General features: G+C 44.2%; 6 protein-coding genes and 1 non-coding gene across 10 annotated transcripts in view; 4 read left to right on the plus strand and 3 right to left on the minus strand.

The window, feature by feature from the left end:
• Window positions 1–28,554, plus strand: part of LOC128457352 (protocadherin-16) — a 68,845-nt gene extending 40,291 nt beyond the window's left edge. The window contains exons 5-29 of the mRNA XM_053442002.1: window positions 7,994–8,185; window positions 9,317–9,548; window positions 9,643–9,879; window positions 10,509–11,564; window positions 11,702–11,889; window positions 12,051–12,147; window positions 12,254–12,411; window positions 14,635–15,072; window positions 15,188–15,483; window positions 15,594–15,709; window positions 17,754–17,993; window positions 18,544–18,669; window positions 18,777–18,986; window positions 19,829–20,085; window positions 20,181–20,387; window positions 20,487–20,883; window positions 21,002–21,115; window positions 21,222–21,433; window positions 21,533–21,684; window positions 22,162–22,292; window positions 22,454–22,740; window positions 23,336–23,477; window positions 23,888–24,059; window positions 24,151–24,560; window positions 24,656–28,554. Coding sequence (XP_053297977.1) covers window positions 7,994–8,185; window positions 9,317–9,548; window positions 9,643–9,879; window positions 10,509–11,564; window positions 11,702–11,889; window positions 12,051–12,147; window positions 12,254–12,411; window positions 14,635–15,072; window positions 15,188–15,483; window positions 15,594–15,709; window positions 17,754–17,993; window positions 18,544–18,669; window positions 18,777–18,986; window positions 19,829–20,085; window positions 20,181–20,387; window positions 20,487–20,883; window positions 21,002–21,115; window positions 21,222–21,433; window positions 21,533–21,684; window positions 22,162–22,292; window positions 22,454–22,740; window positions 23,336–23,477; window positions 23,888–24,059; window positions 24,151–24,560; window positions 24,656–26,706 — 8,118 coding nt within the window. The 3' untranslated portion in view covers window positions 26,707–28,554. The remainder of the gene's footprint in view (window positions 1–7,993; window positions 8,186–9,316; window positions 9,549–9,642; window positions 9,880–10,508; window positions 11,565–11,701; window positions 11,890–12,050; window positions 12,148–12,253; window positions 12,412–14,634; window positions 15,073–15,187; window positions 15,484–15,593; window positions 15,710–17,753; window positions 17,994–18,543; window positions 18,670–18,776; window positions 18,987–19,828; window positions 20,086–20,180; window positions 20,388–20,486; window positions 20,884–21,001; window positions 21,116–21,221; window positions 21,434–21,532; window positions 21,685–22,161; window positions 22,293–22,453; window positions 22,741–23,335; window positions 23,478–23,887; window positions 24,060–24,150; window positions 24,561–24,655) is intronic.
• Window positions 28,555–59,319: 30,765 nt separating this feature from the next.
• Window positions 59,320–71,750, plus strand: arfip2b (ADP-ribosylation factor interacting protein 2b). Of its 4 annotated transcripts, XM_053441733.1 has the most exons (10): window positions 59,320–59,603; window positions 62,383–62,493; window positions 65,349–65,405; window positions 67,461–67,569; window positions 67,964–68,020; window positions 69,740–69,855; window positions 69,951–70,172; window positions 70,361–70,518; window positions 70,747–70,921; window positions 71,056–71,750. In XM_053441733.1, exons 2-10 carry the CDS (start codon window positions 62,395–62,397, stop codon window positions 71,209–71,211), a joined length of 1,149 nt encoding a protein of 382 aa, XP_053297708.1. In that variant the 5' UTR covers window positions 59,320–59,603; window positions 62,383–62,394; the 3' UTR covers window positions 71,212–71,750. The 4 variants fall into 4 exon arrangements, with proteins under 4 accessions (XP_053297708.1, XP_053297709.1, XP_053297710.1 ...); XM_053441734.1 differs by lacking the exon at window positions 67,964–68,020; XM_053441735.1 differs by lacking the exon at window positions 65,349–65,405.
• A 2,883-nt stretch (window positions 71,751–74,633) lies between these two features.
• On the plus strand, window positions 74,634–81,375 carry fhdc3 (FH2 domain containing 3). The gene is made up of 12 exons (XM_053441726.1): window positions 74,634–74,700; window positions 75,680–76,225; window positions 76,581–76,642; window positions 77,633–77,735; window positions 77,993–78,078; window positions 78,332–78,432; window positions 78,534–78,604; window positions 78,707–78,814; window positions 78,890–78,960; window positions 79,044–79,161; window positions 79,251–79,415; window positions 80,172–81,375. Exons 2-12 carry the CDS (start codon window positions 75,737–75,739, stop codon window positions 81,162–81,164), a joined length of 2,367 nt encoding a protein of 788 aa, XP_053297701.1. The 5' UTR covers window positions 74,634–74,700; window positions 75,680–75,736; the 3' UTR covers window positions 81,165–81,375.
• Window positions 81,376–83,388: 2,013 nt separating this feature from the next.
• trnaw-cca (transfer RNA tryptophan (anticodon CCA)) lies at window positions 83,389–83,460 on the minus strand. Its single transcript has one exon. It is a non-coding gene; the product is annotated as a tRNA-Trp (tRNA).
• A 12,103-nt stretch (window positions 83,461–95,563) lies between these two features.
• trim3b (tripartite motif containing 3b) lies at window positions 95,564–113,744 on the plus strand. Its single transcript, XM_053442308.1, has 16 exons — window positions 95,564–95,801; window positions 100,433–100,608; window positions 103,773–103,902; window positions 105,734–105,844; window positions 105,954–106,105; window positions 106,680–106,860; window positions 106,988–107,089; window positions 107,234–107,332; window positions 108,198–108,350; window positions 108,463–108,841; window positions 109,469–109,572; window positions 109,670–109,837; window positions 109,961–110,129; window positions 112,180–112,250; window positions 112,360–112,500; window positions 112,917–113,744. Exons 2-16 carry the CDS (start codon window positions 100,463–100,465, stop codon window positions 113,067–113,069), a joined length of 2,259 nt encoding a protein of 752 aa, XP_053298283.1. The 5' UTR covers window positions 95,564–95,801; window positions 100,433–100,462; the 3' UTR covers window positions 113,070–113,744.
• Window positions 113,745–116,188: 2,444 nt separating this feature from the next.
• trim47 (tripartite motif containing 47) lies at window positions 116,189–122,084 on the minus strand. The gene is made up of 8 exons (XM_053441611.1): window positions 121,866–122,084; window positions 120,994–121,205; window positions 119,045–119,090; window positions 118,831–118,926; window positions 118,403–118,627; window positions 118,223–118,245; window positions 118,009–118,130; window positions 116,189–117,891 (listed from the first exon to the last, which is right to left on the minus strand). Exons 1-8 carry the CDS (start codon window positions 122,043–122,045, stop codon window positions 117,362–117,364), a joined length of 1,434 nt encoding a protein of 477 aa, XP_053297586.1. The 5' UTR covers window positions 122,046–122,084; the 3' UTR covers window positions 116,189–117,361.
• Window positions 122,085–124,137: 2,053 nt separating this feature from the next.
• The window catches only part of LOC128457354 (FRAS1-related extracellular matrix protein 2), a 51,483-nt gene continuing 41,008 nt past the window's right edge, over window positions 124,138–134,612 (minus strand). Inside the window, exons 8-20 of the mRNA XM_053442005.1 lie at window positions 134,039–134,170; window positions 133,450–133,608; window positions 132,069–132,372; window positions 130,999–131,130; window positions 130,277–130,608; window positions 126,904–127,096; window positions 126,690–126,815; window positions 126,456–126,583; window positions 126,227–126,361; window positions 126,018–126,144; window positions 125,430–125,617; window positions 125,184–125,330; window positions 124,138–125,083 (exon numbers count right to left, since the gene is read on the minus strand). Of these exons, the coding sequence (XP_053297980.1) occupies window positions 124,544–125,083; window positions 125,184–125,330; window positions 125,430–125,617; window positions 126,018–126,144; window positions 126,227–126,361; window positions 126,456–126,583; window positions 126,690–126,815; window positions 126,904–127,096; window positions 130,277–130,608; window positions 130,999–131,130; window positions 132,069–132,372; window positions 133,450–133,608; window positions 134,039–134,170 (2,643 nt within the window). The 3' untranslated portion in view covers window positions 124,138–124,543. The remainder of the gene's footprint in view (window positions 125,084–125,183; window positions 125,331–125,429; window positions 125,618–126,017; window positions 126,145–126,226; window positions 126,362–126,455; window positions 126,584–126,689; window positions 126,816–126,903; window positions 127,097–130,276; window positions 130,609–130,998; window positions 131,131–132,068; window positions 132,373–133,449; window positions 133,609–134,038; window positions 134,171–134,612) is intronic.

The raw sequence follows: 134,612 nt of genomic DNA on the forward strand, positions 1-134,612 counted from the left end.
TTCCTGTGTCTCTCCTCTGAGTCCAGGAAGGTGAAGATCTCTTTATCTCCCTCCGGCCTCACTCCTCCATCTCCTCTCTTTTCTCTACTTGTTATTCGAGAAGAGAGGACTGGGCGTGAATTGGCGAACATCTCGGTACGAGCAGCTAGGGGTGTGGTGCCGGAAACTTCTTCATCTCTAATGGTTTCCTTTTCCAGTAACACGTGTGTGTCTGCACGTAAGACAAACCAATTAGCTGATTAAAGTTGAGTTATCTAGATTGTTATTACATTTCATTATATTATGAGCGACAACTCCAGTAGCAGCAAACACAAAGTTGTTGTCAGACTACAGTTGTCCCACAGTTGTCCTGAGCCATTTAAACCGCTGGCACAGGCGGTCGTGGTCTTGGCCTCTTGTTCATATGACAAGTCGGAGCTGAAGAAGCCGTGTCCGAGGACCTTTTGGAGCAGGAGAGGATGAGGGACGTCCCAATGTGGTAGTTTAGGGGTTTAATTCTAGCATAGATTTTTAAACAAGCGCAGTTTTCCAGATTCCCACCTTTGACTTCAGCCTGTTACAGTTTTTATTTATGTAGAGAGACATTTTTTGATGTAGAGACACTCTATGTAAGCATCAGTCCTGCAAGACGTTTTGAAATACTAGGTCTTCATGTTCATCTATAGTTTTGGTAAGAAACATTAATGTGTTTTATTTTAAAACAATCAGTCTTATAATTCCCTTTACAAGTTTCAAGTAACACACTTAGCTTCTCTGAATCATACGTTTTCTTTGATTGGTCCCATTCCTAGTTGGGTTACAGCAGTGCAACCTGCAGTCGTGTGCGATCAAAGTGTCCCACTGCTGCCGAGCTCCATCTTTTGTTTTGTTGTGAAGCCCGGAGAAGAAGCAGGCACGGGGAGTGACAACATGTTGTTGAGCCAACGTGGGTAAACCGTGCCTGCTGTTTTCTTTAACATGTGATGCAGCCCAGAGATAAACGTCCTAACACACACCACATGTCTGCATGCTACAAACCCCACGGGCTACAGCAGTTACTCTACGGTGTATTGGACTGTTTCGATTTCAGTGTGCAGCAACCTGCCCTGTGTGTGTGCTTGTGTGTGTGTGTGTGTGTGTGTGTGTACTATTCTGTAAGAGAAACAGAAAGTTCTAGAGGTCATCATCCTTTATTATGTTCATTAATAATATTAGCATTCTTTCTTCCAAATATAGAAGTAAGTCTCTCCTGCTCCGTCTCCTTCACCTCCCTCTCCTTCTCTTCCCCTCTGTGGTTTGATGTTCATAATCATTTCCAGCCGTGAGCTCCACATGAAAGACAACAACCACTTGCCATAATAGGGTGAGGAAGGACCGAGCGAGGGAGAGGATATAAGAAAGAGGGGAGACGCTAAGAGAGAGAAAGCGGAGGTCAAGGGAGGAATGGAGATCGAATTGGGAAGCGAGATGAAGCCTCGTTCCTCCTCATTTCAAGGACCCGTGTTATCATTAGCTCGGACTTTTGTTCCTTCTCCAACCAAATTCATTCTCTCTCCTACTCTCCCCCTCCCTGCCATACATCTTCATTGTGCAAGTAGCGCCTCAACTCATCGGCAACAGGGACAAATTGATCTGGGGGCTAGAGAATGTCTGATATGAGGATTGCAGCTTGTTGGAGGGTGGAGGAATGTGTCAGTGGAAAAACGCAGGGAAATTAAGTGGATGTTTGAGCGCCACACAACAGACCAACAACAGTTATCACTTCTCCAATTTCAGTTTCTTGTAAATAACGTCAGCATGTGTGCAATTATCCCAACGATGATGCATTCGCTTCACAAGCTGCGGGTCTCTCGTGCTCTTTTATGGTCACTGCTGCTGCTGCTTTGAAGGATCCTTCACGTTTATCACCGGTTGGATCTGGTTCTCGTGGTTTCTGCCATTATTCACATCGGTAATGAGAAGAATTGTGCTCATCTAGTTGATTTCTGAGATGCGGGATTGCAGTGACATCCCTGAAAATAAGTCGGAGAGAAACACAAGCAGTCGTAAAAACAATCCTCAACAGCGTTTATTCAAACAGATTTGCCAAAATTTTAAACTAACAAAGACGGAAAAAGGGGAAAAAACAGATAAACTAGAATGACGTTTAATTCCTCTTAAATTCAATCAAGCTGCACCAAATGAGACAAACTCAAACAGATCGGCTCCATAAAAATATGCCAGATTTTTTTGTATTTTGTGTTTCCATCTCCTTTGTCCAGATCGATGGCAACATTTAATGGCTTCTCTCTTGAACCCTGCTCCATCTTTACACCAATTTTTTTTAAACTGGCTGTGTAGTTTTTGCGTAAAATGTGCAGACAAACAACAAAGAATCGGACCGAGGTGAAAACATAACCTCCCTGATGGTGCAGGTAACAAAAAAGAGAAAAATACAAAACAATACAAATATCTCAGGATAAAAAAAGGTGCCAAACATGAAGTCTCTGCAGTTGAGATCTTTTGGTTCCTCCAATGTGCTGTAAACTTCTGAAAATCTCCTCGGACCTGGACAATCTCCTACTGATTTCTTTCATGTCTTGAAATGGCTAAAGACTAATTCAGATTAAGCCTCAAATACAATTTTTTTTAAACAATATATATAGCCCTACTTCCAAAATCTCTTTGGTGAGCACGGTGTCATAACTAATAGAAGTTATTGCTAAATCTACAAAAAAAAAAGTTGTAAAGCTGTGGTGGAGCTATATTTGCAGTGATATAGGCTTATTCTTGGCCCGGTCGACCTCAGAGATGATGATTGCTTCATAAACATTCGGGCCTGGCAACAGTCAGAAGGAAGAAGTGGATTAGGTCGGTATAACTCTCTGTGTTTTACAGGTTTTCACTGTGAAAGCCTATAGAAAATCTCCCTCCCTCTCTTTCATGAGAGGCCATAAAAGTCCTGAACTGCAGCAGAGCAGCGGCCGCCTCTTGGGAAACCGTACGCAAACCCCCTTTGACACTAACTGATGTTTTACAGAGACAAACTGCAGAGAGGAGCAGGGTCCATCTGGACCAGCGCCCACATCTGGAGAGGACGAGCATAGATGAGAGGGAATAAATAGTGGAGGTGTAATACAATAAAATAATATAGAGGAGCATAAAACCATGAATATGGCGAAAGAGAAGAGTGGAAATGGAAAAACAGGAAAACATGTTTAGTATGAAAACGAATAGAAGCTGACCAGCTCGAGAGTTGCAGGTGTGCCAGATGTTTGCTGTGCGATAACCGCTGGCCTGCTGGTATCATTAGACAATAGCTGTTAATCTGCTCTGCATCACAGGCAGGAGGCCGCTCCTTCCGTGCAGCGTTCAATTCCACCGACAGATGGGCGTGGACGTTGAGTTCGTGGATAGGAAGGGTAACGTGAGTGTCCACGATCTGAGTAAAAACCCTCGGAGGGACAGCCGCTCTATCTGAGAGCGACGGAGAGCGACAGTGGGAACAGAGAGGAGTTAAGTGGAAAGGTAGAGGGACAAAGAGACAGAAAGAGAGGGTGTCGTTTCAGGCAACTGAGTGATGGCGTCTGGATCTCTGCTAATGCTCCAGTGAGTGATTGCTCCTCTTCTGCCGCAGCCAGGGATGAATGACTCTCCCAGGACAAAAGAAAAGAAAGAAGCCTCCAGGCCTGAGTCCTGGCTGAATCCGATACTCGGCACGCTCTTTCCTGACCGTTTCTCACAAAGTCTTAACGGGCTGACGTGGGCTGTGTGAGACTGTATTTATAGAAGTTGGTCAATAGGCTGCTGAGTGCAAATCATGGATCGTGGTACTGTCAGTTCAGATGTCTGGCAGATGCAGTGGATGATGTTGATATTCTTTTAGTGCAACTTACAGCGTCACCGCCTGCATTACTGACTATGACCTCACTTGATCGTACTCGGGAGAATTAAACGTTTTACTGACCTTAATCTCTTTGTTTCCCCGCTCGGCTCCGCGTCACGTTTGCCAAAGTTTCTTTTTTCCACACACTTTTAAATTTACTGGCGCCAGGTGAGATATCAGCTCTCCCACTGAGAAGAGAACCACACTGGAGGCTTTTTTTGAAAAGTTTTACCCCATTAACTATAAATTGTGAACACTTATTAATTACTGCAGAACCCCCTTTTCCAAAGTAAACCTTACTCCAGGCGTTTGCCACCTTCCAGGCAGCCATTAGTTTCAGGTCATTCCAATGAGAAATGGAAATCGACTTGCAAAACCACAATTATAGTCTTTAATTTAATGTTTGACCACAAATGATAAAACCTTTGGGTCGTCTGGTGGTGAATGTAAACCCTGCATCATCCACAGCAGCTCTAGAGCAATGCAAAAACTTTTGACCCTTCAGCCAAAGAACAAATCTGCCAAATGGAGACTGGTGAACCGAACCCAAATCTGACAGGGACTTTGCTTTGTGTCTGAACCCGACCCGACCCGAGACTGATGTTTCCCCCGATTAAAAAAAGGCAAATGTAGCCTTAAAAAAAAGTGCCCTGCAAACGTGAACAAACTCTTTCCTTCTTTTGTCTGAACCTGGCTCAACTCACTTCCAACAGAACTCCCTCATCCAAAAGTCACTGTGACTCTGGAAGGTCCGAATTGCATTGTGACCACCAGAGAGATTTAGATCTTGAAGTACGATTTGCTGCTTACGTTTGCGTTGCTGTGTAGTTGTGTGTTCATCAGGGATAGGACGAGGAATACTTGTGTTGAGGTCCTGGATGACAGAGCAGGATCAGGCGTGGGAGGAATCACTCCCTGGCAAACAAACACCCTGGTCTGGCCGAGCAGAACCTCTTGATTTAAGAAGAAATGTTGAGTCTACGTGTTTACTAGTTTATCATGTTGGCCTCAAAACTTCAGGCACTAAAAATGCAGAATTAGGAAACAAACTGAGAGAAGGAGTTTTTGGGATCAATCCGGCGGTTTGACCCAACCTGCCGCTGCTGTCAGACGGATTTACAAGGGAAATGAAACGATGAAATCCGATTCTAAGAAGCTCCTTTCAGTCCTTTTCTCTTGTCAAACTTTTTGTGCTTGGACAAAACCAATCGTGTATTTCTGCCTCGAAGTCTTGTCCCTGTTCTGTCCCCGTCCATTTTTATCCCATGTTTTAACTCAGCATTTCAGCTCTGGAACCACATAACCGCTGTGTGCTTAAATAGACATTTTCTTGCTCTACTACCTCCTTGTGTTTTTTGCGTTGCACTCCCCCCCCCCCCCCCCCCCCCCCCTCCAGCATGAAGAATCCATACCATACTGCTGAGGGTTTTAAAATTTAACTGGGTGGAGAATCAATGTCCCGCTCTTCTTTTTGTTCCTTTCCTCCTTAAAAACAAATGTATTCATCGGCACTTTACTCCTGCCTGTATTTTATATAAACCTGAAGAAACAGCAAATGCAGTCTTGTCTCCTTCGCGGTCGTATCCATGACAGAACAACCTTTGACTTGTCTTTGTTTGGGACGGACATTTGTGTCCATGAGGTCACCCTATGACCAGGTGGGCAGTCATGGTTGTTAAAGCCTCTTTAATTAGATTTGTGGAAAGGATGGGGTTATCATACATGTGTGTGTGTGTGTGTGTGTGTGTGTGTGTGTGTGTGTTCAACGAGTTCTCATCACCACAGGTGGCTAATCCATCACAGACAGCCAGAAAGACACGAGGAACACCCAGACATGATCCTAGATCCTAAAGATAGCGTCAGTCTCAACACTGTACTCTATAGGAAGTCTAAGCAATGATATGAAACCGCCCCCCCCAACCCCCCCGAGCTGCATAGGCCGACCAAAGGACGAGGGTCGGACCGAGCCGCACAGAAACCACAACCGTCCCGCCACAGTGACACCGTGATTGAAACCCAGAAGGTGCTGTTCTAGTAATTCCACGTTTAAATATCCTATAGGAGCGTCAGTGTGAGGGAAGGTGGTATTAGTCCTGTCCCGTATGTGTGTCTGTCTTTCCCTCTGTAGCCAGTATAGTTAAGTGTAATGATGAAGACAGGTGTCGCTGGGACAGAAGGAAGGTCGTTGCCGGATGTCTGCTGCCGCGGTGGTCCCTCGCTCTGCGGGGTTCAGGGCCAGGGCGGGTTCAGAAAATAGGTTTCAGGCGTATGATGAAATCATTAAGCCAAAAGCACAGACGTCAGAAATCTGTCTCTTGTGTCGGTCTGTTTCAAATTGAACCTTTTTCATGGAGAAGTTAATTAGGGTGGAACACATATGACAACTCCAGCGGATGAGCATCTTTAGAAGAATAAACACTTTAAACTGTTTGAAAAATGGGACTGCTGTTAAAAAGAGAGAGGAGACTAGTTTAAATAATCTTATTATGAGAAAATCTCAAATATATATTCCATATAGTCCATAAATTCTTTTTTCATCTTCATACTCCTGCTTGATTCCTGAAATAAAGCAACTTTATTTTCATAGCATGACACACACTCGCAGCTGTGGCTCCGAAGGTCGTCCACTAATTGGAACGTCGGGGGGGAAGTGTCCTGGGTCAAGGCACCGAACCGTGTGTCATTAGTGTGTAAATTGGACGTAGACTGTATATAAAGAGGGAAGACGTGTGTCTACTTCCCCCCCCCCCCCCACTATACAGAAGTGAAGCCAAACTATCGGATACAAATGCTGAAGACATTATTTGGGGACAGAGAATGAGAATTAGCACTTGGGGGTTAGCGAACTACCTAACTTGACAGAAGCTGTCTTTGAGAAACTAATATTTGACATGTACTTTGACTTTTTAGTTTGGTCCCTGTTAACATGGAGGAGGTGGGTTTTTCAACAGGGGCTGACAAGATGCTTTGGTTTCACTTTTGGGGACGTGTCATCTCGTCCATCCAGTCTGTGAAGTTAGATGTATGAAAAGAAAAGCGTATGATTCTATTACACTTCCAACTTTATCTCTATTTCTTTATCCATCTTTCAAATTATAAGGATATTTGAACATTACACCTTGTGCTGTCTTTCAGGCTCATCACATGATTTCATTCAGTCGCAGAACAACATCCTTTCTTACTCTTAAAACCTCCAAACCTGCTAAAACCCCAAAATCTCTTCGGCCATTGAGAAATCAAACACGTCAGATATCTCACCGCGGCTGAATGAGAAGAGACTGTAATCCAGAGGAGGGCCGGTATCACGAGGCCTCCTGGATCTTGGCCCCGCCTTCAAGGCCGCGAGATCTGAGGCAGAGTGCTACTTTAAACAGGCTCCATAAACGCCACCAAACAATGTTATAGACCCGTGTAAAGCTCCAGTCAGAGACGGGACCCCCGCAGCGCATGCAGGGGATATTTCCCTTTCGTTTTTTTGCGAGGAAATCTTTGTTGTATTAGTGGATTGTTTTAGTGGTTTAGTGGAGCGTTCAGTGTATATTTGTGTGTGTGTGTGTGTGTGTGTGTGTGTGCAGTAGGACGAAGGATGTTTGATGAGATGAAACGGGTTCGGGGATCAAGGTGTCGTCCGGTCCGTCTGCATCTTATTTAACCAGTTAGTGCCTCCGTTGACCTCTGACCCGAACTCTCAACCTCCCTCAACACTCTCCTCTCCTCTGCTAAAGGTTACCTGTCAGCCCCCCCCCCCCCCCCCCCCCCCTCTCTGGATCCATGGTTACACCGCATCACGTGTTCCCCATGCCAGGTTTTCAAACACACCTGGGAGATCGGGTCCCTTATATATGATCTTTAAAAAAAATGAATTACTCCGACAGATGCTCTGGAGTACTCTGGAAATCATAACAAATAGTGCTATGGTGTGTGATATTTGGACAAGTGCAGATGTATGGGCTCGTGTTATGGGGTATTATTGTGATAACAGAAAGGCCCTCAGCTCGTATATAATAATTATGACACATGTAGGTTTGCTTTCACGCAGGTTGTGGGGACCGGCTCTGTGCTTTTATGTGATCCTCATGTCTCACGGGCCGTTTGACGCCTCTGGACCGTCCGTGACTCACCCTCTACCTCACGTCTGTTCCCCCTCAGGTGTCGGCCACAGATGAGGATCGCGGTTCCTTCGGCGCCATCTCCTACCGGCTGGGCTCGGGCTCGGCAGGCGGCCTGGTACCGACGCAGTTCACCCTGGACAAGGAGACGGGCCAGTTGTGCACCAGCACGGCTCTGGACCGTGACGAGGGGCTGGACAAGTTTGACTTGACTGTGACTGCAACGGATGGAGTAAGGAAAAGTTATAGTCATAAGTTCTAAGCTATGTAACTTTTTCCTTTTCCCAGACTAAAGAAATTGGCAGAAATAAGTTTAAACTAGACTAAAGTAAAAGGATTCATTCTTTGAGTTCCTTCATGAACAAACATGTCACCCACATTGTCATGCAGTGTCTCCTCCGATCAAAGCTTGAGGCGGACGGCAAACTAAAGTTGTGTTCAGCTGCAGGAAGAATACATCTGATCAAAGATGCATTGAAGATATGTTTGAAGAAGACGGTACCCGGTGTCATAAAAAATTAAAAATAAATCAAGGGAACCGCAGCAGTATGGCAAAGCAATCAGAGGAAAACAGGAGGAGGAAAAAAGACCCATTTAAATGACCTTTTACCAAAGAATGATGCCATCTCAGTTAAACTGCTCTACCTGACCACACACTGTTGTTGTACTGGGATCGTGCCAGTAGACCCGTGCACATTTAAAGCATCAATTAATCACAATGGGTGCACTTTAACAACACTGGGTCTACATGAGATGCAGTAAAACATGTTCTCTTACATGTACAGTTGGGTTATATAAAGAAATAGATACACAGCCATTGCAATGCATCGCAGTATTATTCTTATCGTGCATTTTTTTTCTACCCATGTTCAGGTAATTAACGATTCCAATTATTCCTCGCAGCCCCAGCACATTCCCAGTTTGAACCAGTTGGTGTCTCGAATGTCCCTGTTCACGCTCTTGTTAAACTAAAGCCAGGAATCACAGTGTAATGAGTTCAAACTCTTCTTCTTCTTGCTGACAAACACTGCAGCGGATGGTTGAGTCCATATGTCAGGGATCTTCAACAGGGAGCTCATCTGTCTTCATTCACAGCTGCTTCATCTTTACAGCGTGACGTAAATCTACTGTCACAGTTTCATAAAGTTTTTTAATAAACCCCCGAACTGTCACTGTCACTTTCCCCGAGGGACGGAAAAACTAATCCAGTGTTGTCTTTGGGGATATTATCTGCCACAAGGGAGGGAGGATGGAATTTAACCATATATCCTTTGATTCAATAGACTTAATAAAATAGAATTCCTTACTATTATTATATTTTTAATAAAAATGTAATTGAAACAACTTACTTTTTGTTTTCCAGGGAGGTCTGAGCTCAGTGGCCCGTGTGCAGGTTTCAGTGGTGGACATCAACGACAACCGGCCCACCTTCTATCCGGTGCTCTACACCGTGAGCCTCAGCGCCCACAGCGCCCCGGGAACCTCTGTCGTAAAGGTCACAGCCAATGACCCCGACGCTGGGGACAACGGCAGGGTGACCTACCGCACAGTGCCTGGAGGGGGCTCCACATTCTTTACCCTCAACAAGGACACAGGTATGTGTGTGTGTGTGTGTGTTTTTGTATTGCAAGGTGCACTTTGGACAAAATCAATGAGTGTTGTGTTATATTTATCCTTCTTTCCCTGCAGGGGTCATTTCTCTCTCCCGCTCGCTCCACGGCAAAGCCAACACAGTTATCTCCATTGTGATATCGGCCGATGACGGCGGTGGCCTGACGGCGCCGGTCAACGCTCGGGTGAACGTGAGCGTGGTCGGCGGCTCGGTGGCGTCGCCCACGTTTGAGCAGGCGCAGTATTTCTTCACCGTGTCCGAGGACGTCCTCAGGGGGACGGCGGTGGGAGTTGTCCGTGCCGCTGCCAAGACAGGTGAGGTCACCTGCTCAATCATGACCTCAGATTTATATCGTTTCTCTTCCCTCCTCGAGCTTTAGTCCTTTCAGGATTTCTTTTATCTATTCACCTCACATACCTCACCAGCCGAACCAAGCTTTACGTGACTCACCTGTTTCCATCTTCCTGACAAGTAGCAGGACAGAAATGCACTAATGGGCAGGAGCACGCACGGGGCTGTAGCTCTTACTCTGCAGCAGCAGAACAAATATGCAACAAGAGCAGAGACTCCATTAAGAAACCACATCCATCACACAGCACACACTTAACTTTTTAGCCGTGGCTAGAATTTTTATGTTCTCTCACTATTAATGATGGAGAAATGGATTTGAATGGGGCTATAACTCTGAGTGGGAGTCAGGATGAAGTGTTCTCGTTTGTGGAGTTCACAGAGGAGCACACTCACATCTGCCCTGACCTGTACAAGGCTCTCAGTGAACGTGCTCCCTCTCTGAGTGAACCCAGTGCTTCATAAAGTCGTTCAGTCCCTTTTAGTTGTGTAACGTTATTATCTTTGCTTCTCAAACTATTTGCTGTTTTATACATTTTTTAGTTTTATTGGGTTCAGAGAAATTGAACAAAATATTTTGTCGTCCTCCTCTCAGCTGCCTCTAAGGACATTTTCTACTCCATCTCTTCCGGAGACCCTGAGGGCTACTTCAAGGTGGACAGTGCCTCTGGTACCATCCGTACAGCTCTTCCTTTGGACCATGAGACCTGCTCCAGTCTAGACCTGGAAATCCAGGCACGCTCCGGCTCTCCTCCCGCGTACGGAACCAGCCGGGTACGGATAACCATCTCTGATGTGAACGACAACGCCCCCACCTTCCTGCCCTCCTCATCCGAGTCCCTCCTCTTACCAGAGGTCACCAAAATGGGGACTGTTATCTACCGCATTCAGGCCACTGACAAGGATTCAGGTCATAACGGTCAGCTCAGCTTCGACCTGGTCTCTGCCGGAGCTGCAGGCAGCACTGGCCAGAGGACGTTTGGTGTTGACCGGGGAAGCGGGGAGGTGCGTCTGATCGGGGGTCTGTCTTACGACAGTGTCCCACGCTATGACCTTCAGGTGGTTGCCAAGGATGGCGGAGCGCCTCAGCTTAGCTCCACCTTCACCCTCGTGGTCCACATCCAAGCACAAGATGCACAAGGCCCCAACTTTGACACCCTGACCTACCGTGTGGAGTTACGGGAAAACACTCCGCTCAACACGCGTTTCCTCCAGGTCCGAGCGCTCAACAGAGAGGCTTCTGGGAATGGTGGAAGCTCCTCCTCCTCATCTTCCTCTATTTCCTACCGCCTTCGGCCTGACGGGGACGCCGCTGGTTTTGGCATCATGCCCGATAGTGGTTGGCTCTTTGTCCGTAGCTCTCTGGACCGAGAGGTCAAGGACATGTACCTGTTGACCGTCCTTGCCTCTTTAGGCCCAGGAGGGACGGGGAGAACTGGAAGTGCCACAGTCAGGGTGTCAGTGACTGACGAGAACGACAACTCCCCCAGACTGAGCCAGGAGAGGGTGTTCCTGGCTGTGAGAGAGAACCTGCTGGCCGGGACCGGCTTTGGACGAGTGTCTGCTACAGACAGGGATGCAGGACTAAATGCTCGACTCACCTACAGGCTCCTGCACGCTGACAGACACTTTCAGATCAACTCACAAACAGGTGACGATGAAGATCATGACTTTGCTTTTTATTTAGTGTGTTAAATGAAATGAGTGTGGTTAAATTTACTCCATTAGAATATTCAATGATTTATAAGTTTAAGCCTTCACTCATTTAATCGTCCCTTATTTCTTCAGGTGAGATCAGCACCCGCCTCGCCCTGGACAGAGAGCAGCAGTCCAGTTACCAGCTGGTTGTGGTCGTCCAGGATGGGGGGACGCCCCCCCGCAGTGCTACCGGCACCGCTCACATCACTGTGCTGGATGAAAACGACCACGCCCCCAGTTTCATTCATGCCAGGCCGGACAGGGAGCTGCTCCTTCAGGTGAGAATGAGTTTGATAGATCTGATCAGTTGCCTGGATAAACTTATCCCCATGAGGATTTCATGTGACTGCAGCGATATGCAAACATTGTTCACAATACACGTTATGTTGGAGAAAGTCATGAAAGTCAATTCATTAATAAAGATCCTTCTGGATTGCAGGTGATGGAGGGTCTTCCATCTGGGACAGTCTTAGGGACCCTGACAGCTAAAGACTCAGATGAAGGCGAGAATGGGACTGTGTACTACTCTTTATCAGGTCAGTGTTGTTTACATTTCCACACTTTATTCACTTAAATAACAATACTTCCTCTTCACTAGTTTTACTTTGAGCTGCTCTATAACACCTGTCGCATCCTCCAAAGGCTCCAGAGCCGAGCGCTTCTCCCTCAACCCGACCAGTGGCGAGCTGAGGACCAGTGCCCCTCTGAGATGGGCGGAGCGAGCCGAGTACACCTTCGATGTGACGGCTGCTGACCACGGAACACCGGGCCTGAGCTCCACCTGCCAGATACGGATACAGGTAAACCTAATTTGTGCATTTGTTGCATCTAAAAAGGGTTAGGGTTAGAGGCACTGGACGATTTTAATAGACCAGGCCAAAAACCAGCTCATATCTCCGCATTACCTCAGCCCTTCTGCATTCCTTGCTGAGAGTAATTTCCTCAAACTGTGCACAGAAAGAACAGTACAACTGTCAAAGGAATTGGAAAAGGAGGTAAATATGAGAAGGAGAGAAACTGAGCCTGGGCCCATACAAACAAAATCATCTATCCAATCTAGCGTGCGTTTCCTGCTCCGAAGGTTCGGAGGGTAATCAAAACCCAAGGTGAGAAACCCCGAGCTGCAGGAGGGAGCCGGTCCCGACTGAGTTATTGTTCTGAACTTTCTGCAGGAGGGTCAATCCTGCGTATCAACACACACTATCAGGAGTTCACCAGCAGGAAAGAAAGGGGGTCTGCCACAGAGGCATGTAGCCAGGGAAGGGTGGAGGTTCTGCTTTGACTGTGGATCTGCGCAGCTCTGTGTTTTCTGTGTGATGTGATTTCAGAAAGGAAAAGGATGTTAATTACAGCAGGAGGGTTCGCCTTAGATTTTGCCTGCTTGTGCGACACTGAGATTAGACTGAGGGGAAACAGGCACCTTGGAATCAAATGGTCCCAGATGAGATCTGATGAGAGCCAGCTGCATCCAATCGCACAAAGAGAAAAGGGAATACACCACTGTACGGTAGCAGGCAGCTGAAAGTGCACGCACACGGACGTGCACGCCGCACGCGGCACATTCAAGCACTCTCATGAGGTAACGTTTCCATGTAATGATTTTGAGATAACGTTTCAAATAGCTGTGGGTGAAAACAGACACAGGGATGTTGTTGTACACCACAAAATACTAGAGTACCCATGCTAAGTAGCTTGTGTAGGAGAAGGCAGTGGAGATAGGGACCAGAACAGTAAAGGACAGTTTCTGACTGAGCCGGCTGAAGCACAATCACATTAGAGATAACTGAAATACTGTGATGCATTTAAAAGGTAAAAGATCTGTATTTATAAAGACTATAGTGCAGTGACTGGTCTGATCCTGCCTGTTTGTAATGGGCTGTTGGTTTGGCCTGTGGTGATGCTGAAACTGCAAAGCGACCTCCAGTAACTGAGCAGCAGCAAGTAAAGACTAGCAGCAGGAACGCGGTCCACAGAACCCTGAACCCTGAAGCAGCCCCCCCCCCCCCCCCCCCCCTGCTGCACAAGTTTAGTGAGACTCAGTTTAATACATAGAACCCAGAACGTTGAGTCCCAACCGCCGCTCCTACAAAGCACAAGTCTCCTGTTTATTTAAACTGCACTCCCTTGGACCCTAAACAACAGTTATGGAAATATGCGAGGCAAAATCAATGTCCTGGGTTTTCTCATGGACTTTGACTTGTTCCCTGCATCACTACAGTGAAACACGTATGAAAAAAATACATAACATTGTTCTATTTTCTGTCTTAGATCAATGGATGGTTGACTGGAAATGTCTGCACATAGATTGGTCTTTTGTGTCAGCACATGTGGTTGAATTATGCACATTACCCATATGTATTTATAACCCAATAAAGAAACCAAAAGGATTCAATTCATTGCAATAGACAAGTGAAGATTGTATGTGTGTGTGTGTGTGTGTGTGTGTGTGTGTGTGTGTGTGTGGATCTTTTTCATGTTGTAACCAGAGCTTGTAAAAATCTGCTTATGTTTGCTGTCTTCAGAATTCTTTCATCTGCACCAGAACAAAATCAAAACCCTGAAACCGTTGCTGGGAGCAGTGAAAGGCCCCTGGCATGTATTTGTTCCCCATCTGACCAGACTGCTGCATATGGAGCCGCGGCTTATTTACATTTTTCCCTCCACATACGCAGCCCCGTCATTATATTGTCACAGATCACGAATCCTGTGAACTCTCATCTCGAAGCCAAGATGCAGCAGTGTCAGGAAATTTCCTGGAAGAATTGAACATAATGTCTCTGTTTAAAATGAGAAATGCCTGTGAGGGTTATTATTATGGAAATAACAACAAAACAAACACAGACTGCAGCCTAAGGCCAAGTGTGGGGATGGTCTGGTGCGTGAGACATGTATCTGCATCGTCTGCAAAATACCAAAGGAAATAAAATCCATTAACAACACAGGGCAAAACTCGACTTGACACTTTTCTCCTTAGAACTGCATTTAGAATAGATTTCACTTTATTGTACTTGTTTGTCTTACAGGTTCTCAGCTCCACCAGGTCCAACCCGAAGCCCAACATGCTCTCCATGACCCTGAACATCGTGGAAGGCGTCCCCCCGGGCTCAGTCGTCGGCTCCCTCCGCCCACACGACAAGCAAGACTCCATACTGGAGGGCCAGGTCACCTACCTCGTGGTGGGGGGCACAGACCGCGACGGCACCTTCATGGTGGACCGTTTGAAGGGCGACGTGTACCTGGTGCGCGAGCTGGACTACGAGAAGGGGTCGAAGTACATGCTGCAAGTGGAGGTGTCCGACTTCTCTCAAGCGTTTCCCAGCAGCCACCTGGTGCAGCTGGATATCAACGTGCAGGACAGCAACGACCACGCGCCCAAGTTCACGGAGGACCCAGTTACCATCGTGATCCCAGAGAACATGGAGCCGGGGGCGTCGATTTACACCTTCCAGGCCGTGGATCAGGTGGGAAACTGAAATAAATCACATGGAAAGCAAATGTCATGCACTGAAACAAACTATGTGCAAATCTCAAAGTTTTAATTTCTCCTTCCACTTGTGCGTTTGTGTGTTTTTACAGGACGGCAGTGGACCCAACAGTGAGCTACGTTACTCCATTGAGCACTACTGGCCGGACACACCTGACTTCCTGACCGTCGACCCCTTCACTGGAGTCCTGACCTTTGGGCAGCAGCTGGACCGTGAGTCCACGCCCTCCCTCTTCCTCGTGGTGCGGGCCACGGACCAGGCATCGGATCCCTCTCAGAGGCGATGGGGCTCGGTCACCGCTCGGGTCTTTGTGACGGACGAAAACGACAACGCCCCGGTCTTCAGCTCTCCGTCTGCAGTCAGCATCATGGAGGACCAGCCTGTGGGGTGAGGGGCGAACTGAAACTCTTTTGTAACTTTTATGGCTGAGAGCTTAGAAACCAGCAGATCTTCATGTTTGCCATCCTGTGACGGTTTGTCTGTATCTTCACTGGCAGGTTTGTGATTTTGTACGTGATGGCTCGAGATGACGATGAGGGAGAAAATGGCCGCGTGTCGTACAGGATCCAGACGGGGAACAGCGCTGGGCGCTTCAGTCTGAACCCAAACACCGGTAAGACTGTTTTCAGGCTGAGGACACATCATCTAAAAATAACAGGAGACTGGGAGTTTCCTATGAATATCCAGTTCACACTCCATCAAGGGACGATGGGAGAAAAAGTCAACGCATTTGAAATCCTGTTTTTGAATGATTTAACACTGCAGGACTGTGATTGATAGATAATCAGCATCCAGCCCCTGGACGCCCCCGGAATGAACAGAAGTTTCCAGAACATCATAATTATCCAGTGAACTTCTGCGTCTACAGGGTCTCGACTGCAGAAACACTCATAACCCCCATCACCCGCTTTACTAGATGATCTTTCATTGCCGTACAGTGCAATATTTCCGTTGAGTTATGCTCTAGTGCTCTTTTCTTGACGGCTTCCTTCATGGGAACGGATCTTTATTTGGGCTGCGGACGTGGACGGCCTTTGATATCCTATATACGTGTATGTGTAATCTCCTCATCGCTTGTGCTGGGTGGTGTGGGTGTGCTCCACTCTGGCGGGGGATGGGATTAGGAGCCAGGAGGCAGACGTTTAATGGAGCTTCCAGATGGAAGAAAGTCTTTACTTCATTACTGTCAAGTGTCTCGTGCGTTAGCAGGGGTGGATTTCACTCCTGCTCTGTGTCTCAGACTGTGTGGTTATGGCTTAAGCTCATGGTTGAGAGTAGCTGTAATAGCAGATTAGCTTTGCACTGCGGAGACATTCACCAAACTGCCTGGCTGATGCTGGGGGGTATCATTAGCCTGATTACTGCTTATAAATGACATGTCTGCTCGGGCAATATTAGATTTCTGTTGTTTCACATACCAGCTGCTGTCCTGGTGGTTTTATTGACCACCTGAAAGATATTGTTTTCAGTACGTCTCTTTCTAGTCGCATTACATTTGATTCAGGCTTCTATATCGGCTTGGCTTTATTAAAGCTCTTGTCAGAATTATAAAGGTAAAAAACTACATTTCTATACACATTCAATAACCTCAGCCACGGAAGAAAAGAAAGCTGAACCCACTTCCACGATATCTTGTGGAGGGGTGCAACATGACCCATGGAAGAAACTTGGATAAATGAGTTACACACTCTCCAAGCTTCCTCCTAGTTAGAGATGCAGCCCTGATTAAATGCATATTAAGCTGAGATCCAGTTTGAGATATTTTGTATTTTGGTAACTTTAAGATCTAAGACAAAGAATGAAAAAATGTGAAAAACAGTAAGTCCAGAGGACAGAGAGGATGAAGCTGTTACCAGTACATTTCTCATTAAGGAGGATGAACCAGTGGCGTACGTGTTTTGGACCCGTCTCAGTTTTGTGGGTTAAACACGGGAGGAAACAGAACTTCACAGAAACATTAGAGCTATAACCTCACAGAACTCACCATGTGCTGTGTGCGTCTGACACACTGGGACATTAACACATTACACACATTCTCAGACGCAGCGTGCCAGCTAGACTTTTACACTGCTCTGAACCACACACAGACACACACTCACACACGTTTCATATTTCCTCTCGTGTTTGGCTGACCCTCTTGTCATAGCCGGGGTGATGACAGGTGTGTGGGGTACAGACACACACAAAGTTGGGAGAGTAACTGAATCCACAGTCTAAACAGTAGACGTCTAATTCCGTCTCTATCTGAACGTAATTTACCCAAAATACACACTTGGTAATGTCTTAGAAACTTAAAGGCTGGCGTGCTGTAATGTGGTCAGAGAAATGGAAAATAAAAAGGGAAGGTTGATTTGAGTTGGAAAATATGTAGTTCCAGGTTTTGTACTTTGCAATAATCACACATGTGAACTGATAGAGCGACATGAGTGCATGTTTAAAAAAACAGAAGTGAATATCTGGCACAAAGTCACTGTGGTAATTTGCATACTGTGGAAACTCCCATAAAGCAAAGCTGTAAAGTTCTTTTGTTTTTGATGCTCCTCAAGGTTTAAACATACTGTCCCCCACATGTACACAAAATGACATGTTCACAAAAACAACAACAAACAAAGTAAACGTCTTCCCTGCTCACTAAATATTATTTTCTTCTTTTGCAGGCTCCCTCTCCATCCTGAAATCCCTGGACCGGGAAGAACAGGAGGACTTCAATCTGACCATTGTGGCGGAGGATCATGGGATACCGCAGCTCTCCAGGTCCCAGGTGCTGTGCGTGCAGGTGATCGACGTGAACGACGAGGCTCCCGTGTTCCAGCGAGCAGAGTTCGAGACCCAGGTGATGGAAAACCAAGGGCCGGGAACCACGGTGTTGACAGTGACTGCCACCGACAGGGATCAAGGTTGGTTCAAATTATAAACTAATGGACAAACGCACCTCATGAGAATATGTGGAGATACAAACACGTCTTATTTTATCAAACAAGGATCTTTTAACCAACTGGAGTCAGATTTTCTACTTTATAATTCAATAAAATATTATATGTATAAAATATAAGTCTGAAACTCCAGGAACACATTGTTTCTTTTTAAATTTTCAAAGATGGAGCTTTGTAGTATAATGCTCACAAATTCCGTGCGGAAAGAATGACTTAAGAAAGTCGGGCTGACGCCTCCAGTAGGAATAAGGCTGGAGAACTAAACAAGAGGGAGACATAAAAAACCCACATGATTATAAAACAAACCACAAGCTCCTGCTAATGAAAACGTGTGGTCACAGTCATTGTCCAGAGCTTTGTGCTGCTGGAGCTTTCATTAGGATTTCCTCCAGGCGCTGGGCTGCTTAGGAGTCATCAAATCATTAACTTATTACATTAAACGTAGCCCATTTTCTTTATGGCTTGTTTTGCTACAGCGCCCAGTGTGTGAGTTATTTCTTGTGTTTTCACGCAGGGTCCAATGGCCAAGTGACATACGGAGGTGTGACGGAGGAAGGCTTCGTCATCAACCCTGTGACGGGGGTCATCACCACCACGAAGGAGCTGGACGCGGAGCTACAGGATCACTTCACTCTCACCGGTACAACAGCTAAAACTCATCTATGTCCAAAGAGCACCTCCTGGTTTGAAGCCGTTGTGTGGGATCCAGCATCTCATCAGCTTGACATTTTCCATGTTTTTCATCAGTGTATGCCAGGGACGGAGGGCTGCCTCCCAACTTTGCCAAGGCCGTGGTCCGCGTGGAGGTGCAGGACGTGAACGACAACGCCCCGGTGTTCTCGAAGCCGTGGTACCAGGTGGAGGTGCCAGAGAACCAGGCCCCGGTGGAGCTCTGCTTTCTCAAAGCTACAGACCCTGACTCAGGTCCCGGTGGACAGCTGGAGTACAGGATCACTGGTGAGGAGCAGCGTCTGTCTTTATTCACTTTACCACAATTATCCTAATTGCAGTTTCAAGATGTGACTGTTCAGGATATAATTACATTTAATTTAAAACCAAATGTTTTGTCTTGATCTTATTTATCATATTATTGAGTTGACACTTACTTGGACTATTTTGTTGAACTGGAAGTGTGTAGGACTTGTAGGGACTGAGGTGACTGGGCTATTCCTTCGTTATGAAAGATCAGATCTTCATACAGTTTACCTCGACTCACCCCTGTTATTATTCTGTCATATTTCAACGATGGTGCATCCCGTATATCTGTCTGGATCACATTCAAACTTTGACTTAAGTGCAAAGTTGGCAGAGCTTTGCCCGACCCGATCTATAGAAACCTCTCAATCAGGGTTCTTGCAGGGTCTTAAAGAGTCTAAAATTCAATAATCTGAATTTTAGGGCCCTAAAAGTCTTAAATACATTAGTATTAGGTCTTATATATATTATTGTTAACTTCCTTCATGCTTTAAAAGTCAGGGATTTGAAAGAGAAATGTTTGGCGACTTGCAAAGTTTGTAATGGCTCCATGTGTTGTAGTTCTTTCTCAACGGTAGAGATATTAGCCAGCTGAAATAAAACTATAAACAAGAACAACATGGAATGGATAACTTGGCTGTAGGAACGATTTCAGATACCTACTACTGTCTCTTTAGTTTGTTGAAGTATATAAATCTCAAAATGTAATATGTCATATCTGGTTTTATATTTCCTTCATTATGGTCTTGAAATGTCTTGAACTTGTTGAAACCAGCTGAAACCCCGTGTTAAAGATTCTTCATCTGTCACATGACTTTCTTCAGCGGGAGACCCTCAAGGAGATTTCCAACTCCACGTCAGCACCGGAGCCCTGTCCACGTCCCGAGGCCTAGACCGGGAGACGAATGCGGTGTATAATCTCGAGGTGGTGGCCACGGACCGAGGCAGCCCGGCTCTCAGCACGACCGCCACGGTGGAGGTCAAAGTGATGGATGTCAATGACAACAGCCCGCTCTTCGACAGGAACACCTACTCTGTGGAAGTGTCAGAGGATGCTGCAGAGGGCACACACATTCTGGAGGTGGGCAGAGATGAAATGAAGATGATGAGAGGATCAGAAAACGTAAATCATTCTAACAAAATACCCATATATTACATTTATTTATTTATTTCCAGGTGACGGCCACAGACGCTGATGATGAGCTGAATGGGAAGGTTCTGTATTTCCTGAGCCGGGAGACGCACGGAGCGTTTGCTGTGGATGAGAACACCGGACGCATCACCACGGCTGCACCGCTGGACCGGGAGAAACTGGCATCGTACAGCTTCCAGGTGTTTGCCGTTGACCTTTCACCTGCTGCACCCAGGAACACGTCTGCTCAGGTAAAGGAGGTTCGATGTTGAGGAGGTGTTTAGTTGACTTTTTGAGTATTTTTTTTTGTTCATTACCTAATTTTGCACTTTGTGAACTCCTCCCTCTAGGTGACAGTCACCGTCCTGGACGTCAACGACAACACCCCCTTCTTCATCCAGGACCCACTTGTCATTGAAGTGTCCAGTCGAAACTCTCAGCGGGTTCTAGCCACGATGAAGGCAGAGGACAAGGACTTCGGGGCCAACGGTTCTGTGTTCTACCGTTTCGCGATGCCGGTGAAGGGTTTCAGTATCAACTCCCTGACTGGGGAGATCCAGGCCACTCAGCCATTGGGAGATCTGACTCAGGCTCAGAGGACGTTGATCGTGGAGGCCATGGACCAGGGCACCCCCGCTCAGTCCGCACAGGGTGTGGTGGTGATCTACGTGAAGGAGGTGCAGTACAGTGGCATTCGCTTCTCGAGGAATGCCAGAGACGTCAGCATACAGGAGAACACCGCAAACGGTTGGAAGACAATACATTCTTATTAGGCATCCATTCATTTTGTGCTTTTATACCATTTAATGACCTCCCTGCTGTGATGGTTAAGGAATCATTTCTCTGTTCTTTTTCCTAAACTTAGGCACAACCGTGGCTCAGGCTCAGGCTCAACACCCGGACGGCACACGGAAGGGTATCAGCTACAGCCTCTTCAGTGGGAACAAGATGCATGCATTCAGCATCAGCTCCTCATCAGGTAAAACTCACAATAAAAGTGTTTCAAGTAACAGACTACAGATTGTAAATAGGATGTTCAAGGCTGATGACCTCCTGAGACCAATATTTCTAATTTCTTTCTCCAGGTGAAATCTGGGTGCAGAAATCCAGAGGCCTGGACTTTGAGGACGCCCCCAGACTCCGGCTCGTCGTGAAGGCTGAAACTATATCCTCCACCTCTTTCATGGCCATCAACCTGATCCTGCAGGATATCAACGACAACCTTCCGCGCTTTCAACTGCAGAACTATGTAGCCTTCATGAGAGAGGCACAGGGATATGATATGCCGATCATACAGGTACTAATACATGTAAAACAAAGAAATAAGACGATGTATGACTGGTTCTTGGTCTGCTGGACTTCTTCCTACTTCATCCTCCTCCACCTTGTTTCCCAGGTGGTGGCCGAGGATGTGGACCAGGGCCAGAACGGTCAGGTGACCTACTCCATTCAGTCATCGGGTATGAGCGGCCTGTTCAAGATTGACCCGATGACAGGAAGCATCACCACAGCCGCCATCATGGACCGTGAAATCTTTACCCAGACCAAGTGAGAACAGACCTTCGATCAAATAAACCTCAGCCAGATCTTCTCAATGAGCACATTTTGAGGATGGACATATGTTTTACCTGTGATAACTTCATGGTGGTGGACAGGAGGAGGAAGAAATTAGACACAGCACATCATGAATCATACTCACTCAGCTAGTTAGTGTTTCGATAGCCGGTGAGGAAGCTGACACAGTCTGGTGAAGACAAAAGCACCATTACACAATGATATCTGCAAGCCAGATGTGCGTATGTGGGTGTGTTAGTGTGTGTGTGTGTGTGTGTGTGTGTGTGTGTGTGAGAGTGTGTGTGTGTGCGCGCGCATGTTTGTGCGTGTCGTGTTTCATACTAATATGAGAATGTGTAGCTGAAGGTAAAAATGTGAAATCAAGTTGATTATCATTACAAATTGTATTTGTAAGATCTAAATGTAATAAGAGACTTTTTTGAAAACCTCTTTTTCTTTGCCGACCCACAGACTCGTGGTCACAGCCACCGATAGAGGAAGTCCAAGATTGGCTGGCTCTGCCACGTTGACAGTGATCATCATTGATCAGAACGACAACAGTCCCACTATTCCATTACCTAAGGAAGTCCGGATCCCAGAGAGTAAGTATTTTATGCTTTTGATTATGTATTGTATGGAGCTGCAAGTTATTAACAAATACAAAACTAGTTCTGTCACACTGCAAACTCTGTACAGGTCATACGCTGGATGTAGGTAAATTCAATTAACACCTTTTTGTTTGATTTCGTTCTCCCTCCTTCAGACATGTTGATCGGCACAGAGATCACTCTCGTGACGGGCAATGACGTGGACTCCAGTCCCGCCCTCTCCTACACTTTGCAGCTGGATCCAACGGCGTCCGGCAAGTTTGGGATCCACCGTTACAGCGGAGGCGTGTCACTCACCGCCCCTCTGGACTTTGAGGAGAAGACGTGGTACACCGTCACTGTCCGGGCCACAGACAGCCAGCACCAGGCGGAGGCTAACATCACAATACTGGTGGAGGATGTTAACGACAATGCACCCGTGTTCACCCTTGATCTCTACCAGGTAGGACCACTTATTAATCAAGCGTATGTTCTGTGTGCTGTGCAAATCTGTTTCGTGCAAATTCATACGTGCACATAAAAAATGCTGAACATTAATGTTTATCCATAGGAATTGTTTTGACGCTGTACTTAGGTTTAATGCACATCATAAATAAGGTGTAGAAAGGAATTTGATTCAAGTTTCCCATGTCTTCGCGGCTAATAAAGTTTGATAGGGAATTTAATTCACTTCAGAAACCAGCTACTTCATCAAGAAGGGGAAAACTGCATATGTAGGCACGTATACACACTGTAAAAAAACAGTACATTCCCAATGTGCACACAGTGTGGGTGATAAAAGTTAACTACCTAATATTCACTGGGGAAAGGCTGCAGAGATGAGCCTGTATAATATTTACTACTCAGTTGCAGGAAATGACCTCAACGTGAGCGTGAGTTCAGGAAAAACAGGAACTACAGTATAAAATGCTCAGTTTAGTGCTTGTTGACCTCCTCGCCACGAGGTGAGGAAATTTACTGCAGTGTTTATGGGAGCTGTTATTTTTTATTTTTCACACAGATGCTCAGCTTTTGTTTGTGATCTCTCTGCGCCCTAGGTAACTCTGCCGGAGCACACGCCGCCGGGGAGTGCGGTCATCACGGTGACAGCCACTGACAGGGACTCAGGCGACAACGGAAAGATCACCTACAGCGTGACGTCGTCAACCCAGGAGGGATTCTGGGTTGACCCCAACAATGGTGAACAAAACAACCTTTTATCTTCTGTCCTGATATTCTTTTATCTCACTAAAGAGGCACTAGACATGTACTGAAGACCAGGCTAAAATCTATACAAATATCTCCTAATGAAAAAGAGGTGTCGCACAAGTAGAGGAAATACCAGATTCAATCCCCAACTCCTCGCACTGAATGTCTCAGTCTTTTCATAAGGTTGTGAACGTATGTGATCCAGACAATCTCCCGCTGTGATTTTCAAAGTCAAATTCCAGAAAATGTCCAGACCTAGTCATTTAGATACTTTCCAGCGTTCATGTCAAAATGGTTTCAAAGAATTTTAATTAAAAGTTCAGTTATATGAAATTCATTACTCTTTGAAAGTTAAGTGAAAGCAGGTTGTCTGACTCACTCGTGTTGCTTTCTGTATCCAGGCACCCTGTTCATTAGTCACAGAGCTGAGTTTGACCCTGAGCGTCCGTCAGTCAGTGTCGTCATTGAAGCTCGTGATGGAGGCTCGCCATCGCTCTCGTCCCTGACCACCGTCCAGGTTCAGATCTCTGACGTCAATGACAACGCTCCTGTGTTCCATCAATCTGATTACAGGTCAGTCTGCAGTCATTACATTAGGAGCTGGGTGATTTATGCTGTAAACTCATTAGCTGTTCTTACATATGTAACATTCTTCTGTTTGCAGGGCTACAGTTGCAGAGGACACCATTCCAGGGTCGACAGTCTTGACCTTCGAGGCCTTCGATAGCGACCTCTCAAGAGAAAACTGTGGCTTCGACTTCGCCATCGCCTACGGCAATGAGGGAAACGCCTTCCAGATTGAAAGCAGCGTGCGCTTCCTGGAGGGGCGGGGCTTTCAAACTGTTGGGACTCTGCTGTTGGCCGAGGGGCTCGACTTCGAAACCAAGCCACTGTACAACCTCACAGTGGTGGTATCGGACCGTGGCGTTCCCCAGAGGAGCTCGAGTGTGGCTGCAGTGATTACCATCAGTGATGTGAATGATAACCCTCCAGTGTTCAGCAGTGCTGAATACACCGTGTCCCTGAGTGAGGGAGCTGCTGCCGGGACGGAGATCATTCGACTCACTGCTACAGGTGGGGAATAGTCTTTATTTTCTGGGTATCTTATTTTCTGTCCTTACTTTATGGCTCAGTTAACTAATTGTACCCTGTTGTCTGTTTTTTTCCAGACCCAGACTCAACTCCCAATGCTGAGGTCCAGTACACCATCAGCTCTGGTAATGAGGTGAACTTATTTTCCATGGACCAGTGGACTGGAGCTCTGCGTCTTCAGCAGGCACTGGATCGTGAGCACCAGTCCACACATGTTGTCATCATCCAGGCCACAGACGGACAGGGACACTTCACGCTAGCTCCGGTGTTTGTCGACGTCAAAGACATCAATGATAATCATCCATTCTTCCCTGTGGAAGTCCTGACAGCGAGTATCAGAGAAAACCAACCAGCCAACTCAGCAGTGACTGTTCTCCACGCTATCGACCATGACACAGGGGTCTTCGGCCAGTTGAAGTACTACATGGTGGAACGGTCCAGGGTGGGAAAAGACAGTTTCATTGTGGATCAAAACTCAGGAGAAATCAGAAGCAGAATGTCCTTTGACTTTGAGAAGGTCAACGCCTTCAACTTTGTAGCAGTCGCTGTAGATTCAGGGAACCACACAGCCACTGTGACTGTTCAGGTGTTTGTCACGGGCGAGGATGAGTATGACCCCACCTTCACGTCTTCTGATTTCACTTTTGAAGTCCCAGAGGGAGCCAAGAAAGGCCAGAGCATTGGCCAGGTCCAAGCAAATGATGAGGATGGAGGTGTGGATGGTATTGTTCTTTATTCTCTCCCCACCAGCTCTCCATACTTTGACGTAAACAAAACCACCGGGGCAATTTTCCTCAAGCTGGACAGTTCAGGCAGTAGCAGTAGCAGCAGTGGCTCGGGCCGGTCCAAAAGGGACACCAGGCTGATGACTCTAGACGTGAGAGCTCACAGTCCTCTGGATACATCTCGGACCACGACCTCCCAGGTCTCCATCGACGTCACAAACACCAACTTTGGCCTGGCTACTGACGTGAACATTCTACTGATTAGCATCGTTGCTGTGTCCCTTGGTTTCATCATCTTGCTTGTGGTCCTGGCCGTGGTGGTGTTCCTGGTCAAGTCACGAAGGAAAAAGAAAGCACAGGATACAGGAAACAGAACTGTAGCCTCGGGAACTGCTCTGCAGAAACTGGATGAGTGCAACTCGGGTTCTGGAGGTGAGAGAATCTACCACCAGGCCCTGCCAGGCTATGCTGGAGATCAGGGTGGAGGCGGTGGTGGTCCCTACACCCGAGGGGGCTCTCTCGATCCCTCTCACTCGAGTGGAAGAGGATCGGCTGAAGCGGCGGAAGATGATGAAATCAGGATGATAAACGAGTACCCCCGTGTTGCCTCCATCACCTCGTCCATGCAGGAGCACATCTCGGCCCGAGGACCAGACTCTGGGATTCAGCAGGATGCTGACCAGCTCTCGGATATCTCCTGTGAACCTGCAGCTTTGGAGGGTAGCACTTGGTTCAAAGGAAAGAAACTGGGAGGCAGTCTCAGTGGGACGTTGCTGTCTGGCCAGCTCCCAGTATACAGGGATGATGGAGGTGGGTACCTAGGAGTAGGTCGTGGCCTCAACATCTCCTTACCCAAGGATTATCCCTTCCCTGAAGACGGTAAACCTTCAGTGGATGGTTCCCTCACAGCCATCGTAGCCAGTGACGAGGAGCTCCGTGGAAGCTATAACTGGGATTACATGCTTAACTGGTGCCCGCAGTTCCAGCCTCTTGCTAATGTCTTCACAGAGATTGCCAGGCTGAAAGACGAAACCGCCCAGCAGAGCCAGAACCCCCGCCAACCATTCCAGCCCAAGCCCAAAATGGATCCCAAACCTCGAATTGATCCTCCACCCCTCATCACATCAGTGGCACACCCAGGGGCCATGTCAGTCCCACCCAAGGTCCCCGTGATTGGACGGACATTCCCCCATTTGGCCTCACTCCGCAGGTCCCCCATCAGTCATGAGGGCTCCATCTCATCTGCAGCAATGTCCCCCAGCTTCTCCCCCTCTCTGTCCCCTCTGGCGGCTCGGTCTCCAGCTGTTTCTCCCTTCGGAGTCAACCAGGGGCCCTCAGCGTCCATGATCAGCACCAGAGATCCCTCGCTGGACCAGAGTCCAGATCGGGAGATGAGAATATGATGTAAAAATTTGAAAACTATTTAAGGAAGAACTTTTAAAACAGACAAACGGAGCAAAGCATGACAGAGCATCCCTCTGGCTGTTGCTCTTTGAACTTGGGTGTCAGTTACTGTTGTGCTCGGAAACCGTTGTTTTGAATGAGGGTTTCACAGATGTCCAGTGTTCAGCTCTGGACAATAAACGCACCCACAAAAAGCATACGTAACCTTCCTCTTTTAGAATATTTGTCTTGAAGTCCTTCCCTCGGTCGACAGTGTTACAGGAACACACGGAAGTGGAACATGTGCCTGGGTTGACAGGACCAGCCCGCCCTTCCACAGTGACGCAGGTCTCCATGAACTGATCGGGGTGAGGAGGTTCACGGACCTCTCTCTCACCATGCCCTGCAGTCAGAGATCCCTTAGTGTGTAGATAGATAAATGTGTAGTTTTCATGTTACCTCGCTGGCTGGCCAGAGAGTTAAGGGCCTTGTTCCTCTCTTTGTGTCCCCGGACATTTTTACTTTACAGTATTAAACTCATCGAGTGGCTGCTTTCAAAATGGCTGCTGCACATGTTTGTGAATCCGACGGTCAAACGAACGGTTGCGTTGACAAAGAAGCCGATTCACTGACTCGCCAATGCATCACACAGGCGATTGACCAATGGAGACATGTCTTTTGATTTTGATTTTTTTGATTTTTATATATTTTTATATGAAATTATGATTTCAGTTTTCCAGAAATGCCATTATTCCACACGGAGAGGGTCATTGATTTGTGTGTAATTGCATATATGTATATTTGTATGCAGACTACATTATGTACTGTATGTGTCTCCTAGGTTCTTAGAGACTCTTGTGACATCTCTGTTGTGAGTGAGCCGGAGACAGTTGTGTTTTTATCATTATTTATATGAAAAGACTTTGCCGCTCCATTTCATCAGCAGGAACCTGAACAGCTTCACAGTCTGCTGTGCTCTGAAGGGTTTGTCCTTTTTTTTGTCCGATTGTAGATTTCTCTCCAGAAACTCTGCACACACACACACACACCAACTCTGTTTCTCCAGGGACGGCTTCATTTACTGATCACCTCTGTGTCTTTGAAAAACGAAAGTGCTTCCTACAGTCAATAACATCAGTCGTAAATACATTTTACTGTGAAGTTGTTCATCTTAGCACGGCAGCAGTAACATGCAGGGAGAAGTGACACAACCTGGACAAAATGTAGCACACAAGCCGAACGAAAGCGAAGCAGGAGCCTGAATCCATGAACCCTGATGAATGTACAAGGGTTTTGCAACCAGTGCAGTATTTATTTCCATGCTAACCCTCTGTTCTGTACATTTTATTTCCGTTAGTCACACATCGAGATTGTCAATGAGATGATGAGGTGTTTTCACCCGCCATGTGTTCAACTCGTCAGCCGCACCTTCTCTCTTTGCTCTCTGCGTTCAGATCGAGTTTTAGCCGCCTGCCTGCGCTGCTCGAGGCAAAAGACTCCGTGAATGTTCTTTTTCATTCTTCCATGTGTATCTTTGCTTCTTGCCTGTTTTTAATCTTTGCAGATTGGACGTCTTCTCATTTTTCAAAAAAAAGATAGCTCCTACTCTGTTCTTTGTTCAACATGTAACCCGACAAATTGTCTCGTGCAAACTGACACTGGTTCAACCAAGAGCTCTACATGCCGTGAGCCTGACTCTAGCACAACGTGTTCTCGACTCCTAGTCACGCTGTGACAGACACATTTCTGTATTGGAGGACGTCCATTTGGAGCTCAGCTTGAGATGAACGCCAGTGACTGATCAGTGGAGCAATGGCAGAAAAAAAAGAAGCTGTAAATGTGTTTAAGGCAAATAATAAAAATTCCTACTGATCTCTTTTGAAAATCTGGAGTTTGACTTTGTCTTTTTCATAACTCAAATCAAGAATTTAAAGGAAGAGGAGAGAAGTTATTCAAGATTCAGAAAAATGATTGTCTTCGCTGTGAGGGGGGAACTTTGAAGCTCTGGAGTTTATTCCAGTCATTCATGAGAAGACTTAGACAGAGGCAGAGTTGGGCAGAATCAAACTTATAGCACTCTTATGAGGGCAACAGGTAATGAGACAGAGACGTGTGTCCAGTGGAGGTATAACTGAACAGTCGCCCATGGTTGTTTACAGTAAAATTGGTTATATTCAAAATACTAGAATGGCACTCAGGGAGTAAACAACTCCCCAAAGACCCAACAAGCCCCTTATGAAGACACATTTATGTACTGCCCTCCTTTTGTTTACATATTGGTTATTTTCATTTGGTTTCAGTTCTGTGCCTTTTATAACATATATATAATAATTTATTATTGAAATAAGACCTGGGTCAGTTTAAAGTATTTTCTTTTATGTACTTTAATATGGGAAAATGTATTTTTGCGGATTCTCCATTTGTCTGCGCTGGTAATTACTGGAATCACATGTTGCAGGATTATGATGTACACCAACAACAACAACAACAACATCTGCCTGCATGTGGAAAACTCCATGATACATTTTTCATGTTTGAAGTAATGATATGATATATGATGACTAAAGTTGCACTTAACAGATTACCGCCTAGAGATTTGAGATTATCAGTGCACTATGTTACAAATTAACTAATAAACCAATTCATACTATTCAGTATTTATCCATACGGAGACACAGTGAAGGTCGGCTTTGATTCGTTCATCGCAGAAACCAGAAACCTGAGATCGAGCCAAGATCCATTCAACATGGATTTAGTTGCTCCAGCTCACATGATGGCATATGATGTTGATATAGCTGAATAATTACAAAATGTTTATTTCATATGGAGCACAGACATGTTTGCGTAGCTGCCGGCGGATTTCTGCCTCATTTGGTCATCACACGGCCCAGTGCAGTGTTTCTCTGTTATTGTTTTGAACAGAAGGAGCCGAACAGCGGTTCTGACGAGGTGCAAGAGAAAGAGCCAGAGACAGAAGCCGTCGTGGTCCAGCTGAGACGTGCATGAGTTCTCGTGAAAAGAGAGGTGATGATGAATTGCCCATTTTCAAATGATCGTGTAATCTATAGAGTGAAAGTTCCTGCATTTGTAGACAGCTCAGGTGCAAGTGTACAAGTTACAGCTCGGCCATACATCCAGTCTGTGTGACTGCAGCACATGTTAACTAACCCATAGTGCTGCCTGCAGGGGGCGAGAGAAAAGAGTAACCTGTTCCTTCATTCACACGAGCACCTCAACACAGCTGTGTTTACAATCTGACACACACACACACACACACACACACACACACACTTAAATTAGGCTACACAGGGACACACATGGCCCACAACAAACTCCCCAGCTGATTCTGGCCCAGATCCAGCTCCTGCAGGCACACACAGTTTTCAGCAGTTGTTTTTTTTTAAGTTGCAAAATCTTGGAGAAAGTTATTGGTCTGATGTAGAAATCTGTCCTAGACTAGATGGAAGCCAAATATAAAATTTGAAACTGTGATATTTGTGTGTGTTTGGTGTTGTGACATACCATAATGTTAATCTCTGGGGCAGCTGCCATCAACTGGGAAGGCAAAATACACACCCATCAGTACTTCAAGTGATAATTGACACGACGTAGGAAACCCATTGAACCCTTGGAATCAACCTCTGCCCGACTCATCGAGATCATTTGCTCTTTAAATCCTTAAAAACCTATTTTCTAAATATTCCCTGACTCTGAGTGATGAGGCGCCAACAGACCACAAAACTTTACAATCAAAGATTATCGTATTTGTGATTTTGTATATAAATAATAATAATAATAATAAAAATAACAAACTTTATTTATATAGCACTTTTTAAAAACAGAGTTTACAAAGATAGATGACGAGTCTCCACTTTTTTCTGTTTGAAAATAAATTAAGCTGAAGAACCTGGATATGGCTTTTGACGGCATTTTGTAGAAATTGTAGTTTATGATCCGATCCATGTCCCATGGACTAACATGGAGGAGGCAGGGTTTATGTCAGCCTATACTTCAGCCAGCCACCAGGGGGTATTGGAGAAGATTTGGCTTCAATTTTGAGAAGCCATCATGTTTGTCCATGTGTATATACAGTCTGTGAGAAATGACTTAAAACCCAAGTTGTGGAGGAACTCTACTCATCTTCTTCTTGTACGATTCTGTTGATAACTGACTTCACTTTGAAATATCTGAATTCAAGGCTAGATACAAACAGCTGTAGTTTTAATTGGCACGTACAGGCAATTCCTCCTCATTTAACTTCACATGACATGAGATCCAACACATGAAAGTAAAAATAAAAAACGATATCATCAATCTTAGGTTGGGGTTCATTGCACAAATAGCTTTGCTCTGGCAACAGCTCACTTTTAGTTTCACTTTGTCAGTGAAATACAAATGAAGATTTATATAAGTTGAAATTGTGGAGAAATCCTCACGTTCACTGACAGCTTCTGGAATTTGTTTAACTCCCTCTGCCAGAATCTCCAGAGTTTGGAAGAGAAGTGAAGCCGCTGGAGAAACACGGTTAAACACTTTGATCTTCTTCTGCGGAAACGTCAGCGCTCGCTCTGTTAGGGACCGTGTTTTCTTTCCTGTGGGTCTGAGCTGATCCGGACCTGCACGCTCTCTGGGAATCAAGCCTGTAAACATCACATTAAACCGGCCTCACGCTGTAGTTAGCATCCAGGTGCTGCTCCGCTCTGACTTTGATCAGTTCGACGAGCTCTTAATGATGAATCGTTACACACACAGAAACACACAGCTACTTTAAAATACACACGCAGCTGTGGAGTATGAAGTATTGTGCAAGGTGCTGTGTATTAGAGGGAAATGAGGCTGCAGTGCACCGGTTGCAGCGTTCGTTGAATGTAGGTCAGTGCACAGAGAGAGAGAGAGAGAGAGAGAGAGAGAGAGAGAGAGAGAGAGAGAGAGAGAGAGAGAGTAAAAAAGAACAACAGGAGACGCACTGGAAGTAAACAAAACTCTTGTTTAAACTTTTAATTGAGGCTGAGGTGCTCAATCAAGTCCTTAATAAAAGTAAATGTTGTCGAAATAAGAAGGAAATGTAAAGTCTGCTGTGCAAGTGGGGCAATATTTCCTATTTGATGTTGTTTAAAAAAACACTGCACATGTCAGAGGGAGATGAAAATGTAATGCTTGGATTTTAATTAATTCTGATGAAATAGCGATGAAACTCCACTTTAAATTGGAGTCTGAAATCCCTTTGAAGGCGACTCGGACTTATCGAGGACGACTGGTCAAGTTTGTATTAAAGCTTGAAATATTTCTGTCGGGAAAAGATGAGAGAAGTTAATTAGGATGATGGTAAAGTGCAATGATCACAGGAAGTGTGTGTGCTTTCTTATACGTCAACATTATTAATATTCAGTAAAAAGTCTAATCCATCCAGGACAGGTCACATCTGCAGATGTTAAGATGGGCAATTGTAGTCTCCAATACGCTGCATGTCTTTGGACTGAGGGAAGAACATAAAGTACATATGCAACATCCTATTAAAATCAAAGTTGACTAAACTTGACATGCATGAGGACAGAGCCAGTAGGAACACCTATTTATGTATTGGCTATGCAATGTCCATGTTTGTTATTTTGCAGGATCAATGTATTACCACCTGACTTGGTCCAGGGATGTGATGTGTGTCAGGGAGGACACATTTAATTTATGAATCTGGATCTGCGACTCATCCAGATATTTTCATTGATATCTCAGAGAATCATTTTAGGCGACTGATAATTATGCTAGTTTGCAATTTGGTACAGAGTAGGTTGGAGGAGGTTGAATATTCTGTTAAGACGTGACACATTTGTAGAATCCATTGCTGCACATTAGAGACTAAATGTCATGATGTCTCAGCTTCCTTTAATCCCTATAAGAAAACAAGTTTAAAAAGTAAAAACACTCCACAAATGGACACATGGAGCATCTCCAGCATTGTCGTCTCATTTCCCTCGAGTCAACAACAGGGATTCTGTAACATAAGATGAAGAATATCTCAATTCACTGCGTCGGATTCACCTGCAAATCTCTTTTGAACAGATTCCCAGAACCACAAACAAGACCTGTGGAAGTTGGCTGCAGCGACTTCTGTTTCAAGGTCAGCCGTGCCGCAGTGAGTCTGCCCCCCCCGCTCTCTGGTCTCCCCAACCATCAGGAAATGATCACGATAACGTGAACACATACAGTACAAGCCCGACACCGGTGCTAACATCCAGTTCTGTTTATCAGTCGTTATCTCTGCTGGCGAAGGAAAAGCTTCTCACTGCTTTTCCATTTTTTGGGTTTGTTGTAGAACTGTGTGCTGAGGATGTGAGATGTGAAGTGTCAGGCAGTCCAGTTCCAAATATCAGCTTCTCTGCAGTTCATCACCTCGATCAGACTGCTTTTCCAAGAGTGTTGTTGAGATGTTGCACAAACTCACAAACTGTAAATTAACCAAAATCAAAAGTAAACCAGATGTGATTCATTTTGTGTTGTGACACTGTGCGTGACTCACAGGATTCATGGAGGGAAAACTGGCTCGTGGCCTTTAAATTGCTATTTATAGGGAGTTTTCACTTCTTCTGTTTTTTTTCTGTTGCATCAAGCAGCGGGAAAAAAAAGAAATGACAGGAGAGAGACGGCAGCTGAGTCAGTGTGAGCCTGGTTCTCATTTGTGCTGACCTTGTGTTACAGGACTCCTTCACTAGTGTCACTCACACTTCAGGCTGCAGGGGGGAGGAGGAGGGAGGAGGGAGGAGGAGGGAGGAGACTGTCAGGAAAAAAACTAACTGTAGCTTAGTTACCGCTAAAGAAGACTGAAAAATGTAATCACACTCAGAGTTATGGAAAATCACAGGTCAGTGTTTCATTGTTAATTGAATGAAATAGAAAAAGAATTGAAGGGAATCCTTCCAAACTGTGTTTAAAGCTGTTTATTGTTTGAAAACCGAGCCATTAATCAATATTTTAATTGTTAGAATAATACATTGTTCTCTGGATCAAAGTGAAAAATGAATTAAAAACACGATGTCCTTCTTTTATTTACGGCTGAATCAGATCTTCTCTACATTGAAATAGCAGATTCCAACAGGTCTTCCTCTTGATGTGTGATGTCAGACAGCAGAACGTCGACCACATTAAACATTTGACTTCATAGTTCTGTGCATGTCGCCTCCAGCCGCCTTCACTGATTGTGACGAATGAAGCCGCAGCTCGTTTATTCATGATCTCATGCTCCGAGCCTGAATGGCCCATTCAGCCCGGCGCAGGTTGTGCTGCCGCCGGCCAACATATTTCTGGGTGGGGTGCCTCACGAGTTATTAATTCTTTATTTGCATGAATTTACAGTCCACAGTAACTGAGACGGGGGGGTTCAAAGGTCACGTGGATGGCACCCAGTTTGGAGAGTACAGAGGAAAAGGGAGGGAAGCTGAGATGGTGCGTGCCAAGATTATTATATCATCCCTGTTCTGCAGAAATCCTAATGGACTCCAAACCTCTCCTCTCCCTGACGTCTTCACTTCCTTCACTCTCTTCTGTTTCTCTCTCTCTCCCTCTCTCTCTCTCTCTCTCTCTCTCTCTCTCTCTCTCTCTCAGTGCACTTACACTGTAGGAAAAGCTTCTGCAGGAAGATACTGAGAACACAGCAGGACATTGGACAGAACATTCACTGCGAGCGAACGGGTATTTAAAGGACATTTCTAACACGTGTAAGATCCCAAACTGAAAAAAAGCAAAGAAGAACACAAAAACCTCAGGATGAGAACGAGGAGCGATACACGTGGAAGATAGAGAAGAAGGTGTTAACTTGGAAAGATAACATTCAAGAGATTCTGATGATAAGGGCCGACACTGGTGTTGATGTGCTGTAAACAACAACACACAATTTCCCCGGGGGATTGTCACCTCCTGCCTCCTGTTACACATCTGACCTGGACAGTCTCCTGCTGCGTTCTTCATATCTGACAGACCGGAGTTTCAGGCCTTCATCCAGGTTCATGTTTGTAAACTGCTTTAGTCTGTGAGGATTGTCAGAACCACAGCTTAGTCTGAGTTCACATTTTTGTCTTTTTCCAATGTCATTTTTGTCTTCAATTATGAAACCTCACCATTTCTCCATCCGCCCCACTCTCACAATAACCACCCCCCCCCTCTTCTCCTGTTCTCTCCCTCTTCTGCTCTCTGTGCCCACGATGTGAGCCAAAGCTCCGACACAGATACACAACTTAAGAAAACACTGCAGGCCCTCAGTCAGGAAGGTTAAACCAACACCACGGGCAATGAAGGCAAAAGCAACAGGACAACAAAAACCACTTCTCCAAACTGGGCTGCATCGAGCCTTTAACAGGGGAAGATTGGGACTGTGGTGGACGTGGAATATGTTTCTTGTTACGAGCCATTATGCTGATTTATGATTGATGGATTGATAGACCGTGAGTCGAGCCGTTCCCCTCAAATGGAAAAATTAAATCTACAACACGGCAGCCAGGCATTTTCAGTATTTTAAAACCCCACAGTTGCCTGTTTGTTTCCTGTGGCCCTGCGGATCCTGTGTGAACGTGTTTCCCTCCGGTGTGTGCAGCGTCTCCCCAGGTGCAGGTCGCTGACCCCCCCACTGTCAAGGAAACGTTCGGCCTCATCCGCTGCAGATTTTTCAAATAAAAACAATAACTGCGAGCTTTACCGGTGGAGCTGCGAGTGGCATTCCAGCCGGATTATTTGTCTGCTGCTCGCTCCGGAGCAAAATCTCACGCATGTGAACCTGGGTAATGGATTCAATAAGAGCAGAACAAATCAGCGGAGACATCCGATCTCAGAGCGTCCACTTATTGTTTCTGCATTCTGGCGATAGGCACTGAAAACAGTGGAGGAGAGGAGCTGTATTTCAAAGTGGCAGCGTTCTGTTTTCCCACTTTATTCTCATCTCTCATGTTATCTGACAAGAAGTCATTCAGAGAAACGTCGGGCCGTGAATAATTTGTTTCCGGTGGTGAACCAGCTCGAGGAATGGTTTGGTGGAAACTTTCGTTCACTCACGTCTATTATGATCCTTCTCTTATTGAACTGGTCGTGTTCACTGGGATTTCTCAAACAGCTTCTCTCTCTATCTAAATTCTCTGTCCGTCAGGCTGAAGGCAGGAGTCTGTCCGGGAGGCCGTGAGCAGTGCAGCTGTTTAATGGTTCGGACAAAAATGCAAAGTGCTGAGATACAGAAGCAGTTAAACGCTCGAGACGCAGCCAGCAGTTCACACTGTAATCATCATAATTCATAAGAGTCATAAGTATTCCCTGATAAAAGGCCATAGTGGGTAGTAGCCGGCTGCTGTCTTAATACAGAGTGGAGTCGATGTTTGACATTAAAACTTGATAAAACACAAAACACTAAAAAAAGGAGAATGTTTTAAAAAGAAAAAGATTCAAGACAACTCCCTCTACTAGATTATTGCATATTTAAGATCACTTTTAATTTGTTGAATCTAAAAACACAGAATGTATACTAAATATGAAGGATTAGTGTCACTGCTCACCGGCTACCAGATATTCTGTGGACAGGTTTTAATTTTTTACAGTGTAATAACCTACATTACTTGATTCTGACTTCAACAGTAAATAAAACAAAGTCCCATAAAATGTATTTAAAGAGATCATACGTCCTGAACACACATTTCCCATATAGCAGGTTTTCTTAGTTTCCCTCCTGTGGTTTGAAACCTGTGGAAATTCAACATCTTTCTCTCCCACATCAGTGAGAAACGAGTATTTTGACTCAGATCAAAATATGTGTCTCCAAACTTTCACTCTTGTTCTCTTCAGAGCTTCATGATCCTAACAATCGTTCTGTCGGGGGTGCAGACAGACGTGTCTCTGCTCCAGAAGCGGCTGCCCGGAGAGGAGAGGTAGAACAGGGAGTTAAGGGAGTATTTACAGTAAGAGGGAGATCGGTTGTGTGCAGCGTTTCTTTTTGGCCGAGAGGAGACGTGGATCAGGCTTATCATTTGAAACAAGCCAACTGCTTGTCGTTTCAGCTTAAAGCGTTCGACTGCTTAAGTACTCTGGGCACAGAAGTTTTTTGCTCAACACTCTGTTTAGATTAAGTTGGAAGGAGAAAGTATTGCTAAGTAGCGTGGGCTTACATCCAGGCCATTCTCATTTTCATAGATTGACTGGTCTTCTGGTGATTCCTGTGAAGCTGCAGCATCGTGCTCCTCCACAGAACCACTGGCTGACTGGCACTGAGCTGACGAGTGAGGGACGACTGGCACCACACATTTACATTTTGATCCAGCAAGGAAAGTTTGAATTTCTTTCCTGCGGGTCAAAGATTACAGTAATATCTATTTGGTGATTTTTCTGAAGTATTTGACTCTTTTGAAACCTACATCAGTTATAAAAGCAGCGACGGCTTATCTACTTAAAATATCTTGCCAAAACACGGTATACAGTGTAGAAAAAAATGGAAATACTCATGTGATTCCTATCAGATACATTTGGTTTTATGATTTACTGTCATTAATCGCCCCCCAGTTGATTAATCTTTGTTCAACCAATCATACACATTAGCCGTCTTCAGACATGAACAGAACAATTTTTGAATCCAATTTTTCCACATAGCAGGTGTCAGACGGCACCAGGACATTACGTGTAAATTCAACTGTGGAAATCTTGTGTATTAAACCTTGTGGTCTTCTGTGTGTTTGGCATCTCTTGTTGAATCCGGAGATGTTTGAATTCTCTTTGTTTTTCTCAGTCTCCAGTGTGTCACATGTTTGAAATGTCATCAAGACCCCCGCTTGCTCACTGTCCATTTTCCAGAAAACTTTCCTATTCTCAAATTGGCTCAGTCGGACAATTTCCAGACATTTTAAATTAAGGCCTCGAATGAAAAGTTCCAGAAGACGTCCAGGGCAACTGACTTGGACATTTTCACTCTTACATACAGCCTCTAAGAAAATGTCCGGAGACATTCAGGGGAGCTGCTGATTTCCCGATTTGCCAATTTTGCCAATTGAAAGGATGATCCAAAGTCTTTTGAGGGTTATAGGCCGGCTAGAGCCAATCCCAAGTCGACACTGGGTGAGGGGCGGAGTCACCAGCGTATCACTCTTAATCCTTTGTGCAATTTAGAATCTCCAGTTAACCGAGGCTACGTGTTTTTAGACTGTGGGAGGAAGCTGGAGTTCCCAGGGAAAAGGGAGAACACGCAAATTCCACACAAAGAGACAGACGGGCTCAAACCCTGAACCCTCATGGTGTGGGGCCAGTCAACAGCGCCAACCGCTGCACCACCATGCCACCAAAGGCTGGTTCAAAATCCAGTAAATAGGTTTAGTCACTGGACACAATCCAGACAAGGTTTTAATACTCTCAAATTGCACAGTTGTTGAACACACAGTTTTTATGTCGGTGTTGATGCCGGTACGACTGAAGACGCAGTAAAGTGGCACCGCCTCTCGTAAAGTCATCAGGGAAAAGTTGGTTCTGGCTGGTTTCACGGTAAATCATTACAGTAAGTGACGGCTCGGAGTTCCTTTGAAACGACTGAGTCACTGCAGCTGCCAGTAGTCGTAGTAAGAGCAGCTGAGTCAGGACACTGTGGCTCCTGTGTTTGATTAGAAGCGAGTGTCTCCGGGCTCCACGTCTCCCACTGTGTCTCTCACAGGCGGTTTTTCTGTGGAGAGAAAAACAAGGGGGGGAAAAAAAACGACGATCTGTTTTGGCCTGCATGACTAATGAAACCACATTTCTCCCCGCTTGCACGGAAGGGAGCGAGCGAGGGCGGGATCGCGTCACCGCAGGGACACACAATCATATAAATTAACAGGATTCGGAATGTTGCCGCTTCCAGAAAATGTCCTTTTCAGGCCGATTAAAAAAAAACTTTCACTGATTTATAACAGTGTTGATCTTTGCACGGAGCCATTTGTGTCACTGAGAGGTCAGGGGTCACGAGTCGCGTTTCAGTGAGGTGGGTTTTTTTTTGTTTTCCTCTCATAATGAATGACTGGACTCTTGAAATATGGCTTTGGCTTCTTAACCGATGACAGCAGGGGACCACAAAACAAAGATATCAGGCGGTGAGGTGTTTTATGGTTTATGGGGGAGCGCCGTGGATATCTCTGACGTGCCCCCCCCCCCACGTCTCCCTCATTTCCTGTCACGTCCAGGAAGTAGACTCCAGAATTCACGCTGATCACCGTCACCTTCCTGCACCGCGCTCATCCCTTCACCTCTCCTCTCCCCAACACCCTTACCGGAGATCTAGATGGATGCCTCAGTGCACTGCACCTCGTCAAAGCCCCTTTCGATCATACTCACACGGCGCTCCGTCTTCATGAATTATATCTGCTGTGGAAAAACACAAGCTTGAGCGAAAACAAGCGGCAGGGAGGGAGGGAGGGAGGGAGGGAAAGAATGTGACGATAAACGCGATGCTGTTTATGCAAGTCACTTGTCAGCGAAGCCGTTATCATGGGTTCGCCTCTTCTCACCCGTATTTTATATTGTCAGTCGTCTCCTCGATGATGCATGGTGCCGGTTCAAGGCTTCACGGGTTTTGTGTTCCAGTGATGTCAGGATGAAAGATGGCCGCACAGTTACTCTTGCTCCTGGAAAGACAGGAGGAGATTTGGACCTGGGCTTTGTTGGCGAAGTCATTAACAGTAAAGCATAAACGTGACAGTGCCAAAAGGAGCAGATACACAAAGCACGGAGTCGATAAATCTGCTTTACACTCAATTAGAACATTGTGTAGGTCGTGCTGACACCGAGGGAAAACTGGAAGGAGGTCCACGTTTACACTGTGACAACTTCATATGAGAAATACAGTCCAGAGCCATTTTCCTCGAAGTTCCCATCTCGTTTTTTATTCAAAGGTTAATCCCTGTTGTCACGATTTTAAAATAATTAAGATTCATAATCTGGTTCATAATTAGAATTAAGTTTACACGCCCTTATGTTGAGAAATCACATCACTCTCCTCTTAGGGTGCAGGACAAAAAAAAAATACAACACACTAGAGGAAGGAAACGCACCATGTGTCTCCTTAAACACCCGACAATCACACAATAAAAAGACAAATAACAAACTGTCAGATTGAAATTGTTTGATTTCCGTGTGGGGAACGTCTTGGCTCATGGTTCAGGATTGTCCAGACGAATTTGTGAGAAACAGCATCTGACGGGGAAAGGAGGCGATTATGAACAGAAAGGGATCTGCTGCTGAGTTGTGAGGTCAAAGTTTTGATTCTCCCCGTGAACTACAAGATTGGGTTTGACCGACACCTCAGCGGCGACCTGCCCTTTAATCCACAGAGGAGTGAAGTGGCTCCACCATCGTGAAGATTAACTGTCTCACCAGAGTCGGGGCAGCGTTTGTCTTCTGTAGCATGTGGAGTTCCCAGGAACGTTCAGGGCTCCTCCAGCAGCTTTTTGTTATATTCTTTCCAGCTCCCTCTTTAAAGTAGCAGCCTGAATACCAGCACTCAGCACATGCGGTTGCCATTTGTAGGTATATTACGAAACACAAAACACAGTATCCCCTCACATTTCAGGAGAACTGCAGGAGGGAGCGGATTTTTTTGACAGGAGGCAAGTTTCGCCTCAGGTTTTTTTTTTCTTCCCCTTCAGCCTCAAACCTCCATCTGCCTCCTCCTCTCGTTTCCCATGGCCCCCGCTGAGCGAGTCCACCAGGTTGTAAGGGATACGCTTTGTGGTCGTGCATAGCTCAGATGAACGGAATTCCTGGCAGCGTGGCACGACACTCGGAGGAGCAGTGAGATGTCAGGGCCAGCAACCCGTGAGCGGGGGGGCGGGGGGGGGGATATTGTGTGGGAATAAGACGGATGAGGTGAGAATTCCATTTCATTACAGAAGCCGGTCAGGGTGAACCAGGTTTGCATATATTTAGTTTTTGTGTGTGATTTCACTTTTAGGATTTGCTTTAAACCTGAAGGTGTCCATTGGCTGTTATATTTACTTTTATTCTTGATATACATATACATTTGAAATATGTCTCCTAATAAATGCTAATTGTGTTAATAGGCAACCATTTGTTATGTTCCCTATATCACTGATAATAAACAAGGGTCAGTCTGAGTTTCACAGTTTGTTTCAACTCCACCAACGAGCCAACAGATAAGTTATGGCAGGGTTAAGTTCAGATGTACAGTACAGTGGATCCATTGTTCTAAAAATACATTGGATTTCCATAAACTTTGTGTTCATGTACTGTATCAGAAATGTCATTCACAAGTCAACGGACTTAATTAACCTATAAATCGCTGTCTCTACCTCTTTATCGCACAAAACAAATCATGTACGGTAGAAACAATCTAAGAATAGTTCAAATGTAGTATTAGAACTTAGTTTTTGTACAGCTTTAGATTTTGTATTTAGGTTAGGGCGCAGTGGTGCAGTGGTTAGCACCTCACAGCAAGAAAGTACCTGATTCGAATCCCAGCAGTAAACAAGGGTGAGGTGAGCCGGAGGTGGACGAACATGTCATCTGAAATATATCTGGAATAAAGGTACAGATTCTTCCCTGTGGTCCACGGACCGTGTGAGTGGTTCAAGGTGTGAAAGGAGTTGTTGAATTGTTGTTGAGTTCAGACACTGAGCCGCTGCATCACTTCATCTTTGTGCTTTTGTTTTTCTTCTGAATAATGAAGGTGCAGCAGAATTCTCACAGAAGAGCTGCTGCCGCGAGTCCTCGGCTAAAAATAAATCACACGTGCAGCTTTAAGTGATGGAGAAGGTGACCAACACAGAGACTCTCTGGAGAGCGCCGCTAGAGAGGTTGAAAACAGCTCAATACTGTGTGTGTGTATGTGTGTGTTTGTGTGTCTGCCTGTGTGTGTGCATATGGCTTTACAATAAATGTAAATGTGAGCCAAGATGCAGCACCATAAGTTATGATGTTTGGAGAAGCCATGAGGCGCTGATTGCATCTTAATTTACAGTTGGCTGTAAATACATATTAGGATCTTTTTACAGTCAGGATCTCCCAAACCTCTCATATCAACATAAAATATACACAAGTGAGAAAAATGCAAGGATTCCCACTAGTGTGCATCATATTGTTAGAATAAGATTTGTCATGTGCAGCTTTACACAAGTGAAATCAGTGATGGGATGTAGGAAAGTACTGTACTCCATTGCTGTACTTAAGTACATTTTGGATGTATGTATTAAGTCAATTTATTTCTGGGTACATTTTACTTTTTCCCCACTTCATACAGTATATCAGCAAATATCTTTACTATCTGTTTTTACAATTCATAGCGTTACCTAAAATAGATTTGGAAGAGGCAAAAGCTGAAACTGCAAATGTTTGTATTGGCATCATCTGCAGATTTATTATGACTCTATCTGTATTATTACTGTAGTAAACAGAATATACAGTAGGGACAGTAGTAGATGAAGTAGAAAAGTTAATAAGGTACTTTTTTAATTGAGTGCATTTTTGTCCATTAAATGTCCATAAAATGTACTTTCTCCACCATTGCTAGAAATAAAAAACAAATGTTAATAATACAAGTCTTATTTTGTGTTTAACAATTTCCCCGATTTGTCCACAACAGATTAAAATGTCCTCAACACAATGAACTTTATAACCTGTGGTTGAATTCTATGCAGTGGCTTGTCTCCAGTGAGTGTATTCTGTTCAGTCTTCACTCTCCTGCTGTGGTTTCCTGTCAGATAGATGCCATCGAGCAGATATCGTGCACGTGATGATCTGCTCGTGCATTCTCTCCACCTCGACCCCGAAACACATTGTGCATCTAAAGGAAGATAAATTCGATGGCTGGTTATTTGCCTGACTTTTACTTTTCTCAGGGTCACATTTCAGATGTTTGTGCTGCAAACATCATTCTTGTCATCTACCGGATGGGGGGGGGGGGACTGTGGGGGGGTGCATATGCATCACCATTGTGAGCTGTAACTGTAAGTTATTGTCTGCTACATCAGCAACTGTCAACTGACCTCTAATGAACCTCACACAGCATTGTTCCGCCGCAGCCCTCAGCCAGATCTGTCTTATTGTGTTTGGTGCTGTTGGCGTTTCTCTCTCGCTCGCCCCTGTCTCTCTGACACCGCTCTTCTGACCTCACGCAGCCTCCGTGCTCACCAGGCATCGTGCTCCGTGTGCAAGTGTGCATGTCCACATTCATAAGCAGGATTTGAGTGTCTGTTCCTATGTGTGGTTAGAGAAACCTCTTGTCCAAGGCCCAGAAACACAGGTTGGAGAAAACTGGACCGGGCTCAGGAGCGGCGAGCGGAGAGAAAACTCCAGTCCAAGACTTCAAGTGGAAACTATTCCAGACTGGAGTCCCATCTGCTTTCACTTTAGAGTCTGAGTCCTAAACCAAATAAAGATCCCTCCTGAACACTTTTATTGCACTTCTCTCTCCATCCATCCCTCGTTCCCATCCTGCTCTTTCCACTGGTTCAACGTCCCAGGAAAAGATTTTCTTTATTCTCGCTTTGTTTTTCGCCTTGAGAGAGTCGACTTGGTCCCGTGGTGTTACGTGTTAAAGTGTCCCCCCCCCCCGGTAAAGGCCAGCTCTGATCCTCATGTGCAACACTTGGGTTTGTTTTTAACTTGTGCACCAGGAGGATTATTACCTCTAATGTTGTCTCCGTCTTTTTGATGTTATGGGAACATTTATCATGACCAGCGGCTGTTTCTCCTTTTCCTTCTTTTTCCTTTCTGAACTAAACAGAACTTGATGGTTGCAGATCTCACTGTGAAAACAAGTTTATAATTAGTCGCAGGCAACATTTATTAAAATCATTTATCAAAACTACAGAAGTCTGTGTTCAGTTCACATCTGTCTTCTTGGCAACTTGTCTCTTCCCACTGAACAACTATTGATGAATTGGAATTAGCAGAAAGACGGAGGATATTTCTTCACCACTGTCCGTTTGTTTGTTAAGTTGTTTGTTTCTAAGCAAGATTACGCAAACAATTATCGGGCACATTTGGGAGACTCACATATCTGTGAGTCATGTGCAATTGGCTGCAGCTTGATTGAATTTACTATTGGGCCTTGACATGAGATCTACTGTGTGCATGTAGTTGATTAATGGGACAAGGCGGAAGAAAGGGAGCAATAAAGACATCCAGTAACAGACAGATGCCAAAAGAACAACTGCATTTTCCTTTTTGTTTTGGATATCTGAGTCAACAAAGGGAACAAAGCAAATATATTTTCCATTACAAATACTTTTAAACTCCCTTCTTCAAGTGCCTTCTTTAAGAGCATTGTCTGATATCATCCTCTTCCCTGTTCCTGGGGTTGTTGAGATAATTGTCTGTTCAACACGTGTTCGCTCTTCTCCAGCAGCGCAAACAAACCCGGTGTAACACAGTAGCATTAAATATTCCAATCAATCCATCAGACAGATTAGTGGAGTGTGCAGAGTCCGGCTGTAATGAATGGCTGCAGCAGGAAACCCAGGCAATCCGGCTTCAGTCAACACCACAACTTTTGAGTCCCATTAAATTCCTCGCTTGGATATAAAAAAAAAAAAAAAACACACGCTGCAGCTCTATAGTTGCTGCTGGAGGTCGACCAAGAGCCGCTTGGATCCTTGTTTAAGTGTCTGTGTGTTACTCCTGCACGCTCAAGTGTCTTCATCTACCAGTGTCCTCCCAGCGTGCCGCCCTCCCATCGCCGCTCCCTCCATGGTTCACGGTTTGGATTGTCACCCTCTGCAGCCAATGCAGTCACTGCAGGGCCGACATGCGCTGCAGCCCGGAGCCGACGGAGGCCATGTTTGTGTTCGTCTAAACAAACACCGCTCTCTGTTTTTTTTTTTGATGTTCGGTTTGTTTGAGTTTCAAAACGTACACCACAGGGAGGGTTCTGGAATCTTCGGGCACCCAACAAAGACTCCCTCATCCACAAGAAGAATCAATAAAATGAATGAAGGCGCTCTTTAAGTCCCCACGCGGATCGAGAGCGGCAGCTGCTGAACAAAGGGATGAGGACGAGGCTGTGGCCGACCGCACGTCCCAGAAGAGACGCTGACTGTGTATTTATGGGGATGTAATTGTGTTTACTGATGTGGAGTCGAACAGGCTGTCTCGGGGTTGGTATCGCAGGTCAGTGGAGGGCAGACTGCCTTCAGAGAGCTTCTACCCACTGGCTGGCTCGCAGATGACCTCATGGTCCTGGTGGAGGACTTGACAGACTGGAGTCACCGCCTCCCGTCTCTCTGAACCCTCCCGAGGGACTCCAACAAGCGCACACAGGCTGCATGAATAAGTCATGACATCTTTTTGTCTGAGTTGATCCTCTTCCTCGTTACCGTTCCCCTTGTTTCCCACTTTACCTTTTTAAATTCAGCTCGAGATCTTGTCTTCATTAAGGTTGAAAAGAATAGCCCGAGCCTCTTTGCTTCAGGAGAGGCTCTCTAGCCAGAGATGCACACTCGCCCTTTCTCCTCTATTCCCTCTATTCGTCCTTGGGGTCCTCTTGTCTCCTGTGGTGAAGAGGGCAATTTATTCATCTATTGATTGGCTTGTTTGTGTGTTTGCCCGGCGTGAGGGACGAGGATTTCTCAGCAGGGTTCTCAGTTGGCTTCAGTGAGCCCAGATGTGGCCAAGAGGAGTCGGATCAAAAAGATAAGCCGAAACACGGAGACACATATGAATGAAGTGACAAACTAGAATGGCACTGAGTAGAGCCTCCATATATCAGTCCTCCAAATAAGTCTTTCATCAAGATTCATGAATTATTCCCTGGGAAATTGGTAGAAATGTCAAAGATAGTGAAAGTAAATGGCCCATTCCCCATCCTTCCACCATGTTTCATAGAAATCTGTAGTTTTTAGGTAATCTTGGTAAACCTAACTAAATGACACGAGCAATAATTAATATGAATCAATGATTAAACAGCAAAGAAGTAACATGACAGATTTGTTTGGCTCCTCTTGGTTCCACTTGTTCCACTGAACTGTTCATTCCTGTGTTTCTGACATTTCTGTCTGGGTCGAGGCTAAATCCCCGGAGCTCAGGATCTGGGTGATGTGGATAGAGAGGTCGAAGGTCACAATCCAAAGTGCTTAACAGGGGTGAGAGAGGTTTCCAGAGTGATTGACCAGGAGAGAAAAGAAAACAAACCAAAGCAGAAACCCGATGCCCCCTCGGAACTAATTCAAGTAGAAATGTGAAGAGTAAAAAAGAAGAGAAAACGGGGCATCAATCGCCTTGAAGTTTAAAAAACAGCTTGACTGAGAAGAAGAAATACGGCCACGCATGTCTTCCTTGTTTTTTAAACCAAACACCAGAGCAGGCGTCTCACACCTGATGTTTCCTCTCACATGTTCTGTCTCCTCTGAGCAAAACGACCATTAGGACCTGAGGAGTGACTGTGGAGAGTTGGATAGATGTTTGTCTGTTTGTCTGTGGAGAGTCTCGAAAACTGTTTATCTTATCGGCGTCACACTTTGCATGAGTATTGGAAAGTGCAGTGTCGAATTCGCTGCAGTTTGGTGACGCAATATGTTAAGAATTAATAAACTGTGGATAAACAGTCGGGCAGGGCTCTGTAGCAGCGCCGGCTGGGACTCATCAACACAACAACAACAGATTCTCCGGCTCCAGGGTTCATCGAGCTTTGGATAAACAAAATGAACAGCTCTTTGTGAAGCAAATAAATGAATAATCCACATTAATGTTCAAACTTGAACCATAATCAATGAGAAAAAGTCAGCATTGTACTTATTCTCCCTCTTTTCCCCCTCAGTATCTTTCGCTATCTGCTTTAATTCGTCTCTAAACAGTTCCTGGCCGCCTGTGAATCATCAGATTAAATTCTGCAGATGATGACAAGCTCTTACATTGCACAAATCTTGTGTTTGAACTCAGCGGTTGATTCTGAGTCAGCGACAGATGAGCAACGTAATGAAATCTGAGTTTAAAGAGAGAGGCTTCGGGCTGAGGCTGCGGTTCCTGGAGAGCCGGGCAGGGCGGTGGATCAGGGACCTCGGCCAGGACTCGGCTGGCGGTCCTGGAGCGACGTGTGGACAACGCAGGGCAGGTAAGGAGGAAACACAAGGCTGGACCAAGGGCCGGCTGGTAACTGGATCTCAGAAGAGGAGCTGGCTGAGGCAGGACACAGGTCTTGGCCGTAGCGTTGTGCAACATGAGTGAATGGACAATCTGAGGTTTTAATACTGCACGGTGCTTGTTGACGAGTCGATGAGGAGGCAGTGTGCAGGTGATGTGATCAAAGCAGGGATCTGACCCCAGAGCACAAACTCACAGAACAGCAGGAACCAAAGGTAACAAAGGGAGAAGCAGAGTCGGTACCGAACACGAGCATCGAAACACAAGTTCAGGAAACTCAGCAGAACAAGAAAGAAACTATGTCTGAGCTTGGCAGGAAGGGATGAGAATGGAATAAACAACCAGGCAGACAGGAGGTTGTAAATTTGGGCTACTACGAAACATGTGGAGCCTCCTTCTGGTGTGTGGTGTCGGTGTGTAGATGCACATGTGTGAATGCAAATATAAGCTGGTCACAAATCTGCCCATCCCGAAAATACATGCATTGCAAGAAAGACAAAAAAAAACTCAGAGGAAACATGTGCATCTATTTTGGATCCAGCCTCTTTGCCAAGTGTGACTCACAAGACTCAAAAAACACAAACCTAGTTTTCAGATTGATGACATTCGGTCAGCTGGGAAGAGGAGAACCGACATTGGCTGTTACTCGTGTATCCCATATATTGTCTCAATTACTAACTAATGCGTCCCTTTGTGTCTCTGCCTGTGTCCCCTAAGAAGCAAACTCCAAAGCAGTGCTCAGAATAATGGAAGAGGAGCTGAAAGTCTCAAAAATATCAATTGATGGATGAACAGGAAACAAACATCCCCCAGACCAAAGCAGCGACGCACATAAAGCTTGTGGAGCAATAACACTTTTCCACAGTTGACAGTCATCAATGTGAAATAATGTGTGTTTAGCTTCTTCCCTCTCGTCACGTCGACACTTTTCTTTTTAACTAACTTACTGCAACTTTTATCAAACTAATATTTTACTCTAAACAAGCATTGTCAGGCCAGTAGGTGGCGCACGCCTCTGAACGCTGGTAATGTGTTTGCAGTGATGCTAAAGTTTGCTGCAAACTTGTAACTAGACTTTTCGAATGTTTTAAAGGGAAAGTAAAGTAAAGTGTGATGCATGTGGAGGAGAGGCCGAAAATGCAGCGGAGAAAAAAAACCTTTTTTGCAAACGTAAGTAAGACAGAGAGGAGAGAGAGTTCAGGGAGCAGGGTTTGAGAAGAAGACATCAAAGTTTATGTTGTATATCCTGGTTTTAATTCAGGATAAGAAAGTTGCGTTGCAGTGGCTCAACACTGGAAGTCTAAACCCAGTTGAGCTTCAAGCAGCCCGAGGTATTAAACTGATACTTAATCCTCCACAGATGGATATACAATGGTAAGACCCCCTTTTTCCCCCGGTTTACCCTATATACTGTACATACTCTTAGAGAGGAGGCGTGTCTGACTGTGGGCACAGTGAACGCTGAGCGGAGGAAGTTTCTTAACTGTGAAGTACAGCAGCGTCTCAGCAGCAGTTGTGGAGCTAAGATGAGCAGCTCTCCCAATAAGCCCCAATGAAAGGCTTAGAGCCGCGTCATAAGCTGCACTCGCCCACAGTAAAGTGGAGGCTGTTTTCTTGAACTTTCGTTTTTCTTTCAACGGGATCATCATTTTTCAGAGAGAATGTTGGGGGGGGTCAGTCTGCTGCCCCGGTTAGTTTTGATTGGTCTAATCTCCCCAGTTGATCCGGTGAACATACCGTCTCCCTGAGGCCTCGGAGGAAGGAACTGAGATTCCATAGTCCCAGAATCACACGTGAGGTTTATGGCAAATCAGGGGGGTTGTGATCAACGTTTGAGAAGAGAAGGCCCAACACGGGTTTGATCAACTGGGCATCCCGGTAATCCTGTGGCCTGTACACAGTTCACAGTGGCTGCAGAGAAAAAAGAAAAACTTCCAAATCTTCTGCTTGGTTCACAGGTTTTCATAAACTCTCTAGACACACACAGATTTACTCCAGCCAGCAGCACCGAGAGGGAAATTACACCAAGACCAAATAAGGACATTATTTCTCCTGATCTACAATCTCAAATGAAGCCATGTGTGTGTGTGTGTGTGTGTGTGTGTGTGTGTGTGTGTGTGTGTGTGTGTGTGTGTGTGTGTGTGTGTGTGTGTGTGTTTGTGCTTTGTCTCCAGCAGTTTAAGTTTCAGAGCCTGAGAGTGAAGACATCTTTTGCTTGACAGTTTTATTTCTTCAAAGGGCAGTTTGGGGTTTAAGACAAACTCTTGAGGGTAAAGGTCAGAAATAGAATTATGTTTTTGTTCGGGTCAGTTTCAGGGGTCAGGGTCTGGAACTGCGATTCCCTTCGTCAAGCCGGAACCAAACCCTTGTCCATTGGTTTGTTTGTCAGCAAAATGATACGTATCCTGAGTGTAGTTGTTTGTGAGATAATGCAGGTTAGAGTGAATCCAGTATATCAGAAATTGTCCATTAAGAGAGAAAGAGAAGATATAAATAGAGGGTGTACACACATAAACTCTGTAAATATGCAATACTTGTCCATATAATACTATTCAAAAAAGGTATTTGTGGAACTGGCTGTCATGCATTTCTCATATTTGCTCCATTGAAGCAATACATGTCATCACGTGAAATATCGACTTCATTTTCACTGACTTTCCTGTTGCTTTCCCAAACAGAATATTGGGCTAAATCTTCCGTGAGTCTGCCTCGGTGCCCAAAGTCAAACCACTGAGAACCGACAGAGCGCTCTAACCTCTCCGCTCTACCATGTCACATGTGGCGCTCTCAATCCAAACATCATGTCAGCATCGACCTGTAATGCTCCAAAAATGCAACGATTTCTCATCCACTGGAATTTCTCGGTGCGTTTCCTTAGAGGAGTCCGGGGAGGAATCGTGGGGCGTGAGTTTGGAGGGAACGCCATAAACGAGGAAAACCGAGAAAGTGTAAAATAAAATCTGCAAGTGGGAGAGAGCGGCAGCCGTGCTGTGCCAAGCCCGGCTCACTTTCACTTCATGCTGAGGGAGCACAAGGTCAGAACACATGCTCAACCTGGAAATCACCCAGGAGGCGCAGTGACATGCTGCAGATTCAGAAGCTCGGCAGGTTTGGAGCTGGAGGATCTCCAGAGCGCCCGTGACCTTTCACTCTGTCCCTGTTGAACTCCTGTTTTAACAGATTTGACAGGTATGTTCATTTTGGTGAGGAGTCTTACCCACATGAGACAAGCTTAGGAAGTGGCTGTTTGGGTGGCTGCGGCCCCCTGCAAACTCAAATCCTGTAAGCTCTCCATAAATGAAACCCCGGGAGGAGTTCGCTTCCAGAGATGTGCTTGTCTGCGCCTTTCTTTGAAAACGTATGTGAGGTCCTGCTCCCCGCCCACAGGTATCTGAATGAACGTCTGGTATATATGTTGTTCTTGGCCTATAAAACAATTTCCTTCTTTTAAAAGTTCATTAATGATTCTCTGGACGTGGGACGATTTGAAAGCATCCTGTGTCTACAGACGAATGGCGGCTCTGTCGGTTTCTCTCTTTCCAGTCGCTCCAGCAGCGGCTGCGAGGCAGAGGTCACCAACCGGCTTTCACTTTTAGACGCCATCATCTCTGAGATGTCGGAGGCTGAAAATTAAGAGGAGGGAGAGAGAGCAGCGGACGAAAGATGAGGGAAGGAGCACAGGAGATTATTTGCTTTTCTGCAGGAGGGGGAGACGCTCTTGTCGTTTTAAAGGCTTTCGAGGGGATGTTTGCTCACCCTCTTAATGGCTTAAAAGGACTGGAGGCATCCATCTTTCTCTCCACGCGTTTCGGGGGAGAAAGCCCGAGAGGAATGGACCAATTCAGGCCTTTGAATGATTGCACCAGCTCCTACAGATATGTCCCAGCAGCACACATGGAAAAATACCATTATTAAAGTCAATATCACAACGGAATTTCCATTACGCAGACACGGAGCGGGGATATAGTCCATATTAATAAAATCCCATGAAACCAGTTTACATTTTTATGCACTCATCAGAAGTAATAGCTTTTTTATAGAACTTGGCAAAACACATTTCAGCATACGGTCGTCAAAATATTTGTAGATAAAGAAATATTCCTTTAACTGAATTAAAAAAAAAAAATGTAGAAGTCAGTAGTTTGTTATTTTACATACATCTCTTGTGAGTTTGTGTAAATGTGTAGATTTAAACTGAGTCACTTTATTGCCTCTGAGAACAACTTGTCTCCAGAGTTACACATGTGCCGGAGGAATGTCAATGTGCACGAGGGTGTGTGACAGAAATACTGAAGCAAAAGAAAAGAATAAAATACACTCTTGATGGAAAAGGATGAGAACAACTAGGCGTTCAGAGGATAGCGCACGCAACTAAACAATAAATCACCATCTGAATCACTCAGGTTAGCCGCCACTGAGCATGACTAGTGACAGCAGCCTGTCTGCCAGGCCCCGGTCATGTGGAGCGTGGCACTGGGGTTGACAGCCCAGTCTGAAACCTGAGGACCAAATGGACCCGGGAGTCTCTGGAGGGCTGGATAGGATCTTTCTGCACCTCCATGTCCCCGCACATCTGGCCTGCTGCACTGCTGGAGGGGGGGGGGGGGGGGGGTAACGGAGGGGGTGAGAGAGGTCAGGGGAGGGTACAGAAGAATACAGGGTGTATTCTTGGGGGCATTAGATGACACATTACAGAGCTGTGCAGCTGTTCTGTGGTTTCTTGCTTTTCTTTTAAGTCTCTGTGCAGCTTAATAAATGTGGGAAGCACGTCTTGTGTGGCTGGATCAGTCGGTCTGAGGAGAAAGTTGGATTCCTCGACATTATTTATGTTCACATCTATTAAGGAAGTTGTATCCTTGCTTTTTTAATAGCTGCTCCCTCTTCTTCTTCCTCTATTTGTCCCATCTCCTTCGTCGCCATGTTTGTTTTCCAGGTGGCGGTCATTGGTTTGCAGTTCTGATCCAATTCCGAGCACATCCCCAAGTCACTTCATCTGCCGACACCTGCTCTCTAGCGCCACACGCTGGCTCCTAGTCTGGCTCTTAATCCCTTTTTATAAAGATTTAATAGCACGTCTTGTGTGGTTCGCTCTGTCAGTCAAAAGAAAAAGAGGAAAATCCTCGTCATTAATTATGTGTGTGTGTATGTGTGCAGTTGTAACCTTGCCTGAGGTGCCCGTAACAACACCGTGCCTGTCACCGGTCAGTCTGACAGAAATTTGGATTTTATTCTTTGAGGCGAATGCTCCAGCGAGGCTCATATTGAGCTGTGGCCTGATGAACAGACAGATTCTTGGCATCTCGGGGACATTACTTAATGCAGCTTAGGGTTTGACACTAAATGACTGCAGTGTATGATGAGGTTTATTGTTCGACTGATTCCACAGGGGCTTGGTCGCCACTCCTTGTCCTTGAAAAGTCTTAATGTTCGGACGCCTCCAAGACTGAAAACAGCGTGAAAAATTCACAATGGACTCTAAGCCCCCGTACCTTAAGAAACTAAACTTTTACTCTCTCTCTCTCTCTCTCTCTCTCTCTCTCTCTCTCTCTCTCTCTCTCTCTCTCTCATTTTTTCCTCCACAAGCATCTCCCAACAGTTCCAGTTGACCGGTGTAATGGAAAGCTCCAAACCAGACTGGGCTCGGTGCAGCGCCGTCAGCCTAATGGCTCTCACAAGGCTGAATAATAGAAATGTCACCAAGGAGCTGAGACAGGAGCCCACAGACAAAACCACGAGGGACACTGTGTGTGGGTGTGTGTGTGTGTGTGTGTGTGTGTGTGTGTGTGTTTGCAGGAAAGAGATGGTTGACACTTTCCTCAAAATCCACAGAAATATTTACCACTGCCAAAGAGGTTTTGTTGTCATCTGCATTTGTTTCTTTGTTTACTATGAAACGAGTTGGAATGATTCAGTATGTGGGTCAAAAAAGCCATTAAATGTTGGTATGAAACCTCATCAGGGGAATTTCTGTGACACAACATTCGTCATTCATCACAAATTAGGCAATTTTTCTACATTTTCCATGATTTCTCTTGGAATTTTGTCTGAATCTGAAGTTTTTATGACAATTGAAGTCTACCACAGGCTCTCACTCATGTCTGGAAGAGGAGGGTGAGGTGAGGGGTATTTAACTGCAACATGTGACCTCACCACTAGATGTCACTAAATTCTACACACTGAACCTTTAATGAGAGTTTGCAATTTTGTGCAGAATCCAAGTAAAAGTCTGATTTAAAGATGTTATCCTTGAATTCCATCTGTGTTAGTTTGCAGCCTTATACAAAACCTTCTGTTTACCACAACACTTTGTCAGATGGGGGTGGGGGTCAGGAAAGAACCAGGGGGGTTGGCATTGATGAGTGTGTGCAAGTCCAGGCAGATCCACATCCAAAATCTGGATCCGGTGGATTTAAAGTGTCTTTCATAAGGGAGGAGGTAACTTCTCAGGCATTATATGGTAACAAATAGGAGAAGTAACATGTAACTGTAACTTTGCAGATGAGAAAAGTAAAGTGTCCTTTTCTATAAGTTTTTTTTTAATTAAAGAGGATTGTTACAAATGACCATAGAGAAAAGCAAATGAAGCTCAATTCTGAGGTTTCACTATTAAAATCCACGTTTGAGACAAAGCCCAGCGAGGAATGTCTGTGAGAAAAGGTGTTTCCTCTTTCATTGTTAGCAGCCTGGACGTGACGAGAGAGGTTCATGCTTTAGATCTCGTGCACTATTAATTCCCGTGGACAGTGATAACCACTTCATCTTCTGAGTCTCGTCGGAGATGCTTCCAGCGTGAGCTCACTGATCCCACAGGTACGACTGCTGGAGACAAATCACCTCCACGGTCCCTGAAGATGTCCCCTCGGGGACAATAAAGAATCTTTGCTCTCATTAACCTCTGATTAACTGCAGATGCTGTAAATGTCTAGGAGATAGCTCTTGTTTATTTTATTTCATATGCATTTCTTTCTGCTTTTTTACGATCAGGCCTATGGATCCCCCCCCCCCCCCCCCCCCCCCCCCCCGTTTCCTGGCTGGATTTGTGCGTTTGCTTTGATGTGGCGAGTGCCCTGCTTAGTGTGTGTGGGCAGGCCTCTCAACCCTGAGTGTGTGTGTGTGGCGGCCTGGAGGTGAGGGGGGTCCGTGCAACCCCCTTTCTTTTAATCCGGCAGTGTTTAAACATAATGCACGACCATAAACCTGCAGCTTCAGGAACAAATTCAGCTGTAAAACACAGATCAGGCGAATAGTTGTGATCACCGCTTGCTCATTTGGCCACATCTGTGTGTGCCTGTGTGTGTGCGTGTGTGTGTGTGTGTGCGTGTGTGTCTGCAGCCCTGTACTTGAATCAAGGCTGTGCGGTTTTTAACAAGCTTCGGTTTGTTCTGCCAAGTCCAGGTAGCTGATTTCAAAAGAAAAATAAACTCAGGAAGCATTAATAACATCTCTGGCCCACACGGGGACATTGAACGCTTCCACAAGCCTCGATTTGATGATAGAGAGAGAGAGAGAGAGAGAGAGAGAGAGAGAGAGAGAGAGAGAGACAGAGAGAGAGAGAGAACGAGAGAGAGAGATCGAGAGAGAGAGAGAGATCGAGAGAGAGAGAGAGAGAGAGAGAGAGAGAGAGACAACCTGCAGCGATATCACGTTCAACATGCGTCAATATTCAGACTTTTAATGTAACGACCTCGATAAGAAACATTATTATTAAACAGCCATTTGAGGTTTGAACGTAAAAGTAACTTTGGGTTTGGGCCTGAACGTTCAGGATCATTTAGACTAGACAGCTCCTCAAAGGTGAAGCCAAAGAGTCCCGATCACCCCCTGGTGGCTGGATGCAGTATTGATCATAGACTGCAGCTCCACGTTAGTAGATAGGACAATGGGACAAATTAAGTCAAAGTACATGTCAAATAAATAAAAGAGGATTTTCGTCATTTCAGGAAGGTGACAGGTCTTATCACACTGATGAATGTTCTTGTTTCCAGTAAGTTTGGTTTTGATTTGATAAAACTGGGGAAACATGATGATTGACGGCTGAGACTCACCCGTGATTGGCTCCGAAGGACGTCATCAGCACAAGATGACAGGGTTCGTATCCGATGTATTTTGACTTCATGTCGGAGGAAGGAAGTGGATCCCACTGTCCATCTCACACAGTTCATGGTTCAGGCTGGTGTTGCTGTGGTACTGGTTGCTGCATGGTGCATGAACACATGGCGGCTAACTGGGATCACTCAGTACTACACTGAGTATCAGAACTGGACAATTACGTGTTTTTCATATACTTAGTTAATGAAAGTTCACTCATCTCCCTAGAAACAGTGTTTTGACATAAAATAAACTGTATCTCCGAGACAACTGAGGAAACTCTTCATTTTCTGATTCATTTTGGAAAAAGCTATATTCGTCAATCACAATCAAACCCACATTCAGCCAAGAATTAAACATGAGGATAAACAAAACCTGGAGGCTGATTGTGATGGAGACGTTGACCTCTTCACTGTTAGTGTTGGAATCAGAACTGCTGTCGCCTACTGAAGGAGACGGAGGGAAAGAATTCACACCGGTCGACACCGAAAAGCTCCTGTGCTAATATTATAGCTGCGCAACACGCTTTGCAAAAACAGCAGCACGACACCCTGCGAGGAAAAAGAAAAACCCTGAATGGCAACGAGCCGTGCTGTTGACCCACGGTGGCTCCTCGGTGGCCCGGTCGCAGCCACAGAGGGCCCTGCACACCTCGGGGCAGGGGCCGCTGTTTGTCTTGCTCCTGATGCAGAACAGATGAGAATTATACTTTGTTGGAAATTTCTGGTCACTGTTACTCTGAATTCAGTGGCTTCACAGATCTTTAAAAGCAGATATGACTAGAAAAAGTGTGTTTGTGTGCACGTGAGGGAGTTTCACAGGGATTCATCTGCGTTAATCAAGTATCTTCAGTTTTAAACCGCCACTGGGAGGTCAGACACTCTTTGTTTCTCCCCACAACGTAAACACTTCAAAGAGACTATCAGTCTATTTGCAGAGTTTCTGATTAAAGCAATCAAGGCTGGTGGATCCGTCAGTGTCGGCTGCTCAGTCAGTGTCGTGTGGAGAAGAAGACGAGGAGACGAGCACGTTAAGTTAGCAGACGAGTTGGAGAAGCTGTTATTCATCCTTTAGAGAGATCCTGAGAGATGCTGCAGTCATCACAAAGCAGCCTCATCTTTTCTGTTTCCACTCACACAGATGATATTCAAGCAGATGTGAAAAGCTCCATCAGCTTCAGATTCTGCAGGAGCTCAAGATGATGTCTGTGGATGTGATTGTAGATTTCAAGTTTGGGATTTGATGCCATCGTGAGGTGGTTTTGTGGTATTGAACCCGAATATTCTTTGTTTTTCAAGTATTTGTTGCAGAGCTAAACGAGGGAGGAGGAGGAGGGGGAACTTGTGCATGCTGCAAAAATGTGATTTGTATTCATTTTAGGTTTTATGCTCACTTTTATTGGGGAAAGTGTCCGTGTGAGTGATGGATGCAGTTGCATGAGACTGTGTTGTTAGTCTGTGTGAGTCTTTCTGAGTCAACAGGTGAGTCTGCACGCTAATGACTGAGAAGAGGAATAACATCCTCTGCTTCCAGTAACTCGGCTCCGCAGCCCAACGCACGCTTCACGTGGTCACTGACTAATTCAGAGATCAGACACTTTCTCCGTCACTTTCTACAACAGGAGAAGAAACTATGTGCTGACCTCCTCTGAGCTTCAGGCTTCACTCTGCAGACTCTGCTTTTTCCACAGCGGCAACAAGAGGTCCCACAAACTGGGAGTGTGGATCCCGTCCCATCAAAGTCTGCTTTATTTAAAGTTAATTAAAGCTTCTACAGAACATGCAACGTTTTTATACCATGTCCCTCTTTCTTCCTTGGAGGCTTGAGTTTAAACATTTGCAGATATAAAATGTTTCTCTTAGTTTAGCTTTAGTTCTTATTGTAAATATTAATACTTTTTTATCATATGTAATGAGTAGCATACCTCTGCTAAGGCCCAACAGTCCCTGTATGAAACCACATTTAAATTCATTAGATCCAGATTTGTATTTGGATCTTTACCAAATTGCAAACATTCATAGATTTCAGTCCCTTTAATATGTGAACACAGTTCCTGGATCAGCTCCCTGTTCCAGATCTGCAACAAGATATAATGTTTCTTCCCTGACGTCAGTTTCATGGTTTCTGTCCACTTGCTTTTGTGTAAAATGCAAACTAACAAACAAACCTTTAACAAGGTAAGTTAATAAGTTTTATTTGACAATTTATTTTTCAAAAGTGAATGTCCAGATATGAAATTCAAGTAGTTTTACCGACTTGTCATGCTCACTTCTCCAATAAGGAGCTATATTGTAATTTCCCTTCTCACACATGGATGAAACTACTGCACAAATAAGAGAATACTCAATAAATGCACTTGATGTCATTACTCAAAATTAAATACACAATTAAAGTGCCTCATTATCATAATTAGAAGACATTGGCCAACGGGAGTGTGGTGGCTGCAGGCTGTAATTTGGGTGGACAGCCGTGTACACACACATCTTCAGTAGCAGCAGCTGTGGTGAGTTGTGTTATGTGATTATACTGGTTGCTTGTCCGCAAGCTGTAAAACATTCCTGTATTTAACTCACATAGGATAGAAGAGAAAGAAGAAAGTGGACAAACCACTGCGACGTGTTCAACAGGTAGTGACTCAGACTGGCATAAAAAAAAACACACACACAGAACCAACAGCTGGAAAACTCGTTCCCGAGCTCCTCAAACTCACCATGAGTAAAATGTTCCCATGTGGAATTTTACACCACAGTCGACAGAGTTTCTTTTGGCTTCTCCTTTTTTTTTTAACAGTTTCCCACCTATTCATTAATAAAATGTTCACTCTTTCCCTCGGATTCACTTCCCACCTCCCTCCTCTGACTGGGACTGCAGAGGCTTCAGTGTTTAGAGGAGAAATCTTGCTGTTGAGGGCCCAGTAAAGGATTATTTTATCTAATCCTTATCTTATCTTATCCTCCTGTCATGTCGCCTGCAGGTGCATGATGGACTGTAGTCACTTTGGCTTGAGCTGTATCATCTAAAAAGTGTTCTCATGGCCACACAGCCTCAGATATGGATCTGTGTTAATCCCGTTAAAAAGCAATTATTGCATATATCTATATATTATAGTTTGTATTACTTTAAACTCTCACAAAAACAATTAATTTTAAATTCATACCACGTGCTATAGTTGAAAATGTTCTGACAAGTTGTAGGGGGATGAAAAGCTGCAGGTCATAGTGCCACAGTTTCATGTTGCTGTTATTGTTTACATGCTATTTTCCGTATTTTAAAAGGTCATTAATCTGTCTATTGCTGGGGAGAGAACTCTCTTAAAATTAAAAGTATAAAGAAATTAAAGTCCTTTCTCCATCTGATTCGGATCTGATCAGAGTGACATTACTGCTGCGTCCACAGGAGGGCAGCGGTTCTTGAAGTCATCAGGTTTGTATCTCTTACCCTTGGATTCTAAAGGTTTATAGGGACCGGAATCAATTTGAAAATCTAAGTCACACTTGAGTTACTTGAGCTAATGTTCAACCATCAGCAGCAGAAACCTGCACAGGTCACCTGCAGGCTCCCAGAGCTGGGTGGCAGGTCAAGGTAAAAGGGAGAACTCTCACTCTGCCTCTATTTCCAGGCACGATATATATATATGAGAGGTCCCTTTCAAAAGGAGAGGCACATAAGTACCTGCCTGGAAATTTGTTATGTTAGAATGTGTCTTTCATTTCAACACTATTTAATTGATGTGTGAATAACTGTTCTCGCCTTTCCGCCTTTAAATAAGGAGGAGTAGAGTTTATGATGGCGCCCCCCTGTGGACAGTACGGAGGGCCGCACAGCATCTGGTCCAGTAGCAGCGTTGTTTAACTCGGTGACCATTTATTATACATTATCATTATAACTCTTTACTTATTGATGCTGCTTGTTGTTGTTGTTGTTGTTGTTGTTGTAAGCAAACTCCAAGCACTCACTCTATTTAATTGCATTTTACTTCAATGAACTCTTGGTCTTATTTGACAGGGAGAGATAACTGTTGCATTGAATCTCTATATAAGTCGTACAATAATAGATCAATAAATGTAACAATGTTTGACATTTGTTTGTTTTCTGATCTTTAATCTGCTTTTAATTTGTTCCTATTGTTTGCCTTCAATTATCCACTTTTCATCTAGAAAAGCATTTTGTAACTGTGATTAAGAAAAATGCTACACAAAGTAAAATAAAGTTAAAAATAAGTAATTAAATAAACAAGTGAGATATTAAGGTACTTAAATATAAGTACATAACTACACACGTGTATAAATCCCAAAGAAAAACACTTCATAATAATAAAAACACTAAATACAAAAAAAGGAATATGACAGTGGTGAAGATTAACACTTTTTTTCTTGTGAGAAGTGATCCATCTGCTTCTATCTAGACGTTCTTCGCGGTGAAGTGCGTCTGTTAAATGAGTCCCACCTGTGTCGTCAGTTCCGTCAAACGTTCCTGTCCGCTCCGATAGACAGAAGATAGAGGATTATTCTCGGGGCGTCCGGGACAAACGCATTGAGAATTAAACCCCCCCGTCGCCATGTTATTCAAAAATCACTATTAACTATTTATTTAGTTGATTGTTTTCCTGACGGCGGACTGAGAACCGAGGGCACGTCGGTCTCCTGTGAGCCGCGCACGGACTGGGATGCACCGTTAGCTAGCTGTTAGCTTCCTCGCTAGCTTCCCCCCGGACGGCTCCGCTGCAGAGACGGGACCCAGATCACCGCGAGTCACCGTAAGTCCAACCGCGTGTTACCGGGGACAAGGCTCTCTGTCCCGGGTCAGGACCTTAAGTGTGTAATCACCGTAAATCAGCTGGTGTTTTAAAACCGTGGAGCCGCAAATTCTCCCTTTTTCTCCACCAGCTGCTCTGGGAACAGCTGGAAACGGGCCCGGTTCTCCTCCTGGGAAGCGAACATGTATTTGCACGTTCTTGGAAAGATGGAGATTGTGTTAAGTTGTGTTTTGCTGCCATCTGGATCCCTCGGTGTGTTTCTGATGCGCTGATCCCGAACAGGCGTCTCCTTCTGCGGGGTGGGAAATAACAGTTCACCTGTGCTGGTGCACCTGTCAGCTCCCAGTGGAACCAGTGGCGGTGACAGCCACCAGCCTTCAACCCTGTTACTTCACTTTAAGCTCAATACTATTCCTTTATTATGATTATTTTACATGTGCAACCAAGGTGCAGTTATTAGGATTTATTTATTATTAGGATCGTGCAGGGCAGTAAAACAACATCAAGGATTCTCACAATGTAGTTTCAGGAGCAATACAGCAAATAGTGTTTATTATTTTTGCAAACACACTGAAGATATATTCCACGTTATTGATTTATCTCATATTTATAACATATTTAACTGTTTTTGTCATTCTCTTACCTTACAGGAGAGTTTATATACACTCAGGAGAAGAAATCCCCAAACCCTTAAAATCTAAAATAAATAATATTAATTGTGATGATTATCGATATTAACTGATATGATATTTTAACGTGATGTTGTGTTTGGCCTTATCGTCCAACCCCTTGTGATTATAAAGTTAAATGTCTCACTCTGTCATGCCTGATAAAAGTAAACTATATGATGCATTGTCTTTACGATGCAACATGCAATATCATATTATTCTCTTCTTCCAATGAAGCACATTATCTGTTATTAATGGTGAATACACATAACTTATAATAGACTGTTAATAATTAGCCTCATCTCTTCACTTCTCACGTTGACTTCCTTCAGAGATGAGACTCCAGGTCGAGCCTCTTGAGGACTGGACGGGCCTGTTTCAGAGGCAGCGTTATGCAAAGCAGCGGAATTTGGTTATTTGGTCTTTGGAATTTTCTGGTAAAACATCTTTACTAAGCGTCAATGACAAACCAATAAGCTGCAGTACAGTTAAACTCAATTAATGTGGACGTTTATCACATTTGAATATCAAACAGCTCCGTAGTGAGCTGCGTCAGACGAGAGGGTTTCGTGTGTTTGAGTGTTGTTGGCCAAGGGAAGGACATCAGTCCTAAGATGTCTAGAGTCAACAGAGACGTGTCATTTATCAGGAAGCGGACAGGGCATGGCAACGTGTGCGTTTCCAATAGGGACACAGACTTAGCTGAGGTCAGAGGAAATGTAAACAAGCCTTATCCCTCCAGGTAACAATAGGGATGCCATTAAGTGCCCCAACTGTCGTAAACCTGTCTTATACGTTTGCATTTCTGTGAGTCATGTCCTGGCACCAAGCTTTAAAAACTAAAACTAGTTTAGTTATTCTCTTACTTTACTTTCCTAAGACTCCTTCAACATAAACTTATAAATTCTGGTATGGTGCACATTTGTCTCTTGCAAATCATGTTTCTAACAAATGCTACATATAATTTATATTTCTTGAAGATCTGCAATCAGAATTTGTTTTTCAAATAAGAACAGAATAATCATAATGACACGGTGGCATATCTGCTGGTTAAATAATTTAATGGATTCAGTTATTTAGATGGTAATCAGAGGCTGGAGCAACAAGCTCTGCTTTGTCACTGACGCATTTATTTATTTTACCCTCTAGACCAGACCACCTCACCTCACTGTTTAGTTTCCCACATGCAGGACGAGAAGAGAGTCAGTCTAAATCCTGTCCTAGTGAGTGCAGTGATTTTTAAAGCTCTCACAGTCCACAACAGATCAGGGAACAATCTGTGTAACCAGTCATCAAATGGCAACAACAAGCATGTCACATTCTCAGAACAGCAGCCGATTGTTCTTCATGATAAAAACATGTTTATCCTCAGATCTACAGTTTCCAGGCGTTTTCTGTCGTTCACAAAACATCTTCTGTATTATTAGATTTAGTAAATTTCTCTCTTTGCATTCTGCTGCTGTATTTGTGAGAGTTTCTCCATGTGTCCTCTTTACTTGTTAAACCTCCATCGTGCTCTGCAATGTGAAAACTGTGATAATAATTCCTCCTGTGTCACAAGCAGCTCATATCGACCCCAGTTAAGTTTCTGTGGGAGTGAATTCATTAAGCGGTGCATCTGTTACTCAAGTCCAAACCACAAGTAGCAGCAATACTCCAGCTCACCAGACATGTTGTTATATATAAATATATGTAGTTGTAAAGCCTATTAGAAATGACCAGATAGTATTGATGAAACATTTAGTTGTGTCTGGTCCTGTGCAGCGTGCGGCTGCTGCTAACCTGCAGCCCTTCATTAGAGCAGAACCGAGTGGCCACTCCAAGACGGCTCATTGTGGCCGGCGTTTCATCGGTGTGTGGTTTCTCCTCCGAGCGGTGGCCTTGCTCTTTGAAAACCACCTCACCGCTTGTTTACGGCAATTATATCCCCATCTGCCCAATGACTGGTCTGTTTAGACTACGCTCTTTGGTCTCTCCTCTTCAAAGCAGCATTAAAGCCTCACTGGTTTTCCATCGCTACCTTTTTCACTTTATTTACATGCAGCGGTTTGTTGTATCCACTCTCTCACTCTCTCTCTCTCTCTCTCTCTCTCTCCTTCCCCCCCCCCCAGGACCAGTGCATTATGACAGAGAGCATTATGAGTAAAGCTGCCACAATGGAGATTCCTATCAACAGCAACGGGGACACGGGGACACTAACAGAAGACGACAGCCTTGAACAGGTGGGTCACTGAGGTGGGACGTGTGGACACGACCCTGCACAGCTGCTGTTTACCTATTTAAAGCTATTACTGAAGGAATCAATGTGCAAAGTGTTTGAGTTTATGCACAATCGATCCCAGGTCAACAAAAGACACTAAAAAAACAAAAGACTAATCTCAGAGTCTTATTTATTTACTTAGTTAGAGAAAAAACACATTAGACCTGTTGTCTTTCTCCGGAGCAGCTTCATAACTTGATGATTTATTCAAAGACAGTATTTCCCCTGAGGGTCACCCTGTGAGAGAACATGAAGAAAACCAATCCGACATATATGAGGCCAGCTGTAGTGTCATGGGTTATCATGGTGGGAAGGATAACTGCGTTCCTTCAGTTGTATGAAGTTGACATAGCGGGTTCTGGGTATTGTTCCCGGCTATCACAAGATAAGCCGAGTCAGCTGACTCCTTTCCCACAGCAGTACCACTCTGTGTTAAATGTACAGAACAACTTAGGACTCGCACTGTGTCCTAAATGGAGTCTGTGAGTCACTTACTGTTTTTATCTCCCTCTGCCTTATCTTACCTTAAGAAGAATCTTAAACTATATTCAGAATCAGAATCCGAAAGTATTTATTGAAAGGAGGTTTACACCTACAAGGAATTTGCTCTGGTTATTGGTACATACAATGAACATAGAAACATAAAAACATAAAAACAATAAATAAAACACACATAAGAAAAGCAATAAAAAGAAACCATATATATTTACTCACTATTTACTTCTTATTTACTCCCTTTCTCTAATATTTATACAAAGTAACATTTATTTAGACATAAACATCTAAATAAAATATATATAATAGATAAAAGATATAAAAAGTGAAATGCAAGATTCCAGTCCCTTTCTGTGAAATAACATATTTCTCAGTGTTGTGGTATCATGTACTGTGTTTCACACACTACTTGAAGTCCTTGTGTTCCTTAGCTTTGGTTAACTACAACTGTGGAGAGGGATCCCACTGGGAAATCAGGTGTCGGAGTTCAGGTGTCTCCTTGGGAACCAGTTGTTCCCATTAACAGCTCAAGTGGCCTCATGTTCGGTGTTTGCAGAAAAGCAGAAACACCTCTAGTGAGTTTGCTTCACCTGAACACTAGGGTGTCAAACTAAGAAGCTTAATTCTCAGGTGGATGTTTCTCTGCAGGTTGGATCTATTCATTTGAGGAAGAATCTTTTGTGGGCTCAGATACATTTAGTCTCCCCCCTCCTCAGGAGTGTCATCGTCAGATAGGATGGAATGACAGTGAGACGCAGGGCGAGCGAGGCGTCACTGGCTGTTCTCTCTCCTACATCCTCCGGCCGCACCTTGTTATACAAACACCAAAGATCCTGGTGGAGGCTCGAGCAGTTAATTGTTATTTGCTCACCAAATTGTGGGTGGCTCCTCGTGGAGTAACATCAAAGAACTTAGAAAACCACTCAGCCATTTGTCGCAGCTTGTACAGTGAAGAAGTCTCTGTTTACTGGCCGCGTCTCGACTGGCTTCACTGGTTAGTGCTGGATATCAACCAGTTGTCATAGCAACCCCGCAATTAATCTGTAACTGGCCGTGCTTTGTCCTCGGGGGTGAAAGCCCTCGGAAACCAGATAGAGATCAGCTGTGCACGGTTCACAGCTGCAGGGGGTTCTGCTGCTCGTGCACGTGGAGGTGCAGATTGACAGGTGGAGGTCGAGCTGAAGCCTTTCAGGTTCCCGACGCTCTGTATCAGAGCCCGGAAGCTGACTGGCAGCTTGATGGTGTCACAGAGAATCCACTGCCAACAGCGTCCTGGCAGAGGGGGCCGGTGCATCAGAGTGGATCACTGCTGCCTTTTAGCAAATTGATCAGCATTTTGAGACGGTTTTATGGTTTCACGCAGTTTCTCAGAGGTGATACTCCCCCTTTGTTTTGTTAGAATTAGATTGTTTTATGAAATATTGAAAAATAGCTGCTGTAGGATTCTGTTTATTGTAAGAAATCTGCACCAAAACAGGCGGAACTCTTTCTTAAGCCCAGAAAACCTCGCTCTAATATCACAGCCGGATTATTTTAGGGTGACGTCAAGGTGCTGTACTTTCCATCATCTTAGGGACCAGGCGCTGTGTCAACAGAGCGTCCAGGGAGGGATCAGTGGTTGAACAGATGCCACAACACGAGGAAGGCCTCTCAAATAAAGCGTTAGACACTGAATGAAAGAGACGAGAGTAAAATAACTTTCTTTGCGTGAGGTTCGATTTTAAAAAACAGTTATTGTAGAAATTGGGCACTGTTACTTTGATTGGCTGCTACGAGCACAACCAACTGTAATTGGTTTTTGCTCTCCCGACAATCAAAGTGTGCCACCAGGAGTTTGGCTCAGATTTGAGGTTTGTGTGGAAATTTGAGTGTGTCCCAGTTTCTTCTTTTTTCTTTATTTAATTTTCCCCATTTTATGTCGATGTCACTTTTAATGTCTGTACATGAATAGATGATTTATTTAGGGTTGAACTAGATTCAGTGGAGTCTTTTGTCCAGACAGTGATGGAAGAATATCAGGGCTTAGCTTGGAGTAGCAAGTTAGAAATGGAAAGTGGTGAGCTCCAAGCCGCTGACAGATGAACCCTGCTCCGACCCATCACTGCTCTCCGTGTCACATCCCCGCTGTGTGGACATCACAATGATTTGTTTCTGGGATTTCTTTTTGACATCGTTCTATCTTGTTTCATGACCTCAGACATGGATTTTTATTTCTTTTTGTCTTTTTTTTTTGTCTTTTTTGTTTTGTTTGTGTTGTGTTTGTCAACCTTCTCCCCCCCTCCCTCCTCCCCTCCCTTCCTCCTTCCCTCCATCTCTGTGCAGGCTGCAAATCTGCAGTGGAGCTTAGATGAGAAAGTAGGGAGCTCCAGAGGCACCAGGGTGAGCAGGCCATTTGTGTGTGTGTGTTTGTGCTATGTTATGTCGTTGTGTAGCAACGCTCAGTGGTTTGACTTAATGTAGCATTAAATTGCCTCGCATCGTGACATTGGTTTATTTCACGAAATGTCAGATACTTCCTTTTTATTACAAACCACTGTGCGACTAACTTTAGCTGGAGGGAGTCTCCCAAACATGTTTTGAGAGACTCCCTCAAAGTAATGGGTGCTAACAAAATAGCTGACGGCTAACACTTAGAACACAACATGAAAATATGTCAACATTACCTAGATTCTGTATGTGTGTGTGTGTGTTCACCTGGGTGACGTGTGAGGCTGCATCCACACCACTATGTTTTAGTTACAAAATGCATCTCTGTTGTGTTTACACCAACCATCCAATGGCATTCACGCTCAACACTGATGGGCCTATTTTAGTTTGAGATGTGTTTTAGTGCAGAGAAAGGAAAACGGATCTTTTCTACACTACAGATTTGTTTTATCTAATATTTTCCCCTCCACATGACATTCATTCAACACAATATACAAATTACTACCACAAACCAGCATGCCGTGCCAGTAGGTGGCGATAGAGAACGCTGTTGTACAATAATATTGTACGAGCCAGATGTCTGTGAATGGTGCAGCATTTCCAAATATAGCTTCTAACTTGTAATTAGACCCAGAAGAGAAAACAGTACATGGCTGCCATGGTTGTTTCTTCTTTCTTATGCTCACTACACAAAGCAACAGTGATCCACTCTACATGTACACACAGAAAACAGAGGTTTTAAATATCTGCACTTAGGAAGACATTTGTAAAACCACAGCTATGGAAGGAGATTATTATAGGTACTAAAACGTATTAGTTTGGATGTAGCCTGAGTGTGATCCCTTTTTTATTTGTGTTGAAACAAGGTGGCAAACTAATACTCATCATGTCCTAATGCTGTAATGTTGATGGGCTTCACGTGTTCTGTTCTTTTATGTGTCAGTTATGTTTCAGTTATATAAACTTTGTGTCGTGAAAGTGTTATGTCTCAATGAGCAGAAAAGGCCCCTGAAGCAAATCTTTTATACATCTGTAGAAGTTCTTCATGCTCATTTCCCTCTGTTGGTTCCGTTTGACCTCCAACAGCACAAATCACAGCAGCTGTAGATTACAAAAAAAATCGTCTTCGTGTTTGTTTACAACAGGGAAATGGCGACTTCCCCTCTAGAGCTTTTCTTCTGTGGTTTTCTTGTCACAATCTTACTGCACAGACCCAGCCCAAGATTTCAGAAATGCTCCCATTTCATTTTCCGATTGGAAAACATGGGTCTTTGCTCCACGTGCAGTATTGAGCCCTGTTTACTCGTGGCACAGGCAGGAGAAGAACATTTGTTATAGGAAACTTACGGCTGTGCCAGAGTGAGAAATCAGTTTGGGCCAGATATCCCTTTTTTTTCCATTAAACCCCCCCCCCCCCCCCCTGTGAATGTTCTTCTCTTTACCAGATGACACACAAGCAAGAAGGCAGACAAAAGAAAACAGAGAGTTTAATTAAAGAAAACACACAAGTTGCATCATGGGGCTGGTAACACAGTTCCCCTCGTGATCCAGAGCCACACTGGAGCCTGGGACGGGGGGGGGGGGGGGGGGGGAACTAGTTTGCTCCAGTGTTTCCTGCTGTTCAGATCAGTGAAGTCACGGCTCGGGTTCCACTCTGTGCTCTAGAAGTCTTCTTGTTTGCTCTCAGCAGCATCACGGCTGGAGATTCTCTGTGTGGTTAATCATTGGTGTTTTTTTATGTCTTTCCTCCAAGTGTTTTTTTCCTGTTGGCACCTAGATAAGTTGAAGAAGTTAGACAACGCCTGGAGGCTGTGTTCTCACTAACCTTCATTAACTCAGTGGTGTCTGTCCCCCTCTAGTGACTAAGCCTCTAACTTATATTGTCTCCACTGACTGAATGTGACACTCGAGTCGTAATGTTTATACATATCCCCCCCCCCCAACCCCCCTTTCCCTTCCCTTTTGTTCTTCTTTTATTGTTTCTATGTGGCCGTTAAAACTTTGCAGGACCTGCAGCAGGTGATGGTGTCGGGTCCCAACCTGAACGAGACGAGCATCGTGTCAGGCGGGTATGGAGGAACAGCGGAGGGGATCATCCCCACCAGCTCAATCAAAGGTATCAAACTGTCGCTCTAATGACGTCCACTGTTGATGCTCCATCTCTGAGAGTGTTTGACTCCTCAGGCCTCCAATCAGCTTCCTCCGAGGAATCAGGCTGTGATGGATTTGTGATTACTGGTGGTCATATTGGGCTGGTTTCTCTCCTTCACTGTATCTGAATATGGTCCGTCTCACTCGAATCACATTTTCCTATGTGCAGGTAGGGGACACAGCAGGAGGAAAAGCCAGTAGAGTGCATACCTCTGCCAACTGTCCCCTTATGGAACCATATTTGGATCTGCACCAAATTTCACACACTCATAAATATCAGTCCCTTGTACTTGCCTGATTTTTGCCCACTCTCTCTCTCGCTCTCGCTCTCTTTCTGTCTCTCTCTCTCTCCCTCTCAGGGCCGGCTGTGCACTACAATGCAGAGTTTAACAAAAGGATCCCAGTTGAAGGATTAGGTAGCTTCATAGACACGTATAATGCAGAGCTCACATCCAAAATGTGATAAGAAACATTTGTGGTGACGCAGGACTTTTATAGAATCTAGACCAGTGGTTCCCTTTTGACACACAAGGAGGGTCGTGAGATGATTTCCTGAAACTATCATAATCATCATATTTTGGCCATAATTGTTCCAAAAGCTCAAACATACTAGTTAAACCTAAAATAAAAACCATGCATGATGTTCTGCCTCCACGTGGCCCCTGAGGTTATTATGGCAGATTAGTGACAGCATCAGTTACAGCAGGTTAATTCACAGAACCACAGGAAACACTGCGACATGTGCACATCGGTGACTTTCTGAGTTACGTCCTCAGGGATAAGTGCATGGGCTGAGAAGAAGTTTGGGAACCTCTGATCTAGACTTCTCAGGAACTGTTGGTTTTGTAGGAGCTTTTTACTACACATTTCACATTTTGGAAAGAAGTTCTTTATACGGAGTGAGTGTCTTTGGATAACTGGGAAACTGCTGCTCTGTCCCTTTTGATCAAGCTGTGTCTTTCGGTGGAGAAAGGTCAGGGTACTTATTTCTGCCTGGTGCTCTTTTTCTTGTATATTGTTGGTATTTTTCTAACACAACTTTTGCTTCACAAGTTTTTCCTCTTGTCTCTCTGGATGGTTCTTTTTGCTCGTCCTTCAGTGGGGCTTCACTTTTGTTTTTCACAGAATATCTTAAACGTCTCTGTAGCAAAGAGGAAACTGTATTTATTAATGTGTTAGTTTATCACCTTGAATATGTTGATCTTTTGGATTTTAAAAGCCTCCTCCAATTATTTTTATATATTATTTAATAAAGGACTAATCCGGTTTATTTGGCATCACACTGTTTAACACCGCTGCATTTCAAACTGCCCCCGTCTTCACCATTACTCATTCGTCTGCATTGTTCACTGATTGTCACTAAACGTTGTCTTTTCATCTTGTCTATCTTTGTCTTCCACCTCTCTATCACAACTCCCTCCCACACATTCCTCCTCGTCTTCCTCACCCTTTTGTTGTCTTACTTCTTCTCTGCATCTTACCCGCAAACTTCCTCCTACGTTGTCTTTCCATTTCTGGCTCGCTCATTCAACTTGATTAATTGCTTCATGTTTGAAACCGGAAATCCTTAAAAATTCCCATTATTTGAAAAACAAACATGTAAATCCCACTCCCTCCCCTAATTCACAACCCCTATTCATCCGAACCTTCCCCTACAACAACCACCCCTCCACTCTCACAGACCTGCGTATGAAGGCCAGGCGAGGTAGTGTTCCCTCAAACAGTTCTGTCATCCGCCACTTAGCCGGCCCGCCACATGAATACCAAGGTACTGGAGAAGGAAAGTGTGAAGTTACATGTTGAAACATCCAAAAGCCTCTGTATTGATAAACCAGGTCATTTAGCAGTGACTTAAAAATAGTATTTTCCCCTTTTATTAAAGAAAGAAGCTGGTTTCACTGTATTAAGGTTTTTTCCCTCAGTATTTCCTGCCACTTTAATTCTCTGCATATTCCTGCTACTAATTCTGCATGTTTCCTGGTGCTTAACGAGATCGTGGTGAAGGATTTGGGTTGTTAGAGAGCAGAACGGAACTTAAACACTTTATTTCCCTTTTTTCTGGGGTTAATCAGTATGTCTCATTATTTTCACCATGTTCTTTGTGTTTTTTACATTTTGATCTCTTCTCTTCTCAGGTCCCAACATGCACCACAGCAGCAGCAGCTCGTCGCTGACGGCGGACGAAGTGACCCGCGGTGTGGCTGTGGAGAAACTAGAAACAGTGAAGAAGTGGGGTTACAACACATACAAGGTCAGAGCTTCATGAGGATTTTATATTTCTGTGTCCTTGAGGAACGTCTGGGTGAATCGCTTCGTGTGACTGATGCTCCTGTGTCCTGTGTTCAGTGCACGAAGCAGATGATCTCGGAGCGGTTCGGTCGGGGATCCCGGACCGTGGACCTGGAGCTCGAGGCCCAGATCGAGGTGCTGAGAGACACTAAAAAGAAATATGAGAACATGCTGCGATTGGCCCGAGCGCTGACCAACCACTTCTACAACATGGTGCAGACGCAGCACGCGCTGGGAGACACGTTCGCTGACCTCAGCCAGAAATCTCCAGAGCTACGAGTGAGGCTTCCAAATTTAATCCCTTATTCTTTTATATCAGCTGTCCTAATATTTAGAGGCTTAAAAATGAAACAAGTTTATGTGAGGAGGGTGTATTGAACTTCATTGAATTCATTTGGTTTATTTAAATAGCTTTTAGCACCGTTTGTGTTTGACTGTTTGTGTTAAAGTTGTGTTGATCTTTGCAGGATGAGTTTGGCTACAACGCAGAGACTCAGAAGTTGCTGTGTAAGAATGGGGAGACTCTACTCGGTGCCGTTAACTTCTTCGTGTCGAGCATCAACACACTTGTCAACAAGACCATGGACGACACCCTGATGACTATCAAGATGTATGAAAATGCCAGGTAAGGACATGCAGCTGGTTACGAGCCAAGTGGAGCAGGATGAGAAAAGAGATTTGAACAAAACAAGAAACACAGATTGATATAATCCTGTAACATGTGCAAAATAAAACTAGAATATCAAGAATTCTATATTTATAAAAGGACCAAACAGAAAGTTTGTGTTTCTTAATCATTGTTGCCTCTTTTTCTTAAAACTGTGTTTAACGTGTTCTCTGCTTCTCTCAACAGACTGGAGTTTGATGCCTACCGGTCGGACCTGGAGGAGCTGAGTCTGGGTCCCAGAGACGCTGTAGCCATGGTCCGTATAGAGGCGGCTCAGCAGCAGTATCACGTTCATAAGGAGAAGTATGAACGCCTCCGCTCAGACGTCATCATTAAACTCAAGTTCCTGGAGGAGAATAAGGTGAGTTAGTGTGTTAGGCCTCCATCGGGTTCATCAGGCCACAAAGTAAAATAAATACATTCAAGAAAACTTAAACTTTTCTTTTTGGTAAACACACAAATAACTTCCCAAACTCTCCTGTGTCCCTCTCTCAGGTGAAAGTGATGCACAAGCAGCTCCTGCTCTTTCATAACGCCATCTCTGCTTACTTCGCTGGCAACCAGCAGCAGCTGGAGCAAACGCTGAAGCAGTTCAACATAAAGCTGAGGCCCCCAGGGGCCGACCAGCCCTCCTGGTTAGAGGAGCAATGAGAGGCGCCTGCTGGGCCTCACTCAGCCTCCGATTGACCACCTCCACCTGTTAACCTGTTGAAACCCCCCAACTTACAGAGGACCACTACAGAGAGAGACATGCAGACGACTGGATGGATGAAGAATGAAGAGCAGCGTGTGCCTGGATGACTGGACTGATGAATTACAGGGTATTATCGGTGAATGGTCTTAAAACAGCAGGAAATAGCGCGGCCAGTCTCATAAACAGTCAGAGGGCTTCTAGTGCCTCTCATCCCGACTCCCTTGTCTCACTTTAACCTTCTCCTTGTGCTTTTGTTCCCAGAGAAACTGTTCATCTCCTCCTCCCTCTCTTACCCACTTCCCTTGACCCCCTCCTATCAACACTACTTTGCCGTGTACGCTTGTGTTAGTCGTTTTTATGGCTATTGTTGTTCTCCTCAAGTGCTGAGTTCAAATTCAACCGCACGTCACGCAGCGCAGAACCAGAGATGGACGAGTCGAGGAGAAACAGCTGAAATCATCCAACACAACGCAAAGGCATCCAAACTCCTCCAAACTCCTCCAACCCCCCCCCCCCCCCCCCCCCCCCCCCCCTCGTGTGCCTCCTTGTATATGAGAAACAAATCAACGTACACGCGAGGGGGATTTGTGTGTCACACTGGAAAAGAAATGTGCAGATATTCTAACCAAGTACTGTTTCACTTTTGGAAATATTATCAAATGATCATTTGTAGCCTAAAAAATGAAAAACTGTTTTGTTTAGTATTTGTTAAATTTGACTGTCATCTCTTTTATTTTCTAATCATTTCAGTTTATTATTGGTCAGAGTGCAGGACAGGATCGCGTTAGAGCAGTGTGTGCTGGTGTGTAGACTGCGAGTGCTGCAGTGTGTAGTCTGTAATTATCAGAAATATTACACATTTTAACTAAAATAATTCAACTCATACAGTATCTTTGATTATTGTATTTAATTTGACGTGAGAGATGTGATGTCATGAAGACATGGCCCGAGGAGACATGTAGAGATGGGTGCACGTTTCTGTTTAGGTTTAATGGCGTCACTTCATTATTGAATTGTTTAAAAAGGAGGACTGTACATTTTCTTTGGTTTTACATAGATTATCTTTTGTGTTTTTTTAAGTTTGTCTTTTGAGTTAATGAGATCTTGCATTAATATCAAGGCCAGAGCCTGAACGATGTGGATTTTTAGGGGCAAAGGTCAATGCCTATGTTAGGAAGTAAAACATTTCCAATACTAATATATTGATTGGGTCTATATAAATATATATATATACATATGTTTACAAAACTTAGCGGTGATTCCTAAGATGTTGATATCAAACTCAATTAAAGCCGGTTTTCCACTGGTGCACTCACTATGAATATGGATTTAATCATCATTTACTCCCGGCTCAAACAACTCTGCAGTCGACTCGGGTTTTAATCGGCTCCGATCGGCAGTGATGGAAATGTGACACCAGGGTGAACTGACATTAGAACATGACGCACTGAAGGAAAGAAACAGACAAACTCCTTTTATTTGCAATTAAAGGGGTTTACCAGCATTTAAAAAACCTGTGTATGCCTGCTAATTGTGGTGTAAAAGTTGTTATATATTTTAGGCTTGATATTTTACAGTTTAACCATAAACTATATTACAAATACAACCAAATATATTGAACCTAAACTTGAAAATTAACCCTTTTTTTGCGTAAAATATAATCAGAAATGTACGTCTTTTCATTATCACGAATTCTGAAAAACAATTTCTCATATCAGCAAACAAAACAAATGCTCATATTAGCTTTTTCTAATCTAGAATCATATCTTTCAGTATATATATCTGTTTGTTTACCTTTTCTTCACACTGAAGATTTCTGTAGCTCCACGATCACTAACACTAACATTTCAACAGAAACTCGTTCTGATGGTGATTGTCACACTAATGATTCTTCATTCGTTTTATTTCCTGTGACTAAAACATTTCTGTAGTAAGATAACAGCAAACAATCATGAATTGTTGACAGTTAAGAGAAGGAATCGCTGTGTAACACAGAATGTTTTATGTCACTGTATTTATTATGCTCATCATATGTGTTAATCTGTCGGAACTTCTGATTTGTGCAAATTACTTTTAATGTTTATGAGTAAATTAAGTTCATGGTAACACACAGAATATCCAAATCTGCATTGGATCTACACCGAAAAGAAATTCTGAGATCCAAAGTGTCGGTGCAGGAAAGTGATGGAGGGAAATGGATTTAATTTCATAAAAAATGGATCCTAAGATGTATTTCTCTGCTTGTGTTTTCTGAATTCTTTCGTCAACTGGGTGTATTTTGTTGTGGCATATAAAGAAAAATCTCTCTTGACACTATTATGGCTAAAGTTGCAGTTTCCCAGCTCCTGGTCTGTTCGACCGTCACTCAGCAATATCAACAAAAATGTGACTTTGTTTGTTTCCTGACCCGCCCACTTCGAAATTCCTCTCCCTCGCACCAAAATGAAGATTTATGAAATGAGATATTTTATTTGTGTACAATCAATATTTTTTTTAGGTTGAGCTGGTGTATTGTACATGGTTGCACATACTGGTATTTAAGGTGATAAATTAAGTTGTGTCATGGATCGATGTAGTACTCTGCCTTTATTCCCTCACTCAGACCTGAACTGTCCCAATTCACCCCGAGGGAACAAGAAATAAAAAATACACGTTTTCAAATGATCTTGTTGTATTTACTGTTTTGTCCTCTGTGTCGTTTGTGTCGCACAGTGGTGAACTTTCTGTTTTATCTCCAACAGCAGCTGGATATAGTCAAAACCAGTCATCCACAGGTGTTTAGGAAGTTTTCTTGATCACAGGCATTTATCTGCAGAGGAGTATTAGTGTCGGGCAAAAACAAAGTCTAAATAATGAAGATAAAATATAATCCTCTGGTCCATTAACTCCAGTTAGAGGAGTTGTCAGAGCATCGGACACAGTTTATAGCAAAATCTCCTCAAAGATCATAAACTGATCACCGATATAACTAACAGAATTTTAGCTTTTTCTCATGATAAATAAATTAAAAATCTTCTGAATTAGTTTGAATTCATTCTCAAAACTTCAAATTAAGTCTCACCTTCAACTTTATTCTCAATATGAAAAATACCCCCCCCCACACCCCTTGTCTGACATATACCTTTAAAGTTTACATATTTGAATGAATGACAACTGTTTTGATCTAATGCAGTAAAAATATCCATTTCATTTGTATTCACATTTATTCATATAACATTAAACCCGGTCTTAAACTCACCAATGTTTTTTGGGGGGTTATTTCTCTTATCAGTCCAGAAAGGGGGCGTTCCCACACGCTGAGCCCGACGTGATTTGATTGGTGGAGACGCTCCCTGCACCTGTGACTGACGGCTGTTTGTGAGCCCGACTCACTGCTGCAGAAACACGAGGTGAAACCGGAGAGAGGATTGATTTGGGGATTTTTATAACAACACTTCCAACACACGGTGAGTGAAACGGATCCGGGGCCAGTTCAGGGTTTATTTAAACAAAGCCTCAGCACCGGTTTGTTGTGTGAGATGATTTATTAAAGTCAGGGAGATGTTTTTAAAATGATTTGATCAGAACCTGACAGAGAGTCTGTTGTTTTAAAAAACCTCCAATCAATGATTCATTGTTTGTCTTAAAGGGCTTTGACATATTCTAACAATTCTCTTTATCAACTTTAATATTTAACATAGAATTATTCCACTTTGTTCAGTTTTATCACAGTTCAAGTCCACAGCTTAACGTGATGTGTGTGTGTATGATGTTTAGTTGTTCTTAGTTGGATGACACGTACGCCGAATTTATCATTAGACTCTACTCAGTAATAGGAAGTATATATGCAACTTATGTGAAGCATTTAACTTTTCCTGAGAGGCAGGAAGTATTTAAAAGTGGGATTTTCTCAAAGAAGTTTCGTGTGATGCATACAAAAAATACCTAAAGGAGGGGATTTTATATGTGAAGCAAACAATTTGCGGTTGTGTAGTTCATAGAGGAAAAGTAGAAGGTGAAATAAACAATATCTTGATGTGTTTGTGTTGAGAAAAAAATAAAATGTGCCACCACATTGACAAACAGTGTCTGATCTGAGGTCTGGTATTTGACAGGTCATAACTCAAATCGAATTATGAACCTGATAAATGTGATTGGTCTTGTTCTAATATTTAACTTTTTGGACCTCGGACAAAGACGCAACATATGTAACAGGTTGTATAATCTCAGTTAAGCAGAAGTTGCAGAAATATGGCTCTGATGATATTTTTGTTTTGTGTAATGTTGATATTTAGAAGCTGAGGTGCAGCCAGTGGTATCTGTTTATCCAGAAAACATAAACAAAACTGTACAAAACCAAAACTAGCAAATAAGAAATGATTACATTTGATCATGAATTTCCATCTCAGTGTTTCATGTTTCATTTATTCTTGTGTGTCTCCTTAGATCTGTGTGCCCGACAGAGGGACACTTCCCTCCACCATCTTTGGATTGGAGGTTCAGATGGAGGGAGTGCTGATTTTAAAATATGCATCTCTTCCAAACTTTTCCTCTCGGGACGCGTCTCCTCCGTCATCACCGGATGCTCCGGAAGATCCAGATCTCCAAGCATCTTGCCCACTGCTTCCCACCATGTGTGTCACCGCTGCACCACCACCACCACCACCTCCTCCTCCTCCTCCACCGCCTCCTCCTCCTCCTCCTCCTCCTCCTCCACCACCACCTCCTCCTCTTAATGCCCTTTCTTTTGGTTCCCGTAACGTCCAGAGACGATCCATGAAGAAGCTGAACTGGGACACCATCCCCAGCCAGCGCGTCCTGGGCAAACTGAACGTGTGGACGACGCAGCGTCCTCAGAGGGACCTGGTGCTGGACATCAGCAGCATTGAGGAGCTGTTCAGTCACGTGGACAAACGGGCATCGCTGAGAGACTCGAGGCTCGTGGGTCAGAGGAAGTGTGACGGCAAGGAGCTCTTTCCACAGGAGCCTCAGGTAACGAGCGTTTCACTGGAGTTTCCATCGAAACCGTGAAACTCAAATAAAATGTTCAGCTAGGGAAGTAATGCACACTCAAAAAGGAAGTGATTTTCTATAAGTTCCACACCTGTGATCATACCAGTGAGGAACTTCTGGAGTAAAACAGTGTTGGGAGAGTTTTTACTTCCTCTAACAACATGCAACTTGTTTCAATCAGACTTTATTTGTGCTGCACAAAGGGCTTTACAGAATAAAGGTGATAAAAACAAATATCCCTCCAGCCAGAGAGAGCAGAGCCAAACAATGTATGATGAGTTATTTTCTTTTATTTATTATACGTATTGATAATTGTTCTTCGTTCTCCCCTCAGGTCACAATCCTGGACTCCAAAAAGAGCATGAACATCGGGATCTTTCTGAGACATTTCAAGAGGTAACTAGAGAAAAGAGAGAATGACACCGAGAATGAATATCCTTAAAAATGAGAGTGATTCAGAGAAAGACTCTGAGGAACATGTGCGGAAGAAAAGTCTCTCTGACCAGAGACTGACCAGAGAGTCCAAAACACACACATGATGTCATCACCCAGCTGGCACAAGCTCTATCTCAGTGGACCATATTCAAATACATTCAAATGTGTGGTTTGAGTAGCAGTGGATGGAAGAACACATTTATCTGAACATTTATGACTCATTTTATTAAAACCTGACTGATAAGAAGACACAGTTCTGTCCTGGTACGTGACACTGAGCTGCAAGAAGCTGGATAGTCCACAAAGGACTTGGTAAAAACGTTTAAACCTTTCATCGGGTTAAAAGGACTTTGTAAAGTATGAGGTCTTTTGGGTGTGCAGATTGTAATACCTATTTCAGGTTGTTGTAATATACATATATTGATACTGGAGAACTGCCTCTTCGACGTCAAGAGCCAGTTTCTGTGTGTTGAACTTATCAAGATGATGCCGCTGTCACTTTGAATACCAGCTGCTCCGTTCACTTAGATTCAAATTGCGTCTCCTTCTCTGTGGAACGTGCACTTGATGAATAGTTTGAAATCATGTGCGGTACAATGTAAAACACAAGGGTTCTTCCCCCTCTAGTCTATTGGGGGCTCACTGTTCTCGTTTCCCAGCAGCCCTTGAATGCACCACCTTGATGAATCTGTGGTCTGCATTGTAACAGCAGCATCAAATTAAAAACTGACACCCAGCAGGATTCTCTCTGTGGCGGAACATTTGTCTCCAGCAGCTTTTTGAGTCTTTCAAATGAGATTTTCACAGTTTTGAAATAAATGTGAACCAATTAAAAACCCCTGGGAACTGTCAAGTCTTAGCAGGACTGGTGTTGTTTGATGAGTCATGATGATCATGGTGGGATTTTGGCAGCTCTCGTCTGACACTGCTCTTACTCCCCCCCGGCTGCAGACCAGTGACGGAAATGGTGCAGGACATTGGTGAAGGGAACTGGCTCAGGTTTGGATCAGGGAAACTCAAAGAGCTGTGCAAACTGCTGCCAGAGGAAAGTGAGGTAACGACCCATCCACCCTCCCCTCTGTCCACTGTGGTTATATACAGATAAAGTAAATAACTTCTGCTTTCTGTGTTTTATTAAGATATCACATTGATCTCAGTTTGATAGAAATAAAAGCTAATAGCCTGAGTTTCATATTTAACAACAATTACAGTATTAAGAAGCTGTTTTATCATATTTCACATGGTCTCTTATCTAGTTTGATCACAACATTATTTATACAGTTTTCTGTGTCTGGTCCTGTTGCTGCTCAGGTGAAGCAGCTGCTGTCCTTCAGTGGGAACCTCTCTGTTCTACCTGTGGCCGATCAGTTCATGGTGCAGCTGGTCAAAGTCCCGGGGTTCGTTCATAACTCAGACTTTTATTACATATTTGATAGTTCAAATTATATAGTATCTTCTTTTCTTCATCTGTCACCATTAGTGGTTCTTAGTGGTTCCCTGCAAGAAACAAATAACGTTATTTGCAGAATAGTTTTCATATGCATCTCCTATCTTGCACCTGGGCTGTTATTGCTGTTCCACATCTCTCCACGCTTCATATTGAAATGACAGCAGCTAATGTGGAGTTTTGTTGATGTGTCTCTGCTGCAGCTACGAGGAGCTCCTGAAGATGATGGTGCTGAGGGAGGAATTCTTTCCCCTCATGGAGGAGGTGAAGAACTCTGTCGCTGTCATGACCAAAGCAGCGAATGGTAACTTTGGACACTTGTCCACCAAAAGCTGCAACAACATTATTATCTTTATATATTTAGTCTCTTTGTCTTCATATGTCTTTTCCCCTCTGTCCTCCTAGAGCTGCTGGACTGTGATGACCTCCACTCCGTCATCCGCCTGGTGTTGAAAGCCGGGAATTACATGAACGCTGTTGGTATTTTTCTTTCACTTTCTGGTCTTAATGTTCAGGGGCTCTCACTCAGCATTTTCTTCTACTGATAATGGACAATCCCATTAAACGTTTTTGTCCAGGGTGGCTACAGTGCCAATGCCATCGGCTTCAGGATGACGTCACTGCTCAAGCTGGCAGACACCAAGGCCAACAAGCCGGGCATGAACCTCATGCACTATGTTGCCAAGGTGAGGACGAGTCCTGGGACGGACAGACGCTCACTGGAGAAAGTATTAAAAAAGTAACGTGTCTTTCACCCGCAGCAAGCAGAGGACATCGATGCCGAGCTGCTGACCTTTCCCAGCCAAATTGAACACATCGGTTTGGCATCCAGGTGAATAAGTCGGGTGTGATGTGCTGATCTTGAGTCGTTCGGGCGACGCCATGTGAACGTGTGAATATCTGTTGAACCCACAGAATTTGTAAAGACGAGTTGATCAGTGACTTCGAGAGAGAGGTGAAGAAGATCAAGGAGGTGAAACTGTACAGCAGCAGACACCCCGGCCTCGGGCAGCAGATGGAGACGTTTTTCCTGGTAATGTTTGACTTTAAAAAGCACAGACTGTGTGAATAGTTCTTCTTTAAACCTCTTAACACCCATTTATATGTTGTTTATATTCTCAGAGGGCCAATGTGAAGCTGGACGATGTGGAGTCCTCGGTCCTGGAGCTCATTTCTCTGAGCAACGCTGTGGCTGAGTATTTCTGTGAAGACCCAGCGACCTTCAAACTGGAGGAGTGCTGCTCCATCTTCCACTCGTTTGGCAAACGGTTCGATACGGCCGTTCAGGTGAGGACAGGAGGAATTAGAAGTGAGGCTTAAAAGGAATAAACCACATCACGGGGGAGAATTGTGCTCTTGATGTTTTATTTTAAGTGGGACTTGAAAGCATCAAGAGCGTTTTAATTATTTGAAACAACCTCAGTCATCCTGAGGCCTCGGGCTGGGCAGTGATAAAGTAAAACAGAATCCTGATATTACAAAATTGCAACGGTGTCCGATTCATTACATATTTAAGAAATCAGCTGTACAATGTGTACATGTATCAAATAAATGCTTCAGGAGTATTGGTCATGCACCACTGTCTGAGGAGTATGGTGACATAATAACAAGTTACAAATAACTGATCATAATCTTGCGTCCCATGACGGCATCATGCATCTTGTGACTTTGACTCAGGAGTTGTTGATGTTTCTAATTCTGTTTCTGACGTTCAGAGAATAAAACCTCTAGCACATTTGTTGTAGCATGAAAATAATAATGATGATAATTTTATGTATCTTTGACAAAAGAAAAATAGCTAAGAAATTAAAAATAAAAACATATAGTTAATGTAACAAAAGATGGAAAACCAAACTTAAAGTATACTGCAGCCATCTACTGGCAGGAAATTGTAAAGCAGCAATTGGTGGCTTCCACTAGGTTCTACAGTGGGATATATAATCAGCTAGTAAACAACACCCTGGTTGGTTAGGCCCGACTCTACTGGTGCCATGTGTCAGTGAACTGCACTGAGTTACATGTATGTTCTCTTTGTACCTGCAGGAGAACCGAGGGCGAGAGGAGGCCGAGCAGAAGCGCAAGCGGAAAGAGAGCATGCGTATCTCAGCCAAGCGACGCTCCACAGTGTCGTGTCCAGCACCTGAGCAGAATCAGGAATCCAGCCTGGAGTCGGCCCTGCACAGCCTCCTGTCCACCGTGCCCAAGGGACTAGACAGGTGTAGGAGGAACATGCTGTCACCGATCGTAGGATCCCCCTCCAGCCACAGTCCACAGCCTGGAAAAACTGATGCTTCACCCTGTGCTACACCAGAGAGGCCTGAGAAGAAACAAGTCAAACTGCAGGAGGAGAACGAGGAAGTATCAGAGCTGGAGGACAAAGCGGAAGCTGAGAAGATGCGTGAGATTACTCGGAAGGTGCTTCAATACCAGAACAGCCGGAGCAGCCTCGACGGGGACAGAGTTTCAGCCACTCCCCCTCGCTCGGACACTCCAGCTACTCCGAGTACCCCTCGCCCCAGAAACAGAAACTTCTTCTTCGCCAACAACGGGAGCGTGGGCTCGCCGTGGACCATCCTCAGCCCCTTGACTTGTTCCCAGGGAAACATCCCAAACCAGAACAGACAAGCACGCCCACAGAGACTGTCCCTGACGCACGGGGAGGACGATGATGGAGTCTGGAGGACATCTCCATCCGGGGGCTCTTTGTCCATGCCCGAGTGCCCCCACCAGAGAGCCGTGTCGCAGGGTCCGATCCACAGGTCTGCTTCCATGGACGAAACCAGGCCGTCTCCACTGGCTCGCTTCCGGCTGGGGGACTTGTTCCAGAGGTCATACTCCTCTGGGTCAAGGACAGAAACTATGGGGGACGAAATTCCGGGAGTGTTTCCACTGCATCGCGGAAAGGGGAGCAGTAACGTGGAGGGGCAGATGAGCAGCAGCTCTGGGTTCATATCGTTCTTCAGACGCATCGGAGGCCGGAGTAAACCTGGAGACATCGAAGATCAGCACTTCACAGAATCCAGAAATTTTTCTTAGTGACAGAAACAACTATTTTTTAAATGTTTTTTTTACATGTTTTTTAATGTATTTTTGTCAGTGTCATGGTTTTAACCTTCGGTGGAAGGCAAGCTAGCACTTGCTTCAAACTGTGAAGGGGTTGTGATTTTTTGGAAGTCGGGCAGCGTTCAAAAATTGTAATCTATTCCTGTCTTGTCTTTTTGTGTGTAATAAAGGTACTTTCAACCTTTTTAATCCACTTGATTACGGTATATGCTTTTACCAGAACGTGACTTTTCAGTGTTATCTGCTGCTTTTCAGGTGGAAAACCCACTTGTGTCATGAAATCCTCGGGAATCGGACTCGTGTCCAACTTAGTGACGCCTGCTCAGTTTCCACTACTTGCCTTTCACTTCATCTTTTATTTATTCTGTCTGTCACTCTGACTGGAGGACACTTGTTCAGGTAGCAGAAAAGTTAAACATTTAACACTTGGATCCATTATAGGATTGCAGCTATAACTCAAACTTCTGACTCGTAGCTAATTGTGTGATCAGAATTGACAGGAAAACTGAATTCAAATAAGATGCATTGTTGTTGATGAACCCTGCCTTTACTGACCTGCCCCCCCCCCCCCACTGCAGTGCCACCCCGGTGTCTCGGCTCAGCGGTTTCCCTAAAGGTTCTGGACAGAAAGAAAGATTCACTTGTGTTACTTGGGCAACAGACCCTTGTTTCCAGCCGTTCCATTTGAGCCCTCGCAGTGAAATAATACTCTGCTGCAAAGCGCTGAATGCCGGCTCCTGTCCAGCTCGTCTCTTGTCCTCCCACACCCCTCCCTCCCACTGCTGTCTGCTCAATGGGGACATTCGCAGTCGCCTAGCATTTCGGATCAGAGGGCATAAAGAAAAGAGAGAAACCAGGAAAATATACGGGCACCTTTTTAAGAAGTTGTCTGTGTGACAAAGACAATTAAAGCTTTTTTCTCTTGGCTTTAAACATGCAGGCTCAGAGGGAGGCCTTGTCCACAGCCAGAGATAACAGTGTGCTGCTCTAACAGCGTCTGACCTGTGAGATGTAAAACGAGCGCTGCGGAGCACAATCGGGTCATTGTTGTGTTCTGTTCCCATGTGAGTCAGCTCCTGAGGAGTTGGAGGTGACCCACTGTCCTCGCCGAGCTGCGCTCTCACCAGGGCAATCAACTGTGTGTGTGTGTGTGTCCCAGTGAAAGATGAGAAGCAGGCTAGAATAGAGGAGAGAAAGGAGGTGGGAGAGAAACTTGGACCGAGTTAGAGAGGGAGGGAGACTTGCAAGTTGTATTGTGAGGGAGCAGAGAGGAGGAAACCAGTGTCTTCGAATTACACAGAGGGAAACCAGGGGACATGGTGAAAACCTGCACTGTGACAACAGTGGATCCATGTTTTAATGTGGGGAACTGGAAGCTGGACCAAAAAGGTAGATTTACATTGAGCGTGAGTGGGGATTGCATGCACGGATACAGATTAGCCACAAGTAGAGTAATCAGCAGTATTTACATGTTTTATTCTGTGTTTTCACATGTGCTTTTAATTTCGAAGATTAAAAGCATGAACTGCAGCAAACTCAGTGCTGCTGAAGTGAGAATTCTCTGCTCTCTAGTATGATCACACTTTCTGGCAATGTACCGGTTTGTGCTGTAAACGTAATCCACTGTAGCAGCGATGGGTAGGAGACTGTTCACAAGTGTTGTAATCAGATCGGAGCTTGAGAGGAAAACCGTGAAGAATCCGGTCATAATCAATGAGCTGTTTCCAGAAATGCATCTTGAATCATATTTGAGGTTTTCAGCCAACATTAAAACTTGAGTCATTTGTACACTCCAGGGTATGGACGCCCCATTTCTGTCATTAAAATAAGAAACCTCAAATAACAATTCAGCATCTTAAAATATCTTGAATGATGTAACTACCTCAAAATAGTAGTGATTCAATATCTCAAGAATAATTTATAACTGTTCAAAGTGATGCATTTAAATAATCATAATAATCATCATCATAGTGACTCACAGGATATTTTCTTTAGAACAGTTTCCTTTCATCTGTGTTGAAGGAAATCGATGCTCATGGAAAGAATTATAATAAATATTATATTACATAAATGATTGGATGGGTCATTTTAACAAGACCTATTTTCTTTGATTATGTTTTATATAAACAGCTCTATGGCTGAAATATGAACATATCGTTACCTCATTGTTGATATTTAGTGCTCGTGACCAAAGAATTGACCTCGACGTGATTTGAACACGCAACCTTCTGATCTGGAGTCAGACGCGCTACCGTTGCGCCACGAGGTCCCGTACACAATATCAAAACGAAACAGTACATTATTCGACTTTGGGCAAATTGTAATTTCGGTCAGTTTGTGTTTGTGTCATATGTGTCTGTCGTGTCCATCGTCAGCTTTGACGCACGACACTAACAGTGTTTCTCTTCTCACGGCTGCTACCTAATTTTGGCTTTTACGCACGGCTCAACGTGCGTAAAAGCGTAGAGCGTGAGATGCGTCTCTGAATCTCCAGATAAAGAAGAGTAGAAGCTGAAACCACAGCGCTGCGCTCTGCATTTCATCTGCCTGGGTTTTAAAGTCTATGTTCCTCTATAGTTCCCCTCCAGCCATTTGCAGCGGGTGTTTCTGTCCTCTTCACCCACTAGATGGCGCAGTTCCACGGAGACTCGTTGCCAAATTGCTGATTTTTCACAAAGAGTAGATAAACCGAGAGGATCCTCAACATTAAGAGCTGTTCATCTAAAAGTTTTAAGCAATGAGTCGTTCAATTTGCAATAAAACAATTTAACTCAAGGATGAATGCACGTTGCAGTGGATCATGTCCATGGTTCCTCTGCAATGATATAAGAACAGACTTGAATTAGTTTGTAAATCGGCTGATTTAGCTTTGACGGATGTGTCTTGTTATTTCCAGCTGTTTCTGTTTAGGAAAGAAGTTGAACATCTGGATAATCACCTCTTCCATGAGGGACCAACCTGTTAGCAGCAACATGGATGGGTAGGTGCACAACCACACAGTCTGTTGTTTCTTTCCTCTCATTTTGTTTTTTGATCTTGTATAAAACGGTGACGGCACCAAGATGAAACTTAATTCCTTCTATAACAGAAACAGTTTTCCAATTCCCTCTTGACCCTGTGGTAGAAACGCAGAGTTCCTCCAAAGGTTCCTGATGTATAAACGTAGCTTATTGTTTATTTCTCTCACAATCACAGTCACTCTGTTGCCATCAATGTAAAACACAAACATTATAATCAACAGTCACCCGGGTATTTCGCTCAGCACTGATGATGTGGTCCCTCCTGCTCTGGCTGCAGCTGATCTGATTAGGATGCATGCTGTTCTCTGTCTGCACTGATGAGCTGGTTGCTGCACATTGATCGGCCGGATAGGTGAACATGATGGAATGACGTCTGTATACATCCAGTTTTTTATATATATATTATCTTCCTGATGTGTCAGTGAGGATTAGAGTGGATTTCTGTCTCTCTAGATAGAAAGTCATAGATTTCAGGGGTCAGACTTCTTGTTGTTGTTTTCTTCTTTGTGATTGATTTGCTTAAGTCCGTGGTTTGAGATTGTAAAGGCTCGTGTGTCCGTCTGTGTGTGTTTGTTTTGTTACTGGACAACTTGAGAAAGAACTCACAATAATAAAAAAACGAGTACAACCTCTCTTACACACCCCAGTGTTGCAGCAGCCAAAGCTTCATCCCTGTGGGATTCTCAGACTGCTTCTCTCCCACAGCTAACAGTCACAAGGGTTTAGCCCAATTTTATCATCCATCTACAATCCACCATCATAGGTTATGCAGCTAATAACAGATTTTTAAGTGGGGATTATGGGACATAAGAGTAAATCTATCTGTAGTTCAGTTGTGGTCTTTTTTAATGTTTTATTAAAGAACAGAAGTAATGTTATTGTTTATAATCATTCAGATTTCTCCAGCGTCCTCAGGTCAGGTTATTCCCTGAATGTGTGAATGTGAGAGCGAATGGTTGCTTGTATTTCAGACCTGTGATAGGCTGGTGTAACCCGCTTCTCGCCCAGTGTGAGCTGTGATTGGCCCAGGAGGAGAAGCGTTATAGATAATGGACGGATGGATGGAAATTTCAAATTCTCTGCAGATTGATATTTAAACCATTCTGGCTTAAACTGAAAATGTGGTCAGCCTGAATGTTCGGGGGCCAATTTGACAAAGTGTCTTGTGCTTTGTGAAAATGCTGCTCATCAGCATCACCTGTAAAGTAACCAGGTGTGTGATTACATCACCTTTTCTTTATCCATCTGCTGTGATCTATGGGCTGCAACCTCATTAGGTATGAAAGAAAATGTCTAATAGGGAAACATCCCCTCAGTGTATAGGATACATAGAGGCAGAATAAAAACAGTTTGTCTGCTGAGTCAAACATCCTGTCTACACCTGCAGGCTTCTCTAGACCACCACGGAGACGAGCTGTTATGATTTGCAGGTCAGGGAAGAGAAGCCAACTGGACTCAGAGAGAGACAGAGAGAGAGAGGGGGTGGGGGGGGGGGGGGGGGGGGAGGGAGAGAGAGAGAGAGAGAGAGAGAGAGAGAGAGAGAGAGAGAGAGAGAGAGGTAGCAGCCATCTGCTTGTTCTGCTGCACTGGATGCAGTCTCCATGGCAACATGGTGCTCCCGCAGCAAACCCCCCCCCCCCCCCCCCCCCCCCCCACGCGCATGGACACAAGTGCTACTTAGCTGCCTTAGAGGAGGACACGCAACTCGGATGTCCGTGCACGTACACAAACACACACACCCTATAAACTCCACAGCTCCACAACAGGACAACATTTATCCTTGGGAAGAACTTGAACCCAGAATCCCTGAACACCCTCTTACTTTATCAAACCCATCCTCTGTCCCTGCACTTTTCACTTTCTCTCTTCTTTCTTCAGCTCTCCATCAACACCCCCCCCCCCCCCCCCCCCCCCCCCGTTTAAAAGCTGAGCTCCTAATCTTGTCACTCTCTCCATCCATAACTTCCCTGTGGTTGTGAGGAGGCATATTCTCTGTATCACCTCTCTCTCTCTCTCTCTCTCTCTCTCTCTCTCTCTCTCTCAGATGAAGTATCATCAGTTTTCTGTTTGACAGTTTGAGGTTTTCTCACTCTCCTTACACACACACACACACACAATCATGCTAAAAAAAAGAGAGGGACAAGATAAGTAAGGCCGAGTGAGGGTGTAGAAGAAATTCTGTGTCTCTTTGTTGCCATATCCCCCCCCCGCTCTGCTCATCTCTCACACTATTGGACCATCCAGCCCCCTCCCATATTCACAGCAGCCAGTCAGCTCGTACAATCTCTGTATCTCTTGCCTCCTAAGAGTCTCTCACTCTCTCTTTCTCTCTTTCTCCCTCACTCACTCATCCTCCTGCATGCACGCACATACATGAATTAAAGCCAGATCCACACACACACAGACGCCTTGTCCCCGCCTGCCTCCCCGGACTCCCTGCTGCATGAGGGGCTTCTTGCTGTGGCGATGTTGGGTTCTGTGGACTCATATCTCTCCCACTGGGGGAGAGCTTTCTGAAAACTTCTCCTCTCATCTGTCAGGAACCTGCTGTAAGTAAATCTTCCTCGCTTTTTAACGCCATCCCCACTACGGCACTCATTCCTTCATCCTTGTCCATCCCACACCTCTCTCCCCTTGGCAGGGAGGATGCGAACCTGTCCTCTCTCTCGTGCATCCTCTCTACACTCACCTTCCTTTAACTGCTGCATACACCCTATGTTGCCTGTTTCCAATTTCCATTTCCATTCGCTGGCCTGTGCCGAGCAGCATAACCTGTGAATATCCCCTGATTGTGTGTTTGACAGCTTCTCTGGGGCTGAGCTCAGTGTCATCAGAGGTGAGTGGAGAGATGAGCTGCTGCTCTATGTGCTGGAGAGGTGGTTGAAATATTGAACTTCACTTGAAATACAAATGTGTGGCTAGGTAAGATTATAAATACGCTGATGTCAAATATCAATATTGTAGTTTAATATATATATTTTGGACTTTTGCCAGTTTATGTCTATTTTACATTTGAATGATGGCACATCTGAACATTGACAAGTTACAGTTTGCTTGTTAAAGACTAAACAGGGACTAAGATAAAAGTTTATGCACTTTTTTGTCTCATTTTGTGTCAAACTCTGTGAAACTGACATCAAATTGCAAGACAAATCCTGCACTGTAGCTCTTTCGGGGCATATAGTATATTGTGATGTGACGTTATATCATTGTCTTGTAATATATCTACAATGAATGATCAGGCACCACTGGCCATGGTGGGGGAGGTGGGGACTGGAATGTCCAGCTGGCATGGGAGGAATGTCACCAGAGCGGCCTTGGGGGGGGATGTAAACTTAACGGTGAAAATATTCTGAGCGGCTGCCAACCACTGAAACTACTGGATCTTCTGCCCCACTTGTGTCCTGACTGTCAGAGACTGTCTGAGATTACCAGCTCACTTGATGCGGAGCCAATTTTCTATTTCTATTTATACATTATAGTCGTTAAAGTGTTTGCTGGTGCATCTAATTGGCTTCTCTTGTTATGAGGTAGAGCCTGATTGATATTTTGAAGCCTTTCACAAACATATAACAAATATCTGTGTTTATGTTTGCTGATATGAAGTGTTTCTGTATTTATATGTAATATTTGATGAAACATCCCATGGTTAACTGTAAAATATCCTGTGTCAATAACATTTTTATTTTTATCATGGAAGCATTTGTCTTTCCTCTTTAATATCAGTATGAGCACTGGCCACAAAAATCCATATCCAAGCTCTAACACGCAGATACTGTATTTGCACCTCTCTGTAAATGGCTGAGGAGAAACATTTGGTTCTTGGTACCTCACGGTGGCATCTAGCACCGGGACAAAAGACTTTGATAAACACTGGACGCACTGACAGTTGTGTTTCAGGTGGTAGAGTCTTGATGGGAAACGTGTGGTTAGAGCACAAGTTATTTAACTCTGTCTTTGATGAGAACATTTATTAACTCTGTCTTTGATAAGAACACTTATTAACTCTGACTTTAATTAGAACATTTATTAACTCTGTCTTTGATGAGAACATTTATTAACTCTGTCTTTGATGAGAACATTTATTAACTCTGTCTTTGATGAGAACATTTATTAACTCTGTCTTTGATGAGAACATTAATTAACTCTGTCTTTGATGAGAACATTAATTAACTCTGTCTTTGATGAGAACATTTATTAACTCTGTCTTTGATGAGAACGTTTATTAACTCTGTCTTTGATGAGAACATTAATTAACTCTGTCTTTGATGAGAACATTTATTAACTCTGACTTCGATGAGAACATTTATTAACTCTGTCTTTGATGAGAACATTTATTAACTCTGTCTTTGATGAGAACATTTATTAACTCTTTCTTTGATGAGAACATTTAGTAACTCTGTCTTTGATGAGAACATTTATTAGTACTATCTTTCATGAGAACATTAATTAACTCTGTCTTTGATGAGAACATTATTAACTCTTTCTTTGATGAGAACATAGTGTTAAAGATGCAGGTTCCTCCTCTGAGAGATGATGGGGATTCTCTAAATGTCTGATCAGCCGAGTTGTTAGTAACCTTTTACCTCTGCTGCAAAAGTTGACTAATTTATCCTTACTTATTAATATATATATATTTTTCTTATTTTAGCTTTGATAAATGTTTCCAAACAAATATGACTTTGGTTCTATGTTGTGGTTTCAGTTGCAATGTGCATTATATTTTTCAGCAGGTTTTAGCCGAGAGACAATATGAAGAGTTTCATTTTCACTTTAATGTGCATTATATATTTCGCTTTGAAGTACAAACAACTTTAATTTCTCCTCTGGTCCAAAAGATAAGATGTTGAAGCTGAGATCATCATTGGCTTCATCATATTCGAGCTACAGGCTCTGCTGTCTGACAGAAAGGTCACATGGGATTTGGTTAGAGAACCAGTCTGCGTGTGAGTGTTTGCACTAAGATGTGAACACGTGTGTGGAAAAGCAGTGAGTGTGTGTTTCCAGAGCACAGTCAGCCGTGTGCACGTTGTATTGTGTGGAGGGAGCCATGTGGTGAAAGCTCAGCAGCTGAGCTGAGAGATGCACTCATGTCATGCTGGGTATTTTTAGACACGTTGCTCAGGGGGGCTCAGTAATGGCACTGACCATATTATTCCATTTTGTTCCGCATTTCATATACATCCGATTATACAACCACAACAAAACACTGTTGTTTTATTTCAGTTTGGAAGATATGTTTTTCTTTTCATTTATAAAAATAATGTATTTCTGCCAAATCTTGAATATACGTCACATTTCTCTTTCTTATTTTGACAATATTTTGTTCTGCGGTGCTCGTCACACAACCTTTACTCAGGAAGATATCTGATATAGAGAGTTCTTTGATATCGGTAGTATTTTAGTGATCCGGGGGGGAATTGGGTTTTTACAGTCGCTCCAGCTGAGACTAGAAATATACAGAGACCATGACAATATCAATAAATAGAAATACAAAATATAGGGAGTGTATGAAATATATGCATTATATAACGATATGTTTATAAAAAAGAAGCCAAATAGTATTATGTATATTCCATACATCCAAAACTGCTCCAGTTCATCTTAAGCTACGATCTAAGGGTGAAAAGAAGGAGAGATTCACTGTTGTATATAAAACCAACTGAAGGACGGATTAGTTGACATTCAGTCAAGTGTTAAAACTCTGCACTGCTGACGTTCCTGTGGTCACTGTCTTGATATTAGTCCTCCAACCAGTCATGTGTTGGTTCATTACTTCTTGAAGGATGAACGCACTGGACACCACACAGGCCTGTTTAGATGTAACTGTGATGTAAGAATAAGAATAAGAACCATAGACCTGAATTATGCTTTCTTACTCTTTCCTATAAAGATAGAAATAAGAGAAGATTAACACGATGGTGACTCTGTGGTAAAAACAAACCATTTACATGCTTCTTTGGTGAAGATGTGCTGCTGTAGTTGTGTGCACCTGTGTGTCTGTGTGTGTGTTCCGGTGCGCTGAGGTGTGTTAACATGGTGATTCAGACGGTTCCTGTGACACGTTCCTGTCCAGCTCAGCTCGGATCGGGCGAGCTGATAATTTCAGGTCCCTCTGCGCTGAGGAGGATGAGGAGCGAGGAAGGTTAACCACCCACCGAGACTCATCACCCGCTGCATCACACGCACACTCGCAGGCCTCCCTGTTCTCTTCCCCCCCGGCCGTCACAGCAGCATCACAAAAAGCATGGTCAGTTTACTGTGGGATTCCTTCAGATCAGTGAGCACTTGTGATGCTTTTATTCTTCAGTTTCCCGGCCTTGGATTGAAATATCTTTTATTTTGTTTTGTCCACCAGTCGTGCTGTTTAGGCCTCACTCCCACTCCTTCGTGTGCAGAGGTTGACAGACGTGCAGATCATAAATCCGTCGACCTATTGCCAGACAAACAAATTATGGAATTTCTATCCCCTTAAGTAAATGAATTTCTGCCCTGTTGAACCCACTGAGTTTAGTTTTTTCATTATGTTTAAAATGAGCAGCGGATAAAAGAGAAACAAACTAAAAATAAACAAGGAGACGAGCAGAGCTTCACCCGGAGGCGTGGCTCCTCTGCTCCGTACAACCAGAGAGTGAGAAAAAACAACTCCAGGTCCCAGGAAAAAATGTGTTTTATCTCCTACTGCAGAAATCCTCCCCCCCTCTTTGAGTCTGTGTGCGTTCCTGTGATGTGACTGCCCACAGCAAGGAGCTCTTCTCTGTTTTGATTGGTGAGGTTTCTGGATGTTCGGCTCTTATATAAATCAAATTTTGACCTTTTTACGAGACGAAAACCTAAATTTCCCAAACAGATAAACTCTCCTGAAGACACAGGGTCTGGAGCTGTCGATGAACTGTTTGTGTTAATGTATGTTTAGCTCGGAGGCTTCTATTCCCTCAGTTATTTAAAGAAACAAATTATTTCAGGATCAGCTCCTCTACCCTGTGGCACATGCCCCGCTCTCACTCAGAGCGAGAGCGTCGAGGATGAAGAGTCTGTGCCTCGTGTAGAATGAATCTATTTGTTTGAACGTTATATTTTTAAACATTTGAACGTTTGAAATGTTGATTACAATCTTTTTATTTCTTAACTGATGTCTAAACTAGCGTTACAAGCTGTGTTTATGTAATATTAACATTCATCAGTTTTATTTAAATATCAAGGTACTTTTATAGTAGGTAATCACATTAGTGAAAATGTACTGTATTTAAATAAGATTTCATAAAAACATAGGATCTTCACTTGAAAACTGATGCCAATGTCAATTGAGTTGGTTTGATATTAATAATTCAATTCAAAGGTTTTCTTTTCTTCTAAATCTGATTCAAGACGAGGTTATGATCTGATAAACACACTGACTCTGCATCTACCAGCTCTCTCTCTCTCTCTCTCTCTCTCTCCCCCCCCCCCCCCCCCCCCACCCTCTACTCGTATCCCCCTCTCAAGGCTCAGTGGAGTTGAGCTGCTGTTCTGATGTTTGCTTGATGTTCTCCACGTCAGGAATCTCTTGATGAAGTTCAGTCTGCAGCAGAGTGAACTTGAGAGGAGAAGGGGGGTTGGGGGGGCTGGTTTCATGACTGTGGCGCTTGCAGGGTCGACGGGTTTTGTTCGTGGTGTGGAGAATTACATTTTATATCATTGTTATATCATAATGTATGTGTGTGTGTTTCATGCAGTGGTTCATCTTCTCGCATCAGTAATGGTTTGGGTTGGACCCTGCAAGTCGTCCAGGATCTGCCAGTGTGGAGTTTGCATGATGTCTCTGTGCCTGTGTAGGTTTTTCCCTCTGACAGTCCAGTGACTGGTTAAATCTCAGGTTCCTAGTGTTTCCTCAGCCAAAGACCCCCCCCCCCCCCTCATGTTCAGTATGTCCCCATAGGAATAATTTGACATACCCTATTTATTTTTGCACTTCTACTTTGTTTTGAGAAGAAGAAGAGAACACAAGAGGACATTGGCTTAGGGATGAATCTGGAAACTACTTTAAAGACCCCCTGTGTCAAAGGACCCTCACCTCTGCTTGGCTCTGTATGTAAGCGCTGTGATTGGCTGGCGACCTCTCCCGAGTGAATCCCCTCTCCTGGCTTCAGCTGCCCGTGACCCTCTGAGGATAAACAGTACAGGTGATGAATTGGCCTATTTTTACTCGCAGGTTTTCTAAAATATCACGATGACCTTCAAACTCTTGTTTTGGCTGTGATAACAAAACATGTGATTATTCTTTACTCGTGTACAAGGTGCAGGTGAGTCGAACAAAAGATTAGTTACCAACTGTTAGTGCACATTCAGCAGCAAACATGTCTGAGAGATTTTGAAACCTGCCTGAGTGCAAGTAACAAATTATATTTATGTGAAACACAATTTACGCTCACACACCTGGTTTCCCCCGAGGCGGGTGGCGGTGGGACGACAGCCGGGTGGCGTCAGCTGCTGCAGCGTTTGAAAGGGAAGCGTCAGTGTTTTCGTTTCAACCCGTCAATCATTGGGTAATTTGTGTTTACTGTGAGCTGCCAAAAACACGTCTCCTGTCCATAATAGTTTGTAATGATTCCCTAGTGATGTTGTGTGGCAGCATCAGACAAATGCTGACAATTTCCTCATTTAACACACAAACCTCCATAAGTTACGTCAGAACTTTCTTATCTTTCATTCCTAACTCTGCACACATGATAAAAACCAGTGAGGATGAGTTAGTGCTGTGGTAACATGTAGATGAATGAGGGCGAGTGTGCACAAGTAAAACCCGGATGTGCGTCACATGAAGTGCAGAGTTATGCAGCCAAGGACAGGTTTCTGTTAATGTTTGGCCTCCTGGTCCTTCTCCAGTGGCTCTGAGTCATTACTATGCTGGTCATCCAAGGATCCCTCCTCTTCTCCACAATGCATGTGTGTGTGTGTGTCTGTGTGTGTGTGTGTGTGCCACTCGGAGCACGTGCCTGTGGTGTGAAGGGGATGAGAACTGATAGCTCTATATATAGAAGTATATGTATGTGGAGGCTTAGGGCCGGACTGTGCAGGAGAATGGAGGTTTGCAGAGCCTGCTAACGAGGGAACACACAGGCCGATGCACGCCATCTATTAGGTTTATTTCTATATCTTTATAAGGACCAAATTTAGGTTTAAACTCTGAGAGGGAAGTGTGTGTGTGTGTGTGTGTGTGTGTGTGTGTGTGGCGTCATTTGAGCAGCAGAGGAGCAGTTGGGGGGAGGTTGGTTATAGACTGACTCAGATTGAAACAGCTGACTGTAGGTGTGTGTATATATATTTGTGTGGATGAGTGTGTCTGAGTGTGTGTTTGACATTACAGAGGGAGGACGTAGGGTCAGGATACAGAGACAGGAGCTTAGGATGTAGAATTAAAAAAGATGAAACAATTTAATGGGTTCATATGCAAAGTGAATGGGGGGGTTTAGGATAATGTCTGGATATTAGATATAATTATTTCTTAGGCTGCATAATTGTTTATTTTATTTTGTTATGAACCTTTCTTGTCACATTATTAAGACTCTTGAATAATCAGAATACATCACGAGAGCTTTGTGGCTCTGTTAAAGTATTGTTCTTATTCTCACCTCTTGAAGTGGATTTCCTGGTTATTTCTCCCTGTTGTTGCTCCGCCTCTTTCTGAGCCTGAGGCAGAACCGTTTCTTCTGGTTGTTGTTGTCTTCGCTCTCGGCTCAGACTCAACCGCTGAGGTCGGCTTGTTTTCTCTCTCATTTCAGAATAACGTTACTCTCACGGCCTCAAACAGAACTTTATAACCCGATTTGAACTTTCCCCAAAAAGGGCAAATTCAGAAAAACAACTCTGAAATTATGCGATTACTTTTTATTTTATGATCATCTCTGGTCCCACGTCATTAAAGGATGTGCACTGTGTCTGGAGACTCACTGTGGCTGACACCGGCGCTTCATCTTCCTCCCGTTTAATAACTGCAGGAGCTGTATATCCGCATAAAACTGTCGAGTCAGCAGATACCACAGCAATAAACCAGTAATGCTGTGGAGTGCTCACTGCAGCGATGGCAAGAGGCGGCCTGCCCACGCTGCGTTTGGTACATTGGTCATGTCAGATACCCAACTCCCTGATTACGCACCGCAGAGCGAGAAAACAAGACACCATAAATGAATTCTATGCGGCGTGATAGTGGGAGTTGACTTAATTTGGAAGAAACAAGCATTTAGATCTTGTAACGGAGTCCGGCGAGCATTTCACTGGTTTGTTTAAATCAGTGCAAATTCACAGGGGGAGGAGGAAGTGGCACAATAATCTGCGGGAGTGACTCGTTAAATGAACTGATGTCATTGGCCGAGTTGTGTTTCCATCCTATTATCCACCACTTCCTGGCCTGCCAAGCTGAGGCCGATGGGATTTTTGGAAAGGTGTGTGCTGGGGGAATGGAGGAGAGCGAAGGGCCGGAAGCGAGGGAGGAGAGACGCCTGGACTCAATCCGGCCAGATTAACACTAGATTGATGCGAGAAAAATCATCAGATTAAACTCTGAGGGGCGTTTTCGGGGGACGGGATAAAAAAGAATCCTGCAATGAGATGTTTAACTTGATATCCCCCCCCCCTCCAAAAAGTATAAAAACATAATCCCCTTTTTAGCAGCGGGGGTTTTTCTTAATCACTGCAGATGTGTAATTTGATGCCATGATGCTCGACAGAGAGAGAGAGAGAGAGAGAGACAGAGAGCAAGACAGAGAAAGAGATAGAGAGAGAGAGAGAGAGAGAGAGAGAGAGAGAGAGCGAGAGAGAGAGGCATATGTTCCACATTCTGAGTTTTTTTTTAAGGTGACATCATGAATTATGTAATGCAGTGTTGTGTTTGGCTGACCTGCTTGTGTGTGTGTGTCTGTGTGTGTGTGTGAGTGTGTGTTGGCTGGTTAAGTAATGACACATTTTATGGTAACAGTAACTGAAAGCCGGATAATCTGAATGTTTAGATAAGAGTCGCTCAATCGGTAAATGTTGTTTCTGAGTAAAGCTACGTTCAAGACTCATTGAGTTCAACAGCGTTACACAAGTTATATAGTTACACAGCATTTATGTCTTTCCAGCTTTAACAGTTGGACTCTTCCTCTTGCTCCTCTTCCTCTCGCTCCTCTTCCTCTTGTCTGTTTCAGTCGCATGCGTCCATTCCGCTCTGGCCGGCACGAATTGTTCTCCCATGATGCAGCCACACTCCATAGTTTAAGTTCCCCGGCCAATCAGAGTGCAGCAGTAGGAGGGCACATCCAGTCAGCTCATGCTTGTAAACAGCCCTGACAGTAGGAGGGACTTTCAATTCACAGTCCCACCCTCTGTTGTCGTTCCTGTTCAGCCCCTTTTCAGTGTGTGTGTGTGTGTGTGTGTGTGTGTGTGTCTGTGTGTGTGTGATGTGAGGAAAAGGGAAAAGGGAAAAGGGAAAAGGAAGAGTGGTCAGTGGAGCTGGAGGGCGCAGGCGAGAGGGGAAGTCAGGGTGTGTGCTGATTCTTCAGTGTTACACAAACCCAACACATAGCTGCCATGGAGCCTTCTACACTGATCTACTGCAGCCGACTGACAGCAGGTAGTCTGTGTGTGAGTGTCTGTGTGTGTGTGTGTGTGTGTGTGTGTGTATACTTATACATGTAAACTGTGTGTTTGTACTTATACATGTCAACTGTATGTGTGTGTATTTATACATGTAAACTGTGTGTGTGTTCTTATACATGTCACATGTGTGTGTGTATGTGTTCTTATACATGTCACATGTGTGTGTGTATGTGTGTTCTTATACATGTCAACTGTGTGTGTGTGTGTATGTGTGTTCTTATACTTGTCAACTGTGTGTGTGTGTGTGTGTGTGTAATTATACAAGTCAACTGTGTGTGTGTGTGTGTGTGTGTGTGTACTTATACATGTAAATTGTGTGTGTTCTTATCCATGTCAAATGTATGTGTGTGAGTGTGTTGTGCGTGTTCAAATTCACATTCACTCTGCAGTTCAAACCACATTAACACATTCATACAACAGCACTCCAAACCCGATGCACTACTTTGTTTACCAAACAAACACCATTCTATCACACACCTGCTCATGTGGAGGAGCCGGGGATCGAACCATCTCCCCTCTCTCTCCCTCCTGAGGTACAGCCGCCCAGCTGCGTGCACGCGTGACTTCACATCAGCTGTTTCCAGAGTGAAGTGTGTCTGTGTGAAGCTGTCGGCACAGATTCACTGGTGCTGTTCAGGTACTCGAGAGTCAACAGGCAGCAGATGGACCACGAGGCCAAAACTTAAATCAAGACCAAATGTCAATATCGATAATTATGATGATTAATGACACATCTTTATTTGTAAGACTTTTTAGATTTACTCCTGAGAGAAGGTTGAGGTTTAAAACTTTTCTTAATGAGCAGAGAATGAAACACTTGATAAACAACAAAGTAGTTTACAAATCTGAAGTTGATCCATATGAACTGTAGCTTTGTTTAATTACTAATTATGAAAATTTGATTTCATTTCCCTGCTCTTGTTGACACTTTTCCTCTCAAACTGTCTCTGTCCTCCTGTTGAACTGGAAGAAGCTGGTTAATTTCCACTTCCTCTCCATGTGTGTGTGTGCGTGTGTTTGTGTGTGTCTGTGTGTATTTTATATTTTATATCCACACGTATATGAGCTGCGAGGATCCAGTTCCTTTAGTTCTGGATGAGACAAAGAGAAAGTGAGAGAAAGAATATTATTACTGTGTATCCTGTTAAGCCGGCGCTGAATAGGCGCATTGTGTTTTGACTCCACGAGTGTTCGCCTGTTGTCGCACACCAACCTGCTGCAACCGTGCGCTCACACGCAAACACGTACCTAGATTCCCATGCAAATACTGTAATCCTGAGAGTTCAGGGGAGGTGGGTGGGGGGGGGGGGGGGGGGATTACTGGAGCCGAGGTCTGTTATTACTGCGTGTTTAATTGCCAGGGGAATTATGACACATTTCATTTTGATGGTGTTGAGTTGACAGCCCCCTGCAGGACGTGTCCTCTCGTACATCATGTTTTAGAGGCTTCCTGCAGTTCCTGTCTGGGCTTGGCTTCATCCCACTCTGCTGCTTCAACTGCAGAGACTAAAATCTGAGTCTGCACGTCGTCACCCACTCCTGGAGCCTGTCAGTGAACTGGTCATGGCTGCTTTAAAGCTCCAGCACCAAGCACGGCGGCCTACTTAAGCACATGAGTGGAGTTGGGAACGCCGTCTGCTTCCTGCATGTACATACACACATGATACTGCACAGGAGAATCCACTCATGTGCATGTGTTGTTCTCAAGTGTGTGTGTGTGTGTGTGTGTGTGTGTGTGTGTGTGTGTGTGTGTGTGTGTGCTGCAGCGGCATGTATGCATTTTCCAATCAGCTGGAACAAAGCTTTGCAAAAGTCACATGCCTTTCATGCATGAGTTACACTGAAGGTTCAAAAGAAATGTTAAGTGACATTAAAGGTTTTATTTTTCCATTTACTCCGACTGACACTGAGCAGACGGCTTTGGCATATTTAAAAAACAAATCCCTATTTAGGATTTATTCAATTTCAGGATCTTGTTTGCTGTGGCCACGGAAAATAAATGACTTTTTAAAGTAAACAAATGCAGCCTCAGCCGTCCCAGGACCACGGGTGATATTTTAGTTTCACTGTCATAGCCTCCCTGCCTCCCCGCTAATACACGTGTCTAAATTTAGACAGACGTCATCTCAGAATGATGCTGTTGTGGTATCAGTGAGTTATGGTGGAGAAGGAGAAGAAGTTAACTGAACATCCTGTGTTTGTTCTACAATCTATCGAGCTTCTCTTCACCAGAGTCCAACAGAGACAACCGGATACTCTTGAAATGCCAGTTTTAATCGCAGGATTTAAACAGAACAATGCATATTTGGATTCAGAAAAAAACATAAGCCACTTAACCGCTGATCGTTTCCATCAGACACGCTGCAAGGTCCTCACCAGAGAGGGCGTGTGACATCTGGTTCTTGAGGTTCGGCGGCTTAAGACTTGACCTTTACCCTCCCGGTCCGCAGACTGTGTGTCATTGGATCCTCTGGAAAGATACAGCCTGGATCATACCCACTGTGATCGTGTGTGTGTGTGTGTGGGGGGGGGGGGGGAGGAGGGGGCACAGGGGGTAACAAATTACAATAGGGCAATATGGGCGAGGGGATTGAGTGTCATATTAGATCCAGCAGCGCGACAGATGTACAGACACGGGGGGGGGGGGGGTCTGGTGGGGGATGATGATTATCAGTGTGTTTGTGCTTTTGTGCATTAGTTTGTGTCATCACAAGGGAACGTTCATAACTCCATCTTGAAGCCAGGCAGACGTGTGTTTGTTGAGACTCACACACGCTGCTCTTCACTCATCCCTGAGTCTGTAACATGAATAATACACGTGTTGACCTAGTGAGGAAATGTGTCTGGACGACATCACCGGTGTCAGCGGCACAGAGGTAAAGGTGACACGTGCAGTAATCATGAAAGGCCACAATTTAAAGCTGAGGGCAGGTGAGGTGTAATATTTTCAAAAAAAATAGGATAGTGTCAGCTTTCCTCACAAAAAGATACAAAAATCATTTCAAATTGAAAAAGTAGATTTTCTTTATTAGACCAGATGTTTCTGTGCAGTTAAAACACGGCCCCTCCATTTCATTTCCCCTCTACATGCGATTGGAGCTCGCTGCAGTAGCATCTCTAACATGCAGCTGTAATTGTTCCACCATATGTGTTGGGACTTGTGCTGATGAATGTGAAAGTGGGACACGGTGGAGACGGAGCGGCTGTGTGTTGCCAGGCAGAGTCTCCACACCTTCCAGCTGCCTTCCGGTTTGGAGATTTTAGCGACATGTAGCCCCTGCCAGCTATTTAGTGGGTTATTTAAGATTAATTTGACATGTTTGGAGCTTAAATTAGTGAGAGGATGAAAAATATGTGTTGACTTTTAACTAATCTGTATCTAATTTAAAGGCAACATGATGTGTTAATACAAATTATAGGGAAAACGGTGCAATCAAAATTTAAACGCTGAATCGTAACATGTTATCATTCCCAACACAACTAAAAACAACCTGATCATTCATTTGCAAAGAGGCTAGTATGTGTGAATCACATTCAAATGTATCTGCACATCAAACTCTTGAAACTCCTCCACCAAGGAGGGTGCATTTTTGTTTGTTTGTTTGTTTGTTTGTTTGTATGCTGGATTAATTAACCTTCCATGAAATTCTTTGGAGGGGTGACCCCGGGAATAACCCATACAATTCAGGTTCACCCCCTGATCCAGGAATCTTCTTTTCACTTAGTACGTTTTTCTAAATGTTTTTGGGTTTGTCAGAGAACAAAAACAGATCATGTTAAAAACTCTGACATCTTGATTGGACTGATATTTATGAGTGTGTGTAATTTGGTGCAAAACCAAAAGAAAATCTGGATGTAGTGAATTAACATGTGTTTTCATGAGGGGCCTGTTTGTACTGTACTCTAACATGATGTTGTCCAAGTCTATGTGTACATGATCAATAACACTTTGGTTATCATGTCAGCCCATATTGTTTAATGTGTTAAATTACAGTATAACAACTGTTAACTCAATGACACAGTGAGAAATCCCAAGTAATGAGTAACGACTATCAAACAGCTACAGAAGCAAACATAGACACGACTCAGCAGATTCTTTTGTGTGTCTGCGTGACTGTGTGTGTGTGCGTGACTGTGTGTGTGTTTCCAGTTCACGAGTGGATTTAACTGTTGCAACAGGTCCAGAGTGCATCAGGGGTTTGTGTTGTGTAGACGTGTGCTTTTTGTTTTCCAAGCTTATCATAATACATTATTTTGTTGTCTTTAGGTACAGGTTGTGTTAATTTCCTGCTCTGGTTTTAACTGAAGTGTTGATTAAACTCGGTCGTGCTGTGTCTGCTCCCGTTCTCTTCCTCAGGGCTGTTGCATGTCTCAGTTTCTCACTGGTCCCTTTCAGCTGGACTTCGACTGGTATTGACCCAGAAGTAGCACAGCAACAATAGACAGGAGGAATTAACTAAGGCTTTATTAGCTTGGGTTCCTGGTACCTCCTGTGGGAAGCTCGCTGAGCATTAGCAGCCCCGAAAGTGATACACTACAAAAGAAAAGTTTAAATTTAGCCCAGTATTCATCCATTTATCTTTGTCTCTCTCTGCCCCCCCCTAGGGTAACTGCTGCCATTGTCTGTGGCTCTAAATGTCCTCTGCCATGGCGAAGCGCGAGGCTGGGAGCACCAGCCCAGTGGTGCGTCAGATAGACAAGCAGTTCCTGGTCTGCAGCATCTGCCTGGATCACTACTGCAACCCCAAGGTCCTGCCCTGTCTGCACACCTTCTGTGAAAGGTAACCCACGTCTGTCCTCTCGCTGTCAACCCACCTCGGCAGATAATAACACCTCCAGGTCCCTCAAGCTGAACCTGACACAAGGCTCTGCTCACGCCATCGTCTCTTTATGTCTCTGCATCGATGAGGTTGTCTGTCCTTCTAACCATCCATTAGTTTGTCCAACCCGTTCTTGCTCAGTTTGCCTTAAGGATGAACTAATTGGGTTTTGGTTGTCAGAGGTCAAATCATATTTGTTTGCCTTGTGAACGTGATATCTCAGGGACACATTGAGAGAATTTCTTCAAATTTAGTTCAAACATTCAGTCGGACTCAAGGATTAACTGATTGGAATGTTGTAGTCGGAGGTCAAAGTTCAAGGCCATCGTGAACTCAACATCCCAGGCACAGGTTTTTCCAATTCGGTACAAACATTCACTTAGACTTAAAGATGAACTGATTAGAGTTTGGTGAGAGAAGCTCAAGGTCACAGTGACATCATCACTTTAAAGTTTACAAACTGTAATTACAGTTTCTTTTGTACTGTAGCTATTTCCCTGTCAGTATCCTCCCATACTAGTTCTGAAGAATTCCTTTAATATTTACATGTCCCCTAATAGAAGAAAATCTATCGCAAATCCCCCCCAACAGTTAAACAGCTCGGAGCGCTTCTCCTCACAGACTCCACGGGAATAATTGCATTCCTCAGCATCGGGGGCCGCCAACAGACTGTAGCCCCATTGTTGGGAGATACACTTAAAATACTTAAACTTGCAGTTCCTTAGAAAGACAACCCCCCCCCTCGGGCAATACTTACTGGGGCTTTTGGTGCGGAGCAGGGGGGGGCTTTCGGAAAGCTTGTTGTGGGTCAGGGTGAGAGGACGGAGAATGTAGAGAGGGGAGTGTTGTGAGGTGCAGAGGATAACCGGGATTATGTTTCAGACTGGTTTACGTCTAAACCCTGCGATCAAACAAATATTTATGGAATAGTTTTCAATAGCAACACAAAGCATCGAAGGATAAGTCTCTTTCTCTCCCTGCAATGAGAGGGGCGTTCACCCACCAGGGGGCAGGTCTAATCCGGGGGTTTAACTGGATGACATGTGATCTGAAGCCCTGCTGAGGTGAACAGATTTTTTGTCTGGAGCTGTGCATGATGTAGCCAGACAGATGTTTTAATGCTGGATGGGCTGATGTAGTTTTAGGGGTTTTAGGGCTGAGCTGGTAACCCCCCCCCCCCCCTGCTGGGCCCCCATCGGCTCGGGGTGGTGGGTGTCACGTTTAATTCTGCTCCCCTTTTCCTCTTTATCATTAAACACATGTGAGCTCACAGACAGACCAATGGTGATTTATCCAGATTGTTATAGTGGTGTTGCCAGAGTGGCCACGACTTTGATCATTCACTGATTTGGAATATGGAGAATGTTTATTCTTTCATTCCCACTCTTCAACCTGTTCTTGTTCTATTTAACTTTGGTGAATTTGATGATCTCCTGTGTTCCACAGAACTGTGGAACTGACTGATAGTCGCAGCTTTAGTCGTCAGAAATCATCATGGGTAACATTCAGTAAATGCTACATATGCCCTTTTCAGACATGAACCCTCCAAAATGCCTAGAAAATTGGGAACAGATATTTTCAGAGTTTGCTTTTCACATGTTATGAACCAAGCAGGAGATTCATCGGGTCAGACATGTTCACATCAACAAGAACATTTCTGAAATGTTCAGGCAAGTGATTATAGTTATTATTATAGTGAGAACAAAGGAGGCAGGACATGACGGTATATATTCTGACGTCTCATATCGTTGTGTTTCTAAGTTGGAATCTGCGTTGGCATCTTCTACGTGCACTGCAACTTGTTGTCATCCTGAGATATTTGTGTCCATCATCAGACTTCAGTGCATTTCTGAGAGCAACTGTAATGTTGCTTTGGTTGTTCTCAGAAGCTAATGACCAGTTTAACAAAGCTAAATGAATCAGGAAGGTTTTAGACTTATCCTCCAAACTGACCTCAGGTTTTTTTTTACTGTATAACGATCAGTTATCACAGAAGCTAAAGTCAACACAGCTGTGCGTCATGTGCCGGATGGCAGCCGGGCCGTCGGCCATGTGGAATGTGTTGTTACTGCAGCTGACTGGAGGTTTGGCTCTGGAAGGTGTTTAATGTTAAATCTCCTCAGGACAACTGAACCTGAACATCCTCAGGCTTTAAGGGCCGGTGGGACAGATTTGTGGCTGCTGCACCGGAGGAGGCTCGGCCTGAATCCAGCACCTTGTCACGTGCACACACACAAATATGCAGAGACATAAACGTGCAGTGCTACACACACACACACACACACACACACACACACACACACACACACGTTCTGTCCTTCAGTATTTAGTCAGTGAGGAGAGTTGGTTTGCCAACAACTTCACTCACTTAAAGACAAAGTCTGGATGTTTTCTCTCAGGCTTTGGTTTTGGGGTTTTTGTGTGTATTGACTCTGATTCACTCTCAACTTCAGATTGTTGTGACGTGTTGAGAACCAGACATTGTGTCTCAACACGGTGATAAGATGACAGGTCTCTCACTCTCTCACTCCATTCCTCTCTTTCCCTCTCGGCTGAATATGACTGATAGTTAGAACCCTACTGTTTTATTGGTTAGCCGATACAAATCAGCTGATCTGCCAATATGAAACCTTTGATTTTACTTTCATTTTTATGCAGAAATCTTGTGAATTTATGTAAAATAAATTTGTAAACTTTAAAGAAATTGCATATTGAGGAAATGTTACTGAAGAGCTGTTTCATTGTGTTTTATTGTGTTATTGTTTTGGTGGAGGTTGTCACTGCGTGTCTGTATCTTGATTTTGTCTTCTTTTACAAATGTTCTTGGGATTAGTAAAGTTGTATTGAATGTGTGTGGTATTTTTATTTATAGTAAAGTTTATGAATAAACTGTAATATATCAAACATGTCTTTGTTATAAAGTTTGATAAAGGCATCTTAGAAAAAAGAAATAAAATATCGACTAATATATCGGTATCTTATTACTTTAGTTACTAATATTGGCATTTGCCCCAAAAATCCATTCAGTGAGGCTCTAATAATTATTCAGAAAACAATGCAAAAGACTTGCTTGTGTATAATTGATATATTCTTTAACTCATGCATTTCTTTATCTGCCTCCCCAGTTGTCTCCAGAACTACATTCCCCCAGAGTCTCTGACGCTCTCGTGTCCTGTGTGCCGGCAGACGTCCATCTTGCCAGAGAAAGGAGTTTGTGCTTTACAGAACAACTTCTTCATCACTAATCTCATGGAGGTTTGAATCCTAATCCCTTTTCTCTCTTTCAACTCAGACACAAGTGTGTTCGCCCAACAGGATTCTCAAGTATGTTACAGATGAAGAAACATAGACTCAACCAATCATGAGATAGATGTCAAAGAAAGGGAAATTAACTGAAAGAAGTGGGTCAGAGAGCTTTGTGTGATCCTGGTGCTGTTTTAGTGAGGACCGCTCCTACTGTTAGACAGAGTGAGCACATACTTTCAGAGTGAGGTCACCCTGGACAGTCCTGACTCCTGCATGAGGCTCTTTTTAGGATTTGTTTGCCTCTGCCCACTTCAGTTCTGGCTTCAGTTTTATTGCATCTCATCTGTCAGCTGTCTACTGCCAACTAAAGGAGAAGAAAGGACACCATAGACCACATTGTGCATAAGAGCATAGATCACTATCTTACTGTAAATGTTATACAGTGCCTTGCATAAGTATTCACCCCCCTTGGACTTTTTCCCATTATGTACTGTTACTAACTGGAATTCAAATAGACTTAAATAAACTTTTTCCCGTTTGATCAACAAAACATGCATAGTACTTTGGAGGTGCAAAATAAATTTTATTGTGACACAAACAATAATGAGAACAAAAAAGTTGACATCTGTTGGGTGCATAAGTATTCACCCCCCTGTGTCAATACTTGGTAGAACCCCCTTTCGCTGCAATTACAGCTGCAAGTCTTTTGGGGTATGTCTCTACCAGCTTTGCACATCTAGAGATGGAAAGGTTTGTCCATTCTTCTTGGCAAAAAAGATGAAGCTCAGTCAGATTGGATGGAGACCGTCTGTGAACCGCAATCTTCAAGTCTTGCCATAGATTCTCTATTGGATTGAGGTCTGGGCTTTGACTGGGCCATTTTAAGACATTAACATTCTTTAATCCAAACCATTCCTTTGTAGCTCTGGCTGTATGTTTAGGGTCATTGTCCTGCTGGAAGATGAACCTCCGCCCCAGTCTCAAGTCTTTTGCAGACTGCATCAGATTTTCTTCAAGGATTTCCCTGTATTTGGCTCCATCCATCTTTCCCTCTATTCTGACCAGTTTCCCTGTACCTGCTGAAGAGAAGCGTCCCCACAGCATGATGCTACCACCACCATGTTTCACTGTTGGGATGGTGTGCTCAGGGTGATGGGCAGTGTTGGGTTTTCGCCACACATAGCGTTTTGCATTGAGGCCAAAAAGTTCAATTTTGGTCTCATCTGACCAGAGCACCTTCTTCCACATGTTTGCTGTGTCTCCCACATGGCTTCTGGCAAACTCCAAACGGGATTTTTTATGGATCCCTTTCAACAATGGCTTTCTTCTTGCCACTCTTCCATAAAGGCCAGATTTGTGGAGTAGACGACTAATAGTTGTCCTGTGGACAGATTCTCCCACCTCAGCTGTGGATCTCTGCAACTTGGTCTTCATGATGCTGTTTGTTCAGTAATGATCTCCAACAAACTCTGAGTCCGTCACAGAACAGGTGTATTTATACTGAGATTAAATTGCAGACAGGTGGACCCTATTTACTAATTATGTGACTTGCAAATGTGACTTGTGAATGCAATTGGTCGCACCAGATCTTTGTTAGGGGTTTCACAGTAAAGGGGGTGAATACATATGCACTCAACACTTTTCAGATTTTTATTTGTAAATAATTGTGAAATCCATGTAATATTTCCCCCCACTTCCAAATGATGCACTATTTTGTGTTGGTCCATTACATAAACTCACGATGAAATAAATTTTAATCTGTGGTTATACCATGACAAAATGTAGAAAAGTCCAAAGGGGGTGAATACTTATGCAAGGCACTGTAAATGTTCTTGACCAGGTTCTTCAACGGGACCCGGAGTGCTCACGGCCAGAGGCCTGCAGTGTCCTGGAGTCAGTGAGTGCTGCAGCTGCCGGGAAGCCGCTCTGCTGCCCCAACCACGAGGGGAAGGTGGGAATCTACTAATAATAATCTAAAAAAAACTTTTCTTTCCCCGCCTGCAATAACCAGCCAGAGTGAGCAAGCTTTATATTGAAACTCCACTTGCGTCCCTCTGCAGGTGATGGAGTTCTACTGTGAGTCGTGTGAGACAGCCATGTGTCTGGACTGCACGGAGGCCGAGCACCGGGAGCACGTGACTGTTCCTCTGCGGGACGTGGTGGAGCAGCACAAGGCCGCACTGAAGACACAGCTGGACGCGATACACAGCAGGTGAGGACTCGAGTCCTCCGAGAAGCTTTGAGACTTTATCCTTCACGTCAGGTGTTTGGGAGCTGAGGGGTTTTGACCCTGATTTAGCATTTGCTATCAAACATCACCTGTTCTGTGCTTGGCATTTCAAAACCTTTACTTCTGCTGTGTCAACAGGTTATCTTACAATTGTGTCATTGAGTTCCCTGAAAAACGTGGAACAAATATTTTTTATTTTAGTAGTTCACTAGATCTTGATTTTATTTCGGATCTGCACCAAATTTGACACACTCCTAAATATCAGTTCCCTAAATTGTTATATATATTATTTTTTTTTTCCAATTCAAGAGTCATGAATTGTTCTCCGAGAGATCAGAGAAAGTTTTGAATAATATCCCATCTCACAATGTTTAAGAAAGTGAAAAGAGATTCCTGGATCCTTCCTCTGAGCCGGATTTGCACCAAAATGTAATTTGTTCTTTCCCACATTGCATCTTTCCACCAAGTCTCATGGTAATTCAATCTGTTGTTGTTGCATAATCCTGCAAATAAACAGATATGGTTTCTAAGAAAGTTCTCCTCGTGTTCCCTCCAGGCTCCCTCAGCTGACTGCAGCCATCGAGCTGGTGAGTGAGATTTCTCGGCAGCTGAACGAGAGGAAGACCGAGGCGGTGGCAGAGCTCACCAGTACGTTTGAAGAGCTGGAGCGAGCGCTGCATCAGCGCAAGTCGGCCCTCATCACAGACCTGGAGAACATCTGCACCACCAAGCAGAAGGTGGCAGAAGAAAGACTCTCTCACCTCTTCTTTCCTTCTTTGTATTCACCTGTATTTCACCTGCCTCCTCTCTTCTCATATTTAACTCTAACCTGTTCTCATCCTCTTTTCTCTCTCACCTGGGCAGGTCCTGCAGGCGCAGCTCTCATCTCTGCTCCAGGGGAAGGAACACATCCAGAGCAGCTGCAGCTTCACAGAGCAGGCCCTCAGCCACGGGAGCGCCACTGAGGTGGGCCGGCTCACTGCTACTAGCATGACAGAGCTCACAAACAGTTTTCAGCTCTTCTGGGAATCGGCTTTGAGCACAAACAATGAAATATCTCTGTTTGAGAAAGTTGACTGAGAAACCAGTTTGTGTTTCCTGCCTGTGAAGGTGCTGCTGGTTCAGAAGCAGATGAGCGAGCGGGTGACGGCGCTGGCCCGACACGACTTCCCAGAGAGGCCACATCAGAACGCACATCTGGACTGTCAGGTAGCAACAGCTGCTTCTTCGGATTCAAACCATTTCTCTGATTGATTTGATCCTATGATCGTTTTATATGATCTGGAGCGCTGCCTCTGTCTAAAGGGTCTGGATAGAAAACTTATAGCAGCAGGTTTTTTTAACCTTTCATGCTTCTATTGAGGATGCGAAAGATTTTACTTGTTGTCAATAATGATTTTAGGTAAATAAGGATGGAGAACATGTCTCTGAAGCCAAAACATCATTGAGACATGTCGTCCATCTTTATACACAGTCTTTGATCTCAAGTTGTGGATCACGGTGGAATGTGCTTTCGACATTAAAGCTATTCTAAGGCTGTTTTGATATCCAGCAGACACCGAGCAAAATTAGCCTCTCATCAGAGTCGTATGTATGGTGATCTGACGGTTTAACGTCCAGTTTTCACTCTCTGCTGAGCTTTGGTTTGCTGTCTGTAGAGACAATGGGTTTAATTTTGCATTGTGTCCTGTGTCCTGTGTCCTGTGTCCTGTGTCCTGTGTAATGTGTCCTGTGTCCTGTGTCCTGTCTCCTGTGTCCTGTGTCCTGTGTAATGTGTCCTGTGTCCTGTGTCCTGTGTCCTGCGTCCTGCGTCCTGCGTCCTGTGTCCTGCGTAATGTGTCCTGTGTCCTGTGTCCTTTGTCCTGTCTCCTGTCTCCTGCGTCCTGCGTCCTGCGTCATGCGTCCTGTCTCCTGTCTCCTGTCTCCTGTCTCCTGTGTCCTGTGTCCTGTGTCCTGCGTCCTGCGTCCTGTGTCCTGCGTCCTGTGTCCTGTCTCCTGTCTCCTGTGTCATGTCTCCTGTCTCCTGCGTCCTGCGTCCTGTGTCCTGTGTCCTGTGTGTGCCGTGTGGCTCCAGGTGGAGACTGAAGGTCTGCGGCGCTCCATCCAGAACCTGGGAGTTCTCCTCACCACGGCTGCTGTGGCTCACACCTCTGTTGCCACGGGAGAAGGCCTCCGCCACGCGGCAACCGGGCAGCATCACGCCATCACCGTGACAACGAAAGACAAGGTACAGTCTTTAAGTTGTCGAGGCTTAAAGTCGACGGCTTCATGTGCAGAGGGAACCGTGGAACAAGATATCATCTGTGTTCTGAAACTGAATCAGTGACCTCCACTTGCAGGATGGCGAGCTGGTGCGGAGGGGAAACGCGGTTTTAAAGGCGGAGATCACGTCGGCCGACGGGAACCGAGCCGCAGAGACCGAGATAACGGACAATAAGAACGGAACGTACGAGGTGGGCTACACGCTACGCTCCGAGGGCGAGTACTCCTTCGCCCTGCTGCTGTACGGCCAGCCGGTCCGCGGCAGCCCGTTCCGCCTGCGGGCCGTGAAGCCATCAGACGTGCCCCAGTCTCCGGATGACGTGAAGAGGAGGGTGAAGTCTCCCAGCGGGACGGGGGGGCACATACGGCAGAAGGCAGTGCGACGGCCCTCCAGCATGTACAGCACCACCAAGAAGAAGGAGAACCCCATCGAGGATGAGCTCATCTACAGAGTGGGTAAGCCGGAGGCCTGGAGAGGAAGTTTGTTTCAAACAGAATGAAACAATTTACTCTTTTAAAGGCGGTTTATTTGTTACGTTCATGATTTTAACTTATTCATTGGAGAAAATAAATATATAACATTACTGCAAACTTATTTCTGATGAGAAACAAGTTTTTAGAAACTACTATTTTAATTTCATGCCAGTAAACCGAATGAAAATCAACTTGCTGAGACCAGTGACGTTCGGTGATTTTATGAAAAGTACAACAATAACTTCACAGTTGTTTACTTGCATTACAAATGCGTATTGGCAGGTTTTCAAATTATAATATCCACACCATATAAAGATAGTTTGACCCCAACAAACAAATGAAAGTGTTTTTTTTTCTCAGTGTTGGTTTGTGTTAGTCTAACAGTTAGTGTTTGGTCCATGTCCCCTCCACTAACATGGAGGAGGCAGGGGTTATAACCTATACTGCATTGGTTTGGCTTTACTTTAAGAGGCCGACATGTTGTCTATCTTTATATACTAATCTACACACACACACACACACAAACACACACACACACACACACAAACACACACACACACAGTGTTTAAGGTAGAGAGTTTGTAATTATTTGAGTCATTAAATTGTCAGGTTCGCGGGGCAGAGAAAAAGGAGAGTTCACCAACCTGCAGGGAATCTCAGCCTCCAGCAACGGCAGAGTGGTGGTGGCTGACAGCAACAACCAGTGCATCCAGGTGAGACCCACACACACACACACACACCCACACACACACAGCCGCGTGTCTGTGGTCACGTTGGAAAAGGAACATCCTGTCACTTGTGATTTTACAGATTTTCTCAAACGACGGCCAATTCAAGATGCGCTTCGGGGTCAGAGGTCGGTCCCCGGGGCAGCTGCAGAGGCCGACGGGTGTCACCGTGGACCTGAACGGGGACATTGTGGTGGCCGACTATGACAATCGATGGGTCAGCATCTTCTCCTCTGACGGCAAGTTCAAGGTGAGATCACAGAACTTAAGATGAAACACATATTAATAACAAACGTATAGAGATAAAGATGGTTTAGAAATGATCTCAAAGTGTTTCATGTCTTTCTTTCCTTATTAAAATGCTCACTTACAGAATAAGATCGGTTCCGGCCGGCTCATGGGCCCTAAGGGCGTCGCTGTGGACAAGAACGGACACATCATCACTGTGGACAACAAGGCCTGCTGCGTCTTCATCTTTCAGTCCAACGGGAAACTGGTGACTAAGTTCGGGGGCCGAGGGACGTCGGACAGACAGTTTGCAGGTGAGGAGGTGTTAACATGTGACAACAGACGTGTTTTTAATACAGACAGGGATCTCAGAGGCAAGGGCTTCTTCCTGAAAGCAACACGATGCAACTTTTAGTGAGCAGCAGCGCCCTCTGCAGCCTCATGTGGGGATTCATTTCTGGCAGTTTAAGTTGCTCAGTATAACTCTCCATATTCACAGTCGCTGAATATTCAAACTAATACTGAGGCGGATATTTTTAAGGTAAAAGTTCCATAGTGTTGCTTTACAGGGAATAAATGATGATGGATGTATTTAGTCTGATATATGATACCAGAGAATATTGCATCGTGGAGATTAAAGTTCTGCAACATGTTTTGATATAAGCCCTGATTGTGAACTCTGACTAGCGAGGGGCAGCAGAAAGTATTGAGAACATTTACAGTCTCTTGCTCTTACTTCTATTATATAAATACAAAAGCTGAAAACAAACCGTGCAGCAGAATCTGTCCAGTTCAGAAACATCATCTAAATAATTAATTCTCCACTTGATTCTTTGGTTCCTCTCACACGTTGTCTCTGCTGTTATTTCTAAACCTAAACTGATGTGTTACATTATTGTGTAGGATTTGTTTTGACCTGTAAAAGCCACAGGTGACGCACCGAGCCCCTGCTCCCCCCCGACACAAACTGTGCCTGTGCTGCCCCCCCCCCCTTCTCTATTTGACTTCTCTGCTTCCTTTTATTTATTTTTGTTTATCTCTGACGACATTTCTTTTTCTTTCTTTCTTTCTTTCTGTTCTTCCTCCTGTTTTTCCGATTCAGAAAAACTCGGCCCAAACTTTAATAAATCTGGCTCAGTTTTCAGTAAGTACTAAGTGTGGCCTGGCTGCGACCTTAATCCCACAGTGCAGTGCCCCGTGTCTAACCCCCCCCCCCCCCCCCCCACCCCCCCCCCACCCCTGGTTCTGTGTCTCACCTCCTGAAAACTGTTCCAGCTGAGCAAACCTGATCAAACACAGAGAGCATTGTAATAATCACCTGCTATTACAAGAATGGATGTTTGGTCACACGCATTGTGTTTGTTGTGTAGATGGATGTGAGTTGTGTGATTTTGCACTGCTCTGACTTACCCAGTGTTTTGCTATAAGACAATCAGTGTTATGAGCAAGGGCCCGGTCACATGTACACAAACGAATCAGAATGAACCTTCGCTTCACGTTCACGTCCAATCAGTGCGAGCGAGGAGGCGAGTAGAACATCTGCTTCCTGCTTTGCATTCGTTTATGTGTGACCAGGCTCTTATACTGTTGATCTCAGACAATATGTTTTCACTTGACATAAATACAAATAACAAAATGTTTTGTAGAGCCTGAACGATTTTTTCTAGCGCTTGCTTGAAATGAGCCTTTCACAGCGTTTGTGTTTGAAGATATGAACTTTAATCATTATTTACATAGTAAACCAAACAGAACAGATATGTATTTATTTTAATGTTTAATTTAAGAAAATCTATAATTTTCAAGTTCTATATTTGGTTTTATTTGCGTTTTCTTAGTTTTTACTGTGATATATTATCAAGTTCATAATATGGATAAAATATATAGAAAAAAATATTCAATCATTAATTACATTTCTTTCTCAAAGGGGTTTAATAGCTACATCTTAGAAATCCAATTTCTTTTAAATATAAATCAGCCAAGTATCAGATACCTGAAATGTTTAACCTACCCCTTATCGGTTGGGCTCGAATTATTGTAAACCTTCAGCGGGAACATTTATATCTGTTACAACTAATAACAAACTTGTCAGCATGATGAATCTAACTTAAATTTTCAGTAGAGTAAAAAAATAAAACAATTTTGTAACTCGTCCTAAATCATCTGATGTGTTAAAAACATTCCATCAGATGACTGCAGGACAATCAGAGCCGCTGCAACCGTCTGATGAAACTCGTGATTTTAGCTTTAGGCTCAACTAGTTGAAATTGAACAGCCGACTAACGTTTAAGAGAATAAAGAAAACCACTTGAATCAGCTCAGAACACAGCAGCTTCACCACTGACCCGTTTCTCTGTCTTCACCCAGGTCCTCACTTTGTCGCAGTGAACAACAAGAATGAAATTATCGTGACCGACTTTCACAATCACTCTGTGAAGGTGAGAACCTCCACAGAAATCAATGTCTTATCATTTACATGTGTATTATGAGTATATTTCCCAGTGAGCATTGAGTTGTAACAGCTCGTTCCCTGACTTCCTGTCGCAGGTGTACAGTGCCGATGGAGAGTTCTTGTTTAAATTCGGTTCTCACGGTGAAGGGAACGGTCAGTTCAACGCTCCCACTGGTGTGGCTGTGGACGCCAATGGGAACATCATTGTCGCTGACTGGGGCAACAGCAGAATACAGGTGAGGACTGGAATCAGTCAGCTGACAAACTCAGGAGCTGAAACTTCTCAACGAGCAGTTTATCTTTTCAACCATGTCTGTTGTTAGTGGGTTAGTGGAATTATGCAAAAGCTAGCAAACCGATTTCCCTCGACGAAAATAACTTACAAGACTTTTCTGTGGATTCAGGATCCAGGATTTTTTTCCCGTGAACTATGTTTCATGATTTATAATTTAGATTATCAGACCACCTCCTCTTTTCTGTTATAAGAACGATCTTGTATAGGGTTGTTGGGCCTTGGGAGGTTTGTGCTTTATAGTTTGGAGCTTGATCGTCAGTTCAGCAACAGTAAAGCAACACCTTAAGTATTTTACAGTTTATTTATTATGTCTGTTGCAACATGGACACTGAAAAGGTCTTTTGTGTTTTTGTTCAGGTGTTTGACAGCACAGGCTCCTTCTTATCCTACATCAACACATCAGCCGACCCGCTGTACGGGCCCCAGGGCCTCGCCCTCACCTCAGACGGACACGTGGCTGTCGCCGACTCCGGCAACCACTGCTTTAAGGTTTACAGATACCTGCAGTGAGCTGAGGCAGGACCCCCCCCCCCCCCCCCCGTTCAACTGCTCTTCAGACAACTTCACGTCACACACACTGCTCGTGGACATGGAGCTGCAAGGGGCCGTGACCCTCGGTTCCACTAGATCAATCCTACAATTCTAAGATCTAATATTCACAGATGAAAACAAAGAAATCTGAGAAAAAAATACATTTACAGTGATAACAGAAATCCCAAAAGTTTGTAAAAGACAAAAGAAGCCAGTAACCCATGAAAAATATTGTCACATTTTTATTAAAAGACTTGTTCCTGTGCAACTGAGGAACAAAACAACCTGTTATTCGGTCATGAGAGAAACCCGATGTGGAAATCCACCTCTGGAACCAGAGGTTTCAGCTCTATGTCTCACGAGTGTGACCTCACCATTCGACAGCCTGACAGGTTTTTAAAGTTGGTGATACTCTGCAATTTTTTGGGGGCAAAGCCGACGCGCAACTCTCCCAGTGACCAGCAGGGGAAGCGAGTCTGGGTCCTGGTCAGGAGACGATGCTCAGGCCACTTCTCAAACACTGTTGCACGTCAGTTCGCTCTTAGAAATTCCCCGTGGTCACTGCCTTACAGTTTCCAATCCTCACAACAGAAAACACACAGTACGACGGAGTGTTAGGGCCACTTACAGAAAGGAAATATCCGAGATATCGAGAATAAAATTGTCAAATTAAGTAAACTGGTCATTTGACGAGTCATATATATTACAAGAACTAAGTCGTAATTTGAAGAGAAAATACTGCATCTTTATTCTTGTATATGTATCTATTTGTTCTCATTAAAGTTGATTCTCGAACTCTCTGATATTTCTTCCCTTCGAGTTGCCCTCACACTCCGAGGCTACACCCAGACAGGAATGTGCTGATTTAAAGAAATCGTTTCTTATTCTCATTCTGCACCTTATCTATATCAATTCTTTTTTTTTTGATTACCAACATGTATATGCAAGTTTTGTTGTTGCTGTTGTTGTTGTTTGTGTATCCAAAGAGAAGCATCAAGAAGCACAACAGGTAAACCAAAACAGACTTCGTATATCTGACCCCACTACTTCTTGCACTTTTTGCGTATTCATATCTACAACCTGACGTCGTTGTACATATGCATATTTTGATGTATATCTGGATTTGATGTCCATGTTATTTCACTGTATAGAATACTTATTCCAGCACTTAATGCATCAAGGATTCCAACACTGGAGTATTTACTAATACACTAGAATGTCACGCAGAGTAGTAGCCGACTAAATGACCTGCAAACATCAATCGAACAATGTTGTATACACATTATTTTGCTGTGTTTTATCTTCTTCTTTTTGTTCCAAAGGTATTTTTCTAAATCGGTGCATTTCGAGCTTTCTCCTCTTTGCCAAAACGTCGATGTACATAGGCCTCGTGACCCGAAGCACTGATTCTCTGTTTCTGCCTCTTTCCCAAAATGAGCTTACAGCCAGGTCAAAGATAGGCTGTCAAAAGAAAGATGGACGATGCGTCTCCCTAGACTAGACTTTCTTCTAGTATCCAGAAGTGAGGCCAAGATAGCCTGGACATGTTTTAAGGCTCTGTCGATAAATGCACTCAACCAAACATCACTGTGATAAGAGCTACTTAAAATGACAGAAACCATCTTTGAGGAAAATGTATTTGACTTACTGCAGCCAGCCACCAGGGGGCAGTCGACACTTTGGCTTCACTCTTCGGGAGCTGACATGTCGTCCATCTTTATTCAGTCTATATAAATTTAACTGTAAGGTTTCCTTCTGCCGAAAACACGTTTGTCGTACGTTGTTGTTGAACATTGCACAAAAATACAATATAAGTTATAGTTTGCAAGAGTAATATATGCCTCTGTGTATAGTTATCATTTAACATAATCAGAGAGTTTACTGTATATTACAAACATATTCTTGTTGTAGCTGACAGGCACCGTCATCATGAACTTTTCCAGTAGCTGCTTTGTAGTTCAAGGTTTTTTCTGTGACTCTCAGAGAAACACACCAGCTGACACACACAGTGACGTAGAGTTTTTTTAAACTTGTTTTATGATTAAACTGTTCGTGCCTGATCCTTGATCTGTGATCCTGTCTGTATTTCCATCTGTTCTTCATACTTACTGGCAAATTGGGTTTTATTTTCACTGGCTGAGTATTTCACCTTGAACAGTCACTGACCAGCTCAGATCTGTGTGAAGTGACGGGAGCACATTCTCTTAAAATCAAATCAATACCAACTTCAAAAGACACTGGTTTACTGATTACCGCAAATTGATTAAGTTTGAATATAACTTAACTTGAATAAACTGTTAATTTGTTTGTGATCAATATCGTCAATTTCATTCATTTCTTTTGTCAGTCCAACAACTTATTTTTCCAATGTAATTTCAACCATTTTGTGTTGTCCCATTGTGAATTACAAGAGGCCAGTCTTACACAGAATTAATCACTATGTAATCATGGCAAAGGTTTGATTGTAAATATTAAAAAAAATAAGACAACCAGCTGTTGTGCAAATGGTCCATTTGATAAAACCACACCTCGGTGAATTCAAGCCGTTTTGAGGAAGGGTAAGAATTTCTTTGAAAAATGACACCTGCCATTTTCAGATAAAAAAAAAATAGTTAAAACACTTGTCTCCACTAATCTTAAGAGATGAATAGAAATGTCAGTTTATATCTTAAAACAGTATTTTAAGGGTATTGAAGCATTATAGTGAATTTCCGCATAGTCAAATGGGGACAGCTCTCTGTAAACTGAGCAATAAAAAGGCAGAGATATTCAGTTCACAATTCATGGTGAGGATATTGTTCAACTATTAGTTTCCTCCGTTGAAGGTTAGATGCTGAACAGGAATAGCAAGAGATGAGAAAACAGGAAACCACAACCCGACAGCTGTCTGGCCACTGCAGTCACTCAGCATTTCTGTCAGATTTATGATGTAGTTTAGGGTGTAAACACAGAAAGCCTTCCCCATGAACTTCACATGTAAAGCCCAAGAACGCAATTTGAGAGGGAAATTGTTGATCAGATAAAAAAAATGAAATGCTTTTTTCTTTTAAAACCGTCATAAAGTGAGAAATGAAGCAAGAAACGGCCCAAAACAGGAATAACAATATCATTTTTATGTCGCTTAGCAAGACATCTCAAACTGCTTCCTGTACGCATGGATGAGAAAAGCAACCAAAAGTATGCACAGGTATGAAATGAAATACACCATCATAGGCAAAACATACAAAAACTAAAAGCATCTTGAGGTTGATTGTACGTCTTCTCAAATATTATCACTGATCCTAGTAAATGTTTCTACTCTGCCTCGCAATAAAAACATTGGCAAACTGCACAAGAAAGAAAATAAGTAAAATCAAACATTTCAGAAGAAATGACAAATATTTGTACAGCCGTCTATATACAGGTATTTTACATTCAATTTGAATAAAATGGCCAAATCGTCAAAACAAGTGAAGCAGGATTATATAACAGAATCTAAAATAAACACTGTTTTGGCTCTTGGATGTGATGGAATGTCATTATACAGTAAAACACATCTACGGGTTCAACCACAGATAAAAATGATCGGGCGTATGTAGCTGATTAACTACATTAATGAAATGCTAATAATTGGTCACTACAATCTTTGAGCATTTTTGCACTTGCTCACTTTGGAACTGACCTAGTTTTAAATCTGGTTTGTATAACTGCTCACAAAAATGTGACTCGGAACAATAAACAGAGGAAATTGCAACGGTCCAAAGAAGTACAGAATGTACATAATAAAAAAAAGGTAAAGTTTTGAAAGATAAAATCTGCACTGGTGTTAAAATCCACAAAAGAACCTGAGCCATTAGTTCCTGGAGGTCAAACGAGGTCCGAGAGTCGAGAGCGTGACTGAATCCAGTCACTGAGACATGAAGGCCATCAGCACCGACTTCAGGCTGAACTAACGAGTAACTGTCGACAAGTATCAATGTGATAACGAGGCCATGTTTCCTAACAGGACTAACCAACACGGCTGGAGCACTGACCCGGTCCAACAAAAACTCAGCCAACAGGTTTATGTACAGTGGTGGAGCATCGCGGCTGCGAACAGGATCAGAGCCGTCGGTTAACTGGTTCCCAGCAGACACAGTTCCTCTGCTGACACCCGGCCACAGTAGTCAGGCTATGAGCCTACAGTGTGTGTGTGTCTAAACCGGCGCTCCTAGCCAACAGCACATCTGGAATCACAGGCGTACACGAGTTGACTCTTACACAATTCATTTAAAAGCCTCACTGCAGCTCGTTCAGTAATAGTGGCATATCTGCAGCCGGCTGCCTGGATCGTTTTTCCCTGGGCTGAAGAACGGGCTGACCGCTTCATCAAAGCAGGTGTCAAACATGTAGAGTCTCTTCATTGTGACGCCGTCGTAGAAGCTGAGGCGTCCTTTGTCGTAGTCCAGAAACACGCCCACCCGGGGGGAGTCCCAGTGGTCGGCCACTGGGATGCGTCCGTCCTCGTCGTTGGCGTACAGCCGGTCCTGCAGACACAGGCTCCAGTATCCTGCGGAGGGCGTGAGGTTGACGAAGCCCTTCCTGTTGCTGCTCTGAGTGGTGACTCCCAGGTACCACACGCCTTTGTCCCTCACATCCACCTCCCAGTAGTGCTGGCCACTGGAGTACTGGGCTATGGCCAGCACCCCACAGAATCGGCTGAAGCGGCTGGGCATCTCCGGGTCCTGGTTACGCACGTGGCCCTCCTCCACCTTGGTGTCAAAGTCTGAGATGAACAGGTATGGGTGAGCGGTGTTGGGGTCCAGGGTCAGGTTCTGAGGCACTACAGGGACACAGAAGAATTCAGGATTTAACTATACTTAATTTATGTATAAATGTCCATCTAATGGAGCATCTTCACTGTGCCCAGTATCTGCTCCAGTGTGCAGAGGAGACTCACTGGTGTGCAGCACGTGCATCATCTTCTTCCACAAGATAAGCTGGATGGGCCCCGAGTATTTGGGATATCCAGTATTCACACCCAGAACCTCGGGGCTGGGGAAGGGCTCGCGGTGGACGACTCTGGGAAGGGAGGCGGTGACGTGACAAAACAAATGTGTTACCAAACAGACAGGCGAGACTTCATAGGTTCAAATGCATGTTTAGTCACTTACTCTTTCCATGTCTCAGCAAGACTCTGTTGGAAGAAAGAGACATTTTGATTAGAACAGAACCTACAGCAAAAGTAACCAAACAAGGGCGGGGCTATTCCATTCGTCATCACTACAACTGGCTTTCTTTTTCTAACTAACTTAAGAATGAAAGAAAGAAAGTCGATATTAAGTCGCACTGACCTCAAAGCTCGTCTTCCCACCGATGTGGCCGTGGATATCAGCTATGACTTTGTCCAAATCTGCACCTTCCTTCTCCAGCATCTCCAGGTTTTCATCCAACAGTGACACGGTGTCCTCTGCCTGGATCTCCAGGCCCTCGAGCAGGGAGTCTCGCTCACTCAGCAGGAACTGGACCATGGCACCGATATCCGCTTCTATCTTCTCCTTGATTCTCCGTTTGTTGACCTTTGGAACAGTTCAACAGTTCAGCATAAAGGATTTGATGATGGTAAGTTTAACAACTATTTGTGAACACTTCATGATGTCAGATAAATTGGGCCTCAAGGATCGATTGGTCTTTGGATTTAAGTCTACTTGAATTAAACTAGTCAAACTGAAGACTTCCAGAGGGTAGAAGTTAAGTTCCAAAAGGAAGTTCCTTCCCTTACCACTGCTTCATCTTTGTTTAGCGTTTCAGCCGTTGTAATGTCCAAACACGCAGACTTCTCCCAGTTGAGCTCAATTAGCTTCTGCTTCAAATCCATCTGCAATAAAACATTACATCAAGAAACATGTATATTATGTCAGAAAATTATGAATCAGTTTTTTAATAGATGTTAGATGGGCTGAAGAAAACAATCTCTGATCTCTTTGCCAACTCACCCTCATATCATTGGCAACTTCTGGCACCGGTGCCACCTCATGGTGTCTGAAAGGAAACAGGAGGACAACTAGTTAGTTCCCAGAGCAGCGTGTCACTCTCACAATGCTTCAGCTTGAGTGAGGTCATGTTTACATTCAGCATTTCAACTTGAGGTGCAACAAAAACATAAACAGTACAAGCAGCATTTCACTCTTTATAAAAACAGTGTGTTTAGTCTTCTTCTTCACTGCCTCTGTTGCTGCATCGCTACGTTTGCTGGTGTAGGCTGAAGGTCATGGTCCTTTGCGTATTTACACCCATACAAAATGTACCTGTCCAAATAGGGAGATTGTCTGTTTGAGTAGGACAACAAAACCCAAACATACACGAGTAAAGACTGTTGTTTATCAAATCCTTAACATAAAAAAACAATAATAACCATTTATTTGGCACTTCTTTAAACATAGTTACAAAGCGCCTAATACATCGAATCTATAAAAGAAGAATATAGAATAAAAACACTTCATGTGTGGCAGCAGTTTTGAGCATGACCTAATACAGTAATAAAAACTACAATTAGGTAAAATCAGGGACTGTGATATAATAAAGTATGTTTAAGCTTTGATTTAAAAAAGGAAGATACTGACTCAGCCTGTCGTATTTCCTCAGGCAGAGTTCCAGAGCCTCAGAGCTCTTATTTCAAAAGCTCTGAGCCACTCATTCTTAAACCCAGAACCCAGAACAGATAAACACGACCTCGCCAGGAGCTTTGATTTGAGGAAGAGATCAGCTTGTTTCACTGTTAAAAATCCACAATCCTAACAGTTAAAATGTATTAATCAGAACAACCGGGGTTTAATAAGGTGCATGTTAAAGTAGATTAAAGATTTGTTTGGGGAAAACTTAAGAGCGGATAAAGTTCACAATGCTTGTGAACCATGTTTAGTTCACGCAAAAGAAAAGAATACAAAAGACGACCTCGTCTCCTGTGACCCTGACAGGCACCAGTGTTCTGTTTACACTCTGATGCTGTTTATCAAATCTTTTACGATTAAAGTCTGTGCTACGGCCTTGAGTGCCATGGCAACTGCGAATAGGGACTGCCAGCTGGACTCAGATTTCACAAAGACATTCCTCAAACTCTTGCCTCTGGTAAATTCTTAGTGATAAGGTTTATACAGTCTAACAACTTCACACTGGAACATTAGAAAGGATAACAAACTGAGGGCACAATGTGAATAACGATGGAGGTTTAGGGGCCAGCAGACACATTGTGATATTTGCCACAAGTATTTGGCTTCAATGGCAAAAATATGAAACAGAAAACACTGGGCTATCTTTGGCCAGATTAGACAGACAGGTTTTAGACCAGCTAAGCTAAGCCTGAGAGGATGATGACAGATTTTAAGTGAATACAACAATGACAGTTGCTTAAAAATATATATATATATTAAGTCAACAAATTCTGAATAGTACAAATTTTGGGGAAATGTTCTGTCTTGTTCGATACAAATGTCCATGTCCCCATAACCCTTTTGTACACGGATGTGGAAACTTTACTGTAAAGTTCTATTATAGTTCTGGAATTTGTAGATTAATCACAGTCGATTAAATAACTATTCTAAAAAGAATGACTTATTTCAGTAACATTTCAAATGAGGATTTGTCGTCTTCTTCTTGAAGGAACAAATTAAACTCTGATTTTGGGATTTGGATTCCGAGGGAGTCTCTTTCAGATTTGCAAAGATGCAATGAATATTTGCCTCTACTTTTTGCATGTTGTTGGTTTAGGCATCGGTGCAGATTCATGTTGATGACAAGGTGTACAACGACAACTTGAGCAATCAGTCACTGTTGATAACAATGAATCTTGTCCTGCAAGCACGTACATGCGAGAAATAAGTCTTTTCAGAGTAAACCAACAAGTCTGTAGTATCCCTATATAAAAAAGGTGAATACACGAACCAACCTGTGTGCTCTGGATTCCCGGCACACAACACAGATCAGCCTTTTGTCAGTCTGGCAGTAGAGTTTCAGCTCTTCTCCATGCTGCTCACACTTCCCGTCTACTTTGACAGGCTGGGGGGGCGAAGAGCTGGAGCCCAAACACTCCAGATCGTCCAGTTTGGCCACCAGGTTCTGCACCAGGTAGTTCTTGGTGAACGTCCTCTTGTTGAACACCTGAGTGGACAAAGAGAAACGTCTTTGTAGTTTTGTTCAGCGTGTGTTTATTGTACAATACAACATCTCTCTTGTATCAGCCAAAACACACAGCTACTGTTGTATATGCTGCAGCATTGTAGCTAGCTAACGGGAGCTAGCAGCAGTAGCTACAAACACTCCCATTCAGATATACTGTACACCCGTGTCACTTGTCCCTAGCCCGGAAAATAGCTTTACTTCCATATATTACTACTCTCGATGTTACACGTCTACAAAATAAACGCTTTTTAACTGCTGTTACATTCTAGCTAGCTAACGTCAGCTAGCAACAGTGGCTACAAACAATCCAGATACGCTATACACGTTTTTGGACAAATCACGTGTCTTGGCCCCTTTGCATGAAAATGTCTCCATTTCCTTTATTTTCTCTTTATTGTTTTTAATTGTTGTCAATTGACGACCTGCCAAGCAATGGAGTTTTTTTTACCTGCTGCTAACATTTTAGCTAGCTAACGTCAGCTAGCAGCAGTGGCTACACAATACACTGGGTGGATAATATCATCACACAAGGCTCAGCCACTTTGAGTCAGTTGATTTATAAATTATATTAATAATGTCTCTTAACGGCAGCATCACACTGAGTGACGCAAAGCAAGCGGCGGACGTGCACCAACGCACCGTTCGGCACTGGGGGCACTGGTAGCCGTAGTCCGAACCATTCTCGTCCCAGTGCATGCAGATGCAGAAGCGACAGAAGCTGTGGCCGCACTTCAGGATGACGGGGTCCTTGAAATAATCCAGACAGATCGCACATGTGAGCTCCTTCTTCCAGTCGTCTGCAGCTCCGGCGGACGCCATGTTCACGGACCAGCAGCAGCGACACGGCGTGCAGGAAGTGAGGGCGGAAGAAGGGCTGCGACCAAATTTGTGCTACGTCATCTCCCCTTTCAAGCCAATCAGACTCGGCCCTTTCTCCCTCCTGCTCTGCGGGCGATACCATCACATTTGGGGGTTCGATCCTAAAACAAAAAACTTCTATATCGATATTTATCTATCAGTTAAAACACCGGGACAGTTTTCAAAGATGAATTACTAAATATAACTATAACTTTTTCACGTGTTGCTCTTGTACTTTCAGTTCCTGTCTTCCTCTCTCTCCTCGATCTACAGGACTAATTGCTGCTTAATTAGCTTTTTATTTCCCTGTGTTTGTTTATGCACCAAACAACAAAGCTAAATCCTTGTATGTTCAAAATCTACTCATCAATAAACACAATCCTGATTTCAAGCCTCAAAGCAGAACAATCTTTAAAACTAATTTTTGAGTTCATATTCCAGGTCTTCACTCAGTGAAATCAACACATCCCTACCAGTAAGCATCACTGTTTATTCTTAAATACATGTACATAAAAACCCATTCATAAAAAGACACAAAGTGATTATCAAGTTTGACTGTTTGTGCTAAGGTTGTCATATACATGGGGATAACTGGCTGTGGGTTATACATTACATTGCATAGCTTGGATTGGCATGTGTGAGGGATGTGGCTCATAAAAAGTGCATTTGATGTCAGATATGGTTTCATTTCCAAATTCATCAGGGTGAAAATAATAAGGATTCACATGAAGGTTTCCACACAGTACACACGCTGTACACACACCCGTACACCCCTCACACTGATTCACACCACAGATGAGGCTCATCACATCAGACACAACCCTGATGAACATTGGAAACAAGTACACGGTCATGACTCACAACACCAAGACAGATATTTAGGAACACTGATCTCAGCTTGTCGTATATCCGAAGCAGAGTAAGACACAGGTTTTTCAACAAGACGGAAATTTCACCAGTGACGTTGATGAAAATAACGAGAGAGCAGATAATATGAAATGCCCTAAATGTAACATTTCTCATGGCGACACACTGATCTGTAAAGAAGCTGTTTTTTGTTTGCATCCTTTGTTCGAACAAACGTGAGTCAGAACAGTGATCACCCACACAGCACGAGTGACAGAAATAAAGCACAGGAACATAGTTTCAGGGTCAAATCGTTGTGTGTGAATTCAGTAGTTGCTTGTTCACAGCATCACACTTAAGAGCAGTGTATCAGAAGCGGCTCCACAGAGATGGAGCTTCAGTCAAAAGTGAATTTAGTGAGAACACACAGACCAATATCTGAAAAGTACAGAGCTCCTGAGATGAGTGTCTTACATGTGTGTGTCTTAACCAGTGTTTGATTAGATTATCTTACATAAGACACACAACATGAGGAAAAACAAAGTGTAAAGAACCCAACTCAGCAGCTACACAGCTGGTTGACACATCTCGAGAAGAAATGTCCTCATTTTATGGGAACACAAATGAACAGTACACATGGTGGATGAATCAAATATTCAGCTGGTTAAATTCTGACAGCAGTGGTTTTCGTCTCCAGTCGACTGATATGAGAGTCATGCAGGTTTCCTTCACAGATTGTGTTTATTTGTTTTTGTTTATCATTGTGTAATCCAGCGTGAACGTCTATAACGAATATGAGGCCTAAAGGCACAGTTCAGCCCGGGATGAAGATTAATCTACTTATGCAGAATGTTTTATAATAAATCTGGAGCCAAATATATAGGTTGAATAATTCTTATCAGTCCGATCTTTCTCTTTCAACTAATATAATCCTTGCATGGATGGATTTGAATTAACTCTGAGGACAGTGAAGGGAGATTATTGTGTAAATACTGGACGTTTGCATCCACAATGCAATTGTAAAATGCTACACAAATGTGTGAAGAAATCCAGTTTATTGTTTGCAGTGTTTTAACAAGGCCCCGGTTTTGCAGTGATGTGTTAAAGAGTTGCACAGAAGGTTTCAGGTCGACAGCGTCTGAATGCTCTTCTTACACTTCTCCTCTCAGTGTGAGCGTTCACATCACTTTGAGACATTTACCCAGGATTCACCTGCCACGTCACATCTGTGGCTGTGTGACACGAGCTGCTCTCTGTGACTCACCCCGTCCTGAAGGGACTTGGCTGCTTCAGGCACTTTGACACCTCAAAGCCGGTTGGAGAGAGAATGGAAACCTGACGCTACCACGACAAGTACGAGCTGGAATGTGAAGTAAAGTGTGTGGGACTGGTTTCTGTGCTGGAATCCAGGTGCATAAGGGAACCAATATACTGTAGAAACCCCCCCCACAAGCAGACACGCGCACACTCACACCCAATAACGCATATGATCCCTCTCATCAGATTTTTGGTGTTATGAAAGACATTTTATATCAATTAAAAAAATGAAAAGAAAAGAAAATCCCAAAGTTTTTATAAAAGCTCCCTCATCCCTTTGTCCATCTGTCCGCTGCTCAGACCTCTGAGCTGTTGTGGCAGTCCTGCATCCTCACCACCAGCATGGGCTCCGTGCTCACAGACCCCTTCACCACCTCCTGCACCCCCTCCCTCCACCCCTCCTTCACGTCCTTCTGTCTGGATCGCAGCACGAGCACGACGCAGACCACGACGAGTGCGGTCAGCAGAACGCCCACCAGCGCCCCCACCACAGTCACCAGACCCTCCTCTTCCTCCTCTGCGTTCAGCTCACTGGGTTCCAGCCCGTTGGCGAACATCTCGCTCAGCCCCGCCGCCCGCCGCTTGGTGCGGTCCAAAGCCATGTGCATGATGTTGGTGCCGCGGTTGTCGTCGGCTCCGATATCCTCGGCGACCTCTGGGACCTCATCGCCGGCTGACCTCCTGGAGCGGTGACCTTTGACACTCGAGGTCAGGTCGCTGCTGGAGGAAACCATGGAGTGGTACTCGAGGCTGCGCTTCCCGATCCCTCTGTTAGCGCTCTCTTTGGATCGGACTGTGTAGATGGTGTGAATGAACCACTCGCGGCCTGCGGCAACCTGAGGAGCACACAAAATCATCAGGATTCAGTTCACAAAGCTATTGCAGTCCTTGCTTTTTGAAGCAATTGTTTATGAGGATTAATAAGATATAGGAGACCTGAAACATGGCTGTGGAGTCCAGTCTGAAGCCATCAGAGCCCGGCTGCCTGACGAGGGACATGGCCGACGGATCGTCCACTGCCAGCGCAGCGTTAAAACTCACGTCACCAAACACTCGGGCCTGAGTCTCCGGCTGAGCCTTGTCCTGATGACGGTGTTAGGAGGGAACATTTATTTTGTGTTGACTGTAAAATAAAAACTTGTAATCCTTCTCAGTGCTTTGAAACTACTTGGAAATACTCACAAGAATCTTGAATCTATAGAGCAGCGATGGAGAGTCAGCCAGGCAGCCAAATTCAAACTTGGTGGGATTGTACTTTGGGACGTATCCATCAGCACCGGTGCAGAGGAAAACCTTCTCTATGCTGCAGAAGAAAGAGTCTCCCAGGTTCTGCACGGGGTCGACCATCACACGGCCATAGATCGTATCACCTGAAACAAAGCATGAGTCACATTTATAGAAAAAAAGAGATCAAAACAATATAGAGAACATTAGTGCCAACCCATGTCCACATCATTAAAATGTAGATATTTGATTCATTTTCTTCCTGTTCTTTTATCTAATCTAATTTTATCCAAATAAATTTAATCCTTTCAAAGATGACGATGCTAATGTGTATGTGGTCTTCCAGTAAAATGTAATGATTTCAGACCTGAATTTCAGTTGTGTAATGCTAGCTGATATAATGGTCACTGCATCAATTAACAGCATCAGAAAGTGATGTAAGGTAGATAATGGGACAAAAACATCTAGAGTGGTTCTTTGTAAATCTCCCCTGAAATGATCAAAGCCAAGGTGATTAGGTTTTTAAGCTTGTCAGAGGACACTTACCCTCGGAAAAGGCCACGTCGCTCTCCTGACCGAAACCTGTGGAGCCATCGGAGAGCCACAGACTCCTCTTAGACAACAGGAACAACTGAGTGTTCAAACTGAATTCTACTGCAACCGGGTCGCTCACCTGGGGGGGGGGGACACGGTTAGAGAGGGATAGCACTGTGACCTAAAGAGAGAGCGAAACAAAGGAAAACAGTCTGTCTTACTTGCTGGAACCTGATGTCGAGGTCGAAGGTGACGGGTTCTCTGGGACTGCAAACCGGTGGAACAGTGTACTCCATGTTCTGTGCTGTGGTACAGGGGATCAGCTTCACCGTGAAGGTCCCGGAGTAGTCTCTCACCTGTGGGAGGCAGAGAAGACACACAAGCATGAGACTGTCTCTGTCCCGGTGTTTACACAGCGCACAAATAAATAGTTAATGCAGCCATACTTACAGCAAAGTCTGATGTGAAGGTCCACTGCTGGACGGGCTGGTTGTAGGTGGGCTCACTCCTCACTAATGTGAGGTTGAAGGTCAGGCCGGGGTGGTCCACACTCATCACCATGGAGGACGTGGAGGCTCCTGTGGTCACAGACATCGAGAGGAGGAGAAGTTCACAACGGCTGATTCATTAAAAAAAAATATAAATCAATGAAACTGATCATTTAATCTGTGTTATCAGACTCACCAGCTCTTTTGATCCTGCCTCCAGAGTGAGACTCCACGAACAGACCCCTGAAACGAGCCTTGGTGCGGAAGTTCACCACCAAACGCCCCTGCTCATTGATCCGCATGCTGGTCGGGTACAACGCACCTGGACACATGCAAACACGCAGGATTCTACAGGAAGCTGTTTGCCACAAATGGTAACTACAGTTTCTCCACAATCCTTTGGGACTCACCCTGCAGATCGGCCTGCGGGGGGCTGCCGATGCCGTCCTTCCACAGAATGGCTGTGTCGTACACAAACGTAAGACGCAGCTCGGACTGCAGGTCGAAGTGCTGCCAGCCGCCGGTTCCCACGGGCGAGTGGAACACGTAGGACACGTAGAGAGGCACACGCAGGGTCACGTAGGACTGGACCAGGTTCAGCACCTGCACAGATGTTTCCAGCAGCCACGAGTGAAGAACAAGTCTATCGAATGCTTACAATTTTAAGCCCATAATGTTTTTAGGGAGTAACAAGATACGGTTTCTTTACTAGATATTGTAGTAGAAGCATAAACCAGACATATAGGTAATGTATCACAACAGTTGCATTATCCAGCTAATGTAGGTCGATCAGCTATAAACAGCAGTGAGAAGATGTAAGAGGTGATCCCACTGTTCTCCTCCACAAGGTGCTTGAACTCTCTCACTCCTACTCAACGAAGTCTTTCAGCGCTGCACATAAAGAACCACCGTCACATGGACTTGTGTTATTATTTATCTATATTAGTTTAAAGTTTGGAATTTAAAAGAACTTCTGGTGGGGGCGGTGTTTGTCATCAAGGCCCCAAGGCTCTGGAACAAACAGCCTGAGGAAATAAGTCTGTCTGAGAAGGTGTCTTCTTTTAAGTCTCAGCTCAAAACATACTTCCTTCAGAGTCCCAGCTAGTGTTGTTCTTTTATCTCTGTTATTATTATCACCATAATTATTTGTGTACTTCTTTACTTCTTTTTTTCTGATGGCAGAACTTTGTGCTAGGTATACTATATAATAAATAGTGCACCCTAAAAAAGGTTTTAAGTTTTAATAATAAAAATGTTTTCAATTCAGGTTCACCACTATTGAAGTACAATCCAATAAATATAATTGTGAGTACACACAATTTGAAAATCAATATGATCAGATTTACTTGGATTTATAAACATCTCAATCATCTTGGAGCCATCGTGACATTGTAGATGTATTTACACAAGTCAGCCTCAAGGTGTCTCTGTTCACTAACGGTATTGTGTCCACAGAAGTTTGACAAATACAAAAGAAAGTCAGAAATTAAATATATTTGAAGTAATTTAAATACTTTGTTTGAGTCTCTGAAGACAAGTAAGCGTCAATTTTCAGATAAAGTGTGAAGGTGATTCCTAACCCCCCCCCCCCCCCCTTCTCCAGCCGTTCTCCATCATTTCACTACAAATCCAGAATTATCCAACCAGCAAAAAGTCTCCCTGCATCGAGAGTCTGATATAAAATCTTTGAGAACAGAGAGAATCTGCACAAAAGACCTGTAATTTATTACCCAATCCACCCAAAGCACCAGAGAATCAGTGCAGTCTCAGTGGAGCAAATTTTGAAATCGCTGACTCAGGAGCCAAATTTTAAATTAAATGACTGTAAACCATCTGAGACAAACTACCTCAGTGCTCAGGTCTGAAAAAGCCATCATTCCATTTTGAAAACGATTTTAAGAATAACTTTATACTGAGTGGAAAAGAAGGGATACATATTGCAGCAGTTCATCTTGCCAGGAAATATCGTCATCTTTACTTGACACTTTCATAAAAATGCAACCCAGGACAATGAAAAACAACTCCCCACTTCCAAAGCTCTCATATAAATAAAGGAGTAACTCACAGATTTAAATAAATAACAATGAAGAAATAAAAGATTTGCATTTGATCGTAGAAGAAAGATTATTCAAAAACCACAGGTGGGATAACCATGAAACTTGATGGAAGGATGTGGGCAGGAAATAACACAATACATTTTGGTTCAAATTCACATCCAGGTTTATATTTTCACGTTCTTTAACATTGTGGGAGGGGGCGCTTTTACCAAATGTTCTTTGATTTCATTTCCCTGTTGTATTATTTGGTGCAGATACAAATAAAACTCTGGATCTAATGGATTTCACTGTGGTTTCATAGGGGGGAGGCTTGTGTCAGCCACATATGGGGCCAGATACCTGTAACTGTCACCGATGTGTGGCTGAGATAACGTGGATTCTTCGATCTAGTTTTAGATCCGTGTCCAAATGAACATAAGGGATGGTTTCCTCTCTGCTGAGTGTCTTTCCAGTTTGAACATTAGCTTCGTCTTTAGGTTCTTCAGAGGGAAACTAATTATCCAACTCCTCCTGCACTCTCTGATTTGTGCACCCTGGTGGAGCTGCAAGGTTGTGACTGCTTCTCCCCCCTTCTGTAACCCAAGTGACAGTGTGACAGTGATCTCTCTTAACGAAGGGGACTCGGGGTCTCGTGGATGACTGGCATCATGTGTGACTATGTGTGCAAGCTGTTCTCTCGCTGTGACTGGGGACGAGTAAATTCATTTCTTATTTGTTCCCTATTGCTGTCTCTCTCTCTGACACACACACGTGCACACGCACACACGTGCACACACTCAGCAGTCTGATCAGCGCCATGAAGCTCGCAGATCAAAGACCGAGAGAACACAAAAGAGCAGCAGGACATGAGCCAGGGAGCAGGGGTCTGTTTCCTAATGCACAACAACAACAAGAAGCAGGAGAAGAACACTGCAGCTCGGAAAACTGAGTACAACAAAACAAAAAAAAACACAACAATTGCACCATCTGCTGCAATGATGCAACAACGGCAGAGTGCAACAACAGTAAAAAGCTAGTGGAAGTTTGTTAGCGTCAAACTGACAGCTGACAGTAACACCAACACTTAGCAGTGATGTCTGACTTCTTCAGGAAAAAGCTCCACCGTCAAACCAGTGAGCCGGGGAAAGCAAAACGGAGCAGAGCTGCCGGATGGTAACAACCGACGGGAAGTTGGTGTGCTTAGGATATAATTCTCCAAATGAGTAGTTCCTTTCATAATTTCATAGATTTCCTGTGAGGGTGAACTTTAATGCCTCATGTTGGGAGCAGTGGTGTGAGGATCATGGGACAGACTGGTAGGCTGGCAATGCTTTTTTTCTGAGCGTGCATAACTTTGTGTACCTGTGTGTGCACGCACGCTAAAAGTTACCAATCCCAATGATGGACTGCAGAGCTGGAACACATTCACCACCGAGCGAGACACAGGCAAACAGACTCACTCAGAGAGGCTGCAAATAAACTGAGCATACAGACTGTCACGTGCACAGGTGGACGCACACACACACACACACACACACACACACACACACACACAAACACACACACACACACACACACACACACACACACACACACACACACACACACACACACACACACACACACACACACACACACACAAAGACTAACAGTCAAGCAGAATGCACATACAAACCCCTGATTGGAATTCATGCATTGTGGACCTATGTGCACAGAAACCTCCCCCCCCCCCCACACACACACACACCTGTCCATCAGTCCCTATGGTGCCTCCGCAGTCGGTGAGCAGCTCGGACATGTGGTAGTAGCTGGTGAACTCCCAGAGACAGGCCTCCAGGTTGAGGTTCCTGTAGAAGCGCAGCGTGCCGTTCCCCCGCAGGGCGCCGCTGAACTGGTAGGGCGCCATGTCTCCCATGCTCTCGGGGCTGCCCGTGGAGGCGGTGATGAAGCCGTGGCCGGTGGTGACCTCGCTGTGGTCGAGCAGGTTGGAGCAGCGGTGGTTGCCGACGCGAGTTCCGTCGGGGCTGAGGGTCAGGTCAAAGTTCATGAGCGGCCGGGTGGAGATGACCGGAAGCATGCCTGCGAGAGACAGAGAGAGGGGAGGTGATACTGAGAGCCACCGACTACCTTTGATGGTTATTTCAGAAACTTGGAAAGGGAAGAGATAGTTGAGGGTGTGGGGGGGGCGGTTGCTCCCCTGCTTTTTGGAATGAAAGACGAAAAGCAGGGGAGCAAGGAGGAAGGAAACCTGGTGGAGACAAGGCAGAAGCAAACTGATTAAAAATCAAGAAGGGAATGTTACGTAGCGGGGAGTGCTGGAGGCTCTCCACGCCGAGGGGTCGACAAAACCAGGGAGATCTCTATTCTGGCTGTCGCGCTCCTGAGGATCCCCAGACGTGAACATTACACACACACACACTGCATCACACTTCATCCGTGGTACCCGTCCTGCCTCCAGCTCCCACCTACCATCGATGTGAGGCATGGTGACAGTCACTTTGATGAGGTTGGGGTGCTGCGGGTCGTCTGTGCCCGTGTAGCGCAGCTTGGCGGAGAAGGGCTCGGCGCCAACGGTCCCCATCTTACGTGGTTGACACATTCCTTTAGTTTGACAGGGGAGACGAGGAGACAAGGTCAAACTGAGCGGCTGTGATTAGAGCTGATACTTCCAATGTGTAGTTATTTGACATATCACCAGTAGATACATTTCTCATAACCTGCGTGAAACATTACTGAGTCAGGTAGCAATTTCCATATTTCTAAGAATACCTCGCTACCACCCGGAGAGAGAGAGAGAGAGAGAGAGAGAGAGAGAGAGAGAGAGAGAGGAGAGAGAGAGAGAGAGAGAGAGAGAGAGAGAGAGAGAGAGAGAGAGAGAGAGAGCGTTGCTTTCAGGTTTTGTGGGTGGAGGGAGCGGAGCATACGTAATAGCATAGCAACGGCTGTATTTGAGAAGTCTGAGAGCTGTGACCCCCCCCCCCCCCCCCCCCCACACACACACCTCTTAGCTTGTATCAGCATTATGGTTCAATACAGGCAAAGCAAATGGTTTCTGCATCTTCTACCATGTTTTCATCCCACTATAGTTTCATAAACGGTCACTTTTACTCGAGTACAGTACTGAAATATTGTTCTTTCTAGTGAATTTGAACTGGAGCTCAATTAAAAAGACTAAGAAGTTATTAAAAACCAGAGTAATGACGATAGATACTCAAGTTTTTCTAATACTTACTGTATGTACTTAAATCAAGTCGTATTTGGATTGTGGGCATTTAGCTTTTTTTTCATTGAGGATATGAATTTGTCTCCACCTTAATTCAGACGTACCATCGCTAAAATCTTCATTTAAAATATATATATTTCTTTGATATCTTCTTTATTTTCAGGAGTGTTCGTTCACATGTGTTATCTCTGAACATTCACGATGCTACGATAACAAAGCTCTGATGATTGATTCCAAATCCCTGTTTAATTCCCTCTCTCGAAAGATGGAAACACAACTGGAAACACAAAGCAAATGCTTATTGCACCGTCCTCACCTTCCTCCTGGCTGACAGCGGCGATGGGGCTGCTGAGCTCCAAACCCTCGTCCCCATTCGAATTCACAGCCCTGGCAGCGCACTGGACCCGGGAGCCTGCCTGGAAGTAGACCGAGTCCAGCGTGATCCTCTTGGAGGAGGTGAAGAAGGTGTCGAAGTCCACCTCCCTCATGGGGCTGGTGACGCCGTCCGGGCCGGCCGGAGCGCTGATGAGCCAGCGGTAGCGGGTCAAGGTGTTGTTGATGTGCTCGCTGACACAGATCGAGCCCGTCTTGTCGTAGTCTGGGTACTTGGTGTTGCACGCCTGGACAGCGGATAAGGAACATGGCAGCAGGTGGCGGGGGGGGGGGGGCAGTGGAGAGATGGGGAAGATACAGCAGATGCCGGAGGAGAAAGAGGAAAGAGAGGAGGCGAATACAAATGAGTGACTGTTTCCATGGAGAGAGAAATGCTTATGTGAGTTGTGTTTGTGTGTTTGTGTGTTTGACTTCCTGTTGACACGGCACCTAATAGTGCAGCACTCAACACTCTTATTTTGATAAGAGTACTTCGCTTTGTCTTTGTGGGGGAACCTCCTACACATCTGGCCCCAACACACACACACACACACACACACACACACACACACACACACACACACACAGCCTTCACCCGAGAAGCAAATTACTTAACACATCAGGAAAAGTGTTTCCCTGAGCCTGTGTTCAAGAGTGGAAGTGATCTCCTGTGAGTAAAAGCCCTGACGCTGTGGCCTACTAAACTGTGTAATGTGCCTTTCAAGGCCTGACTGGCAAACAGTGGAAGGACACTTTAACTTTGACTCAAGAAAAGCTGAAGTGCTGAGGGTTAATAATGTGCCCCCCCCCCCCCCCCCAATCTCAGAGGATGAGGGTCCTGATGAGGTCCTGCAGGTTGGAGCCAATTCCAGCTGACATTGAGTGTGTGTGTGTGTGGGGGGGGGGGCTCTCACATTCATGTCTTTATACTTTGGGAGGAGAACTAAGGAGAACATGCAAACCCTCACACAGACAGACTCTGGTCCAACCAGAGGTCAAATCTCCATCTTTTTATAGACCGTATAAAGATGGACAAGACGACAGCTCTCCAAAAGTCAAGTTAAATCATCTCGACCGGCTTCTGGTGGAAAGTTGTATGAATATAATGGAGACAATAAAATTATGATTCCTGTCGTGTTGGGATGATGTTATCACACACGGGTAAAACCGCAGGAAGAAGACATGTGTCATCCATCTTTACATACAGTCTATGTTTCAAATCAAGAAGCATCGTGCTGTGAGACAGTGCTCCGCCATCCGCCCTAATTCAAGATGTCATCAGAGCGGCTTGTGTTCCTGAACATTGTTCTGCCAGCTTGACTCACTGTCACACAGATGACAGGGTAGCCGGCTGGTGGGCGGAGGTTGTCTGGTGTCCTGGCGACGTGGTCGTAATGGAGGAGAGACACCACATGAGGCAAGGAGGGGAAGGTGACGTCAGCCATGCTGTTGGTCTCCTCGATGTACACGATGACTTTAGTAACCTGAGCGAGAGAGAAAAGGGAGATTTAATGAGAACAAACCGATACAGACCTCGGGAATAACATTCAAGATTTACAATCCTTCAGTCGTGGTTGATTCATGGTTTCTGTTTTTCCTCTTTGCCTCTTTTCTCCTGCTTTCTGTTCTTCTTTCCTTGTGTGATCTATTATTCATTGTGCAATGTTTTCATGACTCCTTCAGCTACAACTAAAGTAAGTGCTGTTGTTGTCTGGGCTGGGATAACCTTGTAAAAAAGAGATCCGTGATTTCAGTGGGACCGACCCCGGATAAATGTGAGTCAGATCAAAAAAAGAAAAAGTGACGGTTTTCTTGTTTTATCTCTTTCATTTTTCATCAAGCTGAAATTCCATCACTGTCAGTTTGGATTTGGTGTGACTGCTGTGTGATGGTTATTCATGAACACATCCTGACCTGAGTTTCAGCCACCATGTTCTCATCAGGCTTCAGGTGGAGAGTGAAGGCTTCCCTCATCTCTCTGATGCCGTCGAACAGAACCTCCACCTCCACCACATGCTCCTTGTCCCCCCTGTCGGAACTCAATGTCTGGACACAAAGACACACAGGGATAGAGGGACAATTATTAGATGTATATACAACACACTATAAATCAAAGAAATATACTTCTTTTAGGTGATAATAAAGTCAGATTAAACCAAAAGTTTTGCTTTTTAGATAAAGTATTCAAAGATTAGACTAATTTTATATTTCATTGCCTCAGAGTAATATATCTCTTAGCAGGTTTCTATGGGGCCAAAGGTGGGTCCGTCTCCTTACGACATAAGTAATAGAGCTTTGCATCAGAAAGGTGCTGCACCGGAGAAATATTGTGCAAAAATGAGATATTCAAAGCTGAATGATTCAAAACTGCAGGGAGATTTGCAGTGTTTGAGCAGCGGGTAGTCAGGTATGATTTGAATAGACCGAATGTATTCACATAAATATTTCAGGCCTTGATTAAGCCAAGAAAGGTTCAGTGCACTAAAAG

The sequence above is a fragment of the Pleuronectes platessa genome, chromosome 15, assembly GCF_947347685.1.
Source record: "Pleuronectes platessa chromosome 15, fPlePla1.1, whole genome shotgun sequence".
NCBI lineage: Eukaryota > Metazoa > Chordata > Actinopteri > Pleuronectiformes > Pleuronectidae > Pleuronectes > Pleuronectes platessa.

Bases quoted from the DNA above. Each gene is read 5' to 3' on its own strand.
- arfip2b (XM_053441733.1), top strand. From the start codon at position 62,395: ATGACAGAGAGCATTATGAGTAAAGCTGCCACAATGGAGATTCCTATC. The intron at 65,406-67,460 runs GTGAGCAGGCCA...AAAACTTTGCAG, and splicing joins GGAGCTCCAGAGGCACCAGG to GACCTGCAGCAGGTGATGGT. The intron at 69,856-69,950 runs GTCAGAGCTTCA...TCCTGTGTTCAG, and splicing joins GGGGTTACAACACATACAAG to TGCACGAAGCAGATGATCTC.
- fhdc3 (XM_053441726.1), top strand. From the start codon at position 75,737: ATGGAGGGAGTGCTGATTTTAAAATATGCATCTCTTCCAAACTTTTCC. The intron at 76,643-77,632 runs GTAACTAGAGAA...CCCCGGCTGCAG, and splicing joins TTTCTGAGACATTTCAAGAG to ACCAGTGACGGAAATGGTGC. The intron at 79,162-79,250 runs GTAATGTTTGAC...TTATATTCTCAG, and splicing joins AGATGGAGACGTTTTTCCTG to AGGGCCAATGTGAAGCTGGA.
- trim3b (XM_053442308.1), top strand. From the start codon at position 100,463: ATGTCCTCTGCCATGGCGAAGCGCGAGGCTGGGAGCACCAGCCCAGTG. The intron at 108,351-108,462 runs GTACAGTCTTTA...CTCCACTTGCAG, and splicing joins CCGTGACAACGAAAGACAAG to GATGGCGAGCTGGTGCGGAG. The intron at 109,838-109,960 runs GTGAGATCACAG...GCTCACTTACAG, and splicing joins CCTCTGACGGCAAGTTCAAG to AATAAGATCGGTTCCGGCCG.
- trim47 (XM_053441611.1), bottom strand. From the start codon at position 122,045: ATGGCGTCCGCCGGAGCTGCAGACGACTGGAAGAAGGAGCTCACATGT. The intron at 118,246-118,402 runs GTCAGTGCGACT...TTCTTCCAACAG, and splicing joins GTGGGAAGACGAGCTTTGAG to AGTCTTGCTGAGACATGGAA. The intron at 118,131-118,222 runs GTAAGTGACTAA...CTCCCTTCCCAG, and splicing joins CTTGCTGAGACATGGAAAGA to AGTCGTCCACCGCGAGCCCT.